The sequence below is a fragment of the Podarcis liolepis genome, assembly GCF_965112155.1.
Source record: "Podarcis liolepis genome assembly, chromosome: 10".
In the NCBI taxonomy this organism is placed as follows: Eukaryota; Metazoa; Chordata; class Lepidosauria; order Squamata; family Lacertidae; genus Podarcis; species Podarcis liolepis.
In genome coordinates, this window is record NC_139562.1 from 23,305,077 (window position 1) to 23,426,325 (window position 121,249).

Below are 121,249 nucleotides of genomic sequence, written 5' to 3' on the forward strand. Positions count from 1 at the left end.
CTGAAACACTGGGGTGAGCTGCAGTTTCTAGGCATGTGTCCTCAGGACAGCTAAACTGGTCCTGGCCAGACCAGAGAGACCTTTCCCTACAGTTGTTGAGTGGAAATATCAGGTGCCATGCTGCTCCATCTAAACCTCTCACGTCAGATCTGTGAGATAACAACTAACAGTGTTGTGTCAGCACAGTGTGTGTGTGTGTGTGTGTGTGTTGCCATTACAAACACAACCATTCCCTCTCAATGTGTGTGTTGGGGTGGTGGTGGTTGTCCTGTTCTATAAGCAGATGCAGCAGAACAGAAGACAAGTACCTCTGCTTCTTCAATCTCTCTGCAGTTCTCACCTCGCAGCGGTCCTTCTCCATCTCTGGGTCCCCAGCTGTTGTCAGACTACAACTCCCATCATTTCTAGCCAGCATAGCCAATGTTCAGGGATGATGCGAGTTGTACTTCCAAAACATCTGCAGACCCAATATTGGGAAAGGCCATTGCAGAATGAAAACAGGAACTGGAGAAGGAGAAGGCATCACCCTGCAAAAGTCCCCCTAGAAGTTTGGGATAGAGAAGTCAGGTCTCCTTCCTTCTTAGGAGAAGACACTGGGGGAAGTGATTGTTGCCAAATATGTTAGATCAGATGTTGTTGGACCACATCTCCCATCAATCACAGCCAGTTTAGGGATGATGGGAAATGTAGTTCCCTCTGGGGGCCTGGGGCTGAAGAACACTGTTACCTCACACATACAGGAATGAAAGACCTCCATCAAACTGCTGGTGGTCCTCCAGATACTGTCAGATTCCAGCTCTTATCGGTGCCTGCTAGCATGGTCAGGGATAATGGGAGTTGTAGTCTTACAACATGGGGCAGGGGGGACAAGTTCCCATCCCTGAAACCCTGGGAGCCAATTCCAGTTATTGTAGACAGTACAGAGCCAAATGAACCATTGGTCTCACTCAGTATAAGGCAGCTTCCCAGACCTTCTTCATGAAAGCATCCCCAAACACAGTTCACTACCAGAGCCACCCCAAGACATTTTGCTACCTCAGGCAAGGGACAAGGTGGTGCCTCCTCCATTTCATATCTAAAAAGCCATGTTCCCTGCACTTCCCACCTCTGTCTCTTGGTTAGCAGCAGTGACCCACGGTGCTGGGAAGCTGGGAGAGCAACGGAGTCCCACCTGTGCTGCCCCACAGGCTGCAACTGCTGGGAACTGTAGTTTGTCATGCATGCGGACCTCATGAGCCTACGGCTCCCAGTTTAGTGAATGCCAGAAACTGTTGAAGTGGTATACGTACATGTAAATGTGACCTTGTTTGTTCAGCTATATAATGGGTCATTATTATTTTTATTCTTAAAAAATAGCACATAGGGAGGGGAGCAAAACCTCTCTCCCGCCCTCTGTTGCCAAAGTCTGCTGCTTTGAGCCATTTTCTCCTGGCTGTTCACTTCTCATATCAGAGGAAACAGATTACAGTGGTACCTCGGGTTAAGAACTTAATTTGTTCTGGAGGTCTGTTCTTAACCTGAAACTGTTCTTAACCTGAAGCACCACTTTAGCTAATGGGGCCTCCCGCTGCCGCCGTGCCGCCGGAGCACAATTTCTGTTCTCATCCTGAGGTAAAGTTCTTAACCCGAGGTACTATTTCTGGGTTAACAGAGTCTGTAACCTGAAGCGTCTGTAACCCGAGGTACCACTGTAATGCTGTGGAATGTGGCGAGTTAAAGGGAGCTGTGCTCCTCTCCTTCTTCAACCCAAAACGTCAACAGCTCACACCCATTTTATAGCCAAATAACAGATGCAGAGTTTCTTGTTCAACTGCCTTGTGACAGCGGGAGAGTGTCCTGAAGAGAAGGCTTTTTTAAAAATCTCTTCGGTATGGCTGTTGTTGCCCCAACAAGGTGTGATGTGCTTGTACATAGAGCTCAATCCCAATTTGTTTAGGCTACATCCCATTAAACCAGGTTAAGGGCAAAAGGGTGGTTGGTATGCCTGAGGTCGCAGTTGCCTGAAGTAAGAAGAAGAAAAATCACCCAAGAGGGAGGCAGTCACGCTCCTCCTGAGAATCATGGAAGAAGTTGCCTTATATTGAGTTAGACCATTAATCCATCTAGCTCTGCCCTGTCACTGCATTCCCTGGCAAAGGGGGTTAAGCCTGGGACGAACTGCATGCAACATGTGTGATCAGCACTGTGCTGCAACCCATCTCTTATTCCAGGCAGCGCTTTACAATGGCTGCTAGGAAAGAGAAAGGGGAGCAGGTTGCAAAAGAGGCTACAGGTTGCAGGCTGTCCCCTGCGCTCTCATGCAGTACCAAAGCTCTGAAGGAAGTTTTCAATGTTTAATGTTTCACTGCATCCTTATATCCTTATATCTATATAAGGATATCCTTATATCCTTATATCCCTGTCAGATGGGTGGGAAAATAAAATAATAATAAGAATAATAAGAATAATAATAATAATAGATTCCAATCCAATTCTGATAATCTGGCAGCAAATCCTTTTCAAAGGCTGTGTATCCACCATACATTCCAAGCACATTCCAAGGACACATCTCCCCCAAAGATCGCTGGGAACTGTAGTTCACACTCACTAAACTACAGCACTCATAACAAATGACAGTTCACGGGATTCCAGAGGGGTGTGCTTTAAATATATTGTGATAGGGGATTTTGGGGGGCAGGGGGTTCCAGTGAAGGTTGTGTGCGCAGCCATAGAGTCAGAAGTTATATGGTGAAAGGGACTGTGCCTCCCATGAAATAATCCATGCATGTATGAGGTTCACCTTCAGTTCTGCAACGTGCTGTTGGGAGATGGAAATCCTTTCAACATCAGTAAGAGCATCAGAATGTAAAAAGAGCCTGCTGGGTCAGGCCAATGGTCCATCTAGCCCAGCATCCTGTTCTCACAGTGTCCAGCCAGATGGCGGTGGGAAACCAGCAAGAAGGACCTGATTGCTGCAGTTGTGGAGGCAGAGCATAAGCCATTGTAGTTAGTAGCCTTTGACAGCTCTCTCCTCCATGTACAAAGAAGAAGGCTAAGAGGTTGATCAACGCAAGCAGCAACTTTCCTCTTCTGAAGTTGATGCAATCTAATGTCTGGGTCAAGCCATGAGTAGCCAATGTTGCACCCTCCAGTTGGACTACAACTCCCATCATTCCCAGCCAGCATGGCCAATAGCCAGGGATACTGGGAGTTGCAGTCTACAACATCTAGAGGGCACCCCAATAGTAGCCTGGGCTAAGCAGGCTTATATATGTGTGTGTGTGTGTGTGTGTGTGTGTGTATTGTGTGTGTGTGTGTGTGTGTGTGTGTGTGTGTGTGTATACCGTATTTTTCGCTCTATAACACGCACCCAACCATAACACACACATAGTTTTCAGAGGAGGAAAACAAGAAAAAAAATATTCTAAACGAAACGGTGAATGTATGATTTTTGTGGTTCATGCTGTGGCCACAGACATGTGATCTGACAGTGAGTTTGGAGTAGCCCAATGCAAAAATCCTGAGGATCCATGTGGATCCATGCTTTGTAACCACGTTTTTGCACCACTGCGGGCCCAGGCAACAGTGGGTGTGTGATTTTTTTGGTGCAAGATGTAGCCATGGACATGCTATGTGATCTGATGGTGAATTTGGGGTGACCCAGTGCAAAAATCCTGAGGATCCATGTGGATCCGTGCTTTGTAACCACGTTTTAAGTGGGGAGGGAAGGAAAAGCACTCAAGGGACAAGGAGCACGCGTGGGGTGGGTGGAGAAGGATGCTGCTAATAATGCAGAAGAGGGGTTTAAGGGGAGAAGGCTCCTCTCCTCTCCCGCTTTGCTCCTTTAAAGCAAGCAGGCTCTCTGTCCGTCTCTCCTCCCCACTCAGCAGCTCTTCTCCCGCTTTGCTGTTTAAAAGCGAGCACAGAGGAGGGAAGGAAGGGGAACCATGGATCCTCTGCTCACAACTGCAGAAGATGAATGTTAATGTTAGTTCACGCTTAATAAGCAGCTGTGGAAAGATGACTGGTGTGTAACATACTCAGAAGAGGAATAAAAGCCGTCCTAATCCAGTTTGAATATCAACAAACAGAAAGGCAGACCCAGCAAGAACAGGCCATCAGAGGCTGGGCGGAGGCTGCCACAACTTCCTTAGAAGTTTAAATAGAAAATAAAACTGACCTGTAACACCAAACACTGAAGGTTAATTCTAAATATACAAAAACATTTCCATACTGATCCATAGACAAATATTGACTCATGTAAGAAAAGACTTGAAATAGCTGGGCTAAAGTCGCAATTACAAAAATGTCAACATTTGCATGAATAATATTTCCTTTTAAGCTACCAAACAGTTTGAACAGAACAGCTGTTCTGTCTACATTGTCTCATCCTGGATTCCTGCTGTGTGTAGCCAGAGGTGGGGAGCAGAATTCCCCACCTAGATCTTCACATGTTGCTACCACAATATGTAGTTATGGTCATTTCTTAAAATGCTTTAGGAACTTAGGAATAGAGGAGGGTGCCTTTTGCCATTGATCCATCCTGCTCAGTGTTGTCTGCACCAGCCTTTCTCAACCTTGGAACTGCAGATATTGTTGGAATACAACTCCCATCAGGAGTTGTAGGAGCTAGCAGGACCGGTGGTCAGGGAAGATGGGAGTTGTAGTCCAACAACTCCTGGAGACCCAGGTGTTGAAAAAGCCTGGTCTACACTGACTGGAAAGAGCTCTCTAGGGTTTGAGGCTGTTGCTTCTCCTAGCCCTACCTGGAGATGAACCTGGGACCTTCAAGACATGCAAGCCAGATGCTCTACCACTGAGATATGGCCCTTCCCTAAATTCATGAATTTTAGATAAATTCATGATGGATAAGGCCATAGCAAATAAGTCAATAAACGTGATTGTTATATTACCTCCAGTACCAGAGGGAATATCTCTCTGGTTGCTTTGGGCCAATAAGCAGGTCCTGCTTGTAGGATTCGGTTGGCCACAGAAAGAACAGAATGCTAGATACTCTGGGCCATTGGCCTAATCCAGCAAGCAGTGGAAACTGGTGAGAATAAAGGCACAGATCACTGTTTTGTCAACCATGATTGGACATTCAACCCAGGATCTGTCCTCTATAGGGGACTGCCTGCTCTTGGAAGGACTACCTTGTCCCTACTTGGTTTATAGATGAAGAACTTGAAGAACGGGGTGTAGCAGGCCTTGAAGTTGCCCGGCAACATTGGCAGCCGGGCAGCAGACTCAGCAGGCAAGCTGCTTGGAGGCTCAGCCTGCCCCCCCCCCCGCCTGCCTCTTATTTAGAGCCAATCAGATGGTGGCTCTGACTTCATATCCTCTTAGTTTCTCTACCTTCTGCCCTGCCAATCCCAGTGGTCACCATCCATCCCTGGCACACAAGCCACCTGGGCACCATTTTACTCACAGAAGTGAGTTGTCCTGTATTTTTAATTAAATCAAAGTAAATAGTTGATATACAGCATTCTAAATTTTCACATTGACCTATAAGTGAGTCTATTGTGCATTTAAATACCGCTGAATTCTCCTTTGCTGTCCTTTTCAGTTATGTATTAGTGGAACCCAAAGCATTGTGAGTTCTCGGTTTTCATCAGGGAGTACAACTTACATGCCGTTTCCCCCCTGTACTAATAAATAATATCTAATTCTCCTTAGGAATAGCATGTGTTCAAATTAGCAGCTTCCCAGAGAAGTATAACTGCTGCCAAATGCAAGGAAAGGAGTGTTTTGCTTTTTGCTATTAACATCCCTAAAAGCCTCAGGGGTCACAACAGCCTGGGAGGATGGGCTGATTGTTTCATGTTTGGGTTAAACTCACCTGCCAGTAGGTGAATTCAAGGTGTATGAGCGGCACAGCAGGAAGTTAATTTTCTCCACCCACCGGTCTGGACAAGGCATTTGACTTTGCACTGAATTGCTACAGTCACCTCTCTCCTTCCTGACAGAGGCTTCAGTTCTGATCAGCACAAGGATTGGGGGCCAGGGGCCAAAATTCAGGGATGGAACTGCTGACCTGGATTGCTGTTGCCATCCTCTTGCTGTCCTCTGCTTGCCAGAATTCGCTTGCGAAAGGTGATTCATCCTTTTCTGATTTGTCGCAACTTACGGTTGTAGTTGGGATATTGTTGCACAGGTGTGTGGGGGTGAAGTTGGCAATCTATGTGGCTTAGTAGTGGGAGAGGGGCTTGTGTTTAGAAATGCATGTGCTGTCTTACTGTCATCCTCAAGGAAAGGAATTTGTTTTCGTTTTCGTTTTTAAAATACCTTAGTTAGGTATCAATGCAACGAATGCTACTTTGGAAAAAGGCATTTTTATTTATTTATTTAAAAAATATTAAATTGCCACATACAATGAAAAATCAGGCTTGATAAACCAAAGGCCAGGGTGTCTTGGCTAAAGATATTTCACATAGGGAAAATGCTTAGAAAGGCTCAACATGGCACCTAGGGAAGCCATGTATGCCTGTTATATTAGGGCAAGGTTTTAAAGCTTTGCAATGGGAAGTGCAAAAATGGGAAGACGGTGGCTCAGTGGGGAAGGACGTGCCTTGCATACAGAAGGTTCTGTGTTTCCTATCCCTGGAATCTTGGGGTGCTTTTTTTAAAAAATAGGGTCAGGTTTCAGGAGCTAGGAAAGCTCCCCCCCCCCAAACCACAAAGAGCTGCTGCCAGTCAAGAGCAGACCAGAGGGGGCCCAATGGGCACATTTGCAAATGAGAAGCTGTTTGCGGCACCTTGAAGATGGGCACACTTTGCCTGCAACCAAGCACACGCATGCACACTAATTACCCCCCTCAAATCCAGGATATTGGTTCAAAAAGTGTTTTTGCTTCCCCAAGCCTAATCTCTTTGGGGAGGGATTTTCCTGAGAGCGCAGTTTGGGAATCCAGAGTTAACCATCCCAGTCCAATTTGAGGAGGATAGAAATGAAAGGCTGCAGAAATCAGGCAGTGCACCTGTGAGCCATGAAGTAGTTCCATTTCTCTGTGTTCATGACTGGGACTAAGGCCACCCTACCTTCGCACTTTCCATGTTAGTAATTTGTGATTGCTTAATTTCAAAAATCAATCAATCAATCAATAACTGGTTGGGCAGTTACTTAATCACAACATGCGCACTCACAAGACTGTGCACACCCGCACCATACATTTAAAGCACACCCAATGCACATTGAAAGTACATGGTTTCTCCCAAAGGATTCTGGGAACTGTAGTTTCCTCTCCCCCAGGGCCATACTTCCAGCACTCTTTAACAGACCACTGTTGCCAGGATTCTTGGGGGGAAAGCCATGTGCTTTGAATGTGAGTTGGGTGTGCTTTCAGTCACAGAATCACATAATTGTAGAGTTGGGAGGTACCCCATGCATATATATGGTGCAGAACAGTGTTTAGAAGTGTATGAGGAGGACGGCAATAAGCATGGAGTGCATATTTTCACTCTCCAGCAAGGCAGCTACCGTGAATTCAGAGAGCTCTTGAGATCTGACCTTTTCTTAGGAACAAAAAATAATGAGCACACAATCAAGGAATTCTTTAGGGATGTTGTCTCCGTGTAGGAGATGGAGAAGGCACTTCCTCAGCTTTCCCAAGGTAGGAATCTAAATCTGTTCTCAGGTTTCTCAGTCTAAAGCATAGCTTTTTCTTATTTTCTAGCGACCGACGGACACTCTTCCAACTCTTCAGACTTATGTCCTCGTAAGTATCATTACTTCTGTTTCCAGTGTTCAGAATGTGAGCAACCTTTCTTACGGAATCCAAATGTAATGCCACGGATGGTGGCAGTACATTCTGAAAAAGCAGTGCGGTGTTAGAAATCGTTGTAGTGTAAACTGTCTCTCATGCCTTGCTACACTGCCGTTTCTACGGGCATATACGCTCGGTATTTATTACCCCTGCTATGCAAAAATCTCCAAATGTATCTGAACTTCAATGTCTAAAATCCCTGGTAGAGGACAAGGATCCTGAGATCACATTAAGGGTAGCCAAAATCTGTTTGATTGCCATAAAACTTAGGGAACAAGCTGTGCTATCATAATGATTAAGGCCTTAAGTGATAATTTTAGGTTATATGTTAGTGACTAAGTTTTAATTTATATATATCTATATCTAGATTAACTGTTGCTATATCTGTATTGTCCCTGTTGTACCTAATTGCAAATGCAAATGTATCCCTATCGTGTTTTATGACTTCCTTGATATTGTATGTAGGCTGTCACTGGTCTGTGACCGAAATAATAAATTCATTCGTTCGTTGTAGGGCTTTTAGTTAATGTAATCCAGGAGTCAGGGTGTAAGGCACGGTCAGGTATTCATTGCTGCCAAGTGCTTGCCTCCTTCTGCCCCTTCACTGCTGTGGCTATGTCACCCTCACAACGTTTTGTATGTTCCAGTTCCCAAGAGTCTGGCATCTAGGTTTTACACCAAGCTCAGGAGTGGTGGAGCCCAGAGGCAGCTGAAGGATCACAGAAGCATAGAGGTGGAAGGGACCCCTAGGGTCACCCAACTCCTTTCGATGCAAGAATAGATAGGAAGACAGAATCCTGGTTGGCTGCTCCTCTGCTTATTTTAAGTTATTCTAAAAAAAAAAATGGTTTGGTCGCTATCCTTTGTGTACAGAGTACAATCTGCAGTGAGGTGACCTCCATATTGGTAAGGCATTCAAGGTTCAACCTACCTTTTGTGTTGTGCCAGCAGAAAGTCATATACAGTATATGTATATACTGTATATGACCAAGACAGGCTCTCTTCTCTTTCTCTGTCATCAGATGTCAGTTTCTGCTCAGAGGCCTCCAGATGTTGTCAGTTTGGAGTGGATGAATATGGCTGGATCGCTGCAGCTGTCGGGTGGAGTCTCTGGTTCCTCACGCTTATCCTTCTCTGCATTGATAAACTCATGAAGCTCAGACCTGATGAACCCAAATATTTGGAAGCATAACACTTGGCTAAGCTTACAGCTAGTTATATCTTTCTGTCGTACAGGATGAAACAAGGGGATGAAGAAAGTAACTTAGCCTGCTCTGCTAAGTACAGAAAACGGACGTTATTCATGGCTTCATAAAAAGGGCCTAAGTTGAGGAACAAAGCATGGCCAAGATATGCTTTATTGTTTTTATAAAAATTCCTGTAACTTCCCAAGCCTCTAGAAGAAAATCCTCGTTCCTTCTTGTAGCTGGTCTGTCAAATATGTGTGCCCTGGTTTCTGTCATAGTTGTGAAAAGAACAATTTACACCCTCTGAAACTGGGATGGAGAATCTGTAAACCTTGAGCTAGCCAGCATTTACTTCTGATGACACATGCTGTGACATTTTGAATGGTCAGCGGCTTTCTCTCTTTGTATGAACCCAAGACAGGCACTGTGTAAATGAGGAAATACTTCTTGGTTCTTTTTTAGAAAGCCCTAACCTGCTTCTGCTGTACAGTAAACACAAGATCAGATGCTTGCACAACAACTTAATTGTGTTTCCATTCTACTTCAGCTCATTTCTCAACTGCCATACAGAAACTGCCACCCACCCTGCCCAAAAAAATATGGTCTATTCACTATTTTTTTAAAATCTGCGGCATTCACTGTGATGTTTTAAAGAGCAAGGAAACTTTGTTTTCACGTTGTTGGCAATAAGACTACAATACAGTGGTACCTCAGGTTACATACACTTCAGGTTACAGACTCCGCTAACCCAGAAATAGTGCTTCAGGTTAAGAACTTTGCTTCAGGGTGAGAACAGAAATCATGCTCCAACGGCACAGCAGCAGCAGGAGGCCTCATTAGCTAAAGTGGTGCTTCAGGTTAAGAACAGTTTCAGGTTAAGAACAGACCTCCAGAACAAATTAAGTATTTAACCCGAGGTACCACTGTATAGGGAAACAAAATAACCCTTCTGACTCCCATTTTTAAAAACAGAACCATACATTTAAAAGAGAATCACAAATATTTGCCTGATAGCCTCCTTATAACCTGTTGTGTGTTATCTGTCACAGACAAACCATTATGTATAGAGAAATGCCCGTCACTATAGCCTAGTTCTCGCTGAGGAGAAAGTCATTAGAGTGTTCAATGTTTCTCTGAATCAAAATCTAACCCACCCTACATAAAGGCTGCTAATAGGCTGAACTACAACTCTAATATCTGAGAACTAGTGTTTCTGTGTGTAAATGTTTCTTTTTGCGGTTTTTTGAATGGAGCAACTAGGTCTTATTTGACATGCTGCATTTTATTTTCTCCTGGAGGTAAAAAGCACACACTTTGCTCCAACAAAAGCCCAGCATAAATCAGGGAATATGTCAAGTGACTTGGCAGTAAATATATATTCAATTTTCAGTGCACAGTACTGTTTTCTAGTTGTGCTCCACCACCTAAGTTAGGTTGGGACACAGATTTGCCCAGTACACAGCTGAGAAGTGATAGAGTCTAATTAAAAACAAACACAAAAAACTCACCATTGCAGCAAGGACATATTTGCACACTCTTTTCATCACATGAATGCAGGAGATACCGGTAATTGACATGTAAATGTGCATGTGAGTCTGCCTTACAGCTGGGGGCAGAGTTTAAGCACCCAGGCCTGAATGGAGTGAAATCAGGTGTGGGGTTAATTTACATCTCATTACTGAGGTACAAAGAGCTATAGATCAAGACCCAGTTGCACCTGATCAGCTGGAATGTAGCCAAGTTTGAAATTTCAACTAAGAGTGATTGTTTCATGTGTATGTCCAGGAATAACTATATCAAGGCTTTGCACTCAGTAAAGTTGGTTTGAACTCTATCTAACCATGTAAATCAGGTTTCTGGCCAATGTTTGGGACTGAAATAACCTTGGCTGTCCTGTGTGACGAGCTACACCAGGAACTGGACTGGGGCAGTTTGTCCCTGTTGGTTCTGCTGGACTTCTCTGTGGCTTTTTATAACTTTGATATCCTTTTGGTAGGGGTGAAGATTGAGGACCAGTTTTGCTGTGGCTCTGATACACCCTGGAGGAAATTTTCAGAGGGGGCCTTCTGCTTCATACTACTGTATGGCTATTGTCTTATGGTGTCCCTCAGAGTCCTATACAGTGGTACCTCAGGTTACATACGCTTCAGGTTACAGACTCCGCTAACCCTGAAATAGTGCTTCAGATTAAGAACTTTGCTTCAGGATGAGAACAGAAATTGTGCTCTGGCGGCCCGGCGGCAGTGGGAGGCCCCGTTAGTTAAAGTGGTGCTTCAGGTTAAGAACAGTTTCAGGTTAAGTACGGACCTCCGGAAAGAATTAAGTACTTAACCCGAGGTACCACTGTAGACTGTCCGCTATGCTGCTGTAACCTGAACACCAAACAACTAGGAGAAATCATATGGAAAGATGGAGCTTGATGCCACAATCCTGACCACACCCACCTCAGTCCAGTTGGCCATGGAAGGTTTACTTCAGCGTCACAGATCAGTGACAAACTGAATGTGGACAAACTGAAGCTCAATTTGGCAGTGCCCTAAAGTGCTGCCCTAAGGTGTATGATGCAATAATATGGACAAAACCCATTCTGAGTGGAGATTTGGGTGGTTACCGTAGCAACAGGACCTTGAGAATGGGCTGTGGGAAGTCCTGTCTGGAAAGGGGACACTGGAATTCAGTCCTGTGGGGTGTCATCTTCCCACAACCCATCTCAACCATATTTTAGGGTTAAACATTAGCCATGTGCCTGAATTAATTTGGGGACAGATTTGGGGTCGGTTGTCCCTGGGTTGGGAGTGTGCACAGAACTAATGTAGACTCACTAAACAGAAGATTTTGCTACATATATAATACATGACCTCTTGTTCCTTTTTTAATAAGGCAAACATACATTATTTTCTTCCAAAGAAAGTTTTGCACGAAGTCTTTAGTTACAATCCCCCTGGCTCCTACACCCACCTCACAAAAGTGAGGTGGAAAGTGGTTAGGATTGCTGCTGCCATCTTCTCAAAGTTCAATCATGCTCATTTCCTTCACTTGCTCCTCTCGCGATATACACAGCCAAAAGCCTTCATCATATTCGTTCCACCTGGAATCTTTTCCACTCTGTAAATCTCTTTCTTGAAATGTGTGTCTCTAAACCAATAATCAGTAAGTTGGGGTGGGGGAAAGAGACAAAATTTTATATTGTTCTTCAGTCCCTAATTTATTACAAAAAAGTATTGTCGTGTCATCATTAATTATTTCTAAAAGTGCCCAAAAGGTACATGTCACAAGAATCTCTCTTAGCCTTCCTGTTAACCTCTGTTGCAGGTGAACTCCTCACCTCCACATTTGGATCTGAAAGATGATTCCATGGGGTTTCCACTGAACAGTCTGAGCCACTTAATTTAGAATGACTGCCCTTTGGAAGCTCAGCACAGAGATGAAAACTGGCAAACGAAAGGACTTCTTTTGTGCGCAGGCTAAACGCAAAGAGAATACCGGTACATAAGGTTAACTTCCTCAGAAAGGGCGGCAAGTGCTGAGAGCCTGGAAAAAAAGAAAGGCCACGGAAACATTGCAATTCCATTGAAATACTGTGAATAGCTAGAGCCAGTCTTGATGTTGCACAGATGCTGGCAAGTCTTCCAATGCTTCTTTTAAAATGAGGCCACAAATTCAGTGAAGAAATGGCAATGGGAGTTTGGTATGAGTGAAAAGGGGCTACTTAACTCTTCCCACCCCCTGGACTATTTGCCCACTCAATCCCATGCCTAAACTGCTTTCCCACTCCCTAAGAGATTTTAAGTGGGCATCAGAGATTTTAATTGATCCTTAGCTGAGATCTGTGGCCTAGAAAATTTCAATTTTAATAATGTAGATACGTTACACCAGGGGTCAGCAACCTTTTTCAACTGTGGGCTGTCCCTCAGACCATGTGGTGGGCCAGACTATATATTTGGGGGGGGGGGTGAACAAATTCCTATGCCCCACAAATAACCCAGAGATGCATTTTAAATAAAAGCACACATTCTACTCATGTAAAAACATGCTGATTCCCGGACCTATCGTGGGCATCTGGCCCACGGGCCTTAGGTTGCCTACCCCTGCGTTACACCAACCTCCTGAGTGATGCCTCACTTGGCCCTTACTCTCAGTGTAACAAATGAGTTGGCAACAAAGGGAGTTAAACTTGAAGATATGTTGAGGAAAGTTCTTCAATGATTTTCGTGTGCACAAAACATTATGCGAGTAGGGGCTATTTTAACCTTGGGGTATACTCCCCCCCCCTGGACCAATCCTTGATGTTGAAGTCAGTGGTGAGAAACCCACCCACCAATCCCATGTTCGAAGTACATCACTTTGTTGTGGCAAAGAACTATGGACTTCAAGATGAAACCCAACTAGCTGTTTGGATTCCCATTCTACTGCTATATATGACTTCCAAATATTATTTCGATCCCCAAAAATTTTGTGCACAGAGCACACTCACTCACATGTGAACAGCATCGTGGGCAGGTCCGCCTACACAGTTAGCAAAGTTCTAGCACATGCAGAATGCTCTGCTTATTAATAGAAGTGAGAACAAGTGCTCTTTCTGGATAAATACTATAAATGTTGCATTCAGATAGTATACACAACACTACTAAACCAAATGGCCTGATTTAAAAAAACACCCAATTCAAATGCTTCTATTAAGGAACACTGGTGGAATTTGATAGCTCAAGAAATATATATATATATTTATAGAATATTTCCCACACCTTTCCCCCCCTTCTCTCCTCCCACAAATATCAGGAATAGATATTTTGAATAATTTAAAACTATCCTACTGAGGATTCTATACCCATTTTAATTTCTTTCAGAGAAGCAAAACTTATATATTTTATTTATACCACAGTCTTGTGTGTGCATAAAAAGTCACATAGGCAGGATTTCAACGTTACTATCATGAACAGCAATTAAGTGTGTCACGCAAGGTATTTTATCAAACACACAACAGGAAGAAAGAACCCGTAATTAAAGTAAATGTACATTTAGAGTGCTATATACCACCCAACTGGAATGTATGGTGAAATTAACTCTACTCCAGACCGCTAAACCAACTTAGGACCAACCAATCACCCACTTTGTGGACTTCAAAGCAAAGTCCTTTCATCCTTGTTATATACTTAGTGTGCATGAGTATCTAGCCTGAGCTGACTTTGTGATGTATATTAAAATACACTATAGGTTAATGACACCTCTTTGCTAGCTACTTCCATGCTAACTGATGGGATTCACCTTAGTATATCGTCACAAACTGACTTTGGCCACATCTGTATATTCGTCTGTGGCTGTGCCTATGGCTCTTCCCTCCATCCATTGCATACCAGCTTCAGCACAGAGATCCTGGTTTGCATCATCAGCATTTCCCTTTACATAAGAACCAAGGAACTTAGGGCTAAGATTAGTTAACAAACCAAGATAATAAGCTTAATACCAGCAAGGATCTTCATGCCAAGACTGGAACATGACCAGCAGAGAGGAGAGTCAAGGAAGGAGAGATGGCTACATCATTCATCCATGCTCTCATTACCATGGGTTATGAAGTTGCGCCTGAGTGTTGCCATTGACTTAAAATTACTTCTTGCATGCTTTTGATAATATTGGATATTAATATGATTACAGCCTTGGCTTCTTGTGCCTGTTCTTCATTCTATACATCTATTTTCAACCTATGATGAATCAGCCCCTCTTAGGCAACAGGATCAGGGCTGTCTTACCTATAGGCGCTAGGGGTGCGAGGCACCAGAGGGTGCCAGGCTGAGAGTCAAGTCCTGGGAAGAGCCTGCCTGTTGGTTGGAGTGCCGCGTGTTCGGGGGCAACCGAGCCAGCGAGACACTGAGGTGGGTGGCAGGCTCCGCCCTCCTGCGTGCCTAGGACTGAGCAACCTTGGGGGGGGGGGCGCCAGGCGGATCTTTGCACCCCGGCGCCACATATGCTTAAGACAGCCCTGAATAGGATTTTCATCAAAGAGCTCAGCAATCTCAAATTCCCCAGTCTACAGATTGGTATTTGTCACGTGGATCTCAGAGCTCGTGTAGAGGGCCCCAATGGTATCCATGGGAAAGGAACCAAATCTACCAGCAAAAGATATGTGAATCAGCTCCTTCTGTTTGATTGAACCAAGATGCACTGGGACTCTTGCTCCAAACACATTAGTGGAGGGTGTGTGTGTCAAGGTATTCAATGTGGAGTGCGTTTTCAAAAATCAACAAAGCAAGGTTAAACACACTGGTGAATCAAGCAAGGGGGTAGACCATCAGTTCATTCATTAATACCTTAAGACAGTAAATGCATTGAAGCCACACCTCCACACAAATAACTGCTTTCGACTGTCTTTGTGCCACTGCTTTAGCTTTAATTTAGTCTAAGTTAAAAAACAAAAACGGGAAAAAATACACTCCAACAAATAAAATAATTTAGTTAGAATTTCCACTCGTTATTATTACGCAGGTTACAATTAAGCAATGGCTGTAGGACAGTAAATTACACCTCACAACTAGCAATAAAATTAAAATTCTGTAAAAACTAGTGCCTGGATGGCATGTACCGTCGTTATCAGTAGGAACACGTACAAATGCAGAGGTTGCATCTAATGGTGAAATCTAAGCTTTTGTTATTCTAAAATGGTCCTTTTTTTCATCACAAGGTTAACACTTTATTTGTAGGCTTTATCAAGAACCCAAATGCAGAGGGTGGTTTATGACAAACTAGTGCTGGTGTTGTGATATCATCCTGGTTGGCCTCTCCTGCTCATCTCATTTCAAACTACAGACTTGCCGCTTTTAAGTCTCATAAGAAACGCGGCACTTCTGCATTCGTGACCTTTTGGCAAATTAACACGAAAGCTTAATCTACCACCCCCTCCTCCCCAGCTTAAACACAAAGGGAGTTTTCACAAGTGATGTTAAGACTGCCTTTCAAGGCCAATTTGCATGTTACTATCAGTTGGGGCTGGTGGCCATTTTGGTGGGTAGGGTGGAAGGCTGGGAGGCCACCAGTAGGTGGAGCCAGAGCCAACGACAGGCGGAGCAAAACTAATTCCAGTTTTGTCCCCATCCTCTTCCCTGCTGAGTTCCGCAAGAGCAACACTGACTCTATAGAGGATGAAGATAACAGGCAGTGCTACCTTCTGGGCTGGTTGCAAGTAAGAAGGCAAGCAGGGGCTGGCTGAGAGCAGACTGAGGTTGGTGGGGCGGTGCCCCATTTGCCCTAACAGATCAGCCTCCACTAACATTGCATTTCAAGTGAATACCTAACATGTCTAAAGAATACAGTGTGTGGGAAATGACTTTTTTAAGGGAAGAAATGAATGAAGTGAATGAAGCATGTCTGGTACCATGTATACCTTACATTTCCCTAACCTGAGAACCAAGATCAGCTTTAGCTCCCCATCAATTGTATACCTGGTTGCACATGTGGACTGGCTCTCGTGTAAACTGCAGAAAAGCCCTCTGCCTCTTTCCTGCCACGTGAATGCTGTCCACTGGCTTACCGTGTCCTAGAAGATGCTCATTTTAAAACTGAGGCACCAATGAGGAAGTGGATTGACATTCCCACCCAGTGTTTCATAGCTAGTTGGGTCAGCCGTGGACAAATATAATCTTGAACAGACTTGTCTCCACCCTTTCTGAAGATGAAGCAATTAACTAGGCTCACCCCTTGGGAGTATGTGCAGCACCTGAAAGATGGTGCATTTGCTTCTCTCTTTTTAAATGGTAATGATCAGTACTATTTTTCTAGAAAAAGAGGAGCTGGAATACACTATGAACACCTCCCTTGTCCTCTTAGAATGGCAATGGTGCCCACCTGAGAGGTGCCGGAACTGAGCTCCAATGAGTTCTGGATACAAGTATGCCCTGGTAATAATGATGAGAATTAGGAGTGGAGAAATCCTTCAATATGAAAGGCTCTTGGTTTTCTGCAGCAGAGGATGGGGCCAAAGGGAAGGTGACCTACTTGAAATAGCATGGAGGCACATTAAATGTACACATTCCATGTTCTCCCCTTGTTGGCATACACCTTTCAGGTTAGAAGCAGAAGAGGAGGAGGAGGAGTTGGAGTTTGGATTTGATATCCCACTTTAACACTTCCCTAAGGAGTCTCAAAGCGGCTAACAATCTCCTTTCCCTTCCTCCCCCTCAACAAACACTGAGGTGAGTGGGGCTGAGAGACTTCAGAGAAGTGTGACTGGCCCAAGGTCACCCAGCAGCTGCATGTGGAGGAGCGGGGAAGCAAACCCGGTTCACCAGATTATGAGTCCACTGCTCTTGACCAATACACCACACCGGCTCCCACTGTAAGGTGGGGAGGAGACAGAAAAATGGAATGGCAATGGGCTAGCTAGGGGCTCTCTGATGTTCTTTCATCACAAAACTGGAGCCAGTTGTTTTTATTTAAAGCATTTGTACATCACCTTTCCCCCACTGCCTGAGGTGTAATTTCAGTGTCATTAATGCAGGTGTTGAGATGTCCTCACCATGTAGAATAGTGTCTTCATGTCACTTGTGAAACTGCCTTAAACATTTCCATCCCCTCCTATTTCCACCTATCAATTATGAATACCAAGTAAGTCTTTACTTTCTTTTTTTAAAAAAGGAGAATTGTTTTTCTCTCTCAGCCTGAATGAATACAAATGACTATATCCTTGGTTTTTTTGTTAGTTAGTTAGTTAGGGTTTTGTTTTTGTTTTAAAAAAGGCCATCATTTCAACTTTGCAAACATCAGGATGAAGGGACATTTTGAAGCTTCAGCACCAGAAGAACAACAAGGGAGAGTGCAGAGAACGGCTCCATTTGGAAGCACAGAGCAATATTTAACAACAACTATTATTGTTCCGGTTTGTTAACAGGTGGCTCCAAGTCTTTTATTTGTGGAGTCTTAACAATGCTTTCTTTAAAGTAATTGCTTGCACAGGATCAACACAGCTTCTCGTGTATTCAAAGTGACACTTATCAGCAGCGCACACGGCCAACCTTCTTGGGGGTGTTTGAAACCATCAGACTCTTGCAGTCTCTCATGAGAAAACAGCTATAACTCCATCTTGCAAACTTCACTTTCCTTCTTCAAACATGGAGTCTCGTGCACTGCTCTGTTAGGGGATGGCTTTGCCATCTCTTGCAGCGCTTGGCTTCTAGACCAGAACTGTCATCGAAACAGTCCCAACCAAAGATCCCAATCAAAGACAGACAAGCCCAATGCTTGTTACATCTTCCCAGGTTTCCCTCACCCTCAAGAACGAATTTCTCTCTTGCGCTGCTGCCAATTCTGCAGAGTTCTTTCTCACCGTGCCCCATTTCTCTTGTATTGTACACGCTCATTCCTCTGACAGAAGAACAGGGCTCCTGCTGATTTCCTGTGAGTCTAGCTTCCACGGGAAGCAGATACACTTGGCAGATTTGCAGCGACATGGCAAATCAGCTGTGGAAGTTCTGCACAACGGTCTGTTTCTGAGAGAGGCGGAGGAGCTCCTCTCGGATTGCTTTGATGAGAGAGGCCGACGAGTGACCCGGCTGCAGGTCCTCAGTGGAGCTGGTGTTGTAGCAGAGCCCCGGGCCCTGGTGGTTGCTGTGTGGAAGCTGCACAGGAGGAGCTGAGGGCTGTCGGGCCGAAGTCCTCGGCATCTGGAATACTGGTGAGGAGGAATATTCTTGATGTCCAGGCGTATGTGTCTGGGGAAAGGCACAAAGCATTACTGCGTTTTCTGTTTGGGAAGTGTAGGTGAAAAGATGAGGAGGCAGAAGACCAAACAAACAAAAACCAAGGCAGAGGAGAAAGCAAGTGAGTTTCTCTTGGATCTGAAACGCAAAACTGGAAAAGTCTGAACGCATGAAATTATTTGGGAGAAATGGAGTCTCAGGGCTGCTCTACAAGCAACTGTTAAAACACAGCTTCCAGAGAGGAGCCGTAATAGCCTGTCGCAGTAAAAAACAACAACAACCAGAGTCTTGTGGCACTTTTAAGACTAAAACATGTTAGGAAGGATGGTGTAAGTTTTCATGGACTAGAGTCTGCTTCATCAGATGCATATATAAAGTCAGCAGGTATGTATAATGACAGCAAGCAAATTGAGAGAACAAAATTAAAATGAACTGTTGCAGCTCCATGATAAACACTATCACCACCACCACCACCACCACCACCATTATTACCTGCTCTTTAACAAGAGGTCCTGATGTCAAAGCCCAGGGGGTGTGTATGTATAGCTAGATAGATAGAAACAAACACTTTTTGAAAAAAAGGCCTTCTTCAGTGGTCACTTAGGTATGGGTGTGTGCATAAGTGTGCCAACCTGGCATATGCACAAATAATAAGCGCAAAAATATTTCCAACAACCAATCTAAAATATTTAAAATAAATCAGATGTAACAACACCCAGCTGGACTGACTATCATAATACATTTAAGGCCAAATACTTGCCTCGTAGATATCAAGACTGACTCTGAAGCAAAGCTCAGTCAGTACAGCATGAGACTCTTAACCTCAAGGTCGTGGGTTCAAGCCCCACTGGGCTGGGCAAAAGATTCAGGCAATGCCGGGGACTGGACTATTGACCCTCATGGTCCTTTTCTAATTCTGCAATTCTACACCCTCCAGGTTGAAACATGTATCTGCTGTGGCCCGACTGACAAGACAGCAAGGAGTGTTGTGTTTCCCACAGTCAGTACTGATTCGTGATGTATGTGCGTGGATGCAGAGGGGAGGCATTAAGAAGTGATTGTTGTACTTACACTACATGTATGTAGGCTTCTTTTACATACCGTCTACATTTTTTGTGCTTTACTTCTCTCTGTCCTCATTGCTCACCCCCCCCCCAACTGTGTGTTTGTGTGATTTTATACACACACCTCAAATTAGGATTAAAACATTCATAAATCTGATGAAGTGGATTCCAGTCCACAATTGCTTATCCCATAATAACACTAACCTCCAAGGTGTGCCAAAAGGCACTGGGGTTTGGTGTGCGGGGCTTGTTTTCAGTGACCTGGAGATTAATGGCCGTGCAGTGGGTCAGAAAGCACCATCTATTCGTATCAGGAATTTAATACCTAGACTGTTTTCACATCTGCTTTGAGACCACAAAAAGGCGACTACGTCAAGGTGCATGCCTGTTATGTATTTTTGCAGCAGGGCTGACAGCGTCAATTTATAACACGCCATCTGGCTTGTCTAAAAAGAGCCACGGACTCGAACTAGGGAAGAGGGGAATTAATTTGCTCTGAAAAGCATGAAGGTGAGTAAGATGAAGGGAAGTCATAACAAAAGGATGGTCGTTGGGTTGTAATAAGTAGCCTTACCAAAATACATTTGAATGGGCGATGCATGCACTGATCATCAAAATTAAACAATGTTTGCACACCAACCGCGTCCGCTTCAGCGTCAGAATACCCCCCTGTGCTCTTGAAAGGAGAGCACACACAAACCCAAACCCAAAGAAGTTGCAAAAACTTGGGCAGTACAGGTAAAATAGGCCGAAGGAAGGAAGAACCAACAAAGGGCTGCAAAGCAACACTGAGCCAACAATATTAGCAATGGCAGGGCATGCAAAAGCAGCAGAAATTCAGCTAATTGCCGTGGCAAACAAGTACAGAGGAGTTTAACCCAGTTAGAACCAGCAGGTGGAAGAGAGAGAGAGATAGAGAGAGAGAGAGATACTCAATTATGTGTTTCTGAGGACAGTACAAATATATGGATGATTTGGACCTGGTATCAGAGGCTGTGGGGCTCAAACCAGGCTGCCTATAGCGCTGCCCTGCAAAGGTTCACAGATGTCACACCGGAAACCAGAATCCTCCTGGGCCACAAAGTCAGGTGGTGTCACAAGGCCAATCCAGTGCCGTCACCTGATCTAAAGCTTTCAGATAAACAGATTTCCCTGAACTGGAGCAATGCCGCTGCAGAGGGAAGCCACCAGGTTATCTTCTTGCACTGACCCAGTCTTGGGCCTGCCCATCGCCTACCTCCTGCCCTCATCCGCCCAGAGCACTTGCCCAACTTTTGGCACCAGCTGGGCAGCTATGGTTTACATGGTGATAAGGAAACTACATAGGGCACAGGAGAATGCGCACGTTTCCTTGTGGAATGGCCCCGGTGCACCTAAAGCCACCATTGTGTCTGCTGAAATAACAGGTCTCTCACAAGTGTCTTCTCCCAAAATAGGAGTCGTGTCACCTGCAGGGTTAATACAAAACATACTAAAGGGAGAGACAGTGGGACAGATGGCCAAATTTGTATGGGGTGTTCCAAATCTCTTCCCTTCCCCCTTCCTTGCATGAAGGCAACCGTGTAATGTTGCATGAAATGGCAAGATTGTAGGGTCAAAGAGCAGAGGAACCTGCCTTATACCAAGTCAGATCATCTGGTCTATCTAGCTCAATACTGCCAAACTGACGGACAGCAGTTGCCCTGGGTTCCAGGCGGAAGCCTCTCCCAGCCCTACCTGGCGATGCCAGGGATTGAACCTGGGACCTTTTGCATGTAAAGCAGGTGCTCTGGCACTGAGCTATGGCCCTTCCACAAAGACCTCAGTTCCACTATGGTTATTGTGGTACACCACTTACTAGAAGTTTGCCTCCATGACCCAATAATAGGGACCAATTGCCCATCCCTAGCCAACGTCATGTCTGATCAGCAGCAGTGTTGAGAGTTCCAACTTTTCCTTTGGGAAGCCAGGAATGGATTGTGATTTATTCTTTTTCTGAGTCTCTTTTAAAGTTATTTCTCCATTTTGGGGCTCAGATAGGGTGGGTGGAATGGGGACACCATTATTGCTTGCAATAATGCACTTCAGGCAGTACTGCGTCTTCCTTCAACGAAGGAAGGAGCTGAAGAGACAAGACAACAGAGAGTTGGGAGAACCCACTAGTGAGCTACGGCTGATTACAAAAAGGAACAAACAGTGTTTTGGGGATCTTCTCCAAAAGGTGAAAGTAGCATGACAAAGACAGCATTGACCGTGTTGTGCAGATTAATCCCACTATTACTCAAGTAGGTTCACATGGGCTTTGACCATACTTCAAAACCTTTTTAAAAAAACAAAAAACAAACCACCCCATGTGACCCACTTTTTTTTAGGTTTGTTAATTTCAATGGGTCTGCTCTTGAGAAAAAATGAACCCCATGTTCTAGAAGTAGTGTCTTGCCCAACTGGTTTCTAAAACTAAAACATCCCTGTGCAAACACATGGCACTTTGTTTTGCTGTGCTCAAGGCAACCTCAACTCCGTACTCCGTAGCCGATGTTAGGAACTGACAAGGCTCCACTAACATCAGCGAGACGATCTGTGTCTTTGTTGTTGTTGTTGTTGTTAGTGCTCTCTACCTACAGTGGTCTCATGATCCGATTTCAGGGGAGCAGAGCCCACCAAGAGCATGGATCAGGGGTGGGGGACCTGCGGCCATCCAGATGGTACGTAAGAACGTAAGAAGACCCTGCTGGGTCAGGCCTTTCTCACAGTAGCCAAGCCAATGCCTGCGGGAGGCCTGCAAGCTGGACACGAGCTCCACAGCCCTCTCTCCCCACCTGCGATTCTCAGCATTCAAATCTCACTCGAACGCAACTGGTTTGTTAAACATCCCTGGTGTTGGACTGCAACTCCCATCATCCCTCACCACTGGCCATGCTGACTGGGGCTGATGGGAGCTGGAGTCCGGGCAACATCTGGAGGGCCACAGGCTCTCCATCCTCTGGGCACAGAGGAGAGAAGCCAAGGGTGATAATGAAGAAGACAGAGAAGCAGAGTTTGGGGGCTGGAATGCGAAAGTGACAAAAGCAGCGGGCTGAGGTCAGAGGAGCAGGTAGAGATGTCTTGAGAGGAAGTTCCCCAAGCAGCACAGGATGGAAAAAAAGGGGGGGAAGAAACAGCTGAACAGAACACTGCTTCGGAAACTATTCAAACATGAAGCACAGTACTCACTGCTTCTCTCCTAGCATATTCATCCTCTCCACGATACGGGGGCCACCCGGGTTCCCCCAGCTGGCCATGCCCTGCTCTGCCTGAGGGGATCTCCACTTGTTGACCTCCGATCCTGCTAGCAATTCCCACCTGAGTGAGGTGCTGTATCTGAGAACCTTAAAAGCAAATATTTGTTTGTTTTCTGTTTGGTCTTTCCATGCAGCAACAGAAGGGTGAAGGGCAAATGAAAACTGGCAGCAGCAGGGGATCAAAACAAGTATATGGGGGGGGGCGGGGAGTGGCGTGTGAGGAAAAGGAAAGTCTGACTTCATTTAATCAAACTAAAGCTTTTTTTCCCCGTTGTTTTTTTTTAAAAAAAAAGCTCCCAAAAGGAAGGGCAACAAAAGGACCCATTTGCATGCACGTCCTTTTTTTTCTTTTGCAAATGGGAAGGTGTTTCTGTGTGGTGTAACATTAGGGTTCTATTAGGCATGGTGGAGGTAGACAGGTAAGGAACAGGCCAGGTAATACTTCTGGCCCACTGACCCTATAAATATTGCAAGTATTATTAATGTGTAATTGAAAAGATTGTGTGTGTTTCAAGGTTTGCATGCTAGTGATTTGCCCTTAGTGGAAGAGCAGAAATATTTGCTTACTGCAAGACACTCAGCTCTACAGATGTAACACCGGTTTGCCTAGAACTCCTGGCTAGTTGTGAAGTTGAGACCAGTATCCTGGAGATGTCCTCAGGCCTGCTTCAAATACTGGAATCAGTTATGAAATGTGTACATTTCCTCTTTAAATGAAACAACCTCCCTCTAGAACACATAGAAACTGTTGTGTTTACAAGTTCCACATAACGTTCATTGCACATTTGCAAGGAGCCGATCTTTCAGTGTGGCAGCAATGGTGCTTTGGAAGTCCCTGCCTACTGAATTTAGGCAGGTGTCCTCACTATATCATTTTAGATGCCCTCAGAATGCTACCCAGATGTATAACTTAGTATTTAGAACATAAGATAAGCCTGTTGATCAGGACATTAGCCCATCTAGCTGAGCATCCTGTTCTCACAGCAGCCAACCAGACACCTGTGGGAAGCCTGCAAGATGGACATGAGCACTCTGCCCACCTGTGATTCCCAGCAGCTAGTATTCAGAGGCATAATGTCTCTGGCAGTGGAAGTAGAACACACATATAAATGTGCACTGTAACTGTGCTCAGCTAAGAATGCATTATGTTAGGTACCCTACCATTCCTTTTATTAGGAGACCAATGAGCACCTTCTATAAGTAGCTTCAGCCACCCTGTTCCTCCCCAGGTCCAGTTGAAGGGGACTTCATTGCACTAGATGACTCTTGGGTCACTTCCAACTCTACAGTTCTCTTGGTTCTATTATTCTAGCAAGCTCCTTGTTTGCATTCTAGATGCAGCCACATCTGCTCCCAATAAATGCTTGAGTTGTGGAATGGGGCCAGCTGGTTATGAGAGAGTCACTGCAAGTACGCAATAGCTTAAGGAACATTCAAGTACCTGCGGTGCTTCCAACTGGTCGCGGCCGGGCCACGGATGGCATTTCCTCCGGGTAGATCCCCCTTGTGGAATACTGAACATCAGAAGGCTGCTGGTCTGGGTGCATTAATTCGACAGGGGGAAGGAAACCTGGGCCTAGGTTTTGCCTGTTGGTAGACCAAGAACAAAAGAACAATGCCAGAATGACTGACCTCCGGAGACAGTGGCATCCCGTATTCCAACCATGCAATGTACCACTGCTTGCTTTACTGTGTGAAGCTCTCTGTCCACTAAGGACTCTGTAAAACATGTGTGTGCAGCTTCTATAGCTCTGCCCCATGTAGTGATATGCAGTGCTATGGCTGCTTCACATGCATTACATCCTCTGCTTTAGCCTGAAAGATCTAGCCAGAAGTCCTTTAGGCATAGAAAATAATGAAAACAACACACGAAGCTGACAGATACTGTTCCTGGCAACCCTGAGATCACTGTTTTTAATAATTTTTTAATAAAAAATATAGAACTGCTTTTAGCTGTTGGTTTTTAAATGTTTTATGATTGCTGTGTCTAAGCTCCTTCAGGGGGAAGGGTGGAATATAAATTTTAAAAAATCAAACAATGGTCTCTAATAATTATCCACAAACTTTAAATATATGCTATGGTACGTATTTGTACATTTTGCCTAGCTGCTGAGGAAACCTGCATCCCAATATATTATTGAATAAAACAATGGAGATTATGTGGGAGGCAGGGCTTTCCGTTCACTGCTAGATCGAGTAGGTTCTCAATTTTCAAATCAAACTCCAGATTTAAACATGCTTGCAAAACATAGTCCCTAATTCAAGTGTTTTTAACATTCCCAGTTATGGACACCGCTGCTGTACTAAATGTGTAAACTATTAAATAAGATTTACAGCTATTGCCCGACAACTGGCTAATTCAACTTTTTAGAGTCCCTTAAAATCAAATTTTAAGATCTGAAAATGATAGCATTTGGTATTTGGGCAAGTGGGATCAAATTTTCCCCGCAAATTGGGTATTTTAGCTCTTATTTGTCTGTTGTGCTTCTGACAAAGCAAAATTCCATTCATTCAATCCACTGATTTTTCTATTTCATTTTTCATTAAGGATGATGGTGATTCCTTCCCTCCTAACATTATTGCTTGTTTTGATTTTGCCTCTATGAAATTTGACTATGCCAAGTTCTTGGAGAAACACAACAATTAAGAGCTATGCAATAAGCATATATTTACCATTTTTCAAATTTCAGAACTTTGATTTCTGCTTGCACAATCAGAAAGTTTAAATGCAGAATATCAACCCTCCCCCCACCCTGGTACCCCGCTCCCAATTTTGCACTGCATTTCAGTTAAGAGCTGTCTAGGTGCTGGAGCTTTTCTGTCTTACCGTACTGGAAAGGAGTTACATGAGCAATACATGCAGAACCCAGCTTGGTTCCAGCCCACTGATAATCTTAATTACATTACTGCAGAGAAAAAGACCAATTTGTTTTTCCAGTCACTGTTCCAAGAACTGGTTTTCTGAACCACTTGACTGTGACATTGATTAACAGTTTGGTATCACAGCAACTTTTCTTCCTCCACCCCTAAAGTTCACCAACTCCATTAAATTCAATGGGGCTTCCACACACAAAATGAATGGGGTTCAGATAACCAGACAGCATTCATTAGGTAATGACTGAAAGGGCTTGCTCACTTTCTCTTTTCAGTAATGAAGAATAAATCACCATCCAAATTGCCTAATCCAGAAATAGCTGCCTACTCTGAAAGAAGAAAATCTGAGGGCAGTTAAGTGTTTTATCGCAATTGTGGCTGGTGCAGTTTAGGACAAAAGGATGCTACCTCGCCTTGTTATGAGCACAGCAGAAAATTTGATTTTACTGCTGCTTTCTGTCTCAGTGTCATGCGTGAAAAAGAAAGCAGCTTGTGAAAGTTTGACACAAACACAAAAGCAAACAACGCAGTAGCTCACACGATGGTCAGGATGCAATTAGTCCAGGGGTCAGCAAACTTACGGCGCCTTGGGCCAGTGTCTCCAGCGCCAATTGCGCAGCAGGCCGGAGGGCAGGGGAGCGCGTGCCTATACGCATACGCTATTTCCGGTGCACTTCCGGGTCAGAGGAGCACTGGAAATAGCTTGTGTGCATGTGAACAGGCCTCCTCCGCCTGGGATGTGCACCGGAAATAATGCTTGCGCATGCACAAATAACATTTGCGCATGCGCACAAGCTATTTCTGGTGCTCCTCTGGCCCAGAAGTGGGCAGCCGCACAGTGCAGCGTAGCACTGGTAAGAGCTGGCGGCAGCAGCGGGGGTCACTGCGGGCCGGATAAACGAGTCCCTCAGGCCTTATCTGGCACACGGCCTTAGTTTGGGGACCCCTGAATTAGTCATTACACAATGCATGGACCTAAGCTGCCACACGGGGCACTCCCTTATTTCTGCCACAGATCACTGGCCACCATTGGGAAGGGAACAGCCCAACGACATCACACGAGATGCTGTGTAAAACCAGACATCAGCCGGAAAAGGGACTGAACCATGCCAGCACCTGTGTCCCCCATCATAATGTCTAGTTAGTACCTCAAAATCTGGCACAAGATCAGGAAGAAAGAAGCATCTATAGTAACCATCTCCGACAGCTGCTGACGATTTCTGGTCTACGTGGAATAAATACATCAACTAGCAGAAACACATGAATCAAACAAACTGTCAGGGAACTACCTTTGTAGCAGGCCTGGAGCTGTTGGAGGAGTCATCCCAAATTCCATGTATCTCTGGAAAAAGACCATGCATCAGGAAAAAAAAAACATTTTAAAGAGGGATTTAAAATTAAAACGATCCATGGCTCTAGTTTCTGAACATTTCTGAACAAATGGAGATTAAAAACCACTTATTGATACATCACAATGGCTGCATTCAGACATAACACTAAAACGTGGCTTATGGATATGTCAGTGTGCCTAACCCCCTCCCAGGATCTGCCAAGAGATTGGTCAGAAGCATTCGCTTTCCTTTAACCCAGGCATAGGCAAACTCCGGCCCTCCAGGTGTTTGGGACTACAATTCCCATCATCCCTAGCTAACAGAACCAGTGGTCAGGGATGATGGGAATTGTAGTCCCAAACATCTGGAGGGCCGGAGTTTGCCTATGCCTGCTTTAACCCCTACTTCTTCTGTCATCCAAACAGGGGAGTGCAGTTTAACATTAACTAGGGTTAGTTTTAAATCAAGGCAACTTCAAACCTTAGGTAATGAAGCTGGCTTGTTGAAACCAACCAGTTACTGTTAGCTAAAAGCTGTTTGAATGGCGTGGGAACTCACAGTTAAGTAAAACAGACAGGGAGAATTTCTAAACACCCTCTCTCAGCAGTACTGGAGGGGATTAATCAGCCCATAAACAAGTAATCTTGTTTTTAGAAAGATGCGTTCTGAATTCTACTTGCACAACATTCACTCATAGTAATATATCTGAATTTTCTGGATTTATAAGCCATTACATTATTTACGAGGCTATAGGTCTCTTCAGCCATACAGCAAATCAGCAGCATTCAGCAAAGCGGGGCAAGGTGGGGGGTGCTGTTTACATGGCTTCCCAATGTTAGGATCACTGCCGTGAGGCAGCAGGGAAGTCAGCATGGTGCAGGCGCGATGGCGGAGCCAATCTGACTCTCCCACGGCTGTGCCTGCACTGCACCTCACTGCATCAGCCCTGCTTGCAAATTTTCTGCTAACTGAGCGTGGCTACACTTGCTTGCCTGCCTCACCTTTGTCACCACTAACAACAGAATTAGTTTTATTTCATAAAAATTTATATGCCACTTGTAAAAAAAGCTCAAAGTTAGCTGTGGTAAGGTCTACAAACAGTGGATTCCCCCTGGTTGTAGCATCCTTATGCAGAATGCATGCCAGGAGGGTATAAGATTCAAGAGTGCTGGAAATCCATTAATGCATACACAGTAGAATTATACCTAAACCACCCCGGATCTTGGGGAGGGAATGGACTAGATATCTGAAGAGATAAAAACCATGAAAGCACAATGGCCGAAGTAAGGATAGGCTCTAAAACTGCACAGTGGAGTCTTGAAATGACCCCCAACTGGGTTGCTTACTGTGTGTGTTTGACCGTACGGTGACCCCCACTGGCTGCTGGGAGTGTCCCTCGCTGCTCGAACAGGAGTGTTTGTGGGCTGCCCCGCTGACCCTCCGGAGTGCGTGATGGCAGCAGAATTGGATGCTTGGCTACTTGGGGCCACCAGGGCGAAGGCATCATCCAGGAGAGAATGCATTGTCTGCCGGGCCTCTTCAATGGATGGCTGAGGAGGGATGTATTGGGCAGGATGCGGGGGGAGGCCTGAATACTTCCCCAAATCAGTTGAAGAAGGCGTCTGGGGTTCGGCAGGAAGGTCAGGATCAGACTGCAAAGGTAACAGGAAGATGGCAGCATAAGGAGGAAACCACGGCCTGAACAGCTGTTATAATGTCAAAGTTCCCAGCGTTTCAATAACGGTTTTACATGTTGCAATGATGCCGTCTGTGTGTGGCATTTTGTACATCTACCTGCAGACATTACAAGGTATGCATGCAAATCATTAATAGCGTATCTCTTTGGTGGTGAGTTGTGCATAATCCAGGAGCACTGATGCCAACAAGAAACTGAAAACCTCTTGCTCAACTTTGGGCTTGCAGAGTGAATTGGTCCACAATGAATGAAGACTTCTTGAGTAGCCAGTTACACCTGCCCTACTACTACTACTTCTTTTATTATTTATACCCCACCCAACTGGCTGGGTTGCCCCGGCCACTCTGGGCAGGTATACAAGACGTTTGTTGTGAAAGCTCATGGTTTCACAAGGCTGTAATTCACAGTGGGTTCTTGCATTATTCAGACTCCAGCCAGCAAGGCTAGTGCTTCCTGAAAGCCTTTCCCACAACCCGCAACTTATCATACAAGTAGAAAGAAAATGTTGCCTTCCAAAAGGTTTTAAACATACAATATATGCAGAGTTGTTGACTCCTGGAGGTCTCTTGTAAGTCCCATCGCTGTCAGTTGTAATTAGCCGGTCCTTGTCCGCATCGATAGGACTTCCATTAATCTGATGCCTCCGGCGCTGCTTCGGAGAACGTTTGGCTCGAGAACTAGGTAAAAATAAAAAGAAGGAAAAAGCAAAACATCTTAGGGCTTCCTAGGAGCATCCCAGTTGGGGGCAGGGCAGTTCTGAGCCTTTTTTCAAGATAGCATCTTTCATAAATTTAAGAGTCTTTGTAGAATCTGAGCCAAATAAAAGCTTTTTGATTTTCTGAGTCTTTATAGCCTTTTCAGTTTCTATCTGTCTCTGGAAGCTCTATGCGGCGACTTTTAATCCATTGTTGCTGTTTATTGCTTTTATTTGTTGTGTTGTATTGCTTTTATTGGTGCAATTGGCTCTGAGAGTTTTGGCCAAATCTAAATAAATAGATAAATATCACAGACAAATAGCAAGCAAACAGATAAAAGAGCCACATCACACGGAGCTGTCACCGGTCAAACTATAAAGCTGAATTAATGGTGTAAATTTAACTTAGTCAGCTAATCAGTAATCTGGACACAAAGGCATCATTTGCACATAACAGAAAAACATGATTTAGTACTACATGGACCAATCAAAGCCTTGGGCTTGTGTGCCCCCACCAGGGACCCCGCTTTAAACCAAACTGGTTAGTTTAATGTTAAGTCAACTTAAAACAATGGCTTTTGCAGTTGGGATATTACGTTAACCAGTATGTTTTCTTTTTAATAAATATTGTTTATTAAATATTTCTTAGTTTACAAAAACACGTGCATTGTCTCTTTTTTCATGTTGTGCTTTCTACAGATCAGTTTCATTTGTTGTGAGACTAAATTAGTGTTGCATGCAGTAATAGGCTGGGGGGGAAGAGGGGGTGTGGTGAGTGGGGGTGTGTGGAAATGCTTTAATTCTCCTACTTAGTCTTTAAGCTCCTGTTTGTTTGTAGCGTGCTGAGGGGGCGTTAACCAGTATGCTTTAAACAGAATTCCTAAGTTGTACATAACGTCAAGCTGAAATTCTGAAACTAAACTGAGATGTCCTTCTCCTGCCGATTCAGGAAGCGAGGGGAATGTGGAGTGTGCAAACCTTACATTATGAAGGTTTGCTCATGTAGTACATTGGTGGGGAACTACTAGCCCACGGGTCATTTTCAGCCAGCCACACCTGCCTGTCACTTACCTGCCACTTACATGACATTAGGTGTGGGGCAGGTAAGGCCACAGTTGCAAAGGAACTTTCAGGGGCTTAGAGGTTGCTTCCTATTGTTCCTTTGCAATCACGTCTTGCTGTGAGGCCATTCTGGCTATGAGTCCTGGAAGACCTGCTCCCAGGTCTTTCCCCACCTGGCCTGGGAGAGCAGGGCCCTGACTGACTCCAGCTACAAAAGCTGAGGCAGCTGAAGAGGCCAGAGACCACCTTGGCTGTCTCTTAGCGCAGACCCAGGTCCTCGAGCCTGAGCTTCCACAGCAGCCGCCCACCATGAACTGCCACTGGCAGGGCTGGAAGCCACAGTAGCAGCTATGTTCTATGCTTATGATAATACTTTTATCCTCTTGCTAATTGTGCTGTTTTAAATGAGCATTTTATATTTGACTTCCTTTAAGTGTTTATGATAAAAAGTACCGTATTTTTTGTTAAATGTGCATTCTGTGGTTGAGTTCCTGTTCTGTCTAATCTCCATGCCTACCTTGTTATCTTTTATGACAAGCATTTGCACACTTTCACATTTAACAGAGAAAGAATTCCATCCCCGGCTGTCTCTGTGTTGCTGTTACCTCTTTCTGTGTTCTATGAAGACAGTAGGCATATTGCCTCCAGGGTCCAAGATCTTGTCTATCTGCATCTGCGCCTTGCGGTACATTCTCTGCTGCTCTTTGGTGTCGATGATAACCATATCATCCACGATCGGAAACTCATAGTGTCCTTTGCGCTTGGCTCGAAGTCTGATCTTGTTGCGATGATGCTCAATTTCAGATTTATGCCTCAGAGCTGTCTGTATCTTGAAAAAAGAAAGAGAGGAGCATAAACGTTTTGGAACGCACAACTTCTCTCTGCTTTGATGGAAAGTGACTGTGTAGAGTTTGGAAGCAAAATGCTGAATGGACCTCCAGCTTACACCTCAATATCTCATTCTCCAGCTTGCAATTCATTCACACTCATTCCAGGTAGAAGAATTTGTACATACCGCATAATGATTAACACAGCATGGGTAATTAAGAAACAGAGGGGAGGAACACACAATGCTAATAAAAATGTTTGACAAGCTGCAAATTATACTTCCTGCAGGTTGCCATAAAAGCCCAGCAGCAAGGAAATTAGAAGAGATCTAGACTACAGTTATAGGTGAAGCTTACACAGTGAAAAATGTGTGGGTGTGCATGCATGCATGTGTGAATGCATGCTTACGGATTAAAATTAGACCAAACAATCTCCTGGTTGGCACATTCCCACTAAATAGGAGTTTATTTGACAACATTCACAAATATTTGGTATGTTTGGTAGAAATATGAACCTTGTCTTCCACTATATTTAAAGCCATTCATTCTTTTTAACGATTTCTATTATTATTTTATTATCTTATAATCTTATTCTTCCTGTTTTTAAATATAGATGGGGTGAACCTACAGAATCAGTTGCTTGCTGCAATCAGCCCTTTGGAACTTTCTTCTCTGTTACGGTGGTTTACTTTTAAGGAAAGGGCTGGTGCTGTGACGTTTTTAATGTAGCAATGTGTATGTGATTTTTTAAATATATACTGTATATATTTTAATTGTACTAAAGCCTAATTGTTTAATTAAAATATACTGCCTCTGACAGCGGAAATGGGGGGTGGATGGGTGGGAATTAAGAGACACAACTCAAAATACTTCCTTTCTTAGTGCATAACAGTAAGAACTATCCAACTCGGAGGAAAACGCCTCTACTTTGCACTAGACCTGACTTCTCAGGGTGCAATTAATTCTCCTGTGTCTGTTTTGGGACAGACTGACTGACTTGTCACATGATCTTCACTGCAGAGATTCAGAATTATCTGCTCCAGTGGAAGCTGAATGGAAGGAGGCAAAATCAAAGCATACAGAGAGGCCAGGTTCATCCATTTCCCCTCTTCCCCCATTTTTAATCTCCTCCTTTCATCAGTGTCTGGACAAAGGCTTGCTGAGGGTTTATTGCGCTTCACATTTGTCTCTCAGTCTGCTGTTAGTAGGGACTGGCAAACGTTCCCTCTCTCCTGGCTGAACATGGGGACACACAATAATATCTGCATTCCCTGCTCTTCCCTTTCAAACATCCCCTGCAGAACTGGGATTTACGCTAAGGAATTGTTGCATGGAAGAAACTGCTCTTAGAATGGAAGAAGCTTACTCCACTCCTGTTTCCCTAAGAACCCACAGACTTGCATGGCTTAGTTCAGCAAGGTAAGGCTGTGGTCGCATTCAAGAGTAGGATTACTAAAACACAGGTGCCCAGGTTTGAAAGAGGAGGGTCTGTGAGCCCTGAGATTCCCCAGCTGAGCTCTAGACACTCCAGGTGACACTCAAAAGGTAGATCATGGCTTGCAGCAAACAATTCTGGGAACTGTGGTTCAGTGAACCTATTCAGTCATTCCCTTTCCTCAGGGAATCTTGGGAACTGTGGTTCTAAGTTGGTTGGGGAGGGGAGGAACTAGGGATCTTTATTAAATGACTTTTCTTATGTCACACCTACACCATACATTTAAAATGCTCTTGTGCCGCTTTAACAGTCATGACTTCCTCAAAAGAAGCCTGGGGACTGTAATACATTAAGGTTGCTGGGAACTGTAACTCTGTGGGAGGTCTCACTATCCTTAAGAAACTACTGTTCCCTGGTTCTTTGGGGGAAGCCATGACTGTTAGAAGATGCATAAGAGTGCTTTACTTGTATGGTGTAAAAACAATATTTTCTGTATGTCCATGGTGTATCTATGCTCTTAGTGCAAGGTGCTTTCACAGGCTGTAAGGCAGTTTACCGAATGGATTGATTACCTCCTTGTTAATCTTGTTGGTCTCTGCTACTCGGTCAGCAAGTGGCTGGTTCTGAATTGGAGGTGCTGCGATTGGCTGCATGGCAATCAACTGGATCTTGCTAGGAACCCTTCGGCTGACCTCAGAGGAGCGTGACATTCTGTCCACATGCTCAAAGATGGAGGCTGAAGAGTGTTGCTCTGTTCCATTGCTGATCTGCGGAGGGCCTGGATTTTTAAAAGTATGAATGAAAGGTAGTAAATATTGTTTCAAGCCCCAAAGGAAGGAAGGTTTTGCAAAAAAAAAAAATTGGCATCAAGAGATTGGCCCACCATCTGAATTACACCTTTTGAACAAAAACAAATTACCACAGTACTAATAACATGGGTGTACAGGGTTGTGACACACACACACACACACACACACACACACACACACACAGAAAGAGAGAGAGACAGACAGACAGACAGACAGAAAGACAGAGAGAGAGAGATTGTAAGAAGACAGGCAAGGCCTTTAGATAATTGTTCTGTTCTCTGTGCTCATTCTTTGATTAGATGTTGCTTGTAATATTTTCAAATGTTCAATGATTCTCTTGTTTTCCTGTACTGTACACCAATTTGGGGGCCCTTGTTTAGGGCTCAACAGCAGTCTAGAAAGGCCCTTAAAAATAAAAAATAAATGGCTTTGTTTTCCTCTGGGCGACTCACACTGTTACTTGAATATTTTGAAGCTACAGTGGTGCCTCGCAAGACGAAAAGAATCCGTTCTGTGATTCTCTTCATCTAGCGGTTTTTTTGTCTTGCGAAGCAAGCCCATTGACGGATTAGCGGATTAACGCTTTTAGCGGCTTATCTGCTGATCGGATCAGCTGATAAGCGGCTTAGCGGCTTAGAAAAAGGGGTGGGGAACCCGCAGGAACTCGCAAGGCATTGTCATCTTGCGAAGCAAGCCCATAGGAAATTTGTTTTGCAAAGCACCTCCAAAACGGAAAACCCTTTCGTCTAGCGGGTTTTCCGTCTTGCGAGGCATTCGTCTTGCGGGGCACCACTGTAGTTCTGCAGTGCTTTCAACATCTCTCAGTCTCTCTGTCTCAATCTGTCTGTCTGTCTGTTTCTCTGTGTTTGTATCACCCTTGCAGCTACAGGTTTAAGTGTGGTGTGGGGTAGAGGAGAGCTGAGAGCAAGAAGCTCTTCTATTTTGTGGATGGAAAAGGGCCTACAATAAATACACCGAGAAAGACAAATAGAGGGCAGTTCAAACGCGGCACACAGTACAAGTTAATTAATTCCTAGAAGGTTTATCCACTACAGCCAGAATCGCTCCTTATGCCAAAAATAGTTTCACTTCACTTTCCAGGGTTTAAAAGGTTTTTCTTATAGAAGCCACATGATAGTTCTCAATGAACAGCCCATTTAATCTTTGGCAAATTGAGAAGATGATGAGATTGAAAAAGGCTGGAAAAGGCTAAACTGAGATGGACAATACAATGCTAAACGTATTACATGAATGAGTCTTGTGTTCTTTCCCGCTTTGATGTGGCTTATGGGCTAAATATGTGCATATAACAATGCCCCAGAGTTGTTGTTTTCATTTTAAGGAGCACAGCAAAGCCTTTTTTAGAAATAGGTAAAAATGAAATTCTGTAGAGGGTGAAATTCTGTAGAGGGTGAAAGAAGCATTTGGAAATACCAGGTGGGTATTTCTGGCTACCCCATTCTATTTTTCCCTTCTCAAATAGGACTTGTTTATGAACAGTGGGGCACTATTACACCCATTAACATGTATCATATAGAAGGGAGAGGAACAGTTCGACAACAGAGCCCGTGTTTTGCATGCAGAAGGCTGAGATTCAGTTCCTGTCATCTCCAGTTGAATAGCCAGGTAGCAAGTGATGCGACAGACGCCAACAAGAGAGCCGCTTTCAGCCAAGAATAGGTAAAACGGAAGCAACTTCCTATGTGCATATAATTAGTTTATCCTTTACTGGCAGATGGGATGCCTTTAATGGTTCCCATTGGCTAGAACATGAGGAAACATCCAAAAACCAGCCCTAGCTATTAGGCCCTGAAAGCCAAGCCCTCTCCACACACATTTACAATTAAGACTCTCTCATCTTAGGCTTACTGCACATTTTTAGGGGAAACTTACCCACTCGGTTTACTCCTGGAGCATCAAGAGAAAGATAAAAACAGTGTCATTATAATTCAGCAAGTAGTGACAGAAGGAGAGCCAGATGCTCCCATAAAGAACACAGGTATATCAATTTCCAAATTTCAACAAAAGGGAGTTGATTCAAATGTTTAAAAAACCAAAGGCACAGGTTTTTTATGAGTGAGCACTAGCAATGCAGAATGAATGCATGCTTCCATGATGCTTCACTGTGAGATACACAGGGGTTTTTTTGAGGTGTGATTACTTTAAACCACCTATCATCACCACCATCACCACCTGCATTCTGGAGAAATGCGCTGCATTTTGTTGTTGTTGTTGTTGTTAAAGACTGAATCAGATCTGAATGACTGGGATAGAATACCACACAATTGTACAGACATCCTGGCTTAAAACTCTGTAAGCTGTCTGTTGAGTGTGGCTTTATTCAACTGCATCATTTAAATGTATTTCTCTGATCTGTGATGTCAATTTGCCTTCTAGCTGTGTGGTATATATAAATAATAAATAATAATAATAATAATAATAATAATAATAATAATAATAGATGCATTTCAAGCTGCGCCCAGACAAATGACTCAGCAGATTCCCTATTCCTGGCACACCTGTGTGAATGGAGACAGGAAGAAGAGTGTGGCGCATGAGAAGGCAACATACCAGACTTGTTAACTCTGTGTGGCTTCACTTCATTTGCAGCTATCTGTGGTCTTGCAGGCCCTTCTCCTGTTTCTCGGCCACTGGACTGCTCACTTGCTGTGGAGTCAGCATCTGATGGGGAAACTCTGCAGGCATCAAACAAACAAAAATTAAAATGGCTGTATATTATTTTGCATGTTTAGATTTCACCTTTCTTCCATGACAGAACCTAAGGTTCTCAGGTGGCTTCTCATTCAGACACAAGACTTGTTTAGCCTCTGTAAGCTTTCTATTCCTCTGCATTGCGTTTTTAACTGATTTAATGCTATGCAGCCTGCTTTCAAAGTGCTTTCTGTTTTCTGACTCTATAGTTTTATTAATTTATGTTGTTGAATTTTTACTGTGGTGGTGATTTTTTTTATTTAAAAAGAACTTGTTCTTATTTATAAGCCACTTCTATACTTTGGTTGTATGCAAGCCTATAAATAGTATCAATCCATCCATAAACTAAAATAGACCCTCCATATACAGAGGCAGCCAACTTCCAGGAACTGGGCTCACTGTAGCCCCCTCCCACATGCTAAACATGCACTGGCTAGTGCTGCTCTCAAGACTTCCATGTGCTGAGTGCATGTGACCCTTAGCAGATACCCATAGGCATTTGGGGGTAGAGCTGAGCCGGCACAAAGGGGTGGGGCTGGGGTGGGGCCAAGAAGCACTTTCTCTTAATGGCACAAAGGGGGCTTTTGTGGCTTGCTAGTCTTATAGTCTCCATGAGCAATCCAATTTGGAATTGAAATGAGCATTTAAGAGGTGAACAAGGCAGGGACTGGAAAAAAAAAACACCTTGGACTTTAGCTATGAATTGACATCTGTCCGTTTACCCACCAGGTTGTAAAGGCTAGAAAGATCAGACAGTTTAGCTGTGCAATCACATTTAGTGCGCACATGCCCACTGCCTGTCCTGGCTCATCTCATACTTCTAAGTGAAAAATCACTACAATTAAGAAGCGCAGCAGAAGAACCTAAAAAGAGAACGAGACACAAATCCTGGTGGATTAATGTAAAAGGCAACTTCCTGAGCAAAGGCTATTCAAACTGAGAAATAAAAGCCCTTATGAAGCAAAAATAATCCCCCATAACTAATTAACTTTAATCTGTGCCAAGCAGCTTCTCATCAACTGAACTGACCTCCCTCTGTGTCGGACATTCTTGGATGGCTTTGAAGAGATCTTTGCTTTGGGGCTCGGCAGGTCACCGTTTTCGGAGGGTGTGGTGTCCTTAATTGGTCCCGGTAGAGGAGTTGGCTCATGTATGATCAGGATGTCATCTTTGTTGTGCTGCCCTAAATGCTGCTTTGCAAAATCAAAGCCCTTCACACTGGGGGCTTGCAGCTAGAGTGTTTAAAAAAATTAAAAGGGGAAGACAAAAAATAATAATGAGCCAACATGGTAAAACATGCCAACTAAAATCTGGCTGGTAAGTCCTGCAGGACGACATAATACGACGAAAACAGAACAGAAATACATGAACTACCAGGGGTGGGGGGGTGGGGAGAGACACCCTGAAAATATGGGTGTGATCTGGATTTTTGTTACACAAAGTTAAACCACTTCTGCTGTCCAAAATCAATATCTTGTGAAAGAGGTCCTGAACCGCCTCTTTGAACAATGTCCGGAAGCAAAGCCCTAAAAAAGGGGCAAACCCCACAATGAAATACAAAGTGTGTGTCTACAATGTCCAGAGGCACCTCTCTCACACAAAAAACAGCTGGAGAACATGTTCCCTAAAGGGCAAATTATGGGGAAAGGAGGAAGATATGAGTAGGTGCTACAGAGATGCCCAGAGGCTTGAGAGGCCATTGGGCCCCATTGCCTCTTCCCGCAATTTGGCATTTCTGCTTTGGGCACACCTTCCATTTGCTCATAATGAACTAGTCTGCATATCACACTAAGTTACACTTTCTTCTGAACCGCAGCTTAAACTCAAACAAGCCCGCAGCCTCCACGGATGCTGTTCATGGTACAAGCGACATTACAGCACAGCATGCTGCCTTGTATGAAGCTGGATTGTGGTTTGTTTGAAACACGAGTGGTAAATCCAATATAAGCCATGGTTCATTGTTGGCTTATTTCTGGCTTGCCACTCATGGCTTGTTTGGAACAAACTGTGACACAAGTGCTAGTGCAAGAATGGTTGACCACACGGGAGTAGAATGGAAAGAAACTATGCGACTATGGGGCGCGGTGCTCATCTCACTTTCAGGCTGAGGGAGCCGGCGTTTGTCCGCAGACAGCTTTCCGGGTCATGTGGCCAGCATGACTAAACCGCTTCTGGCGCAATGGAACACAGTGACGGAAACCAGAGCACACAGAAACGTTGTTTGTCTTCCCGCCACAGCAGTACCTATTTATCTACTTGCACTGGTGCGGTTTCAAAATGCTAGGTTGGCAGGAGCTGGGACAGAGCAACGGGAGCCCACCCGGTCGTGCAGATTCAAACCGCCGACCTTCCGATCGGCAAGCCCAAAGGATTCAGTGGTTTAGACCACAGCGCCACCCGCATCCTATAGACTGGAAAGAAGGGCAGAGTTAAAGTGAGTGGCAGGTAGAAACTACCAGTTTTTTTAAAAAATGGCAGTTGGGGTGAGGAGTGGTTGTGAGAGACAAAGTGAGAGGCAATGCAAATTTATGTAGTAAGTTTTAAACTCTGTATATACTACGTTCCTTAGTAAGATATATGTTTACATTATAACACTGCATTCTGGTCAAGGTAAGGTAAGATGCTAAGGTAAGCCTATTTCACCACGATGTCTTATGTAGATGTATTTGAGTAAGGATATAAAGAGAGAGCCCTACAGCTCTCTATAAAGTCACTTATGTGGTGGTATCAGGTATCTGGACTGACCTTTGTGACCACCTGAGGACAGGACATTGTAGGAGACCCCAGGAACATCACATAAACAAACCACGATCCAGGTTGACCCGTCACAGCAAACCAGACTATGATGTTGCTGTGCCACATGCAGCACCCAGACAGGTGAGGGAAGCCGCACACAATGTGGGAAGCATGTTCATGATTAACAAACTGTGCCTTACAGTGCAAGAGCGCAAACACAGTTCATTCTCATTTATTCAATTTACCAGGGGGGGAGGTGTGTCATTCTTAATGCAAACCTGAGATTTCCAGAAATGCAAACATGTACACATAAATCAAATACACAGAAATGTCATTCACGTGTTCTATTAGTTATGTTTGTGAAAAATAGCATGGAATCTTTATTTTTTTCAGCCACACAACATTAAACAAAACGAGTTGCTTACTACTGAACAGTATGGTGTTCCCCCTACCTTGTCTGTATTGCGTAACAGGTTGGAGAAAGCTGCACTGTCAATCTGAACCAGCAGATGGGGATAATAAGCATTAAAGACAAATATGCTTTCTGTCTACCTCCTTGCATATTATGCAGACAGCTAATGCAATCAGGCTTTCGGGTCAATAGTACAGACACAAGTGGGACCCTGCAACAAAACTCTCTATCCCTTCACAGAAGTGCTCCTCTTCAGGATCCCAGCCAGCTAGGCATATTTTCCTGTGGGATATTACAAGCTCTTAGGGAAATGGTGGAGAACCTGTGGCCTGCAAGAAGTTGTTTGGATTTCTAACTCCCATCAGCCCCAGCCAGTATAGCCAGTGACCAGGAATGACTGGAGTTATATGGGAGCTGCATCTTGAGAGCCACAGATTTCTCACTCCTGTCTTAGGGACCTAAAAAAGTTTATTTACTCTTCCCCATCCCAATTTCCCATTCTTCTTTTCCAGCCGACACCCTGAGAACACTAAGCATGATCAGTCCTTATGGATGGCGGCTAACAGATTGAGGTTGAATCCTGGCAAGACAGAAGTACTGTTTTGGGGGGACAGGAGGCGGGCAGGTGTGGAGCACTCCCTGGTCCTGAATAGGGTAACTGTGCCCCTGAAGGACCAGGTGCGTAGCCTGGGAGTCATTTTGGACTCGCAGCTGTCCATAGAGGCACAGGTCAATTTTGTGTCCAGGGCAGCTGTTTACCAGATCCATCAGGTACGCAGGCTGAGACCCTATCTGCCCATGGACTGTTTTGCCAGAGTGGTGCATGCTCTGGTTATCTCTCGCTTGGACTACTGCAATGCGCTCACCTTTGAAGGTGACCTGGAAACTACAACTAATCCAGAATGCGGCAGCTAGACTGGTAACTGGGAACGGCTGCCAAGACCACATAACACCGGTCTTGAAAGACCTACATTGGCTCCCAGTATGTTTCAAACCACAATTCAAAGTGTTGGTGCTGACCTTTAAAGCCGTAAACGGCCTCAGTCCAGTATGTCTGAAGGAGCATCTCCACCCCCACTGAGGTCCAGCACCAAGGGCCTTCTGGAGGTTCCCTCATTGCGAGAAGCAAAGCTACAGGGAACCAGGCAGAAGGCCTTCTCGGTAGTGGCACCTGCCCTGTGGAACACCCCACCACCACCAGATGTCAAAGAGAACAATAACTACCAGACTTTTAGAAGACATCTGAAGGCAGCCCTGTTTAGGGAAGCTTTTAATGTTTGATGGATTACTGTATTTTAATATTTTGTTGGAAGCCACCCAGAGTGGCTGGGAAAAACCAGCCAGATGGGTGGGGTATAAACAATAAATAATAATAACAACAACAACAACAACAACAACAACAACAACAACAATAATTCACTAGGTTTGTTTTCCTTGTGAGAGGTTGCCCTTTTATGTTTGATTTTTTAAAAGTGCTGATACATCTGTCATGCTTGTCAGTGGGTCACAGTTTGCTATGAAAATGTGCCATTACCTCCACTTCTTCTTTCACACTAATTTATGTCACATTCAAAGTGTGCTTTTCCAAATTTACACCCATAATTTCCCGACTTGATTCTGGGAAACTTGCAATTTTGATGACAAAAATCAACTTATCTGTTATACCCAATCCCTTCATTGCTTTTATTAAAAAACCAAAAACCTGTGCTTTGTGATTGTTAATGTGTTCAACTAAGACAGGGAGACCTGGATTTGAATCGCCACTTAAACACCAAGAGACTTTGAGAGAATCATGCTATCCTATTTCACAGGCTTGGTGTAAGGGTCAAGAGGCAGGAACCCGTATACACTACCCTAACCATTTTTGGAGGGCAAGATAAACTTGTGATAAACAACAGAAGTGAGGGCCGTGGCAAAACATTGCATTGTGAAGTTCTTCTGTTTCGAACCCACAGATTCCAGTCTGTTTCTTCCTCCCATAAGAATGGCCTGCAGGGTCAGTGGCCATGCAGATGCCTATGGGAAGTGAACAAGCAGGGAACAAGCTCAGTTGGCAGCGTATGAGACTCTTAATCTAAGGATCGTGGGTTCGAGCCCCACGTCGGGCAAAAGATTCCTGCATTGCAGGGAGTTGGACTACATGACCCTCGTGGTCCCCTTCCAACTCTGCCATTCTGTGAGTCTGTGTGCAAATAGCACACAGGCTTAAGGTTCTGGTTTTGACCTTTAAAGCCCTATGCAGCCTAGGACCCACGTACATACAGGACCACCTCTCCTGGTATGCCCCGCGGAGGACCTTAAGGTCCACAAATAACATTTTGGAGGTCCCAGGTTGGAAGGTGGTTAGATTGGTCTCAACTAGGGCCAGGGCCTTTTCTGTACTGGCCCCGACTTGGTGGAACGCTCTGTCACAAGAGACTAGGGCCCTGCAGGACTTGACAACTTTCTGCAGGGCCTGCAAGACACAGCTGTTCTGCCTGGCCTTTGGTTTGGACTCGGTCTGACCCTTATGTTTCCCTCCCCTTATGGTCTTGATTTATTGGCTACTTTTAAAATGAGGCTGCATTTTAAGTTGCACTTTAACTGGAGAACTGGGGGTGCCATTGGTACATATGGTTCTGACCACAGCACCCTGAGAACTTCTGAACGCCATCACTGTTTTCAAACTCATCTGCTGCTTTGAAAGCTGCAGACAGCCTACTACTCATTTCCCTTCAGACTGGATCAGGCTACTGCGCTTCATCTTCTCTTCCCTATTAATTGGTTTTGCTTCTCGCAGGAGCGGCTGTGCAAACACTGGACTGGTGCCTGGGTGCCATGGTGGGCTGGAAGAGGGGAGAGGGAAAATAAACTGAGCTTGAATACTGGCAAGGGAAGAGGCTCTGTGGGTTTGTGGTTCTTATATCTGATAAGTTGGGTCAATTGTCTACCATGGAGCAGGTACATAGTCTGGAGGTCCTCCTGCGTTCAAGGTGGTCATTGGACTTCCAGGTGGCCTCACGGTCTGATAAAACAGCTGTGACCATTCCTGGAACAGCTTGACCAGTGTAGCCCAGGCAATAACCTCTGTTTTAGCAGTTACGATTACTGCCGTTCTTTTTGTTCCTTCAACCAGGCCTTTGGCTTATTAATATTCTACAGTCTTTTAAATGTGTTTGTGCTATTGTTTTGTTCTTTTTGTTTTAACTATTTATTTGTGTTTTTATCTTGCAAGACACCCCGAGATCTTTTGATGAAGGGCGGTTTATAAATCAAATAATAATAATAATAAATAAAGAAATTCTTATTTTTGTTTACTGCTCTGAGTAATAACACCTTTGTGGAAGGGAAAAGCAGGATTAATATATATATATTAATCAGAGAGGTACTGAAGTATTGATACAATACGTAGGCAATAACTGTGTAAGATAATTAACTTATTTTCCTGTAGATATAGGTAAATGAACATGTGCTATCTATGCAAGTATTATTTATATACGCACTCCCACGTGCAAAAGGCCCTTTTGTTCTACTTAGGATATGTACAAACTGATATGGAAGCTGCTAAAGCACACTGCTTAATGAGTAAGGACCCATATCTGATCCCAGGAATAATAATATTTCAGCTTTGGCAGCTAATCTGTGAGCAGCTCTGGAGACCCTGTAAAAACGTCTTGGTGAATTATGACCTGGCAAAAATGCTAGTGTACACAGTTCTGGAAAACTGGTGGTGGTGGGAAATAGGAAACACACCCACCCACAAAACGGAGCTTGAAGAAATGCTTTAAATCCAGTTGTCTTTTAAAAAATCTGTAGGAAATTAAAAGCCAATAAGCAAAGCACTTGTGCGGAAATGACTTCAGTTTAGGGTCAGCAGAAAACTCAGCCGCAGACTTTATATCCCAGCCTGATCTTCAAAGTGTGATAATAGATGCATGCTGCTATTCGTCAAGGCAACAGAGAGAATGATAAAGGACGAATAAATAACAAAATATCTACGTCTTTGCATTCCTAGCTGCATCTGCTAAGGAATATATTTTGCCACAAAGCACAATGTGAGTCTTTGGTCAAGATACAAAAATCTCACTTGTGCCACAATCCTATGCATTTTCGCTTGTACGTAAACCCTACAGTTCAAATGCATTCATTCAATCATGAAAGTTGGAAAATGGCTTAGGAAGGAAAGGAAGGATTCCAACAAGTACCCTGAAGGAGAGGCCTGGGGCGGTGGGTGCCGTGAGGGCCGTAGCACCACCAGCGTCAACCTTCGTTGAGGAAGAAGAAACAGAGGGGAAAGGACTGACTGAATTGTGAGAAGCTAGGTTGGAAGGAGGGGATCTCCACTTTCCACCCCAACTTCAACCACTTTGGAAGTGGGAGCAGGGATGCCAACCTTCTTCCACAGCATAGAGCCTCAGTGGAAGCTGGGGAGGGTCTGATCAGCCATCAGGGGTGAGTGAACAGGAACTGAACTAGAGCCAGAACAGCCTAGAACCAGATGCCACCTTCACAGACCCACCTGCCGCAACGGATCACACCCTTGCAATCTCATTTTTCCTGCAAGGCAAGTACTGTGAGTGACCACACTACACCTAATCTTTAAAACCTTGGTAGGAGAGACAGGGAAACTTGTTGAGACATCTCCCTTGCTTCTGTCCATTTCTGAATTTTTTGACTTGCTCTTGATCTCCTAAATCGTCACTCCTGAACACTGTGCCTCCTGCCAAGCCTGGGCCATTGCTTGCCTGACTAAAGATCTCATTCTTAATTACAAGTAAAAGACTCTGTCTCTCTGTGTTGGATGGGAGCCAGGGGCTGGGTTGCTCAGCCCTGATACAGAGTCATGTCTGCATATCAGCAGAACGTATTTGGCAATTCTCATATGTGACTGATTTGGGATGAAGCTTCATCAACTAAGAAAAAATCATTTCATCTGAAAACTTTTGTGTGTGTGTGTGCGTGCGTGCACATACACACGCACCGTTGCCATTTAAGAATATTCATCTAGTTAAGGAAATGACATATTTCCAGGCTGAAAATAGGAGAGGCAAAAACTGAAGTGATTTATAAATGTCACCGCTGATTTAATTTTATTTCTCAAGGAAATGAAATCCTTATCCAACATGACAAAACAGATCACATCAAGGTGAATTTCTTAAAATGCATGGTGACTTACAGAGTGGATCTTTAATATTTTACGTAGCTCTTTGAGCTAAAAAGGCTGCTGTGTCTCAGAATCTACTGGAGCAGTAAGGGCTGAGATTTACCCACCTTTCAAAGCACCCATGTCAGAAACTCACAGCTAGTTGTATTATACTGTTCCACCTAACTACAAATAGATTCTTTATAGGCTACATGAAGGTAGCTGTTGAAGACATAGGCTCCTTTTGCACTATATAAGAGAAAGTCTATGACATGAATTATCGTATTTTACTCAATATGAATGTTAAGGGATAGGTGGACAATAGTTAGACCTTTATGGCCCTTTTTAATTTATGAGAGAATATTGTGGCTCTTCAAGGCACTTCATGTTTAATACTCACGTTCTACAGATCACAGAGTCTACATTTATAGAAAAAGCCACAAGTTTATGCTAATATCCAAATGAAGAATTTTACAGATGCACTGAAGGAAAGGAGAAAAAAGTATATGCATTCCACAGCAAGAAAGAATAAAAGAGTGAAAAATGAACAAAGCTGATTCAAGTGTTTCTGGTCCATTTGTAAATGCGAAAGATCTCTGAAGCATGAAAAGCCGTTAGCAGTTGGTGAACCTAAGCCTAAAATAGTATATTGTTCCAGGAGGAACCAATTTTCTTGAAGCCTGAGTTGACAGAGTACTTTGGGGATCTGACTGGAAGTGGCTTTGGACACTGATGATAATACAGGAAGAGTGGGCTCTCCTTCCTAAATCTAAGCCTTATGAGGAATGGTTGAAGGAGCTGGGCATGTTTAGCCTGGAAAAGAGGAGACTGAGAGGAGATATGATAGCCATCTTCAAATATCTCATAAGGAAGATGGAGCCAGCTTGTTTTCTCCTGCTTAGGAGGGTAGAACTCAAACCAATGTTACAAGAAAGGAGATTCTGAAATCAGGAAGCACTTTCTGACAGTAAGAGCTGTTCAGCAGTGGAATGGTCTCCCTCGGGAGATTGTGGACTCCCTTCCTTGGAGGTTTAAAGCAGAAACTGGGTGGCTATCTGTCATGAATGCTTTAGTTGAGGTTCCTGCAATGCAGTTCTATGATTCCAACATACAAATCTCCTGGAAAAGATGTGCAAGTCCCTGCTTCAGACAGGTATATATGAAGACGGAAATTTGTCTATTTGTGTGATTTCATTTATGCTATAATTTGCAGGTATCACAAACACCTTCAAATTGATCAGATGTCCCCCTTCCACTTGTTTACAGGACTGGCACTATGGTCTTAATGCATGTAACACATGTATTCAACTCAAAGATTCCTAGGTGAATTCTGTAGTTTGCATTTAAAGGAGCTACTTCTTTTTATTTATTTTTTAAAGCCCTTATCCAAAGCACTGCAAGTGGCTTCAATACGTGATGGGATTTAGAACTCAAACTGTACACTTGCCTCTCCAGGTGGAATTCTGCCTTGAATTATCAACCCCGGCAAAGGAAAGCAGAGAACACAGAAGTCACCGGTTCAGAAGTTCGTCTAAGGTTATAACTGTGACTGACCTCGATTCCACCATTCAGACTCAACAACGAAGAGAGAAGTGCGGGCTGTCGTTCATTTGTTCTGGTGACTTCGCAACAGTAAACACTTTCTACCTCTCTCATCTTTCACATGATTAATTAAGGTCAGCAGAGAGTACGGCACATAGCGCAGGACTCCTGCAGCCTACCAGTCTCTGGGCACAAGACGACTGTGATGTTATGACTGCCACTCACACAAAGACCTGACAGTCATGAGTACTGTGATCAGTGCATGGATCTATTCTCTGCAACCAGGGTGGGGAACTGCCCAGGATGATTGCCTAACACAGCCTAAATAGCTGTAGCTTCTGCCGCACTGCTGTACGTTGCAATCACATTCACCTAATTGTGGCCCAGAGCTCGTGTGGTAGGTATGGGACTATGCCGCTATACCATGCAGTCCTGCCACTGCTGTATGCAGTTAACGTCTCCAACCACAGAGTTGCAAGTTGTGGTGTGGTGGTTAGACCTGGGCGACCATGGTTCGAATCCTCACTTGGCCATGAAGCTCACTGGGTGATCTTGGGCCACTCACTGGCTCTCAGCCTAACCTTCCTCACACGGTTGTTATAGGGATTAAATAAGGAGGGGGAGAACCATGTATGCCATCTTGAGTGCCTTGGCAAGAAAGGCAGGTTATAAATGCAATCAATCAATCAATCAATCAATCAATCAATCAATCAATCAGTACTAGGAGAAAGACTAGGAGCAGAAACTCACAACCCCATTCAGAAATTATGACAAATTTTCCTGCTTCTGGCAGCCTTCTTAATACACATTAGTAGTACAGTGGTACCTCAGGTTACATATGCTTCAGGTTACATATGCTTCAGGTTACAGACTCTGCTAACCCAGAAATAGTGCTTCAGGTTAAGAACTTTGCTTCAGGATGAGAACAGAAATCGTGCGGCGGAGGCAGCAGGAGGCCCCATTAGCTAAAGTGGTGCTTCAGGTTAAGAACAGTTTCAGGTTAAGAACGGACCTCCGGAACGAATTAAGTACTTAACCAGAGGTACCACTGTACTGAGTTTGTTATGTCTGTATTCTTTTTCTTCCTTTTAAGCTTTCTATCAGCCATGACAAAAGAAATAATAATTTCACCAATAGGTTGTCGGGTGAGACTTTTTAGTTTCATTCCTGTCTTGTTGTTTTTTTGCTGGAGGAGGTGTAGCTCACAGTCTCACCAACCTCCGACTAAAACATCTGTGTAACAAAATATCCTGCAGTTCTTATCTGTTAGTCAGAATGCATTTAGGGTGCGAAGCCAAAACCCATTTTTACCTACTTTGGAGACCAAGAGAGTTCTATCACAATGGATAGAAATAATTTGAAAAAATGGGGGACATGAACACATGCAGTAAGGATAGTGTAAAATGCCAGGACCCACCCCCTGCCACGTATGCTGACCACCTTGTCGATAGTTTCCACCTGTTCTTAAATCGTTGGAAATTAGAATAAACATACATGGAGACATTAAAACATAACCTGTAAACCAGGTGTATATCTGTTTTGTACACATATTTTTTCCAATTCCCCCAACAATCTAAACAGCTGTGTCAGAAATATTTCCTCAGAAGTGGCTTCTGGTCTCAGTAACTCACACACTAACAAACACATGCTCAATAAAAAGGTATCACCCTAATCCAGTTTTTCCTCTCAGACATGGAGGCCGACAAGAGATATATAGTCTATAAAGCCGCTACTTATCTTATTTATCAACCATGACAACCATGTCGAACAACAGTTGTTCTCTCACTCTCTCTTTCTCAAAAGTATCATATGGGGAAATATATTTCAATATTTTAGTGACATATAGTTTCAAAATGATGTTGACGGGGCTGCCTGGTCATGGGGAGCATCCTTCAATTACCCAAAGAAGAGTTTGTCCTAAGGTAATACATGAGAGGAGTTTCCCCTCCAATCTGTTGCCCAACAGCCTTGATAACTCTAGTTTCCCCAGGATGTTCTCACCCATGTCTGGCGCCATTACCTTCTGTCTTTGCTGAATGTTGCTCATGGTGTCCGGCTGAAATTCCAGCTTGTCAGAGCGGCAGAGCTTCCAGTATAAAATGATGATGATCAGCAGCACCACAGCTACTGGGACTGCAACGCCAACAATAATCCAGAGGTTGTTCTGAGACTCCGGAGGTGACTCTTTGACTCTGTCCACAGCTGCAGAAGAAACGGGGGAAAGCGTTAGAATATCCTAGTGGCGTGTGATCATAAGATCTCATAACTTCTAATGTATGTTGATTTTTCTAAAAAAAGTAATGGACACATGGATGTTCTTCTCACACAATCTCCATGTGGTCACTAAATGTTTGGTGGGGAGAGAAAAGACTTTACATACTCAGGAAAAGGACTTTTCTTGCATGCAATTATACTTGAGTGAGACAGAGCATGTCTTTGCCGCTGTGCTTTGCTTTTGGGTAGGCATGCTATTGCCATGTGACAGCTACGTTAAAATACTGGCTTTCTCACTTACTGTATCTGGGAAACAAATCACATTTCTGCCATGTAAAATGAAAAAAGAAAAAAGCTTCAGAATGAACCAAGCAGACCTCTTCCACTGTCTTGAATTGAGAGAGAGAAACACATGCACCAAGACAGCTTCAAAGTGACCCAGGAAGTTCCTTCTCTTGATAATGCAGAGGGGGCTTTCTGGCTTATTTTTAAGCTATTTTTCTGTCTTCCCATTCGTGTCTAAATTTCTCTCTAGCAGTCATCAACCATAGCACTCACTTTACTTAATGGCTAAAATCACTGAAAGGCAAGCTTATATCTCACAAATGTGTGCTTGCACATTTTGCTTCGTAACTTTCATTTTAAAGGAGCTAGACATTTAAAAAAATGAAAGAAAGCTTAGAGTCTGCTCCCCACCTACTGGCTCTGGGTCTGGGACAGATGTACACTCTGTATCACTCACTCAGTAGTCCTAGAAGCAATTGAATTGAAAATCAGGTATGATCTTGATTACAGATCTTATGCATTTACATGTATGGAGCTCACGTTCACCTTGAGCAAATCACATGGAGATCAAGAACAGGGAGGGCTGATGCACAGAGATTGAAGCTATCCAGTGTGATACCAGCCAATGTGTGCAGATTACTTGAGAAAAGGCTACAGTGATAGGTTTCTAGGACTGCCATTCCTAGCCTTGAATCCTGAACCTCTGAACTATTGCAAGACATCTGACAAATGTCGCTTCTCTACTCACAGTAATGGGGCAAGAGAAAACAACAGGCACACAGCTATTAACGGGTCAGAGATGGCTGAGTGCTACATTGAAAAGGACAAGGAGGGAAGGGAAACACCAGCAGCAGAGGAGAGAGAAGAGTTTTAGCAATGTGATTGGATGGCCAAATGGACAGATGTTGTTCAATGTGGTGTGTGTATGTGACTGGAGAGGTCCACGCCTTTAGGGCGTTGAGAATTTTCACAGGCGTCAATGGCCACTACTGGAGGATTTCAATGCAGCTAGTCTAGAGAAACTGTCTTCTGGGCTGCATGTTGACATGCTTTCTTGATTATTTAAGTTCTTATCATCTTTAAGAATTTACTGAAAGGGATATTTATTTGAATAGCAAATAATATGATTACAAGAATACAATAAAATTAAATTAAGCTTCTTCTGTAAGTCAATGCAACCGCTACCTCTTCTAGAACTCTGAATAAGGTATCAAAATATATTAATAAACAGCTTAATAACAAGCTTAAAGGCTTAGTCGTCTTCCCTATAGCTACTCTTACAAATGTAGGATGCGGAGCAAGACAAATCCTTCACAGTTTTATATAATAATATTGTTGTATTTATACATATTTAAACTATAATCTATTTTCATTCAGACAAAAAAACATTCTACTGCCTGTGAAGGGAAATAAAGCCACTTGTAAATATCCACAAATCCTTATAATTTGTGCAGGCATTACTTGTCAGAGAAACAAATATAATACTGCCTCTCTAATATCTCAACTCCTCTGGAAGGAGTGATGGGAGCCAATAATCTGAGGCTGAATTCTGAGGCTGTGGGTAAGTGGTTCCTATATCTAGGAATAAGGCCCGCAACTCAATGGCTAGAAGTGTTTTTTACCAACTGTGGCTGCTTTGAAAGCTATGGCCATTATTGGACCGGGAAAGCCTTGCCACAGTACTTTGTGCGTTGGGTTACTTGAAGAATGGGTTGCTGCAATGTGCTTTTATGTGGAGCTTCCCTCACAGGGCTTCAACTTCAGCTATGAAGCTCACTATTTCTTAGCTTAATCTACAGGGTTGCTGTGATAAAATGAGAGAGGGAAAACCACATATTCCACCGTGGAGGTCCCTGGAGGAAGGGCAGAAAACAACTGTAATCAGTAAATAAAATAAAAAATAAACCTTTTCCCAATGCTGCTTGCCCTGCAGGAAAAAGCACAGTTCCCAATGGAACTTTCTTGAAAGAAAAGCAGGACGCATAAGGAAAAAAATAAATAAGCAAACCAAAAAAGGGAAATGCGTTTTCTGTGAAGATGTTACATAACCAAACCCACACATAATTAAGCCTTGTGAGCCTTAGGGGTACTGAATCCTCCAATGTAGTTTACATATCCCTGCTGTTTAAAGCTATTTTTAATGTGAGGACAGCTCAGCTTCACACTGTTGTATACGCTCTCCTCTCCTCTTTCTGATATTAACTGGAATCACTAATTAATCATGACGCACAGCTGATATACGTAAGCTAGATTGACTGATATGTAGAAAAGCTTCAGCCCTATGAATAATGTTTGAAAATCAAGGGAAGTTGTAATATATGTTTCCCCAACTAATTTTGCCTGAAGTCACGTCTGTTATAATTTCTTCAAGGGCCATTCATATCTTATTCCTGCGTCCCCCTAAAGCAGCTCCCTCTTTTTTGTTGTGATGGCAGATTTTACATACAACCAATGAGATACTCTGCTTTATGTTACCTTAATTCCAGTCTCCATAAAAGGTAAAGGTAAAGGACCCCTGACAGTTAAGTCCAGTCTTGGATGACTCTGGGGTTGCAGTGCTCATCTCGCTTTACAGACCGAGGGAACCGGTGTTTGTCTGCAGACAGTTTTTCCGGGTCATGTGGCCAGCAACGGGACACCAAAACCAGAGAAGAGCACAGAAACGCCGGAGCGGTACCTATTTATCTACTTGCACATTTTGGTGTGCTTTTGAACTGTTAGGTTGATAGGAGTTAGGATGGAGCAATGGGAGCTCACCCCATCACGGCGATTCGAACCGCGACCTTCTGATCAGCAAGCCCAAGAGGCTCAGTGGTTTAGACCACAGCACCACCTGCATCCTTTCCAGTCTCCATAAGCAAACCCAAATTAAGTAGCGTAACAGGCGAATGAAGACAACCGTTCAGATATTGCACTTAGTTTGGTGGGGCAAGAACGGACCACGGAGAGTCTCAGGCTCCCCCCACCCCTGGCATGGTGACAAGGGGTGACAAATGGTTGCATGTGTCGACCCCAGCTTCTTTGAAAAATGCTGAATGGATCACTTATTACTGTGTTTCTTTGGAAGACTCACGCTGGGCCACTGGGCCTTGAATGCGGTATCCTAGAATGATGGCAGCCCTCTGAATATCAACTCTGTTAATCAGGTCAGATGTCTTCACAGCACCGAGCCTTTCTCCATCTTGGTCCTCCACAAAATACACCAGCATAACTGGGCTGTCGGCTTCCTCTATGCGAGACACGTTCACGATCTGAAATGGCACATCAACACACACATCACATGACTGACATTACTACACAGAGTACTGATATAAGAGTAAGAAAGTGTTGGTATCTGATCTGCTTATCCTTCCCAACTCACTGCTTTTGTATTTTGGTACAGTCATACCTCGTGTTGCGTTAGAATCATGTTGCATCTTTTCGGCTTGTGAACGTGTCGCGTGTGCAGAACCTGCCGCGTGTGCAGAAGCGTTCTGCGCGCTTTGCGTATGCACAGAAGTGCTCTATCGCACTCTGTGCTTGCACAGAAGCGCTGCTCTTGTTGCGGAATTTTCGGGGTCCAAACGGCACCCCGGAACGGATCGTGTCTGCAACTAGAGGTACCACTGTATTTCCAATTGCAAAGACAAATTCTAAACTGTAAATTGCTTTGAGTGTTATAGTTCCTCTTTCCAGCCAGACCATATTGTCTGCCTCTGGCCATTTCAATCTTTGTTTGCCTTTTCTGGAAGCTGCTTACCAGTTTCTTTGGATCACAACATTCGCCTCTGATGCCAACGGGCCTTGAAAATGCCCTGTATTTATCATAAAATGGCATATATAGCTAAAATTATATATCAAGATTTACTCATTTTACAGCTCTATACCTGGCTGCGTTATAAGACACAACTTTGATGCAGCATTACGGTCATGATTAATCCACAGCCTATGTGTGCAACGACATCAACTTTCAATATATTTCTTAAGAGATGCCCATATAAAATTGCAGATAAGACTTTCCATTCCTTCTGCTTTTGTAAAATTAAGTCTAAAAAAGACATTAAGATACTGGGCATTTATATGGGTGGGTTTTGTTCAGAAGCAGACAAGACAAGAGGAAAATTCTGTATCAAAAACCTGACAAAAGATGTTGTTGTATGGGGAAAACAACAAAGTCTAGAGGCTGTATCCAACGGTGCCTTTGTGGTATGTGCTTCGACTTGGACAAGTTGGGACACAACTTCTCTCTGACTCCCTCCCCACTTATTTAAGTCCCCTGTCCATCCGTCCCAAAAAAACCCTGTTTCTTAGTATGAGGTGCCCTCTGAAACAGAATGAATTATAGCACAGGGTTGCAGTGGGGGACAGGGGATAAGCAGCAAAATTTGGGTGCCACTATTTGTACTTTTGTGCTGGGAAAACCCTTCCCATTAAGTAAAAATCACAACTGGATATAATATTAACAAATGCATTATGGTATAAGTTTTAGTGGACTGGTTATGAATGAGATATAACAATTACTGCAAAAGCACTGAAGATTCCAAAGGCACCTTATAGAATGACAAATTTATTGTGCCATAAACTTGCATGGGCCAGAGACCATTTCACTGGACACATGATGTAATCTCATAAATTAGAGGGGTGGGGGTGGGAGGGAGGGAGGAAACTGAGCAAAGTGTTATCAATGGTTCAAAGCTGTATGAAACTGTGTGGCAGTACATAGCACAAGGTCAGTTCTATGTTAATTTCAGTAGAAAATTATTTTTGATATGCCTTTTCAACAAAGCTAGCAATTCTGCTTTCAAGATCTAAACACAAGAAGAATGCATGTTGTCTATGAAATTATTTTCAGTTAGCAATGTTACTTACGGCACTGGTAACATTTCTCAAAATGTCAAATTTACAATGGGATCACTGACAAACCTTTAGTTATAGCAGTGCTTCTGGGCTTTGCTGTAAATATCAGCTCCACAAACTTTGTGTAACAGGCTCTAACAATAAAAAGCAATAGGTTTCTAAATTCTAGAAATTATGCTTCTTCGGAAATACATTTGGGGTAGCTATTTATTATCTGATTTCCTCTCCACCATGCCAAACTCTCTTCTCCATACCAAGTGAAGCTCAAACCCTAAAATGTAATTGAGGATGAAGGAAAGTACATTTGTACATTTAAGTGAAGATAGCTAGGGTACTATTATATATAGTTTGTGACAGCTCTGTCGTTTCTGGTTATCATCATTGCACATTTAGGTCTATGAATATTGCCATGAAAAATATATTTGAGTGCTTCAGACAGGTATATAGATATAAAAGATCCTCTTGTCATTTTACTACTACTAGTACATTCCCTCCAGGTTGCTAGCATAAGGTATAGAACAGATTCACCCTCCAATTTATTAATTTTCCGATCTATACCCCACTACATGACCAAAGCAGGCTAAACTAATTGTTGTTATATCTGAACAGAGCCAAACTGGTAAGTTTAAACTATGTTTTATTGAAACAAGCCAAGATAAAATGGTGTTTTCTGACCCTAGTTTCAGTAAACTATAATTTAAAGTACAAGCAGTCTCTGGTTTAGGTGCAATGACAAACTGTGGTTTGTTTCAACCTAGAAACGGATGCTTCCAGTTTCTTCCTCACAGTTGTTCTGGAGGCAGTGTGGGTGAGCACTCAAGCACAAGGCATGAACAGGCTTAGAAACGCAGAATTGTAGAGTTGGAAGGGACCCCTGTAATGCAGGAATCTCAACATACAGTCTCCCCTCCAATTCAAAACCATACCAAATCCTGCTTAGCTTTGCAAATGAGCTAGCAGTTTTATGGTCCGCTTACATTGTGTTCTGTAACACTAAACTATGGTTTAGTATCACATCCAAACCAGAACACATTACTCAATTAATATATAGCACATAACACAGCAGCAGACTGATAAATTTCAAAACTGGGATTAGAACAGCAGCCATTTATTTCTTGCCACCTTTCCATAAAATGCTCAGGGTGACTCACACAAATTTCTAATATAACTTCAGCACTTGAGGGAACATATCACCAAATCTCAAAACACAACTGTGAACAGCAAGCCAATAAAGACACCAAGAAATTAATAATGGTTAAAAGTCAGAATAGATTTAAAACTCACCAGTCTCATCAGTGTGGAAACACCTTTCAAAAGCAATAATTTAAGAATTCCAGCCTCTTACAAAAAAGGGTTAGGCATATGAAGAATGATTTGGGGCCCGAAGCTGCAGTCTAAAGAGTCCACTACTGGTCATCCTAATGGACATGCATTCGCAGATAGGAATTTTAATTGCCTATCTCTGCTGCTCTTCCTCCAAACAACTTTCCCATGTTTGAAATGTGGTTTGTATTCAGATATTGCTCCTGTGTAGAGGAGCATGTGACAAAAGCTTTAAGAGCGTTAACTGCACCTGTGCACAAACTTATCCCTACCTCTCCCATCTCTCTCCCTCCACTACCCATTGTCTGATTTGGATTATAAATTTCTTAGGAAAAGGTCTACTGATGTCGATTTAACACTGTAAGGCACTGTGCACACTGATACCACTGCTGTGTAAGGAAAAAAATTAAATATCCTGGAGCAAAAATAATTAAAATACAGACGGTGACCATTTTGCACACGTCCTACTGATGTATGGCCTCTTCCACATGTGCGCCACTTTCAAGCCCAGAAGGGGACGGAGGAGGAACAGGGGGAGGAACGGGATTATGTGCAACCATTGACACACGCGTGACCTGGAATATAACCCCCCGTGCAAACGGGGAGTTGCCCGTACCAGCTAGAAAATGTGGCTGAAGGTAACAGGCCCAGAGTGTAGGCAGCACGCCTTGCAAGTTAGGTTGGGTGGGAAATCTTATCTATTTGATTTTAACAGCGGTCCTAATAACCTGAAGCCGAGACTAGGAATTTTTTCCAGCCCTGAGCAGAACAACTCTGTGCCTCTGTTTCATCATCCATTGAATAAAAGGTCACCAATTTGCTAGTCTTCCTTATATCTAAGGATGCTGGAGAATGTCAACCAAAATGGAAAGGGGAGCAGAAACTGCCAATGTTTGCTTATCTGCCCAATGTCAGGAATGGAAATCAATCCAGTGAATATAAGCAGCATTTGCAGTTATTGCAGCTTTCCATCCGCAAACAATATGAAATTGATTAGGTTTCCCCTGGCCCACTATCTGCTTTGTGTTTCCTTTGAAATGACCGGAAGGGAGTAACACAATGACAACATCATTTACACAATTTCTGTAACTAGCTATGCAAGTTACTTGATTTCACCGCAGCAGGCAATTGAGATAATGTAGCTATTGGCAGAAGATGAAATGCAGCAGAACAGAAACAGGGCTCCATGTGACAAGCAGAGGGCAGAACAGAAAGCAATGCCTTCTTACATTCCCCACTAATATATGAGGTGAAATAACTCGCAGCCAAATTACACAGAATATAGAAAAAAGGGAGGAGGAGGGGAAAGAAGATTAAACTTCTGAAGAATCTGGCATCTCTCTGAAGTATTCTGTTAAGTTACATACCAATTCGTGACCATCTGTTTCACCATTCAAGGAAACATTAACAGGGCAATGTTTTCTGGCTTCAGCTTGCCATGTGTTAGGAAGAAAACAACCCCTGATATTTTCTATGTTTGGAGAATGAGGAGGAGTTGGAGACTGATGGAGCACAGGAGAGGAAGGAGAAGAAAAGTGGCAAAAATGTCATCTATTTGAAGCAAGAGTGAAAGAAAGGGAGTAAGCAAACCCCCCACTCAGTCCAATTAATTAAAATTCTGCTTATGCAAGCCAAAGTGAGGAACGAAACTCCGCTTTAAGCCTCAACGAATTAAAAGATAGAAGCACCAATAAAATGTAATTCTAAGGGTTGTTTCTGGTGTTCAGATCAACAACTCCTGTATGATTTATGCTTTCTCCCCCATGTCAGGCTTCCATTTCAATTAACTTTAATACCTGCACAACGTTGTTCCCAGCAAAAGTCGCCCTTTTCCATATCCGCCCTCTGCCCAAGGCCTCACTTAACAACTGGGCTAACTTTCGCTCCATCTCAGCCTGGAAAACTTCCTCTTGAATTTTCTGGTTGATGACACCAAGGACAACTACATTGAAATAAACATTCAGAGAGAAAATAAATATACAGGAATAATGGCAGTGAACATCAAGCTTCACATCATAGGCAATTTCTAGTTAACGGTGAAGCAAGGATCTGATATCCTTGGGGTGTTGGGAAGCCATCATTGCTAACTGATGTTCTGTGATGTGTATCATTTACATATAATCTGGAATCTGGTTATCAAAAGTTCTTCTTCTTTAGTCACACTTGATCTTTTTTTCTCACTCCAAAAGAATAACCTAGTCCTTGGCATCTACCCTCTGTCTTCGTGTTCCTTTGAAAATAACCTGGCCTCTGACACAGCAACCAAAGAAACAGTTACAGGCAAACTAAATATACAAAGAGAAGAATGGCAATTCATATTCTTGTATCTTGGAAACTAGGGTCTCCTCAGAGGACTAGTAGAGGGAGAAGACCCCACCCCCACCCCCCAGCAGATCTCTGCGCTGTCAGTGTCTCTAAGCAGCCCAAACCTTTCTGCCTTAGACTGGAGTTCTCCACATCAATGGCTTCAGTTCTTTGCTGGTTCTCAGATGCCCTTCCTGGTCACTCCCAGGGCCACAGGAACCACCTGCGCTGACTCTGCTCTGCGAGGCCTTTGGGGGGGGCCCTTTTGAGGGCGCTTTGTGAGGATGGGAGTTAATCTGCTCCTTGCCATGCAAAACCGCAGCCACCATTTTTAAAATTTAAAGGAACTTTAATGATGGGTTCTTTATCTTATCTGGCTAAGACATTCCAACAGTTTGACTTCACCCCCAGATGGCATGTGCCTCCGTTGTCTCCCGAGACAGATGGATGCCAAACAGAGGTTATCAGTTGAAGCTATTTTGTCTTACAGTTGTACTTACCTGTTCTTACCCAGGAAGATTTCATCAAGTGAGTTGTGTTCAACTGAGGGTAATAAACAGCTGGAGGGGAAGAGGGGGGAAACAAGGGGAATGGGTGAGGAAACATGTATTAAAAAGAGCCAGAAATCTAACAGACTGGAATCAAGGGGCTATTTTATAAGTCATACTGAGACAGTCAAATAAATTGGCCAAGGTCCTGGGGAAAGTCAATTGGCCAAGATAATAATCACTGCCAGCTCTACATTCTGACCATTAAACTAAATTAATTAAATTCCCACAGAGCTATTATATGCTTGCATAATGGGAGGAGGGGAAGGAAGCTAAAGCACAAAATTACAAAGCTTGTTATTTTATTTGCAAAGTAGTGAAGCCTCCTGCTTAGATATACACAGTGGCAACCCTAGAGCACCACCTTCGGGAATAAGGTATCTCAAGGCAATAGAAAAGCAGCAGCAACAACAAATCTTATGTTTTTCTTTGCATAAAACGAGAGCTGCTTCTGCTTCTAACCGTAAATTTCTACAGTGGAATAATTTACTCTTTATTCCTTTCCTTCCGAAATGAAACCTCACTGTTCTATTCCCCAGAGCAGGGCCCCAGCACACTTTAAGACTGTGGAGTCTCGGTGAATTTACAGGCAAACTAGACCCGATTGTGGAAGCCCCACGGCTGCTTTTTCTCCTGCTGTTTTTTTTAAAGAGTTTAATAGCACCCAGAAGGCTGAATCCCTGAGCACTTCCAAGCGGCGGTTTACTGTGGGCTCAGGGCTACTCATTTCCAGACTTTTTTTTTTTTTTGCTCAACATCCACACAAAGTTCGAAGTCAAACAAAATAACAGTTCACACTTTTAATTAGTTCAACCCTGATTTCCCCCTACTGAGAGAAAATCCACTAAGAAAAAAAATAACCTTTAATACATCTGCGGTCACAACTGGCACTGGAAGCTCCTTAGTGCGTTGTTGTTGTTTTAGTTGATGTGACATGTGTGGTGACTTTTCAAGGAGTGTCCTTCCTACTTCCATTTACTTCTCCCATGAGCAGATTTGCACAAGTCATGTGCATTGCTTAGTGCGCTGAGTGGAGGTCGGAGTGGGGGGGCGTACGTGTGTGCCAGGCTTTCTGCAAATTGACAATTCCTCTCTCCCAGCCTCCTTCAAGTGACCTTCAGCTTCAGCTGAAAACACCTCAAAATCTTGTTGGTGATAGAGCAAAGGAAAGGAGCCTCTTATTGCTGTTTTTTCCCCAATCCTCCTCAAGAGTCTCCTCCAGCAGGAAGCCCCTTGCCACCTCTTTTCTCCCCCAATATTTCTGATGCTTAATTTACTAGAAAGATCAGCACACACACTCACACTCAGAGCACTAAGCAGCCCCAGTTTAACTATTAAAGATCTTGTGCAATTCTGCTATATCAGAATTGTGCAATCAGAATTTTCATCAGTTTAATCCTGTAAGCTAAGGGGAAGGGACTGATTGGAAGATAATGCCTCCTTATTGAACATGGTCCTTATGGGAACCATGACGCTGGAGAGTAAGGGACTGTAATTTTTTAACGGAAAAAACAGTTTAATGTTGAAAACTTTTTAGCAAAAAGATGGGGTGATGATAATAAGAATACTAACAATCATCATCATAATCATCATCATAATTGTCATCATAGTAATAAACATGTTAAAGAAATAAGCAATAAGGGTCAACAGGAAAACAAGATTTTGCTGTTTTACGTGAATACTCACGTTCTGCAATCTGTTGCACGGGGAAGCCCATGTAGAAACTGAACTCCACCACAGAGAGGTTCCTTAGCAGCTCACTGACTTCGGACCCGTTCAAGAATCTGTATTTCTCTTGGATGGCAAAAACAATTTGCACAGGGCCCTGCCGAAACACTGCTCTAGATTTACCCAGGGTTATATTCAGTATCTGAAAAGACCGGGTAAGAGCAAAGCAAAAAAAATTAGCCCAGCTCCTCTTTCTCTGATCCACCATTCTAAAAATACAATAGTCACAAAGGACATAAGTTAAACAAAAGTTAATGGAATTTTCTGTCTGGCTGAGACAGGGTTACTCTGACATATCATACCTATAGCTGCTTGATATACTTCTGGATTCTAGCATAGTGATTGTTCCAAAAGCGATATTCAGAATTTTCTTTTCTTACTGTCTAGGCAGCTTTATAAAGTATCTACTTTGTCTAAATATTCTGTATGCTAGTGTCAGGGAACTGACATCAGAGCAGAGGGGAGAGGCGAGGCTCCCAGATTCTGCAGGAGAGGGAACGAGTAAGGGAAGAGAGAGAACGTCATCTGGGGAAGGAAGTCCAGGTGACACCAGGAAGAAGGGAGAGGCAGAGAGCATCTTGGAGGTGAGGCTCCGAGACTCTTCCAGTGAAGTCAGTGAGGAGGGTGGAGGACCACCACTCGGCACGCCCACTCTGCGCAGAAGGCTTCCGCGCAGAGAGGCGAGGCGAAGGTTGTCCGTTAAGGAATTCTTATGCTGGAGGAAATTTAGGAGACGCCCACTCACGGATTCTGCTAGCGACTGAGCAGCAGCGCAAAGGGCTGCTCCGTCAGGGAAAGACACAACCACCCCTAAGCAGTTTGGAACGGCGGGAGGTTTACACACAAGCAACCCCATTTCCCGTGACAGCTAGTTTAGTGCAATGGCTAAAAACCTGATGTGTGAAATCAGAAAGGCACCTACTCAAGTCTCGGTTCTGTCATGAATGGCCTTAGAACAACCGTTCATCTGCTGGGAATAACTGCAATAATAACAACCAACATCACTGTCGTCGTCTTACCTGAACACTGAAGTTGGAAGTACCCTGGTGATGTTTTCTCACCTCCCCAAATGCAATTGTCAGCCCTTTTTCAATGTGCTGGCTGAAGTTACAGAACCTAACGTCAACACTCTGAGGCACAAACTGAAGCACTAGGAGTAGAAAACAAATATTTGTGTTACTAGATTTAAGGTTAGCTTGAGAATTACAGGATACTCCAATGCCCCCCCCCCAAAAAAATCCCAAACAGTCACAGACACAAATCCTGTCCCTACCCACAAAAAAACTCATGCCAAGTTCAATGAACCTGCTTGATTCCCATATATTTTCTTGATAATTTAGTATGCTATACAGTACCTGAATGATGGAATACTTTGGCGCTGTGTATGTACACTTTTCTTTGCTTTTGGCCATTGTTTATCCTTCTGCCCTTATTTTTCAACACTAAACCCTGTATTTACACCACCAAGTGCTCAAAAGTACTTCTCCACACAGTGCATATTGAAAACTATAGAATTTGCTACCACAAGAGGAACTGGTGGCCACCAACTCGGATGGCTTTAAAAGAGGATTAGACAAATTCATGGAGGATCAGGTGATCAGTGGCTACAAGCCACGATGGCAATGTACTGTGTTCAGTGCTAGAGGCAGCATGCTGTCTGGGAATCACAAGCAGGGAGAGCGCTGCTCACAGATCAGGTCCTGATTGCAGGATTCCCATCTGGTTCACTGCTCTGAGAACACTGTGAAAAGCCAAAAGCAGGCAGGCAGATGAAACTCGATGAGGATAATGGGATATTTGCTGTGCTGGTGAGGGGCAAGAGAGGGCATTTGGAGAAATGAGTGAGAGTTATGGGATGGAAGGAGGGAGGAGAGGAATGGGCATGGAAATGGGGGTAAGGATGCAAAGGGGGACTGAAAAATAGCAGCTTCAGAAACGTGCTGTGAAGGTGAAAAGGAGAATGTCTAAGGCAGATGTCCTCAAAACTCGGCCCTCCAGATGTTTTGGGCCTACAACTCCCATGATCCCTAGCTAGCAGGACCAGTGGTCAGGGATGATGGGAATTGTAGTCTCAAAACATCTGGAGGGCCGAGGCTGAGGAAGCCTGGCCTAAGGGGTGGGGCTGACCAGATATCAAGGGAGGGGATTGGCTAGGGATGGAGATGATGGGTAGGTGGGATTGGCGAGTGAAGTGAGCAGGAACACTGGCCCCTAGTGGCGTGAGAGAGATATAACACACACACCAAACCATATAACTCGGGGAAAGAGACCATGTTTGTCCCACAACAGATCTCGGATCAATAATGCCAAGTGATTCTTTTCTTGTGCGCAGTGCAAAAACACAAGGGAGATACAGCTCAGCTTACCAGTCTGCACCTGGAACTTGCGGTCTGGAACAGGGAAAGAAGGTTGTAGCGATGAGATGAGAGGTACCTGCCCCCGTAGAAGGCTGCTGTCCACAAGAGCGTTGATGACAGCAATTGCCGTGTAAACAAAAGGACCTGAGGTCACCAGAAACGAGAATTTGGGAGAAAATCTATAAACCTATTAAAAAGAAAGAGGGGGAAATGAGAATTCCAAAAATCCCAGAAGGAGCATTATTACTGCACTACAAAACAGAAAGATTGTATAGGGGTGGGTGTGCTGTTCAGCACTGACGAGGTTACACAGGAGGGTACAGGGCTGAATCAAAACCAAGTCAGTTGCACTTAAATCCTGCTGCAATTAATGGGACTAAAGTCAGAACTAATTTTCATATTGATTTCAAGAGAACCTGAGTGCAATGGGACCATAGTATTTTGGCACTGTGATAAAGGAATGGAATCAGTTACCGATTCAAGGGCTGAAGCCTCCTTGTAATTCCATTTCTTTAATTTCTACCCCCTCCTTGGCAGCTTCTAACCCAGTCCCCACAGTTCTATGACAATCTACCACCCCCCAAAAATATTTAATTATAGAGCACATGCTTTACATGCAAAAGGTCCCTGGTTCAATTTCTGGTAGATCCAGGTGGGGTTGGAAAAGACTCTGATCTAAAAACCTGGAAAGAGGGGCGGCCCATCAGTAGAGACAATACTGAGTGCTGACCAATGGTCTGATTCAGTATAAGGCAGCCCATTACGTTCCTAAACACACAACTACATGAAATCCACCCAACTAACATGACTATAGCATTCCCTGGGGTGGTGCTACGGCAAAGCATGTCTAAGAATAGGTGACATGACAACCGACAACTTGCAAAGAAATAATCTTGGTCCAGTATACCTGAAGGAGCATCTCCATCCCCATCGTTCAGCCTGGACACTGAGGTCCAGTGCCAAGGGCCTTCTGGCGGTTCCCTCACTGCGAGAAGCCAAGTTACAGGGAACCAGGCAGAGGGCCTTCTCGGTAGTGGTGCCTGCCTTCCCTCCCACCAGATGTCAAAGAGAACAACAACTAACAGACTTTTAGAAGACATCTGAAGGCAGCCCTGTTTAGGGAAGCTTTTAATGTTTGATGTATTACGGTATTTTAATATTTTGTTGGAAGCTGCCCAGAGTGGCTGGGGAAGCCCAGCCAGATGGGTGGGGTATAAATAATATAATATATTATTATTATTTATTATTATTGTTGTTGTTGTTGTTGACATCTCTCTTTGTGCAAACTCAATCCAAGCTTGGTCATAGTCATAGTTAAGACCTTTGTAGGGCTAAAAGGTGTGAACCCCCTTTCGCTGCCGGAAGATGTTGCACTGAAAGCATTATCACTTTACATTATCATCATCATCATCATCATCATCATCTCTTATATTGTTGAGCCATGAATGTTAAATTACAACCACACACCTCAGTTTTCTGAAGTGTACTTTGCCACGGTGCTGCATTTAAGAGAACTACCCCCTGCACAACACATCATAAAAATGAAACATCTGTGAGCAGTAAATGCAAGATGTAAGGAAAGCAAAACCTGGAACACACATTATTTACCTGTGGTTTCCCTGTTCATAAACCTGTTTATGTGCAGAGCCTTACAGTAAAGTCAAATCTGTTAGCAGGGAGCAAGTTTCACACTAGGGAATGCATTTCCAAGATCTCTGACAACAATTCATTAGTGTAGGTTATTAAGCTGCACAGCAGTCAATTTCAAGATAGCAACCTTGGCAGTATTCCATCACAAACCACGGGTCTTTTTTCTTGAGGGAGGTGAGAACACCCCAGACATTAATGTTGCAGTTCGGAAATAAAGCTGCCCTCCCAAGATGGCGAAAATGCAATGGCATCGTCCAATCGCAACAGAAACAGGACTAGGTGCACAGAAATAGGTCCTCTCTTTTTTTAGCAATATAAGGGATTGCCAGGAGATGAACCCAAGTTTGGAAGGTTCTGTGGATTATTCTCAAAAGAAGCATGCCTATCATGGCCCAGAGATGAATTTTTAATCACAGTTTCCATTGTAAATGAATGGGAAATAGCTCATACTTTAAAAAGCACCATATTCATAATATCGTGACCCAGTGAGACAAATGGATTGAAGGCCTTGTCCTGGGACTTCGTGGACTGGCAAATGAGGACGGTGCATGCCAATTATTATATCAATCCATCACAACCACAGCATTACACTAGCACCGCAGAAAAATGCAACAGCACTATCGCTGAGGAACAAGATACCAGTTAAGTGGACGATATATCCAGTTACACCCATATCTCTCAAGTATTCCTGTGATGCTGTATAATGAAACAAATTATCTGAATAATTAAACAAATTATTAATAGCAGCCACGCAGCACACTGTGCGTTTGATATTACTTACCTCCAGTTCAACAAGCCTCCTAAATTCAGCTCTCAGGATTTCTTTGATGGATTCGCTGATGTTTTCTACTATAGGTTTCCGAGCTAGAACTAGAAATTTGAATGAATGAATATATATATTCTTTGTTTAAACCATGCTCATACAGATCTTTAAAAAGTGATTGCAGAGAACTACAAGGAGCTGGAGTTTCCACCCTTATCCATATTTCATTTTCAGTCAGAAACACTAATAGGTATTTTGAAACATAGCAGCCCATCAATCCTGCATAAATAAGAAGCATAAATAAGCGTAAATAAGACCTGTTTTTATTTTTAAAAAAGTTTTTAAAATTGTGGTTTTCACGCATCCCTAGGCACAAGACGAGGATGCAGTTTCAATAACTATGCAGCACTGTTAGGCAAAAACATTGCATTGTCTTCAGCAATCTACCTGATGTGCTCACATAATATGCTTCTGGGTTTCCCAGGAAGCAGACACCAGCTGCAGCCTCTAAGCCTCCCTCACTATTTGGCCTTCCGGGCAGCTAACCTTGCGATTATCAAGTGGTACTGCAACTAAATGTCCACTGAGCATGCCCAGTCCAGACTAAATCATTTTTGGTGTTCTGCCCACCCACCCTCAATATTTTTTCCCTTGAATGGTTTTTTTACTTCTGCAAACCTGGTGATTCTCCCAAGCATGCCAGTAATTCCCTGCTGTGTTCAGGTGGTGCCATTTTGGCTATATAAACAAAGCTCCTCAATGCCTGAGCATCAGAAATATAGGCAACAATGAAGGACAGCCATCCAATCACAAGCTCCATCTGCGCTATATATTTGAAGCAGTATCGTACCACTTCAAACAATCATGGATTCCCACCAAGAATCCTGGGAACTGTAGTTTGTTAAGGGTGCTGAGCATTGTTAGGAGACCCCATTCGCCTCATAGAGCTTCAATTCCCATTGTTCCCTGGAAAGAGGAATAGATTTTTAACCCACCCTGGGAATTGCAGCTCTGTGAGGGGATTAGGCAGTCTCCTAACAACTCTCAGCACCCTGAACAAAGTTCCCAAGATTATTGGAGGCAGCGGTTAAGGATGATGGGAGTTACAGTGGTACCTCGGGTTACAGACGCTTTGCGTTACAAACTCCGCTAACCAGGAAGTTAAGAACTTTGCCCCAGGGTTAAGAAAGCTAACCAGGTTAAGAACTTTGCCCCAGGATAAGAACGGAAATCGCACGCCAGCGGTGCAGTGGCAGCAGGAGGCCCCATTAGCGAAAGCGTGCCTAGGGGTAAGAACCGTTTCAGGTTAAGAACGGACTTCTGGAACAAATTAAGTTCTTAACCCAAGGTACCACTGTATTCCAACATCTGGAAGGCTACTACAGTCTACCTATTTGCACCACTCCTGGCCTGAGACAGAAAGCATTAGTATTCAGTAAAGAATTGAACTGAAAGGCAGCGTATGAAATATTTTAAATGAATAATATTCGTACTGCTGTGCAAAATAAACAGTATATGACATTCGCAACCTGGAAGGACACCAGTAGTTCACTTTCCTTGAGCAAAATGGCATGAATTTGTGGATTTTAAGGTACAACTTTTAATAACACAAGAACAACAGATCTGGGTGGGGTGGGAAGTCTTACCGGCTTTCACTATATATTTATCAGGGACTGTGATGTCACAAACGTAGGGCTGTCTGGTTGCTGGAATGGTAGCTGGAATGGTTGCCACTGTAACGTCTGGAGTCGTGACCAGTGCAGAAGTGGTAGGTGCTGTAGATGACCTTGGTGTACTGCTGGTAGTTGTCAAAAGGCCTATTGTGCTGCTAAAGGTGGTGGCAGTAGGGATTGTCATGCTGGTAAACTCAGTTACACTAGTAGTTCTTGTTGGAGGTCCAGATTCAACAGGGGTCATCACAGATGGAGGAGTCACTGTAGGTGCAGATGAAGACACCATGGCCACTGATTCAGTAGCAGAAGCGGTACTGCTCGCATCCGTAGCCAACGGTGGCATATAAGGGGTAGTTCTAAAAAACATTGTGGTCTCAGTTGCCTCAGTAAATGAGGAAACCGAGGAGAGGTTAGCAGTAGCACCAGCATCCTCAACAGTAGTTGTGGTAATAGTAGATAAAAGGGATGAGGATGTCAAGATGGGGGTTGCCTGCAATGAAGTGAACCACGAGGTCACATGTGTTTCATCCTCCAATATATTGCTGGTGAAAACAGGCTCTGGGACAGAGGTGGGAAGCACCAGTGTAGGGACGGTAGCATCAATAGCTATGGGTGATGACTCAAACTGAGAGGTAGCTTGTGTGGAAGGTGAGGTAAAATAAAATTCAGATTCCATCACTAAGATTGATGTTGGTTCCAGTAACCTAGAGCTCATATAGAGACTTGATGATGGCACAGTTGTAGAACTATGTGTGACTGAAACAGAAGAGGAGTTCAAACTAAAAAATGAAGTTTGCCATGAAGAAGTCTGGGATGCCTCTATGCTTGTGATGTCAACAGCTGGGAGCTCAGCTGAACCCCAGCTAGAAGAACTGTCGAGAAACACAGATGACGGAAGGAATGTCGGCGAAACATGAGGTAAAGATGTTGTCAAATCACTTGGCATTATCAAGAATGATGTGGCTCTAGCAGATGACAAATGTGAGAAGCCATTTGGCTCAGAGGGAAAAGGTGTCAATGGAAGGCTGGATGGAATGTCTGATCTATTTACAACAGGCTCTTCTGTGGGAAAACCCACGAGTGTTTTGCTAAGGAAAACGGTAGATTCTGATGGCATTAATTCAGATATTTCCAGACTTGAGTTCCTGATTGTCATGGATGGTGTGTTCACATTTTCGGTGAAGGCAGATTCAAGGGGAACCGTGGCAAGGAGAGAGGATAGTTCTACAGCACTAGACATAACCATTTCAGTTACTGAGTAGGGAAAGCTGACAGGAACATGCTCCAGTGATGTTATTTCAGAAGACCGGCCATAGGAAGGGAAAACTGATGTAAATATTATGTTTTTAAGGCTAATGTCCACAGCATTTGACATGGAGATTTCTGTAAACCTTGAAGAGAATGAAACAACAGGTCTTGAGGGGAAAGTAGTATCGAAGACTTCAGGAGGAGGCTCTTGCAGGTCATAAAAGTCACTAACTACGGATGTAAGTGGCGCAACACCGTTTACCTCAGAGGCCGTGAATGACGGTGTCTCAACATAATCACCTGAGCCCACATCATTTTCTGAAGGTGCCACTGAAAAGACTGGCTCTGAGAGAACTGAGGTGAAGTCACAGTAAGAACATGAAGCATATGGTCTAGTGGAAGGCACTGGGCTTGCAACGTCACTGAAGAACTCAGCTTGAGTTTGTTTCTCTGAACCGTCAGGCAAAACTGATGCTGTACCTCTGGATAATTGAAAGGAAAGCTCGTGTGTAAACAATTCCTCATTAAAAGAACTACTGGAGGCAGTCAAAAGTGTAGCTGGGGAAGCAGGGGGGGAAACAAAAGGAAGCAGAGCTGAAAACGTATCAGTCCCTGTGTTAGTTAACAAAACAGGAATTTCATTCAAAACGTTCAGGGCAGACGAGCTGCTTAGAGTTCCTGTAGCACTACTGCTATTAATACTATAGCGAGCTTCTGCGTGTGTGTCAGTACTTGTCAAAATGTCTGGCATAATTTGGGCAACCTCACCGAGCTGTCTCAGGAATAAGGAAGACCCTTTCGCAGTAGTATCCGAAAGCAAAGATGCTGAGGATTGCGCAGAAAACAGCAAACCCTCTCCTCCTTTTCCAACCGTTGCATCCACTGCCTCAGATGCAACAGGACTTAAGTACGTAGAGGACATCAGCAAGTCTCTGCTTGGAGTCAGAGTTACACCTGCCATGTCAAAAGGCCTTGAAGAGGGCAGAGGGACGTGGGGGTCAAAGGCAGCCCTTTGCAATGTTGTTTGCAGTGTTTCCAGGTAGTCCAGCGAGGAGATGGCAGGTAATGAAGGCGCTAACAGCAAAGTTTGCAAGGATTCTTTTGTTGCTTTCACTGGGAAGGAACCTGAATGATAGTCCTCTGTAAAAGATTTCAATGAAGGGGTTTGTTGTGCATTTGGAAAGGAGCTGATCAATCTATCATTACTTAAGACGGCTTCGTTGCTTGTTACCGAAGTATCCAACAGTGGTACATTTTGTCCAGCTGAGACTCTGCTTGTTCCTTCTTGGTCCGATGAGGTCACCTCAGGAGAGGTAACAGGTGACAACAACCCCTCAGGAAACACACTATTTGCCTTGGGATCCGTTGTGCTTTTTGTTAAGGCTTCGTGAGTCATGCTGCCCATGGTGCTTTGACTCGGCAAAAGAGAAGAAATATTCTGCTGTTCCAAATATATGTCATCTATTAAAAAAAAATTGAAAGGCAAAGGTAAGTTATTCATGTTAAGCAAAATTACTATTACTGTAATACACTGAAATGTCAAAATACAAAGATCAGTGCAGAGGCCATTCCCAGAGACATAACATTTTATTATTATTATTAAGAAAGGGTGGAGTGTTTGACCGTAATCCGTCTTATCCGTGGGTTGTGTTTTAAAGTGCTTTAAAACTTTTTATTTCTGTAAACTGTATTGCGAATGCTTTCCCTTTTTAGCCTTACCCATATATTTTACTGAAGACTCAGCCTAGCAGCAAGTAGATCAGATTGCCATAAGATTTTATGTCTCCTTAGTAGACTTTGCCACAGTCCAGATGTGAACACTAGTCAACAATCATTTATTCAAAGGCCAAAGGATTCCAAGTGCTGGAGGACATGAATGCAAGAACACTTCGCATTTATGAAAAGGCAACTCATAAAGCTAGGGAAACAGAAAGCAACTGCGTAGTACATACTCAACTGTTGTAAAGAACTGCACTTCATACTTCAAAATTGTAGCTTCTTCTTGGGCCTTTTTTTGCTTTTTGGCATTTAGCTGTATATGGTAACACAGGAGCCATGTGTGGCAGCAGAAATAAGCAAACAGTACTCACAAACATTCATTTCAAAAACTCTATTGATTTGATCACCTTGCTAATTACTTAAAACAACGTAGGCCCTTATATATCTAGGATGGCGAACTTGGTAGCCCTCAAGTTGTTGTCAGATTCCATCTCCCATCATTCCTGAGCAGTGGCCATATGTGGCTAAAGAGCCACAGGTTCTACACCCCTGGACTCACCCCAAGCAAGAGTGCCTTCAGGCAATTCTCTGGGATAAAGCTAGTCTTCCCGTTTGGACTAAACTTTCAAGATACACATTCTTTTTTTGGTTAGGTATTCTGACTATAAATGAAGTTGATGCACGCCCATTTTAGGTTCGTGGTCTGACTGTATCTTGGGTTCCCTAGAACAAAGCACTGAATTGGTGAGCCACTGAATTGCAGGTTGCAGCATCTACATAGGCCAGAGGTAGGGAACCTGTGGCCCTTCAGATGTTGTTTGACTACAACTCCCATTATCCCTGACCAAAGGCCATGCTGGCTGAGGATGGTAGTTGGAGCCAAATAGCTTCAAAAGGGCCACAGGTCCCCTAGCCCCTGGCCTAGAGTACAAGACCCCATTTATCCAGGCTGATCACTGGACTCTTCTAGACAGGCAGGAGAACACGGGCTTCCTTTTTCAGGCTTATCCAAGCAACAAGACCTTCCCAAACTGTATGTTATTCTGGTATCTTTTGGTTGTTCTTCAGTCCTGACCTTTGGCTTGGTCAGTGTCCTGGTTTGTCCTTTAGCCCTGACTTGCTCTCCTGACTTGGAGCTTTAACCCCCTGATTCCGATCTCTTGGAACAACTCCTGTCTCCTGGTCATTTCAAACTGCTGACCATCGCTCAGCCCTGATAAGACTTGAGTAGAGAATGGATGCAGCTGACTGAACTCCAATATACAAATGCAAGAGAGCAGCAAAACTCTCTTCTGAACAACCTACTGGGCTAATTAAAATAGAATTTCCCCTTATATCCTAGTAACCTAGTTATCCACAGGGAAGCTTTTCGCTGACATAAAGCCTTAACTATTGTGACACAGGCAAAAGAAACAACCACCACCATCACCTTTCACTGCTCTTCAAATTGTTCAAGTCAACACAGTTTTTGGTACCAATTATCCAGTCTCCCTAGACATTAAATGTTAGGATCTTGTAAAATAAAAATAAAATCGGCATCCTAGAGCTTCAAGGATTGTTCAGGCTGAAATCCTTTATGCACTTGTTTGAAAATAAGCAGTGTGGCCTACTTCTAGGTGAACAATTTATTCATTATTAGATTTATAATAATGCACAGCACTGCATATGAATATAAACAAATTTAATTCAGATATTAGTGAGGGTTTAAAGGATGTCCACTTCAAAGGAAATGCCTGCCTTCTTCACAACACACAAGCATGCACACAACCAATGTACGGATTAAAAAAACACACAAACTGGTCTAAATTTGACTCACAGTATCCTCAGTCCTGAATCTTCGTTTTTACAAAATCATGTGAACCAGGGCAAGGGCATGACTAATATAACATCTGGTTTGTCCCTTAAATGCTATTTGGGATGCTGCTAGAATGAGGAAGCAACCGATTAGAATGAGATGCTGAAGTTAAGTGTTCACCTTTAGGTCACAAACAGCTTCATAAGGAATGAAACAGGTTTTAATGCTAAAAATTGCATAGAGTTTGTTAAAAAAAGGTCATGACATCTCATTTTAATCAGCCTGTCAGTTTCCCTTGTTCCCTTTATGCGAAAAGTGGCATGCAGAAGGAAATGCTGTTTTTCTTTTCTTATCATTTTCCAGGAAAAGACATTTGCCTGGAGCAGAAGCTTCTTATTTGGCCTGAATTTGGCCTAATGCATTAAAAAGCAGGCTTGATCACTGCTGTCAGAGTGTTCTACTTGCAAACAACCCATGCACATTGATCTCTCATCTGATGCTTCAACACACTGGGCTAGTTGCATCACTTGCATAAGAAGGCTGAACTCCTGACTATTTAACAGAGTTTGCACCCTGTACTTGGGTAATGAAATCGGTCCTCAGAACTCCATATTCCCCTTTCTTTCATACAGTAGCTGCCAAAGAAAACACTGCTTTCTTTATATGTAAAAAGAAAAAAGAAAGAATATATTTTGAGAAGCTAGCTTTTCCAGATAATTTTTCAACAGGCGTGGGTTGAAATTTTATAATGGACAAAGCTGTAAAATGGGTGCTTGCCAGTGCTGAAGAGTTTAACAAGCAGAGAAAGCGAAGCGTTCTGCCCCACCTGAACCTGGCTTTGCATGAAAAGAAGAGTGACAAGAGAAAATTGCTGGGAATAGATCAGGCAACCTCATTTTTTGTGTGGAGAAGAATGCTAATGAGGCCTCAGCAGAGAGATGCTTTAGAGCCAGGAGCAGTGAAGAGGTTGCACTCTTCTCCTTGTTAGCCTTGGGGAACATGTTCTTGTTATGACAGATGGCTATTAGGCATGTGAAATATAATAGCCTCTTATTCATCCCAGTGATGAGAAAGGGGATGGGCAGGGTATCATGTGAATGCTTTCAACTATATGCACTCTTTGATGCTTTCAGAAATGCTCCCTTTTACTGGTTGCAGCCTATCCTTTACACTGCATTGCTTCTACCATCTCCAATATGACCTTGGGGTTTAGGGTTTCCTGCAGCAACATTTCAATTATTTACCTGGCATGTAATAGAACTCTGCTATATTGGAAAATTATTCTCCTTCGACAAATGCAAAGCAGTGACCCTTCCTCCTTCCCAAGACTTTTCCCAATTAGAGTGAAATAAATGGCTGGGAGAGCTGTGGAAGCAATTAAATGGATCCATTTCCCATTCCCATACACCGATTTGCTAAAGGACTAAACCAATGCCGAATCTGAAGATATGGGGCAGTCTTCAAGGAAAAAGGTTGGTTATACAGTTATAAAAGAATCAGCATAGGCACTGTAATACTTCAGGTGATTTTTACACCTAGCCTTGAATTGTCTGATAGGCAGCTGCTCTCTCAGGTCTCAGGCAGAGGTCTTTGACATCACCAGATGTTAGATTCTTCTAACTGGAGTTGCCACGGATTGAACCTAAAGCCTTCTACCTCGACCCTCTCCTGTTCTATTTCCTACCAGAATTTAAAGTGCTGATACTGCCTTACAACTTGATTACTTAAGAGACCACCTCCTTTCATATGAACCTGTCATATATTAACATATCCCTCACAGGTTCTTCATCAGGTGCACCTGCCATCAGAAGGGAGGTGAGTGGAAACAGGACGTTTTCTGAGTTGGTACCCTGGCTTTCAAACTCTCTCCGTAGAAATTTAATACAGCGGTACCTCTGGTTACGTACTTAATTTGTTCCGGAGGTCCGTTCTTAACCTGAAACTGTTCTTAACCTGAAGCACCATTTTTAGCTAATGGGGCCTCCCGCTGCACCGCCACCACGCGATTTCTGTCCTCATCCTGAAGCAAAGTTCTTAACCTGAAGTACTATTTCTGGGTTAGTGGAGTCTGTAACCTGAAGCGTATGTAACCCGAGGTACCACTGTAGTTTTGTTTTAAACTCTTGTTGTCGCCAACTTTTTTATTCAAAGGTGGGTCCCAGGGCCAGTAGGGGGGAAACCCAGACCAAATTTTGGGGTGGTATAGGGGAAGGGGAAGAGGAAAACATTCAGCCACACAAACAAAAGTCCTTGCACTGATAGAACTTTCTCTCTCTAGAGCTACGTTGCAGACAACCTGATGTGATTAGTTCATTCATACATTCTTTGGCTAACTTACAATAAGCTTTGCACACTGTGGGGATGATCCAAATGCTTCCCAGAAAAACAGTAGATGCCTCATATATCTCCCCACCTCGCCCCACCCCATGCCAGTTTTCCTAAGGCAGGTTGCTTTCAAGCCATTAAAGGGGCTGGAGCCTCACATCCATTTAGCAGTAATGCTTCAGCTCTGCAGAGGCTGAATCTCCCATGATGCCCTGATAAACACATCCATTAAAAAAAGATGATGAATGGTGGAAGAGTGGGTAATTTGGCACTCCTGCCATAATGTGTCCCAGACTATTAATTTTTTGCGTTTTTACACATTCAAGTTCTGCGGTTCCCCTTAATGGACATTCTGCGCTAAAAGGTTTCCATCAGCATGGAAAGAAAATTCTTAGAAACTCTGTCCATCTATTGATTGCCAAAAAACAAACAAACCAGGATCCAGTAGAGTTATGTTCCTGACACGGCTATTTATTCCATTTCTGTTGCAAGCTTGACAGTGAAGAAAGAAGGAGAAAGGCATGCACCAATCACCACCCCATCAACTCTAAAAACAAAAAAACCCACCCACATTGTAGAGACAATAATACTGCATCTCCATTTTTTTCTCAATTTCCAACCCCAAAATACATCAATAATTCTGGTAAATCTGTGCGAATTTTGAACCCAGGACTAGGTATTCATTACATTAGACTGGCTTGCATGCTGCTAGGCTTGGGCTCAAAAAATGCTGCGCATCCATACAGCTCACTGGGTGACCCTACAACCAATCAGCTATCATGGGCGGGCCCTGGGCTGGTAATCTGAGGTGAGCAAGCAGCTGTGGGGCCAGTCTGTTGTCAGGACCAAAGAGCAAGTCAGAACCCAGGAGGCAAGACCACGCTGCAAGCCAGAAGTCAGTGTCAAAGACACAGGACTATGCCAGAGCTGAAGAAGACACTATGCCTACAGCGATTCTTAACTAGGACTGGAAGGCCTCAGACATTCCTCCTTGTTCAAGAGGATCCAATAGCCAACCAAGATATGAGGTCAGTCGAGGGCCAAAGTATAGAGGTTCCTCAGAAGATAATTCATTGTAGAAACCATTGCCTCATGGTAGGAATTTTGAGAAGAACTGGGTGGGTAGAAGAGGATCAGTTGTAAGTGATCAATAGACTACAAAGGCACAGACAATAACATCAACATTAAACCCAGCTAACCTAAGGAAAGTTTGGTTTTCCACTCCTTGCATCTTAATTCCATTCTTTGCTATGTCCCCAATCATTTGAAAAGGACTTCTTAATAATCTAAAGAGTATTCAGATGTTGCAACACTTCATCAAAAGTCAAATTCCCCTTCCCCGACCCCCATGTTTTATCTGTTTCACTATTAACAGGCACCAAATTGCTCCAAGTTGCCAGAGGAAAACAAATCCAATTTTTTAACTCAATGAACGGCACTGTCTGTGGTTATTTGCAGTAATACATAAGCATGCTTAATGAGAGTGAAGAGAGAAGAACATTCAATTTAAAATGTCAGTGCTATAACAAGAGAATAATGTCATTTATCAATCTAAGAATTTTCATGTTGGTTAAGGAAGATCCATGTAATTGTCACTTAGCTGGAAAAGCTACTACAAATTCATTGCACTTTAAAACATTTCAGTTTAGGTAAGTTATTAAAAAGTTGTCATACGAAAAGCAAGTATTTTGCAGCTAATTATCATTGTTAGTAGCACTGAGAGCTATCATAGGCGAAGGTAACTACCCGCCCCCACCACCTTAAAATAAGTAATAAATGCTCAACATTAAAAAAAACACAAATAACAGGTGCACTGAATTGGGAGTCTGGTTCAGAAAAGTTTATGTCATAATTAGGAATAGAAATATCTGTTAATTTCAGTTCCCTTAGCTCTCCACATTTTTGCAATTCACAATCAATTCCCTTAGAATTGAGCTGTCTGTACTATTCAATTTATTTAAAAAGTGGGTGGGACGAACAATAGAATACAGTATCACCTCATCCCTCCTTTTGTGACTGTGATTGCACTGTATTTAGATAAAGTTATTATTTATACAGCATCCTCAGTGCACATGGCACTTTAAAGAAACAAAAAGAAAAAACAGTCCCTGCCTCCAAAAATTCACAATCTAAACTTATGACAGGTGACAGTGGTTGTGGCAAGAACAACAATACTGTAAAACTGAGGGAACATAATGAAATGGCAACAAGGGTATAACAAAAATAATATGATTTTCCTTGTGCACACATATATTTAATTATCAAAGGGTTGTATCCAATATTAGTCCTACTTAGAGTAGATTCATTAAAATTAATGGCTATGACTCATTCAATCAATTAACTTCAATGGTTCTACTCTAAAAAGAACTAACAACCCAAATACTTAACTTTAGAAAATGTTTCCAGATCACAGCATTCTTTCGTCACTACAAATTTTATTGTAAGTTAAAGTTCTGGCCATACATTCACAAAGGCAACCTGATGCTGTCTGCATGAATGGTTACCTGAACATCTATCAATACATGGTAGAGCATTATAATGTACACTTAGACATAATCTTGAGACAATACTGATTCAATGGGTAGTTCAATTAAGCAGTCATTGTGATTGATTGCAACATTGCCCCAGAGCAGCCAAGTTCTTCCTTTTTGCCAAAGTCCTTTGAAAACTCATTCATAAAAATGTCTATCTATTCATCCAGTTCTGCAGTATGCTTTTAAGTCATTCATAATTTACTTACAGGGCATAACATTGATTGGTCATTAATATTTAGCTGCACAAAGATCTGTCAGGTGAAGTTTTTATAATCCAAATACTTCTGACATTAAATCACAGAGCTCTAAATAGGCTCATCACACACAACCTCCCTTTAGCCATACCTTGTGATCCACCGTCCCTCATGTAACTCAGTAGGAATTTATTTAGCTCCTTGTAAATGGTATTTCTAATTAATTATGCACTTTCCCAAAAATTATTGGGTATTCATTAACACAGACCAACATTTAATATGCAAATGAAGTGACCAGAGAGATACAACAGGCAACAATTTCTGTGATCACGTTATCACAATGTACGCTTCTTCCAGACACTACATTCCTAGATAGAGCTGGGAGCTATTGGTGTGTTTGTGTATGTGTGAACTGGCCCCTAAGCAGGACTCTGGTTTTTGTGGGCTCTCTGCACATGATGCCCATAGACTGCCACCGCCACCCAACTGCAGGTCCCTTTCTCCACCCTCCCAAATTGCTTGTCCTCCTACCAACCAAACTGAGGCTCCAAAAGAGAGATTAGAGCATAAGTAAATTGTTCCTTCCATCTCACCTTCACCACGGGAGATTGGAACTTGTCCATAAAACCCCAAAGCAAGTTCCCATTTCCCACTGGGAAAGGTCCCTGAAAGGAGGAAAGGAACAGGAAATCTCACTAGCTTCTTTCTCAAACTGGTAAATGGATGATCCCCTCAGGTCTGTGCAATGTTGAGGGGAGTCCAACAGCGGTGGACTCAACTGTCCTGAAGTCCAAGAAAGGAAATTTTACCAGCATATGGGTCCTCTGCTGGGTTGATAGTCTCCAATGGTTTTTAACCATGTCTTTTCCTGATACTGGTCCAACCACTAGGACATTTAGATAAACGAGTTTCTCCTCTATCTCTAACACCCATGTTTCAGAATAGGCTACAAGCCGTTTTCCATATTTGGCTACAGCTTAGTGTTCATTTTCTACCCCAGAAAGAAACAGCATCCATAACAGCTCAAGAGAAAGTGGCCTGTATGCGTTTCTGAGGAAAGAGTTCAGAAAATGCAAATTTGCTACCAGGATATTCCCCTCCACAGCTGAAGGTCAGCCTTAAAATATTGCCATCAGGGGCTTGTCATTACAAAACCAGGATTGAATTATACGTTAAAATCCTCTCTCTTTTGGAAGGCATAAACAATACAGTGGGGGTGGACCCACAGCAGGCGGTATGAATTTTACGTTCTTAGACTGAGGACTGTGGCAGGCTTTTATTTACTAGTATCCAATTTCTAATAAATAGAGCAAGTACTGTTTGTGGCTTTGACTCCTGGGAGACCCTTCACAGAATTTGCTCAGAGTATCACATCATTTCCTGGCAACCGAAAACCAAGAGGAAAGAGCGGCCTGCCTTTTTCTTTCTACCCACACAACTAGTTTTATGATTTCACAATAATGCTTCGGTATTAGTAAGGACTGTGGAGCTTTCACTTCACAGATGGTTCAATTTATGGCTTTGTTCACCATGAGGACACAGCCTCAGCCGCCTGGCATACTGTGCTCCGATACACGTAGAAGTGCAGCAGATTTCAACTTGCAGAGCGTGGGTAGGAAAAGTAAAGTTGAAGGAGAACAGTTATTATTTGGTGGCAGAAATCCCCCCCTTTTTAAAAAAAAATACTTGGGAGTTATTCTGCAACTACCGTATTTTTTACTCTGTAAGACTTACTTTTTCCCTCCTAAAAAGTAAGGGGAAATGTGTGTGCGTCTTATGGAGTGAATGCAGGCTGCGCAGCTATCCCAGAAGCCAGAACAGCAAGAGGGATTGCTGCTTTCACTGTGCAGTGATCCCTCTTGCTGTTCTGGTTTCTGAGATTCAGAATATTTTTTTATTGTTTTCCTCCTCCAAAAACCAGGTGCGTCTTGTGGTCTGGTGCGTCTTATAGAGCGAAAAATACAGTAAGTTGGTTGTGTACTAACTAGACTACATTAAGAGAGTCTGGAAACGTTAAACCAATTCAACCGAACCAAGCCACACTACATTGGGGGGAAAAGTGCAGGCAAAATTTTGATGCTTTTAAAAAAGAAGCTTTTAAACTGCCTGAAGCAACTGGTGTTTCGTGTGAATGCACTGTAGATACAGACTGATTATGACAGATATTCCTAACCAAGGAGGTCTATGTAGAGAAGAGGTCTCAGTTGCAGTGTTTCACAACTGTAAAATGAATGTGTGGGTTTTTTTTAAGAATGCTTTATAAAAGCTTAATTCTTTATAAAAGCTTAATTCTCCTGAAACCCAGGAGTGAGTGTTCCGGTTTTCGAACGATTTTCAGAAGCTGAACATCTGGCGTGGCTTCCGCAGCTTCCGATTGGCTGCAGGGCGCTCCTGCAGCCAATTGGAAGCCATGCCTTGGTTTTCAAACAGTTCCAGGAGTTGAACAGACTCCCGGAACGCATTCTGTTCAAGAACCAAGGTACGGCTGCATCCTGATCAAGGGAAGTAATAGTCCCACTCTATTCTGTCTGGCTCACCTGCAGTACTGTGTCCAGTTCTGGGCTCCACAATTTAAGGAGAATACTAACAAGCTGGAATGTGTGCAGAGGCGGGTGACCAAGTTGTTTAGCCTTGTAAAGAGGAGACTGAGAGAAGATATGATGGTCATCTTCACATATCTAAAGGGCCATCAAATGGAGCAAGGATGCTTTCTCACAAAACTGCTTTCTCACACTCTGGAGACTAGGACCCAAACCAATGGAAAGGAGATTCCAACTAAACATCAGGAAGAACTTTCTGACTGTAAGAGCTGTTCGACAGTAGAACAGACTTCTACAAGAGGTGGTAGACACTCCTTCTAAGCAGAGGTTGGATGGCCATCTGTCATGTATGATTTAGTTGGACTAGATGACCCCCCTGATGTACCTTCCAACTCTACAATTCTATGATTCTATACTACATGTAGCTGAATGCAAGTGGTTGCCCAAATCTGGCTTTGATCCAAACTCAGGTAGTTCAGAAGACCCAGTTTCAAACTGGATGTGAACTTTCCGGTTTTCAAACTTCTTCTCTGAAGAACTCAAAATTGCTCTAGAATAAGCTACGCCACCCAGAGACCTCCACACCCAAGTTATTGTAAGCAATCAGAGAGCAGAAGGGAAGGAGGGAATGCCCTGCTGCTGTTCTCATCGAATTGCCGAAAAAGGTAAGGGGGGAAGGAAGATAAGGGAGTATTCTCAGCCCTGGGGGGTAGCAGACACAGCTTTGGGGTTGGTGGAAGGGTGATGGAGCAAAACCTTCTGAGTGCTTGGTTTACCTCAGGAAATTTCAAGGCTTTCCCCCAACCGTGGTAAGCAAGAAACAAGAAGCGCCAAACTGAGGAGAGACTTAAGAGAATTTGCCCATCACTAGAGACAGACATTATGTTTTTTTCACAGGTCCAAAGGAGGTTTTCACCAAGAGCACAATGTGTACATAGATGCTACAGTTGTACTCTGGTAAAGCAAGTTTCAAAGAGTTTTTGTGCCATTTCAAAAGCCTTCAAATTTGACAGAGGTGACAGTGGGTCAACAAGAATGTCTGCATGTACCATGGGAAATGGCGCCTCTCTCAAAACACTTTAAACTCTTTAAAAAACAATTGCTTGCCTTCAGCCTTAATTGGCCTCTCCATCTGTACCCACGGCATCAAGGGCTAATCAACAGTGCCACACACAGGGTCCACAACATTTGAGCATGCTCAGTCGAGTCTGAAGCCAAGTGATGACATCACAGGGCTGGCAAATCCCTGTTTTTCAGAATGGTTCATGACTTACAAAGCATTTTCTGCCTTAAGCCTCCCTTCCCCTCCCCACTGCCCTATAAATTCCCAGTGCTTGAAGTTTGTTTCAAGTCCTGATTCAACTGCCTTTATCCAGACAACAGACTTCAGTTACTGGCATTCATTATGACATAGATGTCTGAAAGTAATCACGGTTTTCATGCATAATATCTTATGCTGTAGCCACCCAACGCTTTTAACTTTGCGCACCATTGCTCAGAATGCAGGCAGCAAGGCGAAGGAATAATTAGGGCTTCCCCAGATTAATTCTGGAGGAAATAAATGCCTGCGTCTGTCTGTCTTTCTCTCTCTCACACACACACAAACAATATTCTCCCCCTGCCCCCACTCATCTGATTCAAACCAAGTATCCATTTCCCAGCGCATAGACGGCTTTGGGGAAAGCTCCAATTACATATCACTGGGTCAAGTGCAACGCAATGCACTTACTACCAGAGCGCAAGCCGTCTAGTTTTTAATAAGAATATTGTTGTGACAGGGTTCTTCCCTCTACAGAGCCAATGCGTGATTGCTTCAAAGACAGAGTAAAAAGGCTGCAGCACTGAACAACTACATAACATTTTATTCCAGAGGTGCTTTAGCCATGGTAGGGTGCAGTGGTGTAGCATGGGGAGGGTCACAGGGACGGTTGCCCAGGGTGCAAAATTGTTACAGGCGCAAAATTTCAACACCCAGTGCTGCCTCAATACAGCTGCGTGCTTCCATCGCTGGACTCCGTTGAAAACGGCTTCTCCATATGAACTAGGAAGTGACCTCTCCAGACTGTCCTTATCTTTGCAGATGCGATTTTCTGGGTGATGTGGAATGTGCCATTGGGTAGTTGAATGCACATGCATACTCTGTCTGTTTCCCTCCTTCCCCCCACCCCCTCTGCGTAGCTCTGGACACTGGCAACCCATGCTATGTCACTAGTAGGGTGGTGTTCTCCTTATGTTTCTGACTACTAGTCTCATCAGTCCTAGCTTGTCTAGCTTGGCCAAGAGTTGCCAAATGTGTAAGTGATTCTCTGCAGGAACCCTTGGGGAAACGCAGCAAACCTGATTCTTAAACCAGCAGTGTGCGCTATGACTAGGAAAAACAGCCGTCCGTCTCCAAACATGTGAAACAATAAGTTGATCCCAGCAAAACAGTACAAAAAGGGTGACCTCTGACCAACGGATTATTTGGCAAAGTTATTTTACTTCCAACTTAAAAGCTATGACTAAGCTGCTTAGTCATAAGCAACACACAGGCAAGTCTTGTGCTTTGAGCACTTTCCATTTCCCCATCTGTAAAATCAGTTCATCTCATTAAAGAATTACACATGAGCAAAAAGAAAGGAAAAGGCTTTGTCAAGCTAGGCAGTACAATAAGATTAACATGCTCTTGACCCATCTAAATAATGGGGAACACCCTCCAACAGCAGCTGAGAGAGGTTTGCTTTTAAATATTTCACGTGAAGATGGTTGTTAAGTCATTATTATTTAACACCTGAAGTCAGGGCAAGCCTAGCCTAAGCTACTTGCTTTGGCTGGAATTATACAATTGGGAAAGACTGTCTTTGGCTGCCCATTCAGCTCACCAAGCATGTAACAGAATTAACCACCATAAACCTTGGAATATTGAGGCCAGGTGAACTCAAAGGGAACACACCATGGAAACCTCTTAATATTTCTCCCTGTATGGAGAAAACTGAAATCTACAAGGAGCAGACACACCATGTAATAGCCTGCTTGGGCATATAAGGCCACAGTGTTTAAGGAAGCTGGAAGGTCAGTCTTCAATTTTGGTGTTAAATAGCGATGCCAAAAAAACAAGCAGAAAGATTTAAAATATTTTAAAGCTAAACGTGTTAAACCTAAAGTCCTCTCCTCTTTTGTGGCTGCACTTGCTTTCTCACCAGTGGTGGTTATGGCTGATAGAGACAAGAGAAAGGTCATTTTCCATAATGGCATCCAGGATGTGGAAGGATGGGAATGACCTCCCTGGGCCAGCGCCTCTGATCCCTTCATTGTTAGCTTTTAAGAGGGCATTAAAAGCTGTTTTGTTCCAGCAGACATTCTTTAGTTAAGGGGTGGGGGGCACTGTAGTGTTTAAAGACCCTGGAACCTGCACTTGCCTCCTCTTTTTTATTGTATTATGCTGGTACTGCTTTGGATTTTGAATAGTTCTGCCGTTGTGTTGTAGAACCGTTCGTTGTGGTTTTTTTAGCAACTCAAACAAACCACATCCCAGTTACAGATAGGTAGCTGTGTTGGTCTGTCATAGTCAAAATAAAAAAGTTCCTTCCAGTAGCACCTTAAAGACCAACCAAGAACTAACTTAGTTGGTCTTTAAGGTGCTACTGGAAGGAACTTTTTTATTTAAACCACATCCCAGTTAGAAACAGAAACAGTGAAGAAAACAACAACCCACACATCTAAGATGTAAATGTGTATTTGCTTTCATGTGAATTCATTAGCGAGGAATGATGATATATTAAATTGTCAAATATAAATTGTCAAATGTAATTCACCTTGAGCCTGCTTTGCAGAGAAAGGTGGGGTATAACTTTATATTAATAACAAATAAATAAAAGCCACATAGGAGAGAGCCAAATAACTCCGTTATCTCTCATTTTGACTTCTGTGTTGTAAGTCAGTCACCACCAAACCGGGAGAATATTGATTAAATTCCTCAGCCTTTGGGTCACCTTTTAAAAAGAACTACCATTGTAACTTCTTTGATTAACATAACTGTTATCTAGTGCAGCCCAGGAACATTCTCAAAATATTTGGTCAGAGCTAGCTCAGTTTCTGAAAACCAGTGAGATAACAAAAACTAAAAACCTGACAGAGTTTCCAAGCAGTTGTGCTGATCGCTAAGAAGAAACACAGAATAAGTAAGGCAGTTCCTTAACTGGGCCAATGAATAATAAAAAATGCTGAAAGTGCGAACTTTGAAATTATATAAGGCTTCTCAATATATATGTGTTGAATACTAACTACTTCTGAAATAATCACAGGATGTGAATATAGATGCAGTCCAGGGCAGATATTTGTTTTAGTTACACAGTTAAGCATTCTTTAAAGCAAAGGAATTAAACAGGTTTGAACAGAAAATACATTAATGATTACAAACCCACCAGCCCTTCACTAATTATTTTCTTTTCTTACTATGCATGTCTTTGTGCAAACCAAGAACTATCAAGGGAAGGGGAAGAGAGATTTAAAGCTTAAAAGAAAAAAAAGTTGGGGCATAAAAATAAATAAATCACCAATTATCGCCCAATTATCACCCAACAACAGACAATTATAAGGCTAAAAGCCTAAACTGCAATTTCTTGGAAGTTCCACTTAAATCAAATGTGCTCTCCAGGTAAAAAGGGGTAAATATGTTTTATCTTCCAGTTTCTGAAGGTGGGCAATAAGAATCCAGTATAAATCACAAGCAAAAAATTGAAAGGTTTCTAGAAATTGCCAAATGTCACCCCCTTCATACAGTAGATTTTGTTGCCCCTCTTTATTTACTCACAGTGCTGTCCTTCCAGTTAAGTGCTCTTCAAAAACAAAACAGATTCAAAGAGATAATAATGGTTTAGAGACCAAGCTACAAACCAGGAATTCCCTTCATTTTAATCTCTCCTGTGAGTTCAGTAGGTGTTCCTAAAGCTAATTCTCTTTTCAGTCTCAGTCCTATCTGCAATATAAGAATAATAAAACTGACCTACTGAGTCCGGGTGCTGAAATTTAAATTTCCCACAATGCTCCCTGGCATAGCTTAACCCCAGGAAATTTTGCAGGAAATTTAAAAAGGGGTCTGGTGTTGCTGGCAGAAGTGCTTTGAGGGGCTTGGTGCTGCTGTGTAAGTTTCCCACACAATGCGTCTGACATAGCATCTCTCTGTGGACTTGTGGGGAAATTAAGTAGCATCCCCCAGAAACGCAGTGTTGATTTAAATCACTGCTTTTAGCCACAGAATGTCCTGGAGAGACATTATACCGGGGGTGCGGCCAACGAGACCACAATCTGCTTAAACAGGAATGTGAGCTGGGGATTAAGAAATCCAGACAAAACACAAGAATAAATTAATAAGGTTTTGTCTTATGGAATGAAGACAACCAACAATGACTGCCATTTGCTTCAGCACAATTCATAATACAAAGTAAAGTGAGGTACACATGCCAATAGCCCCCCTAAAAAATAATAATTTGAGGACAGCTTTGCAGGGTTGTTGCAAGGATTAGAGAGATAATGTATGTGAAACACTTGAAAGCGCTCAAGATGCTTGAGGTAATTTCATTTGCAGGAGAAAACCCTCTTACTCAATTTGTATTGGACATTTGATATATCAATATCATCTGTACACACAGAATGGTTGTATCCATTTTTGAAAACTTACTAAGAACACATGGGTGGTTAAAAACTTCACTGTTTTTGTTGGGGTTTTTTAGAAAGATTAACAGCTAAAAAAGCTTCCGTTTCCAAAGCATCCTGCCAGTTCAACAAGCTTAAGAAAAAATTAAACAAGAGACTTAAAAAAAAATGGAGCCCTCAAGTGCCAGGATTCAAGCCTTCAGCATTCCCTAAAAGGCCAGTTACATAAACTGGAATCATAAATTGTTACTAGCAATCTCATCAATTATAATACAGCTACCTCATGCATTCTTCCAAGTAAATGAACCCAAACTGCTGAATGTTGCCTGTCAACAAGGCTGCTTCCCCTGGAGTGCCAGATTATTTTGTTTTGATGGCATTTGTGCATTCAGTGCAATGGTAGCTATTTTCATTTGCAATGTTGCCCTATCATCTGCCTTCTTTAATTAAGGGGGGGAACCACCAACACTACAGAGTGGAAATTGTCTACGCCCCAGATAATTTTCAATTTATAACTCCCCCTCCCCTCCAAAGCATATCCTGGTTCATTGGATTGAATTGAATCCATGGATGCAATTCTGTAACCAGTTACCTGAGGTAAAGAATTGACCTGCACTTCCACGGATAGCTGTGAGTCCAAAATGACTCCCAGGCTGCGCACCTGGTTCTTCAGGGGCACAGTTCCCCCATACAGGACCTGGGAGTCCCCAACACCTGCCTGCCCCCTGTCCCCCCAAAACAGTACTTCTGTCTTGTCAGGATTCAACCTCAAACTGCTAGCCGCCATCCATCCTCCAACTGCCTCCAGACACTCATGCAGGACCTTCACTGCCTTCACTGGTTCTGATTTGAAGGAGAGGTAGAGCTGGGTATCATCCACATACTGGTGAACACCCAGCCCAAACTCTCTGATGATCTCTCCAAGCGGCTTCATATAGATGTTAGAAAGCATGGGGGAGAGGCACCCCACAAGTGAGAGCCCAGAGGTCTGAACACTCATCCCTCAACACCACTTTCTGGACAAGGCCCAGTAGAAAGGACCAGAACCACTGCATAACCGTGCCCCCAGCTCCCAACTCCTCTAGACGGTCCAGAAGGATGTCATGGTCAATGGTGTCAAAGGCCGTTGAGAGCATTACACATGCGCAATATAGACCCTTGGAACACTAGCAACCTAAATGGCCCACTCAGTAAACGTACCCACTACAATGCTGGTGTAACATGCCTTCAAGTTTCAGGTGCCAAGCTCAGGGCATTATATTAGCACACAAAGTCCAAGGATTACACCAGGGGTATAAATGATAATGGCACAGGTAGTATATTTGCCTATATGCCCCAAAGCATCCCATTTCTGAGAGTCTGAAATACAATGTAATCAAAAAATTATTCAGAACAGGAGAGACTCAAATCAGAAAGAGTATTTTCTTGGCAGAAAACTTAGCATACTCTTCCATGAGGCATGAACAATATGCACATTCCTCTGAGGACAATATGCAATATTGATTGACCGAATGAGTTTAGCATAACCCAGTTGTTGCCCCTTGCATTCAGGAAAAAAAACATGATTTCTTATCTACTCTTCTTTACTGTACCATGGAAAGGAATGCACCTGGGAAGACTGCAGGTAGGACTTATGAGGCAACTCCAAAAGAACTGAGGCATTGTCCTCATCTAACCACACACAGTTGTGTTCCTTACGTGGGGAGCAAAGACAGACCCGGTGCGTATTTGCTCAGTTCTAGCCAGTGACTGTCACAGAGAGCATGACCTAAATACCCTTAAAATTGCGGTCATGACTCTCTGGGGAGTCTCCTAATGAGGGAACAGCAGACAGGAGGGAGGGCTGCACAGAAGGCTCACTCAATGAGCAGAAGTTACTGGTGAGCTACTGTGTTTTCTTCTTTGCAGATTCTGTGCGGTCCTCCACATGGGAGACGAGTGAGCTCAGTTACCTAAATGAGGAAACAGAGGACTATCAAATGAAGAGATCGTGCAAGATAGCTCTTCCAAAGCTCATTTCACATCAGATCTTGGAAGCCACAGGCCATTTGGCAGATGCCGGTAACAGGAACATCTCTGGCAAAGGCAGTTGATGTAACCACAGACCTAGCGCAGTGCTTTGAGATAAGAGCAGGGCCACTGCAAGAATGAAAAGCAAAGCCCTTGGAGGTTTTGAGTGAAATCTACCTGCGGCCGTCCACCAGTGGGCACCATTGGCAGAAGAATGGATTTTCTGTCTGCAGACCCCACATACTCTCCAAACCTGCTTCGGAGGGCCGGGAGACCCTCTGGAGCAAATTAGAAGCACCTAACAAGGCTACAGGATGCGGGTGGCGCTGTGGGTTAAACCACAGAGCCTAGGGCTTGCCGATCAGAAGGTCGGCGGTTCGAATCCCTGTGACGGGGTGAGCTCCTGTTGTTCGGTTCCTGCTCCTGCCAACCTAGCAGTTCGAAAGCACGTCAAAGTGCAAGTGGATAAATAGGTACCGCTCCGGTGGGAAGGTAAACAGCGTTTCCGTGCACTGTTCTGGTTCGCCAGAAGCGGCTTAGTCATGCTGGCCACACGACCCAGAAGTTATACGCCGGCTCCCTCGGCCAATAAAGCGAGATGAGCGCCGCAACCCTAGAGTCGGTCACAACTGGACCTAATGGTCAGGGGTCCCTTTACCTTTACCATTTAACAAGGCTACAGAAAGTTAGGTGGAAAAGAAGTGGATGTACACTCACACAACACAGGATGTTGCCCATGCTCCAGCCTATCCAAATCAGTGACTAGAGAACAAGTAAAGTTCATTCCCTTATGCAAGAGGTCACTGAACCCGTAAAGAAAATTACCATCCAGGAAATTAACTCTGCCTCTTACACATAGGGGAAATCCACCGATCAGAATTACTCATGGAAATCAACACACAGTATGATGTAATTCACAGAAAAGAATGCACCATACTATCAACACAGTATCCCTTAAAAATGGATTTGAGATGATGGTAGTAAGTGAATAGTTTAGAATATCAAATGAAAAAGGCCACTAAATGGTCTATATTATATGTAGCCAAAATTGCTTCATTTTGTATCCCGAGCCACAAAGGCTGTCACCAGCAGAGAAATGCCTTGTAAGACTTCAGAGAAGAACCTTGTTTTAAATTTGCAATCTACAACTGCAGAAATGATAATTTCAATGAACCCTAAATTATGCCTCAAACTGCTCTTTTCTCACAAAAATAATGTCCTTTTCTTGAAGGGCCTAAAACATAAAACCACCCCGTAATAAATTCAATGACATTTTTGGAATGCACACTCAGCCAAGCTACCAAATTCTCATAATTAAGAACAAAATGCTAGAATGGACTGTGCTTATTGGCAGCCAAAGTTGCCCATGGGAAAACAAAAAGCCTCCCACCCCTTATTTAATATCCTTTACCAGGCAATACTTACTAGGAGACTGCAAAAAGGCGAATCTAGGTGTAAAAAATATCAGGTCTTATACTGTTTTGCACGTGTGCCATTTTTGCATGGGAGGAGAGGAAAGGATACAGTGTGTGCCTGGTGACCTGGGAGTAGTGGGGCTCTTGCCTTGTTGCTGGCCATGGTGCTTGGTTTCCTACCTCTCACTTGTCTCTACAATAGCAGTAGCTCTTAGTCTCTGCTGAGCCACTGCTAAGAGGGCCACACTGATTGCTAGGATCATGAGTTACTGCCACTACAAATGCTGTTAGCTTGAGTTAAGGAGTAACACATAACAAGTGTGCAAGGCCATATGGAAGCAAAGAGTAGGCATGCACATACACACAATACAGTTTCTATTGCCTCTTCCCAATCCAGCCCCCCCCCCCCGTTCATTTACATTCTGTGTCCCACATATAGCAGAAGCATGATTGGTTGGGAGAGAGGAATCATTTCCATAGCTGCACCAGTGCCATGGAACACCTTGCCTCATGCAGTTTATATCGCTCCATCTTTAACTGCTAGTCACCAGTTTGTGTAGACTGTTTTTTTCCCCTAAGTGCTACTAGTTTTTTAAAAAAATTCTCAGGCTATATTTAATTTATTTTTATTTAGAATATTTATAGATTCCCCCTTCCTCAAAAAGAGTTCAGGACAATAAACATCAAAACAAATAAGCAAAGCAGAACAAACGTAACTAAAAATATGTGCCAACTTTTTTTTCATAAAAAGTCATGAACACACCAGTAGGAAGTGGTTTATAACACTTTTAACCAGCCAGCTGCTAAGAAATCTTTAAAAAGCCAAGGAAGTGGGGGCTTGACTTGCTTTATATCACTTGATTGTGCAGGGGAAGCTTGGGTAGCAGATTTTGGAATTCAAAATAATTCTATTTTGCTGGTACAAATCAAAACTGAATTAGGAACCTTGCTTTTCTGTATAAACCTTCCCCCTACTAATAGTAATTTTTAGACAAATAAATGAAATAACTATTTACAACCACTTTTAGATTCTTAGAGGACAGCGGGATAAAAATACGAAAGATGAAATATTTTCTTTTTCCGCTGCCCCAAAGTCAGTTCCAGGTGGTCTTGGTTTAATCACTCATGAAAGGAGAGGATGAAGAACTGTGCAGGGCAGCCTTTAACAACCTGGTGCCCTCCAGATGTTTGAACTACAACTCCCAGGGACCTCACCCCTTGAGTTGTAGCTCAAAGTATCTGAAAGGAACCGGGTCGGTAAAGTTTTGCGTAGGGTACAACAGTTTCTTCTATGAAGAATGTGTTGTACAGTGGTGCCTCGCAAGATGAAATTAATCCGTTCCGCGAGTCTCTTCGTCTTGTGGTTTTTTCGTCTTGCGAAGCACAGCTATTAGCGGCTTAGCGGCGATTAACGGCTTAGCGGCTTTAAGAAAAAGGAAACAAACTCGCAAGAACTCGCAAGACGTTTCGTCTTGCGAAGCAAGCCCATAGGGAAATTCGTCTTGCGGAACGACTCAAAAAAACGGAAAACTCTTTCGTCTTGCGCGTTTTTCGTCTTGCGAGGCATTCGTCTTGCGAGGTACCACTGTATAAGCACCAACAGTGTTTTGTCTCATTTATACAATGTGTTTGCTTCCCCACTTCCCCATAGGGTAACTGCTGCTAAAATGGTTCCACGGAATCAGGTAACTTGGTGATCTGCAAATCCCTGAGATCTGTTCTCCTTACCCAAATTGCACAAAAGGTTGAGGAAACAGATATACACAATTACTTCGCTTCTTTAATTTCCAGGAAAGAGTAGCTTGGACAGACACACTGGATGCGCAGCAATGGGCTCAAGGATGAGCACAGGAAATACATGTATACAGTAGCTCACATGTGGTGGTAGGGAACTCATATGAGCAAAAATGTGCAGCAGTATGAGCAGACACACCTGGCAGCATGGACAAACTTAAGCTGGGTTAAAGGAAAAGGCAAATTTAGACCACTACATAGAAAGCTGAAGCAGCCATGCCAAGAAGTCTCCTCTTTAAAAGGGCAGGGGTGTTTCAACAGTCAGGTGCACTTTTGCTAACTTTCTTGGCATTTACAAGACCATGTTTAATTTTTTCATTAGCTTTCCTTTTCAGTCAACAGATCTGTAGCTTTTAACTTTCCTAAAAATAAACTGTCTTCTCACAGCATGGAGAAGAAGAAAGACCGTATCTTAAACCAAGGGTGGGGAACCTGTGGTCCTTCAAAAGTTGCTGGAACTCCAAATCTCATGAGCCAAAGCCAGCACAGCCAATGGCCAAGGGATGATGGGAGTTGGAGTCAAACAAAATCTGGAAGGCTACAGGTTCCCCATCCTTAACTGAAGGGTCAAAAATTTGTCTGTAGTATCTCTCAAAAACTCCTTCTTGGTGCAGATAGGTAGCCGTGTTGGTCTGCCATAGTCAAAACAAAAAAATTCCTTCCAGTAGCACCTTAAAGACCAACTAAGTTAGTTCTTGGTATGAGCTTTCGTGTGCAAGCACACTTCTGAAGAAGTGTGCAAGCACACTTTCTGTATCTGAAGAAGTGTGCTTGCACACGAAAGCTCATACCAAGAACTAACTTAGTTGGTCTTTAAGGTGCTACTGGAAGGAATTTTTTTGTTCCTTCTTGGTGCTTAGAGATGTATTAATTCTAGATGGGTAGGTGGGTGTTTTCCAAGCTAGGGAATGGGCCTCTACAGCATCTTAAAGTGACTATACAACTGGGCTGGAGACTGTTACATATATATCCTACTTTACCCCTAAGGCAGCCTACATGGCTCTCTGCCCTGCCCCCTTTGATCCCACAAGCCTCTTTCCCCATTTTATCCTCACCACAAACTCTGTGAAGTAGTTTTAATGCTTTATGCATGCAGATAATGGCACTCTTTGAAGAAATTTAAATACTAGTTCCGAAGATTTCATCTTCATGCCAAATTCTGGACAATCGATAAATCGCACCAGTAAAGAAAAAGGGGTGGTCTTTTGAGGGCAACGAAAGATGAACAGTGAGCACTCTAATCATGTTAACCCATCTCCCCTCAAACATCTTCCCACAGCAGTAAAAACTACCTTGCATGGTTCCCAAAGAGAATTGTTGGTCTCTGCTGAATTCCTTCTGTTGTTGTGTTATCATTTAAACACAGGGGGATTTTCCTTGGTAAATTCCTAACAGTGCATTGCTTACAACTGCCCCTAACTTGAAAACTGCGGGTGTCCTAGTTCTGCCAGAACAGATATAACGAATACCCTATGAAAAGAACCAAGAACAGGTGCCTGGAATGCTCCAGAGGATGCAACCCTGAGAAACAGAAGCATTTTAGAAGTGCAAAGAAAAAGAGGGAGGTTAAGTTCAGTCCTGCTGGATCAGAACAAAGGCTCATCTAGTCTTGTTCCCAGAGTAGCCAACTAGATTGGAAGCCTACAGGCAGGACATGAGTGCAGCAACACTCTCATCTTCCCCAGAAACTGGTACCGTCCATCAGCCTTAGACCCCTTACAAGCAATAAGCTCCTTTGAATACAGTGGAATTTGTTGCCAAGTACACACGACCTACGATTACAGCAGGGAGAGCCAATGTTGTACCTTCAGACATTGTGGGCTACAGCTTCCATTCGCCCCAGCCAGCATCACTAACTGTAGGAGTTGTAATCCAGAACGTCTAGAGAGCACCATACTGACTATCCCTGAATTAGGATTTCAGGGTTGTTAACAGATGTAACGCAGGAGATCTGTGAATGGCTCCCCCAATGTTTTCTTGGAGTGTTTTAAAGGTTGAAGAGACGCAGGTGGCGCTGTGGGTTAAACCACAGAGCCTAGGACTTGCCAATCAGAAGGTCAGCGGTTTGAATCCCTGCGACGGGGTGAGCTCCTGTTGCTCGGTCCCAGCTCCTGCCAACCTAGCAGTTTGAAAGCACGTCAAAGTGCAAGTAGATAAATAGGTACCTCTCTGGCGGGAAGGTAAATGACGTTTCTGTGCACTGCTCTGATTCACCAGAAGCAGCTTAGTCATGCTGGCCACATGACCCGGAAGCTATACGCTCGGCCAATAAAGCGAGATGAGTGCCGCAACCCCAGAGTCGGCCATGACTGGACCTAATGGGCAGGGGTCCCTTTACCTTTACCTTTTTAAAGCTTGAAAGCAGCCACTAAGTCAGGGGTGTGTGCTTTTGACTGAAGTAGGGAGGATTATTTAATTTCCTCCCGCAACAATTAATGCCCTCCCAAAACTGCTACTGGCCAGCAAGTAAGAGCAGGTTGCAGGGGTAAGATATGCAGGCATATTATAGATGCCTCTGTATTTACCAAGGTAAGAGTCAAGGTTCCCAGCAGAGATTTTTACAATGGGGGAACAATGATGGGCGGGGGGAGGATGAACAACCCCTGTCCCCAGCACCACTGCTCTGTTCAAGCAAATGTTTATTACAGTCAACCAGCTATTAAAGAAGTACAAAAAGTGAAATCACAGCCTTGGAAGAACAAAGCTTAGGAACTAACCATTGTACCAGGTCTAAGACATATTACAACATTCCAGTATTTTGCCTCTGATTAAATCACACACACACACACAACCCATACCAACACCATTGCTGTTTTAAAGTGTGGGGGGGGTTGGGGGGTATTTTAAAGGGTGGAAAGAGGCAGCCCCAGATCTTCCATGTCACTATTGTTTCAAATCTTCAATAGCTTTTATATTGCGGCCAGAGAAGGAGCAGCTTCAGGGAACTTGCTTCTCCTACACTGCCAGAAATTCACACACCCCAAGCTATTCTTGGTCCTTTGGCTTACGGGTGGAGTCAGAACACCTTTTGTGGCAGACTGTTATTTCTGGCGTGGAGGTGGGAGCACAGAATCAAGCTTCTTCTCTGGATAGAAGATGGAGCCAGGCTGGTTTTCTCTTGCCATGATGTTCTTCCTGGGAGGATGAGGGCTCAGCTTCCCAGTGATCCTTAGTCTTTTGGCCAACAGATGAAGCCAGAGTGAGCTTCTCTTCTGAAGACGAAAGCCATGGATCACAGTCCAAGTTTGAGAAAGGCAAATGTTAGTTTTTGTGGTGTAGATGTTTGATGTCGTCTGCCAGGAAAGTTGCTAAAGTTATCAAAGTCACACAATTGAGAGGAATACAGTGTCTGCGAGTGAGAGTAGCTCAGTAGAGCATGAGACACTTAATCTCAGGGTTGTGGGTTCAAGCCCCACACAGGGCAAAATATTCCTGCATTTGCAGGGAGTCAGACTAGATGACCCTTGTGGTTCCTTCCAACTCTACAATTCTATGATTCTATGTCTAAAGGCACTGGAATATCTTAAAAAAAAACAAAACCCAATAATAAACAACAGAAAGTAACTTAAGCAAATTCGTAACATCATATTTTTTCCCCTTTAGAACTACAAAGGAAGCTAATTTATACAACACTAATTCAAACCATATTATCATCTTAGCAAAGATTATGCAATCCTTTGTGGGCTTTACAAGCCAAACTGCAGCATCTTAAGCAGCATATAAACCTCACTGATTCAAAAATAGTTTTAAACAACTGGAAATAAAAGCAAACAGCTAGGTTAAAATCATACTAAATGCAGTGGCTTTGAAAGAAAAAGTGATGTATCACCTAAGGTTAAACTTTTAAAATCTAAAGTGTGTGTTATAAAATAATCAGATAACAGTTTTCTGTAGTTACAACTTTTATTTTATTTTAATGCAACTTGTGTGTTGATGGAATTTCTGGCAGGTTGAACCAAAAATAAACTAGAATGACCACAAAAATGCAAAGTGAAGTCATGGAATGATTTTACTGGCTATCCATGAGGCCAATAAAAATCTTCCCTCTTCAGTATTAAAGTGTCGCTAGCAACATGCGAGCAAGCAGTATTATGGTTCAGTTTTAAATTTTTAGCTTGCACTTCAGGTCACAAAGCAATTTGTAGGGCTGTTATGTATTACAAGAATAAGCAGACACATGACCCTTCACAATGACCTGGACCTTTCTGAACTAACAAAGCGCTTTCCAGCTGAACCACTAGGTAGAAAAAGTCTTCACGCTTATAGTGGAGAGGATGTCAAAACGTCTCAGCATGGAGCCAAAGCTTGCCCTACAGGGCAGCAACCAAATTTACAACAAGAAAACTGTTGTTAAATGAAAAAGCAGCCCTTTTAAAAAAAAGAAAGAAATTATGGGTACTGCATTGTACATGTTCAGAGACTTCTGGGGGGAAAACCCCCACTTACAAGCAGTGTAATGCTTTGAGAACTCAAAACCAGAAAGTGTTTCACCCACCACAAGCCCAGTTACCTGCCATTTTGCAGCCATTAGCAGTGTTTCTTTTCTGGGGGGATGCATACCCCCTAAACATTTTGTGAATATAAGTTTGGCCTCATTGAGGGGCAGTATTTCAATAGGAATAGAAAAATGAGTGTACCCCTAAATGTGTTTTTTAGAAAAAAGTCACTGGCCATTAATACACATCATATGTGACCACAACAGAACAGCATGAAGTGTTCATTTCTGTCAAAACTACAGTAAGCCAGGTGTCGGGGGAAAGAATATTAAGTCTTCCCCAACCTGGTGCACTCCAAAAACTCTGGACTTCAGCTCCTATCAACCCCATGCGATGATGTAAACCAGAGCTTTCCAAACTGTGTGTTGCGACACGTTGGTGTTGGCTACAGCGTGTAGGTGTGCCATGCAAACGCTCCGCGCACAGCTCCTGGGGCTGGAAAGGGGTTAGTTCAACCTCTGGTTTGCTAGTAAAAGCAAGTTGGGAAAGTCTAAAGTAAACGGTAGCCAAAGTTACATATTTCTGAATCCCACAGATTTCAAAGTTAGAGGCTTCAGCACAGAGTTTTAACACTTTTTAAATTAACGGGGCTTTAAAAATCTGCTTGATCATGGTTAAATCGTGCTACGGTTTTGATTTGCTTCTTGTAAATAAATAAAAAATAATTCCAAGCCCCAAGACAAGAAACACAATATGGTTAAGATAGCCTTGGAAAAACAATGAGCATATTACTGAACTGACAAATATACTTTACAGGTAAAGCAAGGTTACAAAGTCCTCTGCAACAAAAGACTTGGATAAAGTTCCCCAAACATATAATGGTCTTTTTATTTTCATTTTTTGGTCAGACACAGTTGTGGCAAGTTTTTCCCAACAGGGTCAACACAGAATCTCTCCAATGGAAATGAGGCAGGCATCATGAATATTCCAGATGGCACAAATGAGCAACGCAAGAGTTTTGTATTCCATTATTGCAGCCTGGCAGTCAGCCACATGTCTGGAGCAAACAACAATTACTTCTGGATAAGTAGCTGTCCAGTCCTGCTGCTGAAGTTGTCCTATAAACACATGAGTGGGCAGGGTGGGGGGGAAATGGTCTGCAAGCTGGCAAGTATAAACAAATTTATCTGTAAGACTTGAGTTATGGCATTAAGTTCTTCCCAGTCATCCTCTATGCAATCAAAACTAATTGCTAAAGCTGTACTATGCAGGAGCCAGTAAAAAAGTACATAAGGTGATACTGGGTGCCAAAGAGTTTAGCTAGCAAGTTCAGCTTTTGCTTTAATGGGTGGGGAGGATTTAGCCCTTATAATTTTGAAGTTATGTTTGACAGTGTGTGGGCAATGCCTGCTGACATCTCAGAAGACAGAGCATGTGCTAGCAAATTTCTCTTTTCTTAGCACAGAATCTGAATTGTCTGGGTGCACATTTTAATCTTATTCATGGCACTGCACACCATCCTGCAATGATTAACTTTCCTCACGTAAATTAAAACCGAGGGTATCTGAGGATCTATAAAGTCACACCTCTCTACAACAAACCTTTTGCCGCCAGAAATAACAAAAGCGAGTGGCTGAGACCATCTGCCACATCTTTCCATGTCTGCAAAGTTATGCACTAGAGCAGAGCTTTCCAAACTGTGTGTTGTGTGACACGGTAGTGTGTCGGCTGCAGTGTGTAGGTGTGTCATGTGAACGCTCCCTTGCGGTCCTCCCGGGGCTGGAAAGGGGTTAGTTTAACCTCCGGTTTTCTAGGAAAACTGAATTACTGCATCGCGAATTGATGCACGTCTAAAAAGTGTGCCACCAACATGAAAAGTTGGGAAAGCTCTGCACTAGAGCAATGGGTGGGGGACCTCAGGGTGGGTGCTGGGACAGACCAAATGCAGTCCCCCCCCCAGCTCTCTCAATCTGGCCCTTGTACGGTTGTACATCAGGTTAAGAGCTTAATGCGTTCCGGAGGTCCATTCTTAACCTGAAACTGTTCTTAACCTGAGGCGCCACTTTGGCTAATGGGGCCTCCCGCTGCTGCCACGCCGCCACCACATGATTTCTGTTCTCATCCTGAAGCAAAGTTCTTAACCTGAGGTACTATTTATGGGTTAGCAGAATCTGTAACCTAAAGCGTCTGTAACCTGAAGCGTCTGTAACCCGCGGTACCACTGTATTTCTCATTGGAAACACAATGCAGGGTCAATGGCTGAATCAGAAAAAGAAACCAAGAGATTACATGCATTGAATAGTACAAATGACATAGATGATTTTATTGAAATATAAATATAAAAAGTATTTACTGATAACCCTGAAGAACAGCAACCACAGAAATCACAGATTGGACTTGGGCAAACTTAACTAGACTGATCTGTCTTGGAGCGGGGAGGGGATTTTGTTTTTGTATCTTTTCCTTTTGTTGCAATTGTTGTTATATATTGGAAATCAATAAAACTATATATTTTTTTAAAATCTGGCCCGTAGAAGTCTCCCTAGAGTCCACATCCCTTACAGACCCTGCTTTGATCCCAACTCAATTGCTTTTGTTTGGTTGGAATGTGTCCTTGGGCAGAGATGACTCATTTCACTTATCTGTATGGCGGATGGACAAATGTCTGTGCATACAGAAACCTCTGCGTGGAGCCAGAGCCTTTGTCTTCTGGCCCCCAGATGTTTGCCCATGACAGAATGTGGCCCTTAGGCTGAAAAAAAGAGAAAGCAGAAATGTAGGTATGTTACCTTTCTTTGTATTCCAGCCCTAAGAATATAAAGCCTTCCTGTTAAAAGAGATGTGCCTTCTATGAAATAAACTGCTAAACGTAAGAAGACAAAGCAAAACTCCTGGAGAAGGATAAGCCATGGCTGGTCAATGAGGTGCCTTCCAGATGTTGCCAGACTCCCAACACCCACCAGCCCCACCCAGCATGGTCAATGTTCAGGGATGATGGGAGCTGGAGTCTGACCACATCTGGAAGGCACTGCATGGGCTATCTATGGCTTAAGCCGGTGATTTCCCCCCTAAATTAATGTTTAGGGGTACTCTCATTTTCATACTCATATTGAAATACTGCCCCTCAACGAGGCCAAACTTAGATCCACAAAATGCTTAGGGGTATGCATACCCCCAGAAAAAAAGCACTGGCTGAAGCTATACTAGCTGAAACAAAACACCATAATATTGAAATATTAGCTCTCTATCTCTGCACCGAACTAGTATGGAAATGGGGGGAAACAAGTTAGCTAAAATGCAAGTGTGCCCTCTTTAAGTGGCTTGTGGATTGCAGCATATAGAGGGCAGATCAATGGAATCAGAGCCATTGTATCATATCTTGCCTTCCTCCCCTTAAACAGATGAACTGGAAGGAAGCAGGAACAATGCAGTTTGGTGCCAGAGTGCAAAGCTTTGCTTTATATTAAAAGAGAACAAAACAGGAAGCTCTGGGTTTACGTAACCATGCAAGGCACCACAGTGACTGGCACCGCCTAAAGACCTGGAAAATGGCAAAAGACAGGCAAAAATAGCATTGAAATGGACAGAAGATGCCAGCTGACGTTCTGTTGTTGATGTACCAAAATCAGGCCATGACTACTGGAAAAACAGCATAACAGAACCAAATATTACCAGAGGTCTTGAAAAAATGTTCTCCAAACACTTAAAGCCGTTATAGCACACTAACTCTGGAATATTACATATTTACACATAAAGCAAAACAGCTTAACCTTCATCACAGGGTTGTGATGAAAGAAAAATGAAATAACAACAATTCTGCTCAATTTTAAATCTATAGAAGCATTACTGAGACATGTTCAACAAAAATCAATGTTCCAGGTATAATGGACTCCAAGGGGCCTTTATGGAAAGAAACTGGCTAGTTCAAATAGATGCTGGTGATGTAAAAGGTAAAGATAAAGGACCCCTGAATGGTTAAGTCCGGTCAAAGGCAACTCTGGGGTGCTGCGCTCATCTCGCTTTTCAGGCTGAGGGAGCCGCTGTTTGTCCACAGCTCTTTGAAGAATATAATGTGGAGATGTCCTACAGTGTCTTCTTTCTGGTCAGAAATTATTGTTCATGGTTCCCCATGTAAAATGTGGACTAGATGAGATAACTGTTAGTTGGTTGACTGACCAAGCTCAAAGAGCACTCACTAAAGGTACCTCGTCACCCTGGGGAAAACAGGCAAGTGGGGGTTCTGTTCTGGGCCCACTGTTTTGCAACATCTTTATAAACAACTTGGATGAAGGTATTAAGGGGATGCTCATCAAATCTGAAGATGATACCAAACTGGGACGGGTAGCCAACGCAGCTGAAGACAGAACTGGGATTCAAGATGACCGTAACAGATTGGAGAACTGGGCCCAAACTAACAAAATGAATTCCAATAGGGACAAAAGTAAGGTTCTACACTTAGGCAGGAAGAACCAGCTGCACAAATATAAGATGGGGCATAACTGTCTTGCCAGTAGTACATGTGAAAAGGATCTAGGGGTCTTAGTAAACCATGAGCTTAACCTGAGTCCACAATGTGTGAAAGAGACGGGAAGGGTGGAATTGATGGTTATCTTTATTGTTAATGTGAGCTGACAACGCTTTCTTTTCCCCTATTTGTTTTGTAAGCAACTATATACAGACAGAAAGATAATTTTATTAGCATAAATTAGTGCAACTGCCTGAAGTATTTAAAAACTACAGCAAGGGTACTAAAATCTGAAGTCTCCACATACAGACCTCTCAATTATTGAGTGATAGATGGATGGATGGATACACAGATGTGAGAAAACTCTGTACTAGACCTCAAGAAAATCTTGTCAACCTAAACTGAGGAACATCCTTAGGATAGCTCTCTAAAGAGCATCTCTAAATTAGCATATCATCCTAGCTATGCCTTTAAGACACCTACGACTAGAAAATAGCAGGTGCCTAATTCATACCTTTACAGAGTTACTAGATAAAAAACATGCTGGCTCAGTCAACTAATCAAGGGAAGCATAATGCTTTGTTCTAAATCACTCAGAGAAAATTCTGCCTTTCCTCATGAAACTTCCATAAAATCCAAAACCATCTGCTTACAATTTTACTCCATACAAAAGGAAATTGGCTTAACGGACATCTTTTCTTAGAGGAGCCTCAAAAAGTCCTGTTTCTGAATCACTTCTTTATAAAATAAAATAAAAACAGTCCATAAAATAAAAAATACCAACACACAAGTCGTGGACTAAAAATAACAAAGTTAAATCTAGGCAGAACATTCAGTTATAAAGTGACATAACGTCAGGCCCAAGCTGCATTTCTACAATGCAAAATTAATTCCTGAAGGGACTCCTTTAAGTTGACTGGAGGACACATTCAAAAAGCTCAAGAACCTTTTCCATTTCTCATCACTGTTTCTGAATCAAAATTGCAGAAAGACAGCTGTTGTCCAACAATGGAAGGCAGAGTCTTCAAGGATTCCTTTTCGCCGTGCTTACATTAACACAGACGTGTGCCATATTTATTTCATCTATATCCTGCCTTTCCTTCACAACAGAACTCAAGCTGACATAAACCAGATTCCCAGATGGTCTTTCTTCCATCCAGGCAGATCAATTGGAGGGCACCAGGTTGAGGAAAGGGGAGCTATAGCTTCCAAAAAAAAAAAAAAAATCACCAATAGTGAGCCCATATTGAGTACATCACAGTAATTTTATTAGTAAGTTACTATTTAACCCGTTGCTCGGTCCCTGCTCCTGCCAACCTAGCAGTTTGAAAGCACAACAAAGTGCAAGTAGATAAATAGGTACCGCTCTGGCGGGAAGGTAAGCGGCCTTTCCGTGTGCTGCTCTGGTTCATCAGAAGCAGCTTAGTCATGCTGGCCACATGACCCGGAAGCTGTAGGCCGGCTCCCTCGGCCAGTAAAGTGAGATGAACACCGCAACCTCAGAGTCATCCGCAACTGGACCTAATGGTCAGGGGTTCCTTTACCTTTATTTAACTTGGGGTAGGGAATAGGATCCAGCCAGCAGGTCAAATCCTGACCTCCCCCACCCCCTGCAAGCCACTTTGACAAGTGGGGGGGTGTTATTCCCCTGTCAATCACCTGATATCACCATAGCTGTCAATGTTTCCCTTTTTTTAAGGGAAATTCCCTTATTCCGAATAGGATTCCTCGCAAGAAAAGGGAAAAGTTGACAGCTATGGATATCACCATGGCATCTGGTGACCCAACGTCAAAGGAAAGAATCGGGAGTGTTCTTGCACCAGGAGGCAAAAGAAGGTATAGCTGCAAACCTCACAAGATTGACTCCACTCATGACGGGGCATCATATATTGCAGAATTAACCAGGGGAATTAATTACTCTGAGGCATCTTGGAAAGCACAGCAAAGATTATACAAATTCATGCTGCCTGTTTTAACAAATGGCTGTTAGCCAGAACCATGAAGTAATCCAGACTTATTCTTCAAGTATCTGGAAACCTTTAGCTGCTGAAACTGAAGACTAAATGACTAAATGAGAGGACCAAGGATCCCACCATGCTGGGTTTGTTGGCTTCTAGTTTATTCTTCTTGATCTAAGTGGGATGGGTTCATGTCAGCAACTGAATACTGTCTTAGGTGGTACATAAATGGAAGGCAAAGACATACCCAATGAATTCAATTACTTGACAACATTCATCAAGGAAATTAAACGAAACAGAGGGAAACCACCTTGTTCAAACTCTCTTTCCCACCTCAGTGAGTCATCCTTGCTCTCCTCTCTCATCCCACTCTGATCCCGCAAGCTCTCATGCAGCAGCTACAGTGCTTCATTCTCAGCTTGTATTAAGCCCAGGTTCCCGATTATATCTAAATCTGTGAACTCTGGCTTAGTCAGTTAATAAATCAGGATGATAAGCCAGAATCAGAGGAATGCTTGGCCCCAACATTCATTCCTGGCTTCATAAACCGTATAGTTTAAAAGCTGGGAATGATTGTGTGAACCAAGCTTAACCCTGTTTTTAGTGACTTTCAAGAAACAAAAATGCTACAACTGCAGGGGAAGAACCCAAGAATGTCTATGTTCCTTGGAGTCTAACTTGCCATGGTGTACTTAAGGCCATTTTCTACGTTACTTTTAGATATAGCAATGGGACACAGGGGATGGAGGGCAATGAGTTAGTTCAGATGCAATCCCAACTGGTGGTTGGGGGCTTTGCATCCTCCTCTCCCTTCCCCTGACTGCCCCATCACTTTCCATTCAGTGCAAACCCACAGTGTGCCCTCTGTAGCAAGCTGTGGTTTGCTCAGGGGAAACCAGTGTGCAAGGGGGAAAGTGAATGGGAGAACAAGGCTCACTCATACAGCACTGAATGATGGTTTGGCAAAATATTGGAACTAACTGAGGGTCAGAGATATGCCAGAATCAAAGCCAGTTAATCCTTTGCAGGGGAATGCATAGTGCTTTGAACTGGGTCTAGATAGCAGCATCAGTGAACTGCAAACGATGCAAGGAAATAAAAGCATTTCACATATTGCCAACGACTTTGAATCCAAAAGAACTTGGCCAGCAACTAGTGCCATGAGCAGCTAACAGCTTTCTCGAGAAATTTAAATTAAGCAAAACCGCCATGCTTGATCTTTAAGTGATTTACCACCTACAGAAGTACCCCATCTTAGTGCTGCAAGATCAAATGTATTTTATTCTGTTGAGGAATAGCAAAGAGATTACCTCAGGCAAAAACCAGAGCAAGAAAAAGAAATCTCCCTATATCCTGACATGCAGGAACCTATCTATGATCTCAAGCTTTTCACCATCCTTAGAGGCTTGTGTTTTAAAATGTACCAGATTAATATGAAAAGGAGAAAAGCAAATCACACTGATCAGTGTGATAGGCTGCTATCACAGGTGCCCTGAAGGGTTCATCATCTTTAGGTACAAAGGATCTCAGAGACTGGCTGTGCTTGCATATTGAAACAAGGGCTCAAAGTCCCTGGGGAATTTCTAAAAAGACAAGCAGCGATGCTGAAAGCCAGGTAAGTCAGGGGCCAAAAGGCTGGTGGCATATTTTTCAAAGATGCTAACATCAGCAAAACTGATTCTGCACTTCTGGAAAATAAAGGAGTGTGTGTGCTCTAGCTTTTTTGGCTCCCCCCCCCCAAAAAAAAACCAACTTAGTGAAGATATCTACATTAGAAGGGGTCCATGAAGTGGTTATTGCCTCGTTGTGGGAGAGGCAGGTCCTGCCAACCCTAGCGGAGGTGGTGGCATTGCCTTCCCTTCAGAGGAACTCCCTGGACCTGGAAGTGTTGAATAACTACCGCCCAGTCACAAATATTCCCTTGAGGTAAAGGTGCTCAAGAAGATGTTCAACAGCAGGCAGGCATGGAAGAAACAGGTTATACATTCTAGCTTCAAGCCAGGTTTGGAACTGAAACAGCCTTGGTCACCCTGGTTGCTGCACTTTGTAAGAAGAGAAAGAGGCGGCAGTATGACTCTGCTGGTTCTCCTTGACCTTGCTGCTACTTTTTCTCCTGCTGACCATGGCATCCTTCTGGACCAGCTCCAAAGGTTAGGTGTAGGGGGTACTGTGTTGCAGTGGCACTACTCCTACCTATGGGGCCTTGTCCATTGTGGGGAATGGGGAGCCACTGATCGGTGCAATGAGAACTGCGCTATGGTGTCCCGCAGAGAACCACCTTACAAGGTCACACCTAACTCTCCCTCTCTCCTCAAACAGGAGAGGCGGCTGACCTGTACTGCTGTCTGGGGCAACAGACTGGCTGTAAACTATGGATGCAACCTCTGCAGGTGCAGTTTCAGGCACAAAGGTGAGACGCACCAGACTGGTTCCCTGATTTTATGAGGAAATATTCAACTTGTGCACAGTAGTGCATGAAGGCAAATGGTGTTTGCCATATTCCATCTTCATGCATACGTACAGGGATGCTGCATGTGTGGATGAGTGAGGAGGGGCTACACGTACTTGCGCTCCTCCAGACACTGGGCCAGATATGGGGAATAGGACATGGAGCTTGGCTTCTCCACACACATGCAGTCATCCAAAAAGATGTTGGCCAAACCTAGCAGCCAGAGAGATTTACTAAGCTCCACTTGGAAGGGAGGAGAGATGGAGACCTGAGTCTGCCTTGGAGAGGTCAGTTCCTGTTCTCTCTTTTTATCACCTTCCAGGCAGTGCTCAAGCCTACATGGAACCATCACCTTAGAGCAGTGTTTCCCAACCTTGGGCCTCCAGCTGTTTTTGAACTACAATTCCCATCATCCCTGACCACTGGTCTTGCTAGCTAGGGATGGTGGGAGTTGTAGTCCAAAAACAGCTGGAGGCCCAAGGTTGGGAAACACTGCCTTAGAGTTCTGAGTAATGCTTCTTGCAAAAGACTATTGGGTACAATTTGGGCTGAGGAAGTAGGAGTCGGAAGAGAAATAGCCAAGTCCGTAGCAGCCCACAAGTGAGGAAAGGAAACTAGCTCTTGCACTGTGCATGAATCCAGGTGCCAGACACCTATTTTTTAGGTGGCCCACAATATAGTTTTTCACACTATAAGTGACAGAAAATACTACAGACCCAAATATCTTTCACCACCTCTCTTTTCTGTGCTGTCTTGTTGAGTTTATTCTGGGTGCATAAAAAATTTAACTTCCAGATGGGTGGCTGCGAGGGATAGTTCAAGACATTTGCTGCCCAACGGAAAGGACAAGATGGTGCCTCTCATACCACAAACAGAAGCTGATGGAACTGACAGTTTCTTCCAGCACTGGCAACGGACAGCATCTTCCACAGCACCTAAGGGCAAGAGGCCAGTTCAGGGGAATTCTGGCCCTGCCAAAACTGCCACCTGAGGTGGTTGCCTCTCTCTGCCTAACAGTAGAACTAACCTTAGTCTGCTGCAGCAAAAAACAAAAAGTTTCGCAACACCTTAACATTTAAGGAATTTATTGTGGTCTGTAACTTTTGTGGACTGCAGACCGCCTCATTCAATGCGCACATCAGATGGTGTGGCCTGTATGCAGTCCATTTTATCTGAAGCATGCATTAGTTCATGGGTAGGCAAACCAAGGCCTGGGGGCCAGATCCGGCCAAATCACCTTCTAAATCCGGCCCACGGACGGTCCGGGAATCAGTGTGTTTTTACATGAGTAGAATGTGCCCTTTAATATAAAATGCATCTCTGGGTTATTTGTGGGGCATAGGAATTTGTTCACCCCCCAAAAAAAAATATAGTTCCCCCCCCAAGGTCTGAGGGACAGTGGACCGGCCCCCTGCTGAAAAAGTTTGCTGATCCCTGCATAAGTTGATATGAACTGCAGCCCACAAAACTTCATAGAATCATAGAATTGTAGAGTTGGAAGGGACCACAAGGGTTATCTAGTCCAACCCCCTGCAATGCAGGAATCTTTTGAACCCATGACTGTCTAGGGCATAATAAATTTCTTAGTCTTTTAAGATGCCACAGGACTCTTAGTTGTTATTAAAAAGGGGGAAGCTAATCCCATTGCTTTTCTTGTCAGCTGTGGCACAGATACTCACTTGCAATACTTCCATCACAAAGCTTTTCGCTTCAAGGCAGAAAAATGCACCATGATATGAGCAATTAATAAGTTCAGTTGGGGGTGTCAGGGTGCAGAAGTGCAGGACTTCAGAGTGCCCACAGCACAACACAACGGTGCCAAGAAAAATACTTCACAGGAAGCGCTGATACTTCTTAGTGCTGTCACTGCAACTCTGAAGACTTAATTTGACAGTAAAGAAAATATTATCCGGAATATGTCTAACTAATAAAAATTCCACTCTTTTGCCAAGTGGAAAAAAGTGTCCCTCTCAGCAATAACAAACCTGCTTCATGTAGGGCCGCAAAGCTAGACAACTCATTTAGTGTTAAGATCAACAAAAGCTTATGAATATCCATGGGGCCAGTTAACTTGGCTGGTAATTCCCAGGCAGTGGGGTGTCAAAATGATGAATGGGAACCTCCTTCAATAAGTTCCTTTTACTAGGTAATTTCCATGGAGGGTGTCGGGACGTTTTCATCAGCCAAGGAAAAATGGGAGGCCAGTATGGTCCTATTTGAATTAATTTCGCCTGAGCCAGGAGGAATTTTCCTTGCTGCTCTGGCTACAAAGAGACCGGCAAGTAATTTTTATTAAAAGGTCCATGTCTGCCATCCAAAATTTCTGTAATCCAAAAACTTATTTAGCACACATTTCAAATATATGAGAGATGGAAAATTGTTTTTGCAGTACTGAAAAGAAAACTGTGAAATATTCCATAGGCATTTTAGTTATACAGATGCACAGCATTAAATTGTCCCTATTTAACAGATACAATACCAATTTTCTTACATACCAATAACTGGTGTATAATGAATGTGCACAAACACTAGGCACGAGTACAATAGGATGCAATTGGCTGAAAGTGCTGACAGCAAAACACAAAAGAAGGCATTCTAATAACTTTGTTAACACATACCGAGTTTTGAATCTCTGGGGAAAAAATAATATCCAGAAGTTAAATTTTCAGTGAATACAAAGATGTGCAAAATGTTTATCGTTATTGGTGGGCAAATTTACAGTTACAATTTGCATAATGTGAGTCACCAGGCACCACGGGAATGCAGATTTTCTCACACTGTGATCCCTTCAATTGGCGCCACATGTACCTCCTGTGTAATAAACGCTGGAGATCAAGCATATGACATTAAGGCAGGTTTTTGAAGGCTGCAGAGTATTCTGTGGTCTGCAATCTGTTCGGTCTTCTCAGCATCTATCAATGGTGACATTAATTGCCTGGAAAGCAATTAACGCAATTTAAGGGCAGATCTCCAGCCACCACCAAAATCCAGATCAATTCAGTGGTTTTTATTTTTTATTTATGTATTTATTCTCTGAAAAGTACTGTACCCTATCGCCAGATAGAAAATATATATATATAGATACCACGTCACCAGTAAGAACTATAGTTGGAAAATAGCCCAAGGCACCATGCCTTCACACGCCAACAGGATTTTCAGCACAGGAGTCTGCAGTGCAAGAGACGAACAAAAGGGATGACAAGCTGTAGAGACAAATTAACTATCCTCTGGTGGATGGCAACTTCTTTTGTCAGTCCTTGCTTTTTTATGTATAAATACACAGTGGTTGCAGAGACGAGGGCAAGAGCACAGTTCTCTAAAAGTCAAGGGGATGAGGGAGAATCTATCTATCATCTATCTATCTATCTATCTATCTATCTATCATCTATCTATCATCTATCTATCTATCATCTATCTATCTATCTATCTATCTATCTATCTATCTATCTATCTATCATCTATCTATCATCTATCTATCTATCTATCATCTATCTATCTATCATCATCTATCTATCATCTATCTATCTATCTATCTATCTATCTATCTATCTATCTATCTATCTAATTTACAGACCATGCTCTTCATAAGAAATACAAGGTAGTATCCAACATACAAAATTAGACTAGCTTTGGCTACAGCCACACTGTAGATCTGAAAGCACTAGGATGTCACCGATAAACAGTCATGGCTCCCCCAAAAGGATTCTGGGAGCTTGTCAAGGGGTGCCAAGAGTTGTTAGGCAACCCCTACTTCTCCCTGCTCACCCCCAGCTACAAATCCCAAGAGATCCCTGGGAAGAGGGATTGGTTGTAAATCCGCTTGGACAACTGTAACTGTGAGAAAAACAGGGGTCTCCAGACAGCACCTCATTCCTTCTCTTCATGAATGCCCCTTTCTCTTTTGGGGGGGAAATAGCCACGGTGCAACATTATGCCTACCTCAATTCAAATTTTAACCACGGTTAACGTTAATTGGCTGCCAGTTCGTTTCTAGGCCCAATTCAAGCCGCTCGCATTGGTGTTTAAAGCCTCAAACGACTTAGGCCCCAAATAGCTGAAAGACCATCTAAAGATCCCCCTGGATGCTGAAAGCAACCTTCTTGGTAGCTCCACCTCCCTCAGAAGTTTGGGGTGTGGCATAACCCAAGAGAGGGCCTTATCTGTGGCAGCCCCCAAGTTGTGGAATTCCCCCCCCCCCGAGTTGTGTCCGGCTTCTTAACCTGTAAAACTTTTGGAGGATGCTGAGGACACACCTCTTTACCCTGGCCTTTGGCCCTTGAGGTGTGTGTTTTCAGGGCCAACCCTATTCCGGTGACTGTACTCTGGTTTTAACTCTCAATTTTAAATGCCTTGGGACCTGCTGGTGAAGGGCAACACAACAATAATTTGCAAACCTTTGGAAAAGTATGGCAAGCAATGAGGGGTCGAGAAATACTCTGCTAATCGGGAATAGGCTTCTGAGAACATCCTCTTCACTCCATGTTCCAAACCATGGAACCATGTGCCACACCATGGAAATGAAGCCATGGAATAACTGGGCACACTCAATTCACTTCAACTGAGGGTGCAGCTGTGAATGTGCATCTTTTTGCCCCCACCAGGCAAAGCTGTGATTCTTGCTGCAGCACATTTAAGCAAGACTCTCTTCTCTCTGTCCTAAATTTCTAAGATTTCCCCATGGCTCAAAACTTGGCAGCTGTTGCTTTGTTGCATAACTGGAAGGGGAGGGAGGAAAGAGGTGGTGTCCATGCTCCAAAAGATGCCAAAATTAAAATATTAATAACCTACCCAGCATGAAAGGCAGAATAATACAGTATTAATACAGCACATTTCATGAATTGGATTTTCTGGACAGGGAAAGGATGCCTTCCACGATGAATCTGTACAAATAGAGTCTGGAATTTGTAAAGATGCTAGATTCCAGAATGTGGTGTATATCTTGTGTCCTTTAATCCTTTTCCGTGGCACACAGCAGCCACTAAATTAAGAAGCAATCTCACTCTAGGGATACGCTATATACATAATGTAACAGATACAAACCGTCTTCTTGACAGCTGAGGGGCTCTGTGTGCATATGATACCCGAATCTTGTTGTATACAGTTTATTTTAGACACAGTCCGCTGCAACAGAAGACTTAAGGAAATCCTTGATGGATAGTTTGCTTTTACTAGGAAATATTTCACAGCTGGTCCCAAGCCTCTATGCAGCAGCATATATGCTCTGAGGCAAAAAGCATTCCCAACATAGTCAGCTGTGTCTGTGAATGATGCCCTCTTCTTTAGAAAAGCCAAAACTGTGCTTTCCTGAAATCACATTAAGGAAAGAACAGTGTAATCTCTCTTTCTCTCTGGGTGTTAGTTCTTCGGGCAGCCCAACATGGTTTTCAGATCTTGAGAATCTGCCTTCTTTTCCACCCATAGGAAATTTGCAACTCTGACTGATCCTCTTAGAAGCAACTCAAATTAGTTATGTGTGAAGGTGTGGAAGTCACCTGTAAATAGCCTCCTATGAAGGGGTAGGGAAATATCATGTAGCATAGCAAGGGCACACATTTTACAGGCAGTCAAGCCAGTGTTCGAAATTAGCCATGCGCCAGGCACATTTTGCACCTAGCTTTCGACCAGTGAAGATATCTGGGCACCAGAATGGCGCCTGATATCTCCACCATCTGGAGGCGCATGCCTGGGAATCATTGGTTTTGGAATAATATCCTGCAGAATTCTACCAGTTATGTTTTATCTGCACAATCAGAATGAATTTCTGGAACCAAAATGCTTTTTCTGTGAAGCCTGAGCAGGAACAGTCAGTCAGTCACCGTTAAGAAAAAGATGTTGGATAGGCCAATGTGTATGTGTACTGTCCCTGGATCAAGTGACTTCTCTTCTTAACCTAGGCTCAGGGTTGTCATCTGAACTAGCCAGGAGTTTAACTGAGAATCAATCATAGTCAGTCCATCATTTGAAAAACTTTAGAGCTGTATTGCCCCCAAATGGCAACTACACATTCCATTTTGGCGACGATAAGCTTGGTTTAAGGAGCCATTTGCCCTCTAGCTTACATATCTGAGTTTCTAACACTAAGTCAGGCATTCATGTACTAAGCTAATGTCCTAAATTCTCAGGTGTATGGGTTACTGTTCCACAAGCTAGACTGCTTTGGCACATGTGCAAGTAAATCCCCACATCTGTATACCATTAAAAAATGTGATGTGGGGATCGGGCTTCAGTCACATGCTGGGGTCCCCTACTATTCCTACTGAACCCTACAAAGAACGAAACATTATTATGGACTAGAATTTTTAACACGCAAGGTGCACTACAGTCCATCTGTAATTTCAGTGTAAGAAAAAGAGGTTCCAGGGACTTTTTATAAAATATATATAGCTTGCTGTGTGTTATCGACCTGCATGCAACATCAACCACCACAATTTGAAAACCCAGGCTAAAATATAAACCTCCCATGAGCCGCCTTATCAGCAAACAGCCAACTGTCACTTATAAATCTTGTTTTGTAGGCTGGTGCAGCGGTGCTTTTTGTGTCCATGTGCGTCAAGAGAAAAATTATGGGTGTTCTGTTTTAGGCTCTGTGGAGAATGCAAGACAATGCCGGGGGTGATGGGGAAGGATCACTGCTGTTGTTGATCAGCCCTCTATGTCTTTCCGCTAATGAAAGTGGCCCATAAATATAATGTCTTGTTGAGATCAGCAACTCCAGACACTCTTGACAGCCAAGTAAAGCCTGGCAACAACCTAAAAGGATCAGGTAGGATGAAACACACAAGAGGGCCTGGTCATCCTTCAAGATGACAAACAAAATTCTGCAATTTTGCCCTGGCGTCTTATGCTGAACTCAGCATCTACTGCTCAGCCACACTGTGTTTTCCTTTCCTTTCCTTATTATTTATTAAATTTTCATACAACCCTTAATCCAAAGATCCCAGGACAGTTCACAGCAGGAAAATACAAAATGAGAATATGAAATACATAATAAAACAAAAAACAAACTAATAGCCCCCTCCCACATATTTAAAAAGCCATACAGGCGGCGACCGTGTTAGGCATGTCCAACTGACGTGCGGGTCCTTTTGGACCCAGAGGACAGCAGAACAGGGGCGGAGTGGAGGGCAACAGGGGTGGGGAATAATGGGGCGTAGGATGCTTATACATGCTCCAGCAGGAACTGGAACCCCTGCGCAAAATGGTCCCCACCTGTATTGCCTTCCTTCCTCGCAGTGCAGGGCCCAAGATGACCCACCGTGGCCCACACTGGAAGAATGGCAGGCGCAACTGATAGACTACATGGAGTTGGCCAAGATGACTGGCAGAATCCAAGACCTGGGAGAAGAGGCGGCGGAAGAGGACTGGAAGAAGTTTAAAGACTATTTACAAAAACATTATAAGTTGTATGAGTGTTAAGAAAGTGCACGAAAGGAAATAACATGGCATCAGCAGTTTAGATGAGAAATATATGAGAATAAGTAGAAATGATAAAGATGAAATTTGAAGTAATATTATGTCCAAACTAAGCAGTTAAGTATTAGGTGAAAGCACTTAAAATATGAGGCATAATATATGAGAATTAGAAAATAAGAACTGAAATAAGGTAACAAACTGCGGTTTATAACTTTTTTATGGAGAACGCAGGAAAGGGAGATGTGAGGAAGTCTAGATAGTTATGAAAAAACAATGTATGAACGGTGGTGACCCTTTTTGTATAGTCTATGTTTATGTTTTTGTTTATTCATGTTTTCTTTGTTTGTTATTTACTGGTGATGGTGTTTTATATGTTTGGTGATTTTCTTTTGTTAAAAACTTGCAATAAAATATTTATTAAAAAAACACACAAGATGACCCACCGTGTAAATAAAAAAAATGCAGCTTAAAAAACACAATATTTTAAAAACTGATTAAATAAGTAAGTAAAATTATTAAAAACAGCACTCTTAAAACCATTTTAAAGTACCAGGGGGACAGTGGACCAGAAGAAGAATGTCCACCCATAGAAGTGGCTGCCACAACAGTCAGTCAGTGGCCAAAGGCCTGTTGGAATAAAAAAAAAGTATTTGCCTACCTGCAAAAGGAAAGCAAAAAGAACCTAGCTTCCCATGGAAGAGAATTACACAATCTGGGAGCAGTCACTAGGAAAGCTACTATTAGAATTTAGGCAAAAATTACAAATACTATACAATAGTTTGTAGAGAGCACTGCTGCTTTTTACTTAGTAAAGTGTTTTCAAAGCACTGTTTGAAAGGAGCATTTTTCAGCCATTCAATGTTCAGCGAAGTTCTTACTTGGGCAAAGGGTAAAGGAGAAAGGGAAATCTTCACTATAGACTCATGTTGCAAAATCTGATTACCCAGTCGGAAAAAGGAGGTTTGCTTTAAAATCAATACATATGCCTCAAAACTGCGCTTCCAAAGTATATATTTTCTTTTTCTTTCTTTTTTATTGAATCTATTTCCCACCCATACGCCCAAAGGAGCCCAGGCTGGCAACATGGGTTTCCTCCTTCCGAAGGACACAGTTTTACTGATGACACCATTTTCCATATCACTTCATAGCACAGCCTAAACCTTTTTCCTTTAAATAGCATGGAATAGACATCACTAATTATCTGAATGAACACATGAAGTGAAGATTGAACTTTAAGCCAACATTGCTGTTAGCAAAATTAAAGCTACACAGAGCTGCATATAGATGGGGTTAAGAAATTGGGAATGTAGGAAGGAAGCACATGTCTGTGAATACTATTAGTATTACTATTGATATTACTATCTTGGCTGAGAGTCCTGGAAGACCTGCTCCCTGCCTTGCATGCCTTTTCCCACCTAGCCTGGGAGAGTGGTGTCTTGACTGACTCCAGCTACAAGAGGTGGAGAAACTATTGCGCTGGGATATTGTTTGTGGAGGGGGGCATTGTTGGGAGTTGTTTTTGCTATTTTTGATTTTAGGTTTTTTGTATGTTTCTTTTAGATCTTATGATTTTTGTGGAAATTTGGTTGTATATTTTTAATGACTACTTTAGTTATGTTGGAACTGTGCATTTTTTCATGTTGTAAGCCACCATGAGCATGGTTTGAACTATGGAAAAGTGGCATACAAATAAAATTATACATTATAATGCATTAACTATTATTATTACACCATCAACAGGTCTCAGGGTGTGTTACAAGCATTTCAGATTCGGTACTAAAAACAGTTAAAACATTTACAGTCATGGAAATAGGTTGAATCCTGGAAACACACATCTCAGGTGTAAAACACCAGGCTAAAGAGTTGCATCTTCAGCATCTGCTGAGAACTACATCGTGAGGGTATTGAATACATCTTTGTGGGAAAGGAATTCCACAACTTAGGGGCTGACACAGAGAATGTTGTCTCCTGGGCTGCCACTCTTGACCACCTCTGAACTTCTGAGGGCAGCAGAACTACCAAGAAGGCCCATTCTGATCCCAACACCAAAGATGTAGGGAAGAAGATATTTGGGACCTAAGTCATTTAGGGCTTTAAAAACTAGCAAGAGCACCTTGAATTCATCCCAGAAATGCAGCTGTTTTAGAACAGGGTTATACGAATTAAAATCATGGTCTTATGCTAAAGGTCCCATGGTCAGCGAGTTAATGCTTGCTTTTACAGTGGTGCCCCGCAAGACGAATGCCTCGCAAGACGGAAAACTCGCAAGACGAAAGAGTTTTCCGTTTTGGAGGTGCTTCGCAAAACGAATTTCCTATAGGCTTGCTTCGCAAGACGACAATGCCTTGCGAGTTCCTGCGGGTTTTTTTTTCCTCCCCCCCCCTTTTTCTAAGCTGCTAAGCCGCTTATCAGCTGATCCGATCAGCAGATAAGCCGCTAAAAGCCGCTGATAGCGCTAATAGCGCTAATCCGCTAATCCGTCAATGGGCTTGCTTCGCAAGACGAAAAAACCGCTAGACGAAGAGAATCACAGAACGGATTCTTTTCGTCTTGCGAGGCACCACTGTATATGTAAAGTGAACAAACTAGAGACAAAAAAACCCTCAATTTTTAAATCAAATGTTATTGGGATTATTATGAATATAGAATGTGAACCCAACAGTACAGGTGTTTTATTTCTGTATTATGGAGTGACACTAAACCGTAAATACAAGTAAAAGCCCTACTAGGTATACTTTCATTCTAGTAGCAATCAATTAGTTTACATGCCTACTCAGGGGAAAAAAATGTTTTACAAATCTGGAAACTTTATCACTAACTGGTATAAGCTGACAATTTTATTCTATATAACACAATAATTATTCTAGGATTGGTAGATATGAGGTAACTCTTGAGATAGGTGAAAGGACGATTCAATCTAATATAAAAGCCGTTAGTTTTGCTAATCGTAACACAGAACAGCATTTTAAAGTAGACTATAACTTTGTTACTGGTTAAATGAGGCAATGAAATAAGCAAGTAGCTTATATAGAAATTGCCAGTTTCATCAATGTGATAAGCAATGAAGCAGCTCAGGCAAAATACCTTAAAACATGTTTTGGAAACAAGGCATGAAATATAACAATGTCATAACAGGAATGAATACAAGACAAGACAGCTCTTTAAATGGCATCATGCTGAACAGGAAAGTACGACGATGAGCTTTTCCTCACTGCCAGGTTTATAATTACACAGCAGAAGAAACAAATCTCACCAGCATGTTAAAATAAAAGAAAAAGACCAAGCAAAAACAGAAAAGTCATGAAAGTCAAGAATTGTCCTCAGTGGACAAAAACAACAACACAGCCACTGCTAATGTACTAAAAATACTTATTTCTGTGAACTGGTGTTTTTTCTCCTGAACAACCTTGCAAACATCCCAAATATACAGATAAATCACAAGTCTGGATAAACAGGAGTCCATTTGCAATGTGGAAATAGTAGAGGACCACAAAGAAGACAGTATATCCTTGGCTTCAAGATTTCAGTCTTAACTGGGAAGAGCAAGCAAGCCAGAAAAAGTTACCATGGTGGAATATAAGGAGGAAGGGCCTAGGCAGAGATGACCTATCTAGTTATTTTTAGTTGTGAAACCAGCCTAATGAATAATTATTTGGGGTCCCAATATTTAACCTTTTCTTCGCTTTAGGTTAACAGAAAATAAAAATATTTGGAAAATTAGCATACACTCACGCACCCCATCAAAGAGACTACAGCAGGCTCCCAAGTATCTCAGATTTCTTGCTGCATGTTCATTTGGATTGCCTCTTGGCCAGGGTACTTAAAGATGAATTACTACCCAGAAGGAGCTGCAATTGTACGTAACGCAATGGGTGCCTCAAATCTTCCTGCCTGCTATCTTCTTGAGATAGACTACCATCCTAAAGTTACAGTAGAAGAAGAAGAAGAGGAGTTTGGATTTGATATCTCACTTTATCACTACCCGAAGGAGTCTCAAAGCAGCTAACATTCTCCTTTCCCTTCCTCCCCCACAACAAACACACTGTGAGGTGAATGAAACTGAGAGGCTTCAGAGAAGTGTGACTAGCCCAAGGTCACCCAGCAGCTGCATGTGGAGGAGCAGGGAAGCAAACCCGGTTCCCCAGATTACGAATCTATCGCTCTTAACCACTACACCACAACATCTGCACACACTGGGCTGTATCTAACACTGCTGCTCAGTATGGACCCATTAAAATTAATAGCTATGACAATCTTATGTTCCTTACTTTTTTCCTCCTCCTTTTTTTCTTTTGTATCATCATCAATATTCATCCAATACATCAAAGAAGTTTTATAGAGCTTTTGGATAAAGGCTCTTACCATTATCTCTCAAATCATAGATCAATCAGTAACACCAGATCCATTCTTGGCCTTGCTTTCGACAGAAAGCAATGCAGACACCAGAGTATCTCCGAACACCCTGGTCTTTCTATTACTAGTTGTGGCAAGAATATCAATAGCCAGTCAATGGAAATCTTGCTCACCTTCCTCAGTTGGTTATTGGTTTGGTAAGGACTGGGATATAGCTCTCTCTAAGCATACCACATAACAAAGAAAAGCAACTAGGGGAGAATCTAAATCAATCATTTTTATGCCATGTAGATATGTTTGTCGGTCAGTTGGTTTACGGTATAAGGTGGTGTCTATACACCCATCCTGTATTTTTATAGTAGTGTCCAAAAAATGTATTTCTTGCATAGATTGGTTCATTGTTAATCTAGGCAAGAAATACATTTTTTTGGGACACTACTATAAAAATACAAGATGGGCGTATAGACACCACCTTATACCGTAAACCAACTGACCGACAAACATATCCACATGCTTCTAGCTACCATCCCAAACAATCCATTGTATATAGCCAGGCCCTACGTTACAGCCGCATCTGTTCCAACTCTACAGACAGAGAATCTCACCTAAGAGATATACAGCAAACCTTTTTAGAACTAAAATATCCGCCTGATGAAGTTAAGCAACAGAGCCAGACTGATACCCAGAGAGAATTTGCTGCAAGACAGACCCAAAAAAGAAAATAACAGAACACCACTACTAATCACATACAGCTCCCAAGTTAAAACAGTTCAACGCATCATCAGAGATCTATAACCTCTCCTAGACAATGACAGTTCTCTTTCTCAAGCTCTGGGAGGAAGACCTTTCATTGCCTACAGACAGCCACCTAATCTTAAACAACTCCTCATGCACAATAATACAACAACCAGAGTTAACATGGACACTGGTACCAGAGCCTGCAATAAACTCAGATGCCAACTTTGCTGCCACATACACCCAGACAACACCATTACGGGCCCCAACAACATCAAGCATACAATCTCAGGACTATTTAATTGCCCATCTTTTAACATTGTGTATGCCATCAAATGCCAACAGTGCCCTTCAGCTCTCTACATTGGACAAACAGGCCAAACCCTACGCCAAAGGATAAATGGACATAAATCTGACATAAGGAATCACAAGACAGAGAAGCCAGTAGGAGAACACTTCAATCTCCCAGGCCATTCTATACAAGATCTCAAAGTAGCTGTCTTATGACAAAAGAATTTCAGAAATAAGACTGGAAAGAGAAGTTGCTAAATTGCAACTTATTACCAAACTTAAAACCAGGGAGAGACCTGGTCTGAATAGAGACATTGAATTCCTATCTCATTATACATGATAAAGCTATTTTTAGCCATCTCACCCCTTGCTTTTTCCTGTAAGACCAATTGCCGTTGTAACAGTCGTCAACAGGTTTACCACACCTATCAGCCAATCCCCACCCTCTCACTATATACCGTATAAGGGTCTGGTGACTTCTGTTTCAGTGTATATGCACACGAAAGCTCATACCAATAACAAACTTAGTTGGTCTCTAAGGTGCTACTGGAAGGAATTTTTTCATTAGTATATTATTTAGTTTAACCATCTATACAATTCCCCTTTATTTCACAGTCTTCAACAGTTGGGAGTTCTTGTTTTCTTCATATCAACGCTCAAGCAGCTACTAAGAGATGCACCACCAGTTCTTATGCTCCTTTAATTTTAATGGGTCTACTCAGAGGATAACTTAGAGAGATACAACCCACTGCTTTCGTGGCGGTAGGGGTAATCATATCAGCTTCCCATGTGCATCCAGCCTTGCTGCCCACAAATCACCAGCTCTCTAGCTCCACTGTTCCCACACCTGTCTTCACTGCAGACAGGAGAGACAGCACAAGCACAGGGAACAGACTTTGCACAGCAGCAGGAACTCTGTCTGTGGAGAAGTAAATTTTGATATATCAAGAAGAAAGGAGACAGGCGTTCTGGTAAAGGGGACTAAAAGAGAATCAGGAAGAATAGACGGAGCTGAAAAAGGAAGCTGGAACTTCTTGGATGCATAGAAGAGGGATGGCTTGCAAAAGCAATGCATGGCAAACTCTGAAAGACATAAGTTACCTAGCAAGCCTTAAAAAAGGAACACCACCCATCTTTTCTATGCAAGAAATAAGAACTATTTCCACCTTATGCAACAGTAATATGTATGCAATGGTTAACACATATTAAAATTAAAAATATATTTTTAAATATTGCCATACTCTCCAATTGCATTTGCCCTCGACACCGTCTTTCAAAAAGACAGGATACATTTCCATTCTCTCTATAAATGGTACAGCCCAAATCCCTACAACCCTCAAAGCTTGAAGAGAAGCCCAAGACCCATTATCTTTGCCAATCCTTCTCCCTCCCCAATAGCTCCAACCCATCCCAATTTCCCCCAGCCTAGTGCCTAGGGCTACCACCCCCAACCTGGTGACCTCCAGATGCTTTGGACTACAATGTCCATCAAACGCAACCAGCATGGCCAACAGTCAGGGTGATGAGAGCTGGGGTCAAACCACAGGGTAGCCCCGCATGTTCCCTCATCCCTGGCCTGGAAGAACACGTGAGGAGGTCGCTTGTCTTCAGCATACAAACTTCAGGAATTAAATATCAGAGAACAACCTGCTGAAGAGGGGTTATTCTAAGAAGCTTTCCTCCTCCTTAGACAAGGCATTCAACAGAATACATCCTTGTTCGCTCAAGCACTGGCAGACTCTTGTATCACCAGCTCACTTGCTTTTGGTTATCTGCTCTTGGCCTGTATGGTGTGTCTATTTCTTATATAACTTTATGATGTTTCATTGTTTAAAATTATTGTTCACTGTGAAGAGGACAACTGCACCTCTTAGGGAAGAGAGGCAAAACCTAAAGCAAGGGGCCTATGCCCCTTCAGATGTTGTTGGACTGCAACCTCCATCATCGCTGACACAGGTTGTACTGGTCAAGGGAGACAGAAGCCAACAAAATCTGGGAGTGCGAATGGTTCCTCATCCCTGGCTTACGGTCAACCATACAGAAGGCCTGATCCCATATACCTACCAAGTTCTATTAGTGGTAGCATACAGTGCACAGTTCCCTTTAAAAATATTAAATGGCAGAGTATACAATTAAGAGGTCCTTCAGATACCCTAAGCCTGAGCTGCTTAGGTCAAAACCTAAGGGTCGAAAATTGCATTTTGAATTGCGCTCAGAGATAAACAGTATAGCAAGCTGAAGGGACTCAACACTTTCCAAGAATAAAAGTACAGATAGATTATCTACACTTCAGAGGTCAGAGTTTCCTTTGCTGAGAAATTCTTATGCTTTGCTTGTATCTGAGGGACGTTTTTAACACTGACCTTATGTTTTAAAGACCAAGAAACCAAAATTACGTTTTAAAAACCTCATTATGACTTTGGAGAGGCTACTTCATTTTTTTTAAAAAATCACAGGGCTTTTCACCGTATGATCTGGCTGGACGTTAGCAACAAGAGCCATGCCACAATCATGAATATGCCCATTGTCATACTTTCCAGTTGATGTTAATGAAATAGGAAAAGTCAGCTGTGTCCTCCTAATGAACAGTATATTTCCAATGACACCTTTGATGTTGAACATCTCACTTGTGTGCTTGAAAACCATTAACTCCAATATATCCATACATGGTTGTATCTTTTATTTAGTCCACATGCTAAATCTGTCAAAATTACCTGATTTTCACCTTGTGTTTGACCCAGTTCAATGGCCCGTAAGATTAATGGAATGGTCCCTTCCCTTACTGTCATTCTTTTGGTTAGCTTCCATGGATAAAATGCAAATGCTAAGGAAGTAACAGCACAATTCTAACTACATCCATTCAGAAGTAAATCATATTCAATTCAGTGAGGCTTACTCCCCGGTAACTGAAGTTAGGGCTGCAGCCTAAGACAGGAAAAGATGATCAAAATGAAAAATATTGAATACTGCTTGGCTATTAATAAGAAATTAAGTTTTTGTCAATGGTAAAATTACTCTTTCCAGTTATTTCTCTGGATGGCTGCTGAAAAAAAGATTTATGATGTACTATTTTAAATTAATATCTTTGATAAAATAGAGAAATAGATAAACTTGATTTCAACAAAAGCATACACTAGCAGGTGGTGACTGCTCTCTCAACTATGGTTTGTGAACTTTAGGATAACATTTTCCTTTTCTTAAAAAGAGAGCAAATAGGAGATTTCTTCTACAAGTGGATGTCTGCATACGGAAACCATTTGCTGCAATTTAGCAACTGCATTATAATTCTGTATATTTTTCTATTATCAGATGAAAACAGTCTCTGCAATTTTAAAGTACTGAAAAAATACTAACAAAGCACAATAGTTATTGTTTCAATTGAAAAACCAGACCCATTATGTGGTGTTTATTTTTTCTGAAGTGAGCAGTGTTTAGTCTTACAAAGTTGTATACTGGATTACCTTCCTCATTTCCAAACTCTGAGGTTCCACACTGAGCTCCCAGTGAATATATCTGGAATCCTAGAAATGCTACTACAAGCTAATACTAAAACCTTCAAAAGTGCCAAAGCATTCATTAAAAAAAACAATACTCCACCATTCCCCAGAAATAAGCAAATCTCAACTGGGCTTCAGCTGTACATCAGCTTTCAGATGACGTCATAGAGGACTGGATACCCAATTTCCAAACCCATTGCAAGTTACAGTGGAGCACAATTCTTATATTTTAATTCAATTCCAATAGACCCATCTGCTACCTTTTTATTTATTTTTTGCTGGGGGGGGTGTTCAGTTATGTAACCCTAAAAAAAAAAAAAGTTTCTTATTAGGAGTGTCTTTCATTAAATAAAAATAAAAGATTGCTCTGGCTTACTTGTATATGCTCAATGATAAAAACATCCAGAAAAATATCTCTGTGCACAGAATGTGCCCAAAATGACACAGTCCCTTTTTATGTGGTGCATAAAGCACATGCACAGCACAAGAAAAGAAGCTGTTCAGGTTTCATTGTCTTCACATCTTTTAACATTACACTGGCTATTCCCCAAAACACCACTAAAGTGGAGTGGGGGGGGCACTTTTATTGAAGGGGGGGAAACACAATTACAACTAAAAGAAGAGACAGAGAGGGTTGATGCTAAAAAAGTGGCCAACTGCAAGGTATCCTGGCAACGCAAAACAGGAGAATTTGCAAGAGGGAAGCTTATCTTGGCCTCCAGGGTCCCAACAAAAGAAGCCCGAGAGTAGCACCTAGACGCCAGGTAGCATCCTCCCAGGGCTGAAGCCAGCCTCCCCACATCCCCTTACCTGCTACCGGGGAAGCCAGAGAGGCCGGCAGAGACAGCAGCAGAGGCAGCAGAACCGGGAGACCCGTCGGAAGCACCAGGCGGCGGGCAACGCACCAAGGTGGACCCGGGCAAGAGAGCAGCAGCGTGACCAAGGCAACCATGAAGCATGTCATCCCATCCATGGCAAAGCCAAGCATCAAGTCATCATCTCGGGCCCCCCGCGCACCCCCCAGAAGAAAGAGCCGGGAGGCCTCCCCGCTTCCTCCTTGGAGCATCCAACACCGGCAGGCAGGCGGGCGGGCGTCAGAGGCATGGGGAGGGGGTTACAGCCAGGCGCCCCCCTCCCCGGCTCTCCAAGCCGAGGCAGAACCACCACCACCACCCCCAAAATATTGTTGTGGAATAAGAGGGGTCGGAGCAGAGGGGAGAAGCAGGTGGAGGCGAGGGGGAGAGATGGAGGGAGGATCTGAAGAACAAGTGGGGGAAGGCAGGAGAGAGAAGCAAAGTGAGAGCCTGAACTATGGAGCGAGAGGAGGAGGAGGAGAAAAGGGAAAAGAGAGCCGAAACGGAGGGGACGGAGTGAAAGGAGAGGCGATCCTCTTAATGAGAGGGGAAAGTGGATCGGAGTATCCCGTTGCCGGGAGATGCGGGGGGAGGCTGGGGGCGGGAAGGCGTGGGAGGATGGAGCCGGAGCAATTGCAAGAGATGGAGAGGAGGGGGGGAGCCTGCGCTGAAACGGGGAGGGGGCGATGCAAGGCTGGGGGAGAGGGAGGTCTTGCACTGGGGAGGGGAAGAAAGGGAGGTGCACACAATTGCAAAGGGGGGGGATCTAGCGAAAGGTCACATGAGGGGTGGGGGGGGGAGAGAGCTGCGCGTAAAGGGAAGGCGAGAGCAGGGCGCCGAAAAGGGTTGCCAAGGAAGGGTCTGTAATGCCAGGAGGGGAGCAGGCAGAGGCGGAGGAGGCGGCGAGCGGGTCTGCGGCGGCTGGGCCGCGGCTCTCGTCTTCTTCCACAAGCAGGCTGGCCGGCTGGCGGGGCGCTGCTGCCGCTCGCTGCTTGGCCTTTCCCGGCTCTTCACGTGGGAAGGCGGCGCTGGCTGAGGGAGGGGGGGAGGCTTCGGCGGCGCTGTTGCTAACGGGGAACCTCCCTCCTCTTCTCCTCCTGGCTGCTCCCTCCTCCTCCTCCTCCCCGGCCCCTCCTCCGAGAAGGAGCCCGTCCTCCGGCTTCCCGGGCGGGAGGGAAGAGAGGGGAGCGCGGCCGGCGGGCGAGCGAGCGAAGGGAAGGAAAGAGAGAGCGCAAAAGAGCTCGGAGACTGGAGAGGGCAACACCTGCGCGCGCGCGAGCGAGCGTGTCTGTATGTACGCGCGGGCGGGCGAGCCGGAGAGGTGGCGCCCAGCTTGGAAGGCGCGCGCGCGCGCGGCGCAACCAACTCCTTGGCCGGGCAGTGCAGGGCGAGCGAGCGCGCGCCGGGAAGGAGGCGGAGTAGAGGAGACGTTTTCATTAACACCCCCCCTCGGTTCGCCTCACAACTTGGGAGGGGGTCGGGAAGGCGGGCTCCTAAAGGGGGGGGCGCGTCGTGATGTCACCAGCTCCGCCTCTCCTTCCTTCCTTCCCTTCTTCCCCGCTGCGGTTCCGTGCGCTGCGCCAAGCGGACGCGGGGCATGGGAAGGAGTCGGGAGCGCGCCGCGTGGAGAGCTGGGGGTTGGGGGGGCGCACTTCAGCTGCGCGCAAGGGAAAGCGGGAACCTCCTCCTTGCGCTGCGACGGTATTCTCCGATCCCCC

The 121,249-nt window shown here is 43.3% G+C and overlaps 2 protein-coding genes across 6 annotated transcripts; one reads left to right on the forward strand and one right to left on the reverse strand.

Annotated features, from left to right (window-relative positions):
* The first annotated feature begins 5,924 nt into the window (after nucleotides 1-5,924).
* Nucleotides 5,925-9,390, forward strand: TMEM213 (transmembrane protein 213). The gene is made up of 3 exons (XM_083462124.1): nucleotides 5,925-6,072; nucleotides 7,653-7,694; nucleotides 8,765-9,390. The coding sequence occupies exons 1-3, from the start codon at nucleotides 6,000-6,002 to the stop codon at nucleotides 8,932-8,934; spliced, it is 285 nt and encodes a 94-aa protein (XP_083318250.1). The 5' UTR covers nucleotides 5,925-5,999; the 3' UTR covers nucleotides 8,935-9,390.
* Nucleotides 9,391-15,293: 5,903 nt separating this feature from the next.
* On the reverse strand, nucleotides 15,294-120,898 carry KIAA1549. 5 transcript variants are annotated; one of them, XM_083461825.1, is made up of 22 exons: nucleotides 119,488-120,896; nucleotides 65,846-68,581; nucleotides 64,218-64,306; nucleotides 61,796-61,973; nucleotides 60,449-60,579; nucleotides 59,388-59,571; nucleotides 57,654-57,713; nucleotides 56,646-56,791; nucleotides 51,764-51,941; nucleotides 48,212-48,393; nucleotides 39,568-39,612; nucleotides 37,409-37,611; nucleotides 36,239-36,363; nucleotides 35,561-35,575; nucleotides 33,431-33,636; nucleotides 31,202-31,425; nucleotides 29,373-29,517; nucleotides 28,491-28,796; nucleotides 27,103-27,155; nucleotides 24,381-24,526; nucleotides 22,872-23,026; nucleotides 15,294-18,627 (listed from the first exon to the last, which is right to left on the reverse strand). In XM_083461825.1, exons 1-22 carry the CDS (start codon nucleotides 119,741-119,743, stop codon nucleotides 18,373-18,375), a joined length of 6,018 nt encoding a protein of 2,005 aa, XP_083317951.1. In that variant the 5' UTR covers nucleotides 119,744-120,896; the 3' UTR covers nucleotides 15,294-18,372. The 5 variants fall into 5 exon arrangements, with proteins under 5 accessions (XP_083317951.1, XP_083317955.1, XP_083317952.1 ...); XM_083461829.1 differs by lacking the exon at nucleotides 22,872-23,026 and having other exon boundaries at nucleotides 119,488-120,898; XM_083461826.1 differs by lacking the exon at nucleotides 35,561-35,575 and having other exon boundaries at nucleotides 119,488-120,895.
* Nucleotides 120,899-121,249: the final 351 nt, after the last annotated feature.

Excerpts from the sequence above, each read along its gene's own strand:
- TMEM213 (XM_083462124.1), top strand. The coding sequence starts at position 6,000 with ATGGAACTGCTGACCTGGATTGCTGTTGCCATCCTCTTGCTGTCCTCT. Across the intron at positions 6,073-7,652 it reads CCAGAATTCGCTTGCGAAAG|CGACCGACGGACACTCTTCC; the intron begins GTGATTCATCCT and ends CTTATTTTCTAG. Across the intron at positions 7,695-8,764 it reads CTCTTCAGACTTATGTCCTC|ATGTCAGTTTCTGCTCAGAG; the intron begins GTAAGTATCATT and ends CTCTGTCATCAG.
- KIAA1549 (XM_083461825.1), bottom strand. The coding sequence starts at position 119,743 with ATGCTCCAAGGAGGAAGCGGGGAGGCCTCCCGGCTCTTTCTTCTGGGG. Across the intron at positions 48,394-51,763 it reads TCAAGGCCCAGTGGCCCAGC|CTGTGGACAGAGTCAAAGAG; the intron begins GTGAGTCTTCCA and ends TTTCTTCTGCAG. Across the intron at positions 31,426-33,430 it reads CCAACAAGATTAACAAGGAG|ATACAGACAGCTCTGAGGCA; the intron begins GTAATCAATCCA and ends TCTTTTTTCAAG.